This window comes from Equus quagga, chromosome 13, assembly GCF_021613505.1.
Source record: "Equus quagga isolate Etosha38 chromosome 13, UCLA_HA_Equagga_1.0, whole genome shotgun sequence".
Classification (NCBI taxonomy): Eukaryota; Metazoa; Chordata; class Mammalia; order Perissodactyla; family Equidae; genus Equus; species Equus quagga.
Genome location: NC_060279.1, coordinates 100,032,970 through 100,160,844, shown reverse-complemented (window position 1 = coordinate 100,160,844; position 127,875 = coordinate 100,032,970). Strand labels below are relative to the sequence as shown.

The following is a 127,875-nucleotide window of genomic DNA, read 5'->3' as shown; positions in this document are numbered from 1 at the left end:
CAGGCCCGGGTCAGGGGTACTAGCAGGCCAGGGGCTCTTCTCCATTGGTGCTCCTGCCCTCCCTACTCCTCCCCCAAGCTATTGCCCTTCCCCTCATCACCAGTAGTTTCTTACACAGGGATCAAAAGAGATCCCCTGCAGGGGCTGGCCCCGTGGCCGTGGCCGAGTGGTTAAGTTTGCGCGCTCCGCTGCAGGCGGCCCAGCGTTTCGTTGGTTCGAATCCTGGGCGCGGACATGGCACTGCTCATCAAACCACGCTGAGGCAGCGTCCCACATGCCACAACTAGAAGGACCCACAACAAAGAATATACAACTATGTACTGGGGGGCTTTGGGGAGAAAAAGGAAAAAAAAATAAAATCTTAAAAAAAAAAAAAGAAATCCCCTGCATCTCTCACTAACCCCAGCCCAGGCTTGCCCAGCTGGGTACCATGTACATACCCACTGTTTTTGGGCTTTTTGTGTGTATGAGGAAGATTGGCCCTGAGCTAGCATCTGTTGCCAATCCTCCTCCTTTTGCTTGAGGAAGACTGTCGCTGAGCTAACATCTGTGGCAGCCTTCCTCTATTTCTTTTATGTGGGATGCCACCACAGGGCAGCTTGATGAGTGGAGCTAGGTTGGCACACATGATCTGGCAAACCCAGGGCTGCCAAAGCCAGCCCGCAAATTAAACCCCTATGCCACCAGGCTGGCCCCCAGGGTCCTCCTTCTTTTGCTGACTTGTCTTTTCATAGAACATCTGTCAGAAGAGGCCTCAGCTTAGTGCCCAGATGGCTTAACTAGCCCATATGCTGGACACCAGGGTGTCCCAGGGCTGAGGGTCATTTTTCCCTGGCGAGCCAGGGCCGGGGGCTTCCACATTTCCACTATGTTTGTCACATCAACACAAAGTCTCACCGAATTCAGAATAACTAACTGCAAAGGTCCAGCCTGGTGTGACCTTGTAAGAGCTGAGGGGCCCTGACCAGTAAACCCCAAAAGCCACCGCTCCCCCCACCCCATGGCCGGTGGATCCTTGTCAGGGATCTTATCAGCCTCTCTCCAGCACCTTTCCACCTCTGCTCACGGGAGATGGATCCATCCTGATGCTCCTTCCGGGATCAACCGGCCGCCCCCTCCCCCGCAATTTCCTCCCCTTGCGGACGATTCCAGGCTCCAGGCCTACCCCCTAACAGATCCGGGGTGACGAGGACCCCTGGGGTCCACCTGCCAACCCAAGCTACGCGCCTACCACGCCCATTCCTATTCCACTTAGAGGAAAAGGAGAGCGGTTCAAAGGTTTAAAGAATTTATTGTGCTCCCGCAAAAGCTGACCGGATGGAAGGAGGCGCCCGGCAGTCACGCGCCCCGAGCGACTGTTCCCCTCGCACCCAAAGGCGGGGGCGGGTGGGGAGCTGGAAAGGGCGGCGCGGAGGCAGTGGCGCCGGCCAGGATGGGGGGGCCGGGGTGCTGCCTCCGCCATTGGCGTCTAGGGGCTGGTAACCATGGCAACGGCCGTTGAAGGCGAGAGCCAATAGGGGCTTTGCCCGGGCTGTTTCAAAAATCTAAAGCAAAGGACAAAAAACGCTACAACAGCGGGGGATGGGAGGGATGAAGAGGGGATGGAGCGGCCCGAGCCCCTCCCTGCGGCTCAGAACAGGCGCCGCGGCCCTGGCCGGGTTAAACGCACAACACCTCCAGACGGTTGGAGTAGAAAAACCGAACCGCAGAGAGACCCAGCTCGCTGGCGGTGATGGGATCTTCGTCGCCCCGCCTCACCGGAGTTCATCCTCCCGCCCCGCATCTGACCCTATTCCCACCCACTGTAGTCCAGATTGCAGTCCACAGATGGGACCCAGAGTGCGCACCTCTCGTCACCCAGTAAGGCTGCCACCGGGATGGTGGTGCTGGTGGCAGCTGGGTCAGCGGCTGGGGCGGAATCGGCAGCGGTGGAGGTGGTGGCGGCAGCTACCTAGAGATCTGAAACCTCGGGGCCTAAGGAGAGGAAGGCGGACACGCTGGCCCCGGTCTCCCATCAGTCCTCCTCTCCCCTCCCTGCGTCTGGGAGCCCAGCTTCCGGGAGTTGAAGCCGGCTACCAAGTGCGCATGCGCGGGAAAGAGAGCCTCTGGCCTCGCCAAGACCGCTGTGGTTGCTTAGCACCGTGGTTGCCAGGTTCTGAGCGAGCCGGAGCGTTCTCTGGTGGTGGACAGATGCCGGCACAGGCTGTTTCTGCTGCTTTAGTGGCAGGCTGTTGCCTGTTTTCTCCAGTGGGTCCTTCAGAAGTGAGGGAGAAGGGAAGAAAGTGTGGATAGATTTTTGGTGTGAAGCTGCGGTGCAGGCCATCTTCAGTCTGTGTCAAAATGACCTTGCAACCCAACACCTCAAGACTGAAGATGCCAGCTGGACAGATCCTCAATAGGAAAAGGTAAAGTGGTACCTCACGCTCACATTTCACAGCTGCATTTATTAGAGATTAGGGGAATAATTAACGACCACGGTCCTTGCCTCCCTCTGCACATGGATAACATCAGGGTCTCTGAACTTGTTTGATGTATAACCAAGAAATTCTTGCTTATGTTACATTCAATGTATAATCTAGAGAAAAGCCCAGATGTACTCTCCCCTTTTTTTTTTGAAATCTTGTAAGTTTTTCTTTTTTCCTTTTCCCTGCATGTACACCGTTTTGTTAAAGAGCAAGTACACTTAAATTCACACACCTCACAGAGGTTCCATCAGAGCACTCCGTTGAACTATTTTCCAAGGATTTGAAGACCTCATGCTAATTGTTGAATAAACTCCATCACTAATATCACTGCGACTATTTATTTCAGTCGATAAAAGTGAAAAGAAAGAGGGCCGGCCCAGTGGCGCAGCGGTTAAGTTCGCACCTTCTGCTTCTCCGTGGCCCGGGGTTCGCTGGCCTGGATCCCGGGTGTAGACATGGCACCGCTTGGCATGCCATGCTGTGGTAGGCGTCCCACATATAAAGTAGAGGAAGATGGGCACGCATATTAGCTCAGGGACAGTCTTCCTCAGCAAAAAGAGGAAGATTGGCAGTAGTTAGCTCAGGGCTAATCTTTCTCAAAAAAAAAAAAAAAGTAAAGAAAGATGGATAGATAGATGAATGGGTGGTTGAGGCTCCCAAGAGTGGGGGATGGCCAGTCAGGGGCCTGGCTGACTCAGTAGGATCAGGAGACGAGCATGGGTATCGCTTCCTCACATCAGCCTTGATGGTATGCCTGGGACTGTCTGCAGAAGGGTCTGTTGAGTGACCCCAAGAAGGGACTACCTGGGTGCTTCTGGGTGGCTTTGTTCACTCAAGGGCTTTGGCAACTGGAGCCGCAGCCCAAGCCCGTGGAGCTGCCGGTCTGAGTGCAGGGGTGAGGCTTGCCCTCTGGGCCTAGGCACCCTGCAGTCCCCATTCCTTCCAGTCACCTTGTTGCTGAGTTGCTATGTTTCACTGCGTGGCTGAGTGTGAACTGTTTTTCTTCCTTGAAGTCTCTTCTGGGTTTTCTTGAGGTGCACCTGGCTTGCTGATGGCTTCAGACTGGCAGCTGTAGGACGCCCAAGTCCATCCTGAGAGGCACCTTTTCAAACATAAGGACACGAGAGGACCTGATCAGGAACTCATTTTACAGTTGGAGGAAAAAGGCCAAAAGAAGTCAGAGAAGGTCCTCAGGACTCTAGTATGGCCACCCTACCACTACCCTTCCCCCAATGCTCCAATCATCCCTAAGCCTGCTCCCATGATCAAGAAGAGGAGAGTCGCTTCGGGACTGACTGCAGGACCGACTCCCCTGCAGACTTGATGGTCTACTCGCCCCTGACCCATGGCCAGTTGAGCGGTGTGTTTTGGCCTACCAGCACTTCATCTTCTGGCTTCCACTCTTTTCCCTGGGAAGTCCGACGCTGGGGGCTGGGTGCGGTGTTGGCCTCGCGGGGGTGGGAGTTCTTCGGTACCAGGGTTTTTCCTCGGAAAGCCCTTTCTCTCTCTCTCTCTCTTTTTTTGCTTTGTCGACCCTGTCTCCAACCTTCTCAGACTTTGGGTGGGCACTCTACATGTTTCCTCTTGGGTCCTGGATAGGATATTCTCCATCGTGACCCCTCTGGGGGTTCTTCTTGCGGTCCAAAGCCTGGCTGGGGTCATCGTGGTCAGTCTGGGGATCTCTAGAGTCTGCCTCAGAAACACTCTCTGCATCTAGTCTTGCCGCCTCCCAAGGCCGCAGGTGTGCGATGCGATCTTTCTGTCCCCTGTGCTTGCGTTAGCTCTTCACTCTCTCGCGTGATCCAGTGCTCCTCCGCTTGGCTGCACTCGTTCGATCCCCGTGGGTTCACTTTTCCTTCCGCGGCGCCTCTCCTGTTCCTCAACCCTTCTGCTCAGCCCGTGGCTTTTGTTCTGCTTCTGTCACGGACCCTCCTCTTTTCCAATTCCAATTGGCTTGGTTTGGTTTTTCAACTCAGAAGAGAGACTGACCTGTCAAGACCGAGCACTTCCCTTCCGAGTCTCGCCCCGGCGCCTTTCCCGGACGCTCGTCCCTCCCCCTGCACCCCTCCAGGAGCCTGTCTTTCGGCATCATTCACGTCAAGGACAACGCGCCGCTTTTCCCTCCGACAACTTTGGGTGGGTGTCCCGGGAGGTGGGGTGCTGCCCTCGCCACCACTTGGAACACGATGGGAGGGGCCCGAGCCCCCGAAAGGCCTGGAGAAGACCCTTCCTCACCATCACACGAGCCTAGAAGAGACTGCTTCTCCAAAGGGGATCCTCTGAGGGCGGCTAGAGCCCTTTCAGGGTGATCCCCACCGTGGAGGGGACAGAGGCCTGACAGGAGAATGCCCATCCGTGGCCCAAGCGCCCACCGAGGGTCTATGCCTGGTCTAGGTCTCCATGGCCAGGTCTTCGACGGCCATGCCCAGGTACCACCTGAGGGCAGGTGGTGCTTTTCAGGAGGGGCGACAGGCTGGGCGGGGTGGCTTTCGACACCTTCCTGGAAGGCCCTAGGAGAGGCAGGGACCCGTGGCTGTGACCCCAGGGCATAGGCCTCCTCTGCCCACGTCTAGGGGAGTCCCTGGTCCCTGGGTCGGTTGATGTTGTGGTTGACCTGACCGTCCTTTGGAGCGGGACTCGGGGGATCTTCAGGCCCACCCCCCCCATCTCACCCCTCCCTACCCCCCATCTGACCCCACAGCCACCCACTACGATCCCGATTTGGGTCCACAGAGGGGCCCGGCGTGCCCGGGTCTCGACATCCGGGAAGGCTGCCACCAGGGTGGCGGTGATGGTGGCAGTTGGGGCAGAGGCCGGGGCGGCGGGTGGCAGTGGTGGGGGTCACGGTGGTGGTGGAGGCAGCCGCCCAGAGATCGGCGATCTCCGGGACCTTAGGAGGGGATGGGGGAGGTGCCCTGCACGCCTTCCCCTCTCCCTTCCTTCCTTCTCTCCCCAGGCCCCGCCACCCACCCCCTCCGGGACCCCAGCTTCCTTGTGTGGAAGACCGACAATCCCCTACGCATGTGCTGGCCACTGGCCCTCTCTCGCCTTGCAGTGCCGGCTCCCTTTGCTAAGGGCCTTGACCCCGAGGTTCTGAGGCATTGAATTCACCCTCCGGCGGTGGCTCTGTGCAGGGACCGCCTGTTGCTGCTGCCCTCCTGAGTCTGCTGTCTTATGTTTTCCCTTGGTTACTTCCTCTACTTTTCAATGAAGAACATTGTTTGTAATGTAACATCTGGGTAATAGTCCTCTATTTTGTATGTGGGACGCTGCCACAGCATGGCTCTTCGAGTGGTGTGTTGGTGTGTGCCTGTGTTCTAAGCTCACCAACCCTGGGCCGCCAAAATGGATCATACGATCTTAATTACTATATCACTGGGCTGCCCCCCTCCTTGCTTTTTACCTTCCTTTCATCTGTCCAATTATCTGAAGGTCTCACTGGGAATCATAGGCCACAGCCACCTCACTAAAGCACCTGCCACATCCTGTGCCTGCACCTATGCTCCGCCAGAGGGCACTCCTCCTTCCTCATAGCCTCCTGGTTATGTTACTTAGCAATGGTGGTGGTCCTTGTGAGACGAGAGGGCCTCTAGCCTGCACATGTACCATTGGACTTGGCTTCAACTTCAGGAAGATGGGCTCCTGGAAAGGAGAGTGGGTGCAGAACTGAGAGTTGAGGGGAGGTGACGAGTGCCTTCCAGTAATCAGAAAGCACCCCCCACCCAGTCACCCCACATCCAAAACCACCACCTTTCCAGGTAGTATCTCTGCATGACCAGAGAGGACCTCACTGTGGAGATACATCTCAGGCCTAGAGTGTTGGTGGGCACTTGGTTCCCTGGACAGGCTGTTGTCACCTCCACAGTGGGGACAATCTTGAAAGGGCTCTAGCCATTCTCAAAGGAGGCAGGTTGATGAAGCATTCTTCCTGGCCCCTGTGATTGTCAGTAACAGTTTCCTCAAAGGCCGTCCAGGCTCTGTCCCCTCCCACTCTATATTCCAAGTTCTGGTGACAGCAGCACCCCACCTCCAGGGACGTCCACCAAAAGTCATCACACCCCAAACGGCAAAGTGGTGGCCTTTTATTTGATGTGGATTGTGCCAAAAGACAGGTTCGTGGATAGGTATAGGGGAGGTTCAAACATCAGTTCAGCCATAGGTAAAAGACACAGAAGGGAAATACTTAGTCTGGGCAGGCTAGGAAATCTCTTTTCTGGGTTTAAAAACCAAGTGAACAAAGGAAATGATAAAAAGGTATCCCTGTGACTTACAAAGAATGGAAGCCATGACCTGTGCAGAAAGGTTGCTGTCAAAACAACAGTTCGTAAAGAGTGGTCTGGGAATTCCTAGGGGTCCCTAAGGTCTAAGTTATTTTTATAAGAATTCCAAGACTTTATTTTCCTTTTTGATTCTCATTCTCTCATGAGTGTAGAGTTTTCCAGTGTACACCACATATGACATTGCTATAGACTGACTCCAGAATCAAGGATGAGAACCCAGGTGTCTTTAATTAAACCATCAAAGCTATTTGCAAAACTGTATAACGATGCCACTCTTGAAGTATGCTTGTTTTTGAAAATAATCACTTTTCATAAAATCTTATTTATGTTAACATGTAATGAGTTTGTTTTTAAATGAATTAAAAAATATATTTTTAAAATTTCACTTTGAGAACTGCTGTTGCAAAATGCCCCGGTGTCTTAGCTCTGGTTCCCTGGGAAACAGAATCTGAGATGGAAATTTATGAGTTTTATTAGGAAGAGCTCTTGGGAATATTATCCTAAAGGGAATGAGGAAACAGAATTGGGTGAAGTTGAATTGTGAGGTAGTTGTAATCCCTTGGGGAGCTCTAAAACTGGGGTGGTTCTCAGACTTCTAAATGGAGGCACAGGGAGCCAGGTCACCCTCAGGCAGGCAGTGTAACCTTGCACAATGCAGCTCCCTTCATCCAAGAGCAATTCCTACACAGGAACTTAGCTGTGAGTTGTCAGCAATCAAAATCCTTAGCAGTTGGCAGCACAAGTGCTTCAGTCCTGAGGGAGAATCTTGACAATTCTGAGGCACAGCTTACACTCGAGAGTTCCCATAGTGATCAGGCTGAAATGACTCATGGCAGGACTATGGCTGAGATCACACTCTTGACTTATTCCTCTTTCCTGTCCTGCCTCCTCTATGCCCTTACCCTTCTTATTGGGAGCACTTATTTAATAAATTACTTGCATAGGAATCCTCATCTCTAGTCGACTTCTGGGAAACACAAGCTTAAAGAACATCCACAATAGATCTCAATTCCATCCCCCAATCTTTACCCCAAAATGTTTCTCCCTAGTCTGCTGCTTTTTTAGCAAATGGTTGACCAGCTAGTTCCTCTCCATAAAAATGTAGGAGTTATTCTTTATTTCTCTCTTCCTCATCTTTCATATCAGCAAACTTCAAATGAAGTTTGAAATCTAGAATGGAATTCTCCAGGCAGCAGTTCATGTGTATCCAGTACAGAGGCATTTATCATGATTTGATTAATGATTTTTTTCAGATGTTATCTCAGTCGCTTACTACCTTATTTCTACTCCTTAAGATAAGAAAAAAAATTAACTTACAGAGACCAGATCATCTTCTTGCTGACAGGTGATCAGTAACACACCCTTCCTAAAGTTGAGATTCAGGTTTACTCTGAGGCATTTATCTCACACAATAAGCACAGTCACTTGTACTGGGAAAGGCCAAAAGAGTCGACTAAGGTGGTCTTCATTGACCATAAGTGAAATTGAAATTTTTTCTGTTGACTCCAAAGCTATGTAAAGACACGGGCAAAGGAGTTAAATGAAGTATGAGCCAAATAAACACAAAAAAATAAATCAGAGAGAAAAATGAGTTTAGACAAAAAAGTCTTGCAAATAAAATTATTTACACAGGTTTTCTTATGTAAGTAATACATGAACTTTGAAAACGATTTTTAAAAAGAAATCTACAAAAATTAGGTGTGCTGGCAAAACTAGACTTCACACAAAATGTATTAAGGAAGAGACTATAAAATGACAATACTCATTTAGATATTTAAGTCTTAGTAAATTGTTTTTTCATAAGAATCAGTCCCTGCTATTTACAATTGTAAGTCACTGTTGATCTGCAAAAACAGCTAATAAAACTCAAAATTGGTAGTCATGCTTGTATTTCACAACTCTAGTTTAGAGAAAGATTTAGTTTTGTGAAATCAGCTTCAAAAAAATATGGTTGACAGTCAAACATTCAACACCAAAGTTCCCTTTTGATCACAATCCCCAGTCCTGATCTCCTTTTTTAAAAGGCACTAATAGGGGCCAGCCCTGTGGCTGAGTGGTTAAAGTTCCATGTGCTCCGCTTTGGCAGCCTGGAGTTCAGGGGTTCAGATCCCGGGTGCAGACCTACTCCACTCATCAGCCATGCTGTGGAGGCATCCCACATACAAAGTAGAGGAAGATTGGCAGAGATATTAGCTCAGGGCTAATCTTCCTCAAGAAAAAAAAAAAGGCACTAATAGTTTTCTATATATCAAGAATATATCATGGCATAATAAAAAATTACCTTATGTAACAGTTGGTTCATGTGTTGTTAGAATGAGATCCTTTTAGAGGAACTCTGTTATTACTGCTCTGGGTCTGAGACCACTGCTTCCAACTAAAACTAGACAGGTTGTGTAAGTCCAGGGTTGTGGAAGGAATAAAATGATCTGTAGGTTAAGAGTGAAGCAATTTTACACAATTGCTTATGACCACCTCAAGAAAATAAAAGGCTTTCTCATTTCAAAATATTGTAATAATTAATAATGATGTTAACGCTTATGCTGGTTGAATGGAAACTTGCAAGGCAAGAAAACTAATTTCACAGAGTCAATTTCTCAAGAAAATATTCTGTCCACAACGACTCTAAACGTATTACTAATTAGTTAGCTATGAGTCCAACAAATCCATTGTCAAATAATACAAGACACACTGAGATAGTAGGGATCATTAGTAGACTATGATGCCGTAAAATAGTAAATAAAATCACATTTGATTTGTCACAGTGCCATCTGACTTTCAAACTTTTAATAATTACATATTTACTTGAATCTAAGACATAATTGGTTGAAAGATGACTCATTTTAAGAAATACTAAAATGTAAAAAAAAAGGATAAGATTGATAAAACATGATAATTTAATTTTATATTGTAAATAGAACTATCACTTTTATTTACTAATTTTCTGAAAATGTTTTTGATAAAATAGTTCAGCATCTGATAGGGCATATGAACCCATTATAATGTTTTTTTCTATGGGCATAGGCTTCCCCTAGCCTATAAATTCTGAGAAATAACTACAAAAACACTATTAAGACAAGACATCCATATTACCATTGCGTATCGTTAACTTTTAAGATTTATTTTACACGCTACCAATCTTTTTTTTAAGGCATAAAAATTACAAGTAAAGCTAAAAACCCCCTTTGATCAACACCCTCAATCCTAATCTCCTGCCAGAAACACCACTAACAAATAATTTGGTATGTTTCCTCCTAGTTCATTTTAAATAGTTTACATACATATCTCAATAATAAAAACATAGTTCTGTTCTTTATGAATGATTTCATTCCAATTTACATGAATGTCATTACACAATACGTTTCATCCGGATCTTGATTTTTTTCATTCAACATTGTTTTAGATAACTACCCACGTACAAAAGACAGATTTAATCCATTGCTTTTAACTGTGTATATTGTTCCATTACTTGAATACATCACATTTTATTCATCCATTACCCCATTGATATTTATGTTGTTTTCAATTAAAATATATATATTTCTTATGCATACCTGTGAGTTTCTTCAGGATGTATATCCATTAAGTGAAACTGCAGAGTCCTTTTGTCTTTTAAGAAATGCTTCCCTGCCTCAAAGTCATAGACAGCATCCTGTACTTCTTTCCAAGAATTTCAGAGCTTGGCTTTTACAAGTTCAAATCCTTCGGAATTCTGTTTCTTTATATGTTGTAAGGATGTATGTAATTTTATTTTCCCCAATATGGAGAGTCAAATACTCCAATTTTTACAGAGTAGGCTGTCACTTCCCTACTGATTCATGATGTCATGTCTAATATACAGCACGTTCACATATATTCATTGGCTTATTTCTAGGCATTTTGTTCTGTAAAATCTGTTTACTTACCTATTCGTGCACTAACCACACACAGTATTTAATGACCATAACTTTATAACATGTGTAGTATATGGTAGAAGGTGTGTCCTCTCTGTTCTTTTTCAAAATAGTCTCGGCAATCCATAGACTTCTATTTCACACAAATTTTAGAATCATTTTGTAAAGATCCTAGAAAATTCTTGTTAGATGTTTGGAACTATATTAAGTCTATAGATTAATTTTGGGATAACTGATATTTTTATGATAGAGTTTTTACATCTACATAAATGATATTTCTCTCCACTTATTCAAGTCTTAGGCCCTCTAATAAAGCTTCAGAATTTTTCCATAAAGATCTTGTTCATTTTTTTGAGTTTATGCCAAGATATTTCAAAAGTTAAGTAAAGCATGGGTTGAACTTAAGACAAGGCCTTCCCTCATTTAGTACTCTCGGCGTTTCTCACCTGTATGACCTCTCTTATGTATAGAAAGAGATGCTCTTTGAGAGAAGGCTTTCCCACATTCATTACATTCAAAGGGTTTCTCACCAGTATGACTTCTCATATGTATAATAAGTAACGAGCACTGAGAGAAGGCTTTTCCACATTTATTACATTCATATGGTTTCTCCCCTGTATGACTTCTCACATGAAGAGTAAGGGATGAGATTCGAGAGAAGGCCTTACCACATTCATTACATTTAAATGGTTTCTCTCCAGTATGAATTTTTTCATGCTCAAGGAGATTTTGTCTCTGACAGAAAGCTTTTCCACACTGATTACAATGATAAGGTTTCTCTCCAGTGTGAATTTTCTCATGTTCAGTGAGATTCGATTTCTGACTAAAGGCTTTCCCACATACTGTACATGCATAGGGTTTCTCCCCAGTATGAATTCTCTGGTGTCGAATGAGGTTTGACATCTGAATAAAAGCTTTCCCACATTCATTACATTCATAAGGTTTTTCTCCAGTATGAATTTTCTGATGTGTAATGAGATTTTCTTTCCGGCTGAAGGCTTTCCCACATTCGTTACATTCATAGGGTTTCTCAGATGTATGATTTCTCATATGTACAGTAAGGGATGAACTTTGAGAGAATGCTTTCCCACATTCACTACATATGTAGGGTTTCTCACCTGTATGACTTCTCATATGTATAATAAACACTGAACATTGAGAGAAGGCTTTTCCACATTTATTACATTTATAAGGTTTCTCTCCTGTGTGACTTCTCATGTGTAGAGTAACAGATGACATTCGCGAAAAAGCTCTACCACATTCATTGCATGCATAAGGTTTCTCCCCAGTATGAATTTTCTCATGCTCAATAAGATTCTGCTTTTGGCTGAAGGATTTTCTACATTCCTTACATTCATAGGGTTTTTCTCCAGTATGAATTCTCTCATGTTCAATGAGATTTGACTTCTGACTGAAGGCTTTCCAACAATCTTTACATGCATACGGCTTCTCCCCAGTATGAATTCTCTGGTGTCTAATAAGGTTTGACATCTGAATGAAAGCTTTTCCACATTCATCACACTTATATGGTTTTTCCCCAGTATGAATTTTTTGATGTGTAATAAGATTTTCCTTTCTGCTGAAGGCTTTTCCACAGTCCTTACATTCATAGGGTTTCTCTCCAGCATGAATTCTCTCATGCCTGATGAGGTCAAATTTATGGCTGAAATCTTGTCCACACTGATTACACTTAAAGGGGGTTACGACATGGGATGAACAATGGTAAAATGGTTTCCCATACTTATTACATTCATAATTTTTCTCTGTTACACAGGCCTTCTCATAATTAAGTAAGTCTAAATTATGTTCCAAACCCTTATCAAGTGAGTCACATTCACAGAAGCTTTGTCTTGAAGTAACAATGTCTGAGCTCAGAGGAAATATTTTTGTAACTTTTTTATATTCAATGACATTTTCCTTGACCAGAGTTTTCTTGGAGATGGATGTGACTTTCCTCACAAGTGTTTCCTGTTGCTTCTTGATGTGCTCATCAACTTCCCAAACTTCTAAAATGGAGGACCAAAAATTATTACTTTTGAATTTTCCTACTACTATACTATTAATAACATTTCAGAAATTTGCTAATGTGAGGTTGATCTTTGATGCTGGCTCTAGTCTCCCACTATGAAAGAAATCCAAGTGCAAATGTCCCCAGTTCCTAAGGTTAGAGAAGTTAACTCCTATAGAAAATATTATGGAGAAAAAACTGACATTTATAGGCCCAAAGTAGCTTTCACTGATTTTAAAAGTGTACTTATACAATGCAGAAATCAGTAAAATTCATAGAATAAGATGAAAGGGCGAATACATAAATGACTGGATAGGGAGTCAAACGACTAGAGGATAAAATTAGCTTCTGTGACTTAATACAATGGATTGAATGTATATGTTTAATTTCTCCTCCTGCTTAAAATTCCATTAAAATGACAGTAAAAGAATAAAGGGTCAAACCTATAAGGACAAAGGAAATGGGAGTGTAAAAGAGCGTGAATAAGAGCTTTCAACAAAATACTGGAAGATAAAAGGACTATAGGGAACTGTTAACTGATAACAAAGCTAAGAATTCAAAGTACTATGAAGACGAAAATGTCAAGCAACAAAGAGATTTGGCCACAAAATACTGGACAAGCTCAAAAATTAGAGGATTCAGAAAATGAACCATAGAGGCTCTAGACTTAGGGACAAGTAAAGTAGATGCAGAGGAAAGGCCTTATACTAAAAAATGAGAGATTATATGAACATTTATATATTGATTAGTGAGCCCTCGAATCAGTTTCTGTTCCTTAATCTCATGAACACGGGCATGTACCTGCAGGTAGGATATGGGAAGATTAAAAATAAAAGTCCTATAGAACTGGCATCTGGGATTCCACAAAAAACTCCTGGGTTCTAATCCAACCATTCTACAGTACATCTCCTACTCAAAACAAGCATTAAAAATTGTGAGCTACAAGATTTTCAGAATTTCCCTTTTATCTTTTCATGCATCAAAATGAGGTAAACTAGAAGAGTGACATCAGCATCATGGTGGAGTGAACTTGCCCAGGACTTTCTTCCCTTCAACATATAAGAAAAAGGGACAACAATACTCCAACAAAACATATCCTAACAACACAAACCTCAGCGAGGCACGAAGCCACATGGTGGCGGGTGCAGAGGCTGTAGCCCTCCTTCGGAGGAGCTGGAACAGTGTTTAAGAGAGAACTTCGCTCCCTCCCCTAAAGACTGTGGTGGCTGCCGCTGGCAGCTCTGTGAGGGAAGGACTGGAGGAGGGATTGTGCGTTTGCAGGATCAGCCAGGACTTCCTAGGGCCCTTGCAGCCTAGAGGGAAGCCCTCTAATGGGGGAAAGCTTTCATGCAGGGTGACCTCATCAAACCAAGACCCCCGGAGACCAGATAGGGAGAGGTGATCCAGAAACCTGGGACTGCACCCAGGAGAAGGCATGCTCCCTTGACCCACACAGGGCCGCACCATCTCAGCTGAAGGCAGAGGGCTCAGAATATGCGGCTCTCGACCCCCACCCAGTGGTGACAGGCTATAATTATGACCAAATAATATCACAATGGGAAAGTCCCGGCCTTCCAACATCAGACACTACATTAAATCTCCAGTCCAGAGAGAAAATGACAAGCACCCAGAACTCAGTCCTGAGGATACAGAAAAATCTAAGCTAAACAACAATGAATTCAAAATAGCTATCATCAAAAAACTCAGTGAGGTAAAAGAGAATATAGAGAAACAATTCAATGAGTTCAGGAGCTACTTCACAAAAGAGATTGAAACTATAAAGAAGAATCAATCAGAAATATTACAGATGAAAGACACAATGAGATAAAACAAAATACAGATTCCCTGAATGCTCGTGTGGACACCATAAAGGAGTGAATCAGCATAATCGAAGACAGACATGTTGAAATGCTCCAGAGAGAGGAGAGAGAGCTAAGACTAAAAAGAAATGAAGACAGTCTCTGAGAAATATCTGACTCAATGAGGAAATGCAACATAAGAATTATAGGTGTTCAAGAAGGTGAAGAGAAGGAGAGTGGAACAGAAAGCTTGTTCAAAGAAATAAAAGCAGAGAACTTCCCAAATCTAGGGAATGAGAGGGAAATATGCGTGGAGGAAGCTTCCAGATCTCCTAGATTTGTCCACGTAAAAAGACCTACTGCAAGGCATATAGTAGTAAAAATGGCAAAAATGAATGCCAAAGAAAGAATACTCAGGGCAGCAAGGCAGAAGAAAATAACCTACAAAGGAACCCCATCAGGCTTTCAGCAGATTTCTCTGCAGAAACCTTACAAGCTAGGAGAGAATGGAATGACATATTCAAAACTTTAAAAGATAAAAATCTTCAGCCAAGAATACTCTATGCAGCAAAAACATCCTTCAGATATGAGGGAGAAATTAAATCTTTTCCAGACAAACAAAAGCTAAGGGACTTCATAGCCACAAGACTCCCCCACCTACAAGAAATCCTCAAGAAAGGCCTCATACCTGAAAAAATAAAAAAAGGGAGAAAGGGGTCACAAAACACAGAGTAAGGAGAATCAGAATAGGATAGCAACTATTCAACTATAGCATTAGGCTAAAGGGAAGGAAAACACCAAAAACAAAGACAATTTTGTCACTTTAACCACAAACTCACAAAGCAAGTTGGAATAAGATATGAGAACAATAACTTAGGAGGGGAGGAGGAAGGGGACTGAATCAATTTAGACTAAGGAAATAAGAGGCCATCAGAAAATGGACTATGTTATACACGAGATTCGGAATACAAACTTCAGGGTAGCCACTAAACTAAAAAGCAGAACAGAGACACAAAAAATAAATAAGGAAAAAGCAAAGAAACACATCATAAAAAACTACATAATTCAATGGGCAGACCAAAACACACAGGACGAAAAACAAAGGAAATGTAGGACAACTGGAAAATGAGTGATATAATGACAGCATTAAGCCCTCATACATCAATAACCACTCTCAATGTAAATGGATTGAATTCTCCAGTGAAAAGACACAGAGTGGTGAGATGGATTAAAGAGAAGATCCACCAATTTGCTGCCTCCAGGAAAAACATCTCAGCTCCAATGACAAATACAGGCTCAGAGTGAAGGAGGGAAGACGATACTCCAAGCTAATGGCAAACAAAAGAAAGCAGGTGTCACAATCCTTATATCAGATAAAGTAGACTTCAAGATAAGGCAGGTAAGGAGAGACACAGAGGGACATTATATAATGATCAAAGGGACACTCTATCAAGAAGAAACAACGCTTATAAATATCTATGCACCCAACACAGGAGCACCAAAGTTCACAAAGCAACTATTAACAAACCTAAAAGAAGCTATTAATAACAACACAATAATAGTAGGGGACCTCAACACCCCAATCACATCCTTGGACAGATCATCCAGACAGAAAATCAACAAGGAAACAGTGGAATTAAACGAAAACCTAAAACAGTTTGACTTAATCATCATATATAGAACCTCCATCCAAAAACAGCAGAAGACAGATTCTTCTCAAGTGCACATAGAACATTCTCAAGGATAGACCATATGTTGGCAAACAAGGCAAGCCTCTATAAATTTTAAAAAATTGAAATAATAACAAGCATCTTCTCCAATCATAATGCTGTAAAGCTAGAAATTAATTACAAGAAAAAAGCTGAGAAAGGGACAAAGATGTGGAGACTAAACAATATGCTATTGAACAAGCAATGGATCACTAAAGAAATTAAGTGAAAAATCAAAAAATATCTGGAGACAAATGAAAATGATAACATGCCATACCAACTCATATGGGATACAGCAAAAGCTGTATTAAGAGAGAAATTCATTCCAATATAGGCACGCCTTAACAAACAAGAAAAATTCCAAATAAGCAATCTCAGATTACACCTAACTGAATTAGAAAAAGAACAAACAAAGCCCAAAGTCAGCCAGAGAGAAATAATAAAAATCAGAGCAGAAATAAATGCTATTAAAACAAAACAGGCAGTAGAAAGGATCAATGAAACAAAGAGCTGGTTCTTTGAGAAGAGAAATAAAATTGACAAACCCCTAGCCAGACTTACAGAGAAAAAAAGAGAGAAAGCTCAAATAAAGAAAATCAGAAATGAAAGAGGAGAAATAACAACAGACTCCACAGAAATACAATGGATTATAATAGAATGCTATGAAAAACTATATGCCAACAAAATGGATAAACTAGAGGAAACGGATAAATTCTTAGACTCTTACAACCTCCCAAAGCTGAGTCAAGAAGAAACAGACAATCTGAATAGACCAATCACAAGGAAAGAGATTGAAACAGGAATCAAAAGCATCCCAAAGAATAAAACCTCAGGACCAGACGGCTTTCCTTGGAAATTCTACCAAACTTTCAGAGAGGATTTAATACCTATCCTTCTCAAGCTATTCCAAAAAATTAGGGACGATGGGACACTTCCTAACACATTCTATGAGGCCAACATCACTCTGATACAAAAGCCTGACAAGGACAACACAAAAAAGGAGAACTACAGGCCAATATTGCTGATGAACATAGATGCAAAAATTCTCAACAAAATTTTGGCAACCTGAATTCTGCGATACATCAAAAGGATCATACATCATGATCAAGTGGGATTCATACCAGGGACACAGGGATGGTTCAACATCTGCAAATCAATCAACGTGATACACCACATCAACAAACTGAGGAATAAAAACCACATGATCATCTCAATAGATGCAGAGAAAGCATTTGACAAAATCCAACAGCCATTTATGAGAAAAACTCTTAACAAAATGGGGAGAGAAGGAAATTACCTCAACAGAATAAAGGCCATATATGACAGACCCACAGCCAACATGAGAGGCAATGGCAAAAGCTGAGCGCCATCCCCCGGAGAACAGGAACAAAACAAGGATGCCCACTCTGACCACTCTTATTCAAAATAGTACTGGAGGTTTTGGCCAGAGCAATTAGGCAAGAGAAAGGAATAAAAGGAATCCAAATAGGGAGTGAAGAAGTGAAACTCTTGCTGTTTGTAGACGACATGATCTTATGGATAGAAAATCCAAAAAAATCCAGCAGAAAACTAATAGAAATAATTAACAACTACAGTAAAATTGCAGGGTACAGAGTCAACTTACAAAAATCAGTTGCTTTCCTATACTCCAATAATGAAGTTAGAGATCTCAAGAATACAATTCCATGTGGCTGGCCCTGTGGCCGAGTGGTTAAGTTTGCACACTCTGCTTCGGCAGCTCAGAGTTTCGTTCAAATCCTGGGAGCAGACATGGCACCGTTCATCAAGCCATGCTGAGGCGGCATCCCACGTGCAACAACTGGAAGGACCCACAACTGAAAATACACAACTATGTACCGGGGGCTTTGAGGAGAAAAAGGAAAAAAAAATCTAAAAAAACCCAATCCATTTGCAATTGCAACTAAAAGAATATAGTGCCTAGGAATAAATTTAACCAAGGAGGTGAAGGACTTATACAATGAAAACTATAAGACATTCCTGAGAGAAAATGACAATCACTTAAAGAGATGGAAAGAGATTCCTTGCTCATGGAGTGGAAGAACAGACAGAGTTAAAATATCCATACTACCCAAAGCAATCTACAGATTCAATGCAATCCCTATCAGAATCCCAATGACATTCTTGAGGGAAATAGAACAAAGAATACTAAAATTCATATGGGGCAATCAAAGACCCTGAATTGCTAAGGCAATCCTGAGAAAAAAGAACAAAGCTGGAGGTATCACAATCCCTGACTTCAAAATGTCCTACAAAGCCATAGTGACCAAAACAGCATGGTAATGGTACAAAAACAGGCACACAGATCAATGGACGGAACTGAAAGCCCAGAAATAAAACCACACATTTATGGACAGCTATTCTTTGATGAAGGTGGTATGAACATACCTGGAGAAAGGACAGTCCCCTCAATAAATGGTGTTGGGAAAACTGGAAAGCCACATGCAAAAGAATGAAGGTAGATCATTATCTCACACCATACACAAAAATAAACTCAAAATGGATCAAAGACTTGAAGGTACGTCCTGAAACTATAAAACTCCTGAAAGATAATATTGGCAGTACACTCTTTGACATCGAACTAAACAGGATCTTTTCAAATACCATGTCCTCTCTGACGAGGGAAACAAAAGAAAAAATAAACAAGTAGGACTTCATCAGACTAAAGAGCTTCTGCAAGGCAAAAGAAACTAGGATCAGAAAAAGAGACAACCCACCAACTGGGAGAAAATATTTGTAAATCATATATCTGAGAAGGGGTTAATCTCCATAATACATAAGGAACTCACACAACTGAACAATAAGAAAGCAAACAACTTGATCAAAAATTGGGCAGAGGAGATGAACAGACATTTTTCCAAAGAAGATACAGATGGCCAATAAACACATGAAAAGATGTTCAACATCACTAATCATCAGGGAAATGCAAATCAAAACTACACTAAGATACCACCTTATGCCTGTTAAAATGGCTATAATCACTAAGACTGAAAATAACAAATGTTGGAGAGGGTTTGGAGAGAAGGGAACCGTCATACACTGCTGATGGGAATGCAAACTGGTGCAGCCACTATGGAAATCAGTATAGAGATTCCTCAAAAAAACTAAAAATAGAACTACCATATGATCCAGCTATGTCACTACTGGGTATCTACCCAAACCACCTGAAATCAACAATCCAAAGTAACACGCACCCCTATGTTCAATGCAGCACTAGTTGCCATAGCCCTGGCATGGAAGCAATCCAAGTGTCCATTGACTGATGACTGGATAAAGAAGATGTGGTGTATATATACAATGAAATAGTACTCAGCCAGTAAAAAAGACAAATTCATCCCATTTGCAATAACATGGAAGGACCTAGAGGGAATTATGCTAAGAGAAATAAGCCAGTCTGAGAAAGACAAACACCAGATGATTTCACTCATATGTGGAATATAAACAAATACAAAGACAGAGAAAACAGTTCAGTGGTTACCAGGGGAAGGGGGGTAAGGGGTGGGCACAGGGGGCGAAGGGGAGCACTTACATGGTGACAGACAAGAAATAATGTACAACTGAAATCTTACATTGATGTAAACTATTATGAAAATTAAAAAAATGAGGTAAACTAATGACACTGATGGATTTCTTATTTAAACGAATATTTTGAGAGTCTTATTAAAGTTAAAAATATATAGAAAACAAAGCAAACAGAAAAATTGGGCAAGTAGTAACTGTAGGAATGACAAAAAGTTATATAAGGATATGTAATTAATAGTCATTTCTTGGCTCAGTAGTAATGATATACAGATTTTCCTTGACTTATGATGGTGTAACATCCCAATAAACCCATTGTAACTTGAAAATATTGTAAGTTGAAAATGCATTTAATACATCTAACCTACCCAACATCATAGCTTAGCCTAGCCTACCCTAAACACTAATGTAATTGTGCTCAGGACAACTACATTAGCTTACACTTGGGCAAAATCATGTAAAGCAAAACCTATTTTACAATAAAGTGCTGAATATCTCATGTAATTTATTGAATACTGTACTAAAAGTGAAAAACAGAATGGCTGTACAGGTGCAGAATGGTTGTAAGTGTACTGGTTGTGAGCTGCGGCTCACTGCCGCTGCCCAGCATCAGGAGAGAGGATCATAATGCATATTGATAACCCGGGAAAAGATCAAAATTCAAAATTTGAAGTATGGTTTCTAAGGAACGTGTATCTCTTTCACATCATCATAAAGTCAAAAAGTCCTAAGCTAAAACATGCATAAGTCTAGGACCATGTGTATCAACTATCAGAACTAAGTAAGCAGTGAAAACTGATTTAGCCAAAAATTGTGATATATCTATATTTAGAGAAAAATGAAAGGAGAAGCGGCACTGGTAGTATAACTTACACTAGTGGACTTACAGGTAGACATTTTTCTTAATTTTTGAATGATTTTTATATTCTTTAAATATATACACACACACTACTCCCATGCTTTTTTACAAAAAAGGTAGCATATTCTAAATGCTGTTCTGCACATTGATTATTTTTTTTTTTTTTGCTGAGGAAGATTCAGCCTGAGCTAACATGTTGCCAATCTTCATTTTTTTGTAGGTGAGCTGCCACAACAGCATGGCCACTGACGGATGAGTGGTGTAGGTCCGCATCCAGGAACTGAATGTGGGCTGCCCAATGCAGAGCATGCCAAAATTAACCACTAGGCCACCAGGGCTGGCCTGCACATTGACTTTTTTTTCACGTATATATTCTGAATGGAAGCATGATATCTCTGATTGGTTTTACAGTTTTGACACTGGAAGCATGTAAATATCTTACATAATGAAAAAAATTAAATCAAAAAAGGAGAAAAAAAGCCAGAACAACTCCTAAAAATGGAAAACAAATGGAGACAAGTAAATCTACATATCAAGTTAGGGCCATAATCACACAGAGAAGAATTACTTCAAATGGCTTTAAATGTAGTACTTTGAGTATATCCTAAAGGAGAAAAAAATACTTGCAGAGAAATCTTAAACTACATTCAATAGTCTTTTTGTTAGTAGTAATATTGGCATTATTGTTAATTTGGAACTAATATATATATAAAGAAACTTAGAGAAAGAAAGGGAGGAAGACAGATCAGTTTTGACCCCCAAGGGACATATAGCAAAGTCTGGAAGCTCTGGAGACATTTTTGATTGTCACAACTTGGGAAAGGGGGGATTTAAGGGGATGGTACTACTAGCATCAATGAGTAGAGGCCAGGGATGCTGCTAAACATCCTACAGCGCACAGGACAGTCCCCCACAACAAAGAATTACCTGGCCCAAAAATGTCAGCAGTGCCAAGGTTGAGAAATATATGTAGATTAAACAAATAAACATTTTAACGCAATAAGAAGTCAAGATCTTCAGTATAAAAGATACAAAGCAAAAAAGGTAAGAAACAACCTTATATTCTTTAATTTTAATTGGATGTGTCAGTATAAACACATATTTTTAAAAAAAATATATATTTTCAAAAAAGTGCATTTGTCCTAATTCTGTCCACTTAAAACCTCTAGAAGCAATAATAACCCAGTACTAATGAGCAACCATAGTGCCTAGATTGTGGTCTCCAAATATCATTTCCTACTTAAGGAAGCAAGGGTTTTTTTTTGTTTTGTTTTGTTTTTTTAAGATTTTATTTTTTTCCTTTTGCTCCCCAAAGCCCCCTGGTACATAGTTGTATATTCTTCGTTGTGGGTCCTTCTAGTTGTGGCATGTGGGACGCTGCCTCAGCGTGGTTTGATGAGCAGTGCCATGTCCGCACCCAGGATTCGAACTGACAAAACACTGGGCCTCCTGCAGCGGAGCACGTGAACTTAACCACTCGGCCATGGGGCCAGTCCCAGGAAGCAAGGGTTTTTAAAGAAATAGCTATTTCCATGTCTGGAGCAGGAAGTTTGCAAAATTAGTCAAAGAATCCTCTGGCTAAAGAGACAATTTGAGCATTAAAATAAATGATATTTATTAATAATACATTTATATGCACTACATATTATTTATTTTGATGCTCAAATTATACAAATTTATAACAATTTAACTTGGCAAACTGGAGATTGCTAGGGCACCAATCATTATTCTAGAAGTTTTTGAAGGAAAAAAATGAAGTATTTCTCTTTCTTGGCCTATAAAAACTGTATTTCAGGGTAATCAAATAGTTGATGAAAGAGTTCCTTTTTTTTTTTTGAGGAAGATTAGCCGTGAGCTAACATCTGCCGCCAATCCTCCTCTTTTTACTGAGGAAGACTGGCCCTGAGCTAACATCTGTGCCCATCTTCTTCTACTTTATATGTGGGACACCTGCCACAGCATGGCTTGCCAAGCGGTGCCATGTCAGCACCCAGGATCTGAACCGGCGAACCCTGGGCTGCCGAAGCAGAACATGTGCACTTAACCGCTGTGCTACCGGGCTGGCCCCAAAGAGTTCTTCCTTATGGGAGAATTTCAGCTAAGAAAAGCAGAAGGAACCTTTAATAAAATAATGGATCCGGGCAAGGATCAACGATGGTTGCTAAATCCCTTAAGGGAAAGGTTGAAAAGAATCTTTAAAACAGTTGGATTCTGATGCACAACACATGAATCTAGCAATCAATATCAATATTTCTAAAAGTGGGACAAGACGACAGGATAAAAAGCACTAAGATGTACATGGCACCATCTATGAAGAAAGAATTGAACTTGAATATAATAAAGCCAGATTATGGGAAAAATGGGATAAAGGAATATGTTAACACCATGAGGAAGCAAACTGCCAAATCCAGAATGTAGGACATTCTAGAACCAGGGTTGGCAAATAACAGCTGTAGCCTGTTTTGGTAGAGCCTTTGCACTAAGAATGTTTTTTAGATTTTTAAAGGGTTGTTAGAGAGGAAGAGAGAGAAAGCTATGTAACCAAGATTTTACATAGCCCACAAAGCCTAATTATTGACTGGCCCTTAAAAGAGAAAAACTGCTGACCCTTGTTCTAGAAGATAAACGACCTGGATTCTACGCAAATAAAACAGTGGGGAAAAAAGGAGTTCAGGGAGGAGGAGGAGGAACTCTATGACTGAAAACAGACCTGAGAGCTACATCAACCAAGTGCAATGTGTTGATCTGTATTTGGATCCTGATTCAAATCAACAACCATAAAAAGACATTCTGAAACAATCGAGGAAATATAAGCAGAGACTAAGTATAAGATGATAAGAAATTAGTATTAATGTTATTAGATGTGATAGCAATATTGTGGTTATTTTTTAAAATTTTATCTGTTAGAGATACATACAATAGTATTTAAAGTTGAAATGTAGAATAGTTCAGCAAAAAAACCCAAAACAAAACTGGAGGAGACAGATAAAACAAGTCTAGCAAAATGCTGATCATTGTTGAAGTTAAGTGATGAATACATGAGGATTCCTTATACTATTCTAATTTTGTGAATGCTTGAAAATGACTATAATAAAATAATTTTTTTTGAGGAAGATTAGCCCTGAGCTAACATCTGCTGCCAATCCTCCTCTTTTTGCTGAGGGAGACTGGCCCTGAGCGAACATCCATGCCCATCTTCCTTGACTTTATATGTGGGACCCTGCCACAGCTTGGCTTGCCAAGCGGTGCACAGGTGCACACCCGGGATCCGAACCAGTGAACCCTGGGCTGCCGAAGCAGAATGTGTGAACTTAGCCACTTTACCACCGGGCCGGCCCCTAAAAATTTTTTTTAAGTATAAGCATATTTGAGCCAGCCCTGATGGCCTAGTAGTTAAAGTTCTGTGTACTCTCAATGCTTTGGTGAGTTTGTTTGGTTTCCCGGTTGCAGAACCACGCTACCCATCTGTCAGTTGCCACACCATGCTGTGGTGGTGGCTCACATAGAAGATCTAGAAGGACTTACAACTAGGATATACAACCATGCACTGAGGCTTTGGGGAGGAAAACAAAAAAAAGAGGAAGATTGGCAACAGATGTTAGCTCAGGGAAAACCTTTCCCTTCCAAAAAAAAAAAAAAAAGAATACCACATCCTCCATGAGCTTTAAAAAAATAAAGTATAAGCACATTTATTTAGAAATATGGAGGTCAATACCAAAAGAAACAGCTAAATAAGTTGAAAATAATTGCCTAAACAAGGTAAAATGTGAGGTCAGAATGGGGGCCTGCTATAAGCCTTGTATTCCATGGCTTTTTAAAACAAGTAGATCTATAACTTTGAGAAAAATTAAAACCGCATATTAAAAAGGAAAGAAATGATGTAAAAGAGAAATAAGAACAGTAGCATTAGGTTTAGAGAAGCAAATTATAACCCAACTTCTCATTACTTTTGCCTAGATTAACTGCCATATGATCCTGAGAAGTCTATCTCTTGTCAATTCTGCAGACCACAGGAAAATTAATTTTCTTTTCTTTTTTTTTGAGGAAGATTAGCCCTGAGCTAACTACTGCCAATCCTCCTCTTTTTCCAAGACTGGCCCTGAGCCAACATCTGCGCACATCTTCCTCTACTTTATATGTGGGACGCCCACCACAGCATGGCGTGACAAGTGGTGCCATATCCGCACCTGGGATCCAAACTGGCAACTCCAGGCCGCCAAGAAGTGGAATGTTCGAACTTAACTGCTGCGCCACCAGGCCGGCCCTGAAAATTAATTTTCATAACGTTGTAATTCCCCTATTTCTGCATAAAAACACTTGAAGCTTGGCCTGTCCAAACTAAACCCAACCCCAAATTGGTAATAACTATGGAGATAGCTCCAGCTTTCCACCTAACTGCAGTTCATTCTAATACGTGCTTAAAGAACATGGCGCACAAGCATCCAATGGAAATATCAGAAGGCAAACCATCTTTGTTCAAGATCTGATTCACTGCAGTGCTCTAAGAGCAGGTCCTATCATTTTATTCTATGTTCATTTCTAGACAATGAAATGGTCCTTACCACCAAATCCTCTTGTGTTTTGCTTCTATTCGTTCTTCATGGCTGACATACTGTCACCCAAAATCATAACATTCTTTTCCACATTATTAGCTCTACACTGGTTTTCTGTACTTCTAGAGTTCCATCAACTGTGGGTAACTTAAAATGCAGATAATTGGACATTTTTTAAGCTTTATATTCAGTTATCTTATAAGCCCCTGCTTGTAACTGACCATTGTAACCTTGCTGCCACCAGGCACAAGGCAAAACTATAGCTTTAGTGATTAAAAAAGGTAAAAAATTAAACTAAATCACCAAGAAAATCTTAAAACTATAAAAGACGGCATGAAGGCTGGCAAAGTTCAGAACTCCCCGACTCTACACAGATAAGCCATCCTCCATTTCACTAATCCCTTACAGGCCACCTTCCTCCAGTCGGGCTACACTTCTAATTTTACCCCACAAACATGTCATACTGATTTTACTGTCCAAACTTTCGTTCTGTTTTTCTCACTTTCTGTAAGTCTTAAGAATCTACATGGGCCGGCCCAGTGGCACAGCGGTTAAGTTCACACGTTCCTCTTCTCGGCGGCCCGGGGTTCGCCAGTTCAGATCCTGGGTGCGGACACGGCATCGCTTGGCAAAAGCCATGCTGTGGTAGGCATCCCACATATAAAGTGGAGGAAGACAGGCATGGATGTTAGCTCAGGGCTGGTCTTCCTCAGCAAAAACAGGAGGATTGGCAGAAGCTCAGGGCTAATCTTCCTCAAAAACAAAAACAACAAACAAACAAACAAACAAAAGAATCTACAGATCTTACAGGAAAACAGCTTTAACGCCAAGCTCTCTTAAAAAATAAAAATAAGAAAACTGGGGCCAGCCCGGTGGTGCAGCAGTTAAGTGCGCACATTCTGCTTCTTGGCAGCCTGGGGTCCGCCGGTTCGGATCCCAGGTGCGGACATGGCAACGCTTGGCAAGCTGCTAATCTTCCTCAATAAATAAATAAATAAATAAAAATAAGAAAACTTTCTCAATCTACAGCCCTTCTAACTTTTAAAGTATTCTCTGTCTGATTCACTCATTTACTAGATAAATGCTTCCCATGCAATTTAAGATTTCAACAATATTTTATGTGGCCCTTCCCTGTCTTTTTATTTTTTTTTATTTATTTATTTTTTTTTAAAGATTTTATTTTTTCCTTTTTCTCCCCAAAGCCCCCCGGTACATAGTTGTGTATTCTTCGTTGTGGGTTCTTCTAGTTGTGGCATGTGGGATGCTGCCTCAGCGTGGCCTGATGAGCAGTGCCATGTCCGCGCCCAGGATTCGAACTAACGAAACACTGGGCCGCCTGCAGGGGAGCGCGCGAACTTAACCACTCGGCCACGGGGCCAGCCCCCCCGTCTTTTTATTTTAACCTGAATTCTTCTGCATTTACTTTGAAGGTCTGCAAGGAAATGTTTTAAAACAACAAAAGCCATAAGGAACATCTCTCTAAATATAGCTCTACATTAATCAATTCATGAATGATTTACATGAAGAATAAGACATAGACTTTCTCTTGATAGGTTAATAATTTAAATCTCAGGTATCAAAGTGTGAAAACATATAAGACAGTATATGTTTTCAGACTCCAAATCACTTGGGTAGACATACAGTTAAAAGTTAGCTCAGAGAGGGGGGCGATAATGACTGGAAGTGTTGGGGACCATTTACAATCACGCGCTGCATAACGATGTTTTGGTCAATGATGAACTGCATATACAACAGCGGTCCCATAAGATTAGAACCATAGAGCCTAGGTGTGTAGTAGGCTACACCATCTAGGTTTGTGTAAGTACACTCTATGATGTTCGCACAACAACAAAATTACATAACGACGCATTTCTCAGAACATGTCCATCATTAAGTGACACATGCCTGTACTGGAAATTAGGCTCCAAATTAAATAACCGCTAGAACCAGGATAGGTAAGAGCACTCATGATTAAAGGCAAAGATGTGAAGAGTTTCATAATACTGGAGACATTAAAGATACATATTCCAGTGTTGTCATTTCTGGAGTCAAATACCAACTTAAAGGCATGAACACACCTATATCATGAAGGTACTTAAAGGAAAAAGAGTCTATATGTAATTTAGAACTGTTTTGGATACTGTCCAGTGCGGGCTGGAGAAAAAAGTCATGTAAAAGACATTTCATAAAGAAAGCAGAAATAAACAATAAACAGGAACTGAGGATAAATCAGAATCTTTTACAGAGGAGCAAAGAAGGGAGACATTTCCAAGAAGTGTGATCCAGGGGATCAAACACAGCATAGAGGACTTCCTGTTTCAACACGGTCAAATTAAACATCTCTGTCTCCTTTCCTCTCTGCAAACATGAAGAAACAGAAAAAGAAAATCATTCATCTTCAGTGAAACTAAAAGCCAGAGAAACTCCAATTCTAGAATATAAGGAAAGACCAGAGTACAGATTGGATCAAGTAAGGAAGAAACCCAGAGAAGGTATCTGTTCTTTCTTATGTCAGACAGACAGCACAGTGAGCAGAGTTCTCTAAAACAGAAGGCACACCCTGTGGGAATGAATGAGCCATTTTTTGCAACAATGGGATCCAGATGTGTTGAGACTGGTGGCAGGAACATAATGGTCTCCACCTGGCCCTGTGAAAAGGCAGGGAAGGCAGAGCTAAACAGGGAGATGCAAATAGTCATTATTCTGGTAAGCAGTCTGTTGGCGCAGTAGGGTAGAAGAGATACTGGAGTGCTAGAGGAAGCATGCAACTGATAGTCTCCAATTCGGGAAAAGTAAAGGGCAGACCAACACTCAACACAAAACATTGTTGATAAAGGAGGTCAATATGAGCAACAAAGGCTTCCTACTAGCTCAGAGCATTTTTCTGGACAATCTTCAATACTCTCCTCCTGTAAATAGTGGGTCCAGCAAGAAACAACTTCATTCAAAGATGAGTAATGATAATTGTAAAAGGAAGCAGCATCAGATCTATACAATGACGCTATAAGAACCAAAAAACATGAATATACAAGTTGAAAAGAAAAACTGATACTCATTGATCAATAGGCCTCATAAAGTTCTAAAGCTTTAAAGAAAAAGGAACCTGTGAGCATCCAAGGCAAACAAACCAAGTGACCTGCAAGGGGACAATCAGGCCTCAGGTTTCTCCAAACAACATTCAAAGCCAGGAGACAGTAGAGGATGTCCCAAGTCTTCAAGGAACTGTCTACAGAAACCTCCAGGAAAGAAAGTATGGCTTAAAAAAGTTATACACAACCAAGAATCAGGCAAATATAAAGGTTAAAAAAAAAAAAGATGTCTTCCTATGTGCAAAACGTTAGGGACTCTTGTTCCCACTAAATTATAAGCTCTATGAAGACAGGACTTTGTTTGTACATTGTTATATGCCCAGGCTCAGAACAGTATTTTATCTTTATTGTTAATGATTATAAGTGTGGTTTCCCTTCCTTTATATCTTCTAGATTGTTGAACTATAAATGAAAGTCATTGATTTTTATTTGTTAATTTAATATCCCACCATCTTAGTGGATTCTCTTACTATCTGTTGTGTTTTTTCAGTTGATTCTCTTGTCTTTTCCAGGGATACAATCCTATCATCTTAAAATAAGATGGTTTTATAGGTTCCCTGACAATTCTTATAGTACTGATTTTTTTTCTCTTGTCTAATACTAAGATATAAACTTAATAAGAAAAGTATAAAAGCTATAAAGGGAAAACTTGGAAAGCATTTCTGAAGGACACAAAAGTAGATAGATCTGAACAATGACAGAGCATGTTCTTGGATAGAAAACCTTGACATTATAAAGATGTCAAATCTCCAAAAGTTAACATTCCCAATAGAGTCCAACAGGTTTTTTCCTCTGGAAATAGAGAGTCGAATCTAAAATTCTTTTAGTAAAATAACAATCAAGAGCAGCCAGCACAACTCCAAAAAAGAAGTGCATGCAACTGGAAAAGAAAGGGCTGAGTGTCAAGGATAAGAGGGAGACAGACTCTTCAATTTATCTTTTGGACGATTTATATTTTTTAACCAAGCGTGCACAGATTTTATTTTCAAAAAATTAAAGTAATAGAAGGTGGGAATAAGCTTGAAGGAGGCATCAATTTCTAAGCCAGACACTTTTAAAGCTACATGGAATTGTGAGGAGTGTGAAGCATAACGGGAAATCCGAGTACTGTTATAAAACATATCTGAGCCTTTTCAAAATGGCAAGAAATTAAAAGGAATCTAGTGCGAAACAAATATGTTTCTAAAATACTACTCATCCATGAAATACTGAATGCATAAGAAAACAAAACTATGAATACAAAGGAAAGAGAGGGTTTAAGGATCATAGAGAGGGACAAAAGTCCTGAAAGTAAGGCTGTAAATGAATTAGGGAAGGTTGGCACCCTGAAATCAGATGGAGCTACTGGCCCTCTAAAATTTGAAAATTGTTCCAATATAGAAAGAAAACAGAATCTGGAAATGTCACAGTAATCCAATTCACTAATACCATTTGTCACTCTAGAAGACTAGGGCCTTTAAGAAAATCCTGGGGGCTGGCCCCGTGGCCAAGTGGTTAAGTTCGCGAGCTCCACTGCAGGCGGTCCAGTGTTTCGTTAGTTCGAATCCTGGGCGCGGACATGGCACTGCTCATCAGACCACGCTGAGGCAGCGTCCCACACGCCACAACTAGAAGAACCCACAACGAAGAATACACAACTATGTACCGGGGGGCTTTGGGGAGAAAAAGGAAAAAATAAAATCTTTAAAAAAAAAAAAAAAAGAAAATCCTGGAAAATGTGAAATGGTATTAACTTCCTGAACAAATGTCATGTAGCTTTCTTATCTGGAACTGCCTTTTCACTTATTCACCTGGACAGTGGCTCCCAAACATTTCTTCCTCTACCACCCATGGTTCCTCTTCCTGCTCCAACTTGAAGATCACATCTGGTTTGGTGACTTCATAGCCTATTACAGGAAACAGCAAAAGACTTAGATGTTAAAGCTGGAGACAACCATCCAGATTTTGGGCTGAGTCCTGGAGGACTGAGGGCTTTTGAAGAATGAGGATGGAGGAACTCCCACAGTGACACAAAGTAACTAGCCTTTACCTGAAGGCGATACATACAATCATGTGAAGAAAGGGAAGACTACATTCATCTGGCAAGTTAGAAGTCTCCCTACATTTCAAAAATGGAGGGGCCGGCCCTATGGCCGAGTGGTTAAGTTTGCACACTCCGCTTTGGCAGCCCAGGGTCTCACCAGTTCGAATCCTGGGTGTAGACATGGCGCCGCTCATTAAGCCACGCTGAGGTGGCATCCCACATAGCACAACCAGAGGCACTCATAACCAGAATATACAACTATGTACTGGGGGGCTTTGGGGAGAAGAATAAAAAAAAAGAAGACTGGCAACAGTTGTTAGCTCAGGGGTCAATCTTAAAAAAAAAAGGAAAGGAATTCCATGTCAAATTGCAAAGCTACCCTTACCCACTGTGACTAAGTTGCTGTAGTTCTCCAGCATCACGTCCCGGTACAAGTTCCTCTGAGCAGGTTTCAATTGCTGCCATTCCTCCTGGGTGAGGTCCACGGCCACATCCTTAAATGTCACTGTTTCCTGTAAAAATACAACCCTAATTAATACGAAGTCATCAAAATTAGACGCAGTGGTCAAAACATGTAAGAACTCATTTAGCTAGTCTCCAGGGATCAAAGTTCATTTAAAACCGTATACTAAGTCTTCCTATTTATCTAATCTTGTGTTATACTGTGGGGGAGAACAAACCATAGTAGAAATATCCCACAAGATTCTGTTAATTATTGAGTCAGCAAACCTATGCATTCATCATCTAATATGCAGGAAACTGGAGATAGTGGTCACTGACTTGTACTGCTGTGTGACAGAGATGTAAGAGTCAGAGCTGACTCACAGGTAAGTGGCTCAGAATCTGTCCAAGTGACCATGTAATCTAGTGAGAAAGGGAACACGGAAAAAGTGGGGAGGGAAAGAGAAATAAGGCAGGAGGAAAGAGGAGAGGTATGAAAATTTGAAGGCCAAACTTGAAATTTCTATAGGACTTCCAGAGGGAAATGTCCACTATGCAGTTAGAGGTATGAAGAAAGGAGATGAGAATTTGTTAGCCATCAACCTAAAATTGAGAGCTGAATCCACAGCTGAAGGATATGGGTGGTTGTAGAGAATACCCATGGTAGGTCAAGGACAGATTCAACAGTTAAGCATCAAAGAAAGGGACTCAGGTCTTTGTTTCCTGTTTGTTTTATTTACAATCAGAATTAAAACCATGAGAGTGGTGTAAGAGAAGCCAAGAAACAAGTCACAAATTCCTGGAAAAGCATGTCACCTGATCACATATATCTCTTTCTCCTCACCGAAAAACTTCAATATCTGAATAAGGAAATAAGGAAAACTCCTGGTTTGCCAAGGCTTTAAGAAAGAAAAGCACCCATATATCCCACATTTGGGAGAATTTATTCAAGCAATGGTACAAATGAGATAGATAAAATGGGAAATACAAATGGAAATCACCAAAGCCTGAATTGCAATTAATGTTTCTGAGAAACTACCTCTAAGATCTATGGTCATTACTACCATCACCATCATCACCACTGTCATCTACTGAGGACTTACTATGTGCCAGGCACTGATATAATTTCTTTAGAAATATTAACTTTTTAAATTCCCCTAATAAGGCTATGAAGTAGCTACTATTATTATCCATTTAAAAGGTAAGGAAACTGGGGCTAAGAATAACACTCCCATGGTCATAAAGCTACTAGGTGGTACAGCTGGATTCCAGTCCAAGCAGTGTGTCTGCAGAGCCCATGTTCTTATCCGCACGCTATACTTCTTCTCCAATCGGCAGCAAGCCTAAGAGTCCCACAGATATCCCCCGATTCAAGACAGACAACTGGATACACAAGAACTCCTGCACCCAAAACCTTTCTTGCTGAGGTTGAAAGCATGTGAAATCACCAATGATGGGAAACCATAGGACAAATATCATGACAAGAAAATCAAAAGCCAATGATGACGGCACATCATCCTGACTTGGAGAAGCGGAGACAAGTCTGAGAAAGCAGAGGGGAGGAAGACTGAAGACAAAACCAGATGTGGAAAACTAGCCTCTGGGGCAATGGTTTCACTAATCAGTTTATGAACCAAGGCAGACATAAAACATTTTAGCTGTTACTACCCAATATTGTATTAACCAAATTAGTCAAATGAACTTACAAAAACCAGTATTCAAGATTTTAGGTGAAAAGTGAGGGAACAATCATTAAAATAACTTTGGAGCAAACTGGTATGTAGGACTTCATAAACGTAAAAACAAATTAATTTTACACTTAAAAAAAGCTATAATACATGTGTGTGTATATATCCATTTCCAAAAACAGATACCTCGATCATTTTAATAAATTAGACAAACACTTGTCAAGCCTAAATCAAGAAAAATAATAAAATACAATGATCCAAACTTGGGATATAAAAAGAACATGTAATAAAAGGTAGAATGGTAAGTTTTACAAAGTTATGAGAGGAGTTTTACTTCTAGGATAGCAGTGTGAGGTGTTCCATGGATCTATTTCCCAGAAAAACAAGCATAACCAGAGAAAAGTGTTTTGTTTTGTTTTTTTTAATTTAAGTCTCTGAAAATTGTCCTAAGGGCATACAGCAATGAAGAACAATTTATTCAAGAAAATCTAGTAAAATTTGGTAAAAACTGTGATAGTCTGTGGCATTTGTGCCACATCAGCTCCCTCCCTCTCCTCACTCCAGCTCAGCTTGACAGACACTCTACTCTGGGTGGGTGCAGCTAAGGAGACAGGGCTCTTTCTCCTCTTAGCACCAACCAGCGGATATGGCATCTCACTAGGAGGGGCAGATGTTCAGCATTCTCATTCCATTCAACTTCAACCTGAAGATGCTAAGTTCCCAGTGAATGCGGCCAAGATGTCAAAGGCTCCTTTCCTCTAGAGTGGAGGTTCTACCCAAGGTGTGGCAGTTCAAGAATCCTGGAACACCAAGAGCCCTTATCCCAGTTCACTTTTAGGGCAGAGGTTCTACAGCAAAACAGGCAAATCGAGAAGACCAGAGGCTACCATCTCACCAAGAGCCCAGAGTGGTGACTCAAAGATTTTATCCAGAAGAGGCAGTCTACAAGCACAAAAACTCTCCCGAAAGGAAATGAACTTATTTGAAACAGAGTGAGCAAAGTTCCAGCTTAAGGGAGCACTTGGAAACACATTTGGTGGTAAGCAATTCAGAGGAGATGGGTAGCTCCTTTCAAGTAAGAACAAGGTAAAGCATAGGCCAGTCGACCAGCGAGAACCAGGGAAAAAGACAACAAAAAACAAGTTGGAAGAAACCTCAAAGACTTGCCTCATAAACTACCCCTGCCTGAGTTTAATTGGACCACACTGTGAGCAATGTATGCCCCAGGTATTGTCAAAAACAATAGAGCAATTAGTTGGCATTTAGTGGATGTGATAAAAGAGAGATGGAGGAAACAAATGGTCAAAGAGAGCCCTGCTAAAACCACTTTCATCCTAGAGTGACTTTGTACATGTCCAAGGCTACGCCCTCTGAGGTGTGACACCAAAAGCATAACACTACAGGGGAAACAGACTTCACTAAAATAATCTAGGCAAGTCACAATACAAATAAACTAAGCAACAATAAAAACAAGTCTTAGAAAATGGGGGAGGGAATCAGTATCCAGAGTTGCAACAATATATAGCCCAAATGCTCAGTTTTTAACAAAAAGTTACAACAGTCAAAGAATCAGGAAAGGGAAACCCATACGCTGGGAAAAAAAGCAGGCAACAGAAATTGCCAGTGAGAGGGCTCAGATGTCAGATTTAACACACTAAGACTTCAAAGCAGCCATTATAGACACAGAAATAAAGGAAACTATGATTAAAGAAAGGTATAACGACAATGTGTCATCAAATAGAGAAAATCAATAAGTAGACAGCAGTTATAAAAAAGAGCCAAATAGAAATTCTGAAATTGAGAAGTACAACCACCAAAGTGAAAAATTCACTAGATATGCTCAGAAGATCTGAATTGGCAGAAGAAAGAATTAGAAAACTAGAAGATACACTGATAGAGTACATAATCTGAGGACCAAAGGGGGAAAAGAATGAGGAAAAATAAACAGAGCCTCAGAGAAACGTGGGCCATCAAGTGCACCAATATATACATGGTGGAAGTACTAGAAGAAGAGAAAGGTGTAGAGAAAACATTTGAAGAAATAATGGCTGACACTTCCCAAATTCGATGAAAAACATTAATTTATGAATCCAAGAAACTAAGCAAGCTCCAAGTATAATAAACACAAAGAGACCCACACCCAGATATATCATAGCAAAAATGCTGAAACCCAGAGACAAAGAGAAAATCTTCAAAGTAAAGTTGTGCCAGAGTAAGGCAAATGAGACCAGATGGTAACTCCAACCCATATGAACAAATGAGGAAGATCAGAAATGATAAATAAGGATAATATAACAAATGTTATAAATATATATTTGCTCTCCTTTATCTTCTCAGCTTTTTCAATAGATGTAACATTAAATAAAGTAACAATTATAATAATGTATTGAGTTTGTAACATATAGATGTAATATGAATAACAATTACAGCACAAAACAGGGACAGAGAGAACAGAGTTACATAGGAGTAATCTTTCTATCTCTTACTGGAATTTAGCATAAATCTGAAGAAGATCCTGATAAGTTAAGATGTGTATGATAAGCACTAAAGCAATCACATAGAAAATACAGTGAAAAGTCACTAAGGAAGCTAAAATTTTACACTAGAAAAAATTCACCTAATCATAAGAAAGCAGTAAAGGAGAAACAAAAAAGACATGAGACATGGAAAACAAAAAGGAAAACAGCAGACGTAAATCCAGCCATTCTAGTGTTAACACTAGTAGTAAACAGATTAAACAATCCAAAAAAAAAAAGGCAGACATTGTCAGACTGGAGAGAAAAACAAGATCCAAATATATGGTGTCTACAGGAAACATACTTTAAGTTCAAACAAAATAAGTTGAAAGTAAAATGATAGAAAAAGATGTATCATGCAAAGAACAGCATAAGAAAGCTGGAATGGATACACCAATATTAGACAAAATAGACTTTAAAACAAAACTGTTACTAGAGATAAAGGACATTTTCTAATGACAAAAGGGTCAATCTTGTAGGAAGGTTATAAACATATATGCATCTAACAGAATTTCAAAATACTTGAAGCAAACACTGACACAACTGAAGGCAGAAATTGGTAAATCAACAATAGCTGGAAACTTCAAACATCACTCTCAATAACAGCTAGAACAACTAGGCAGATGATCAGCAAGGAAATAGAAGATTTGAGCATTATAAACCAACTAGGCCTAACAGATATATATAGAACACTCCACCCAAGAACAGAATACACACTCTTTTCGAGTGTACATCAAACACTCTCCAAGATAGACAATATGTTAGGCTATATAGGAAACCTTAATAAATTTAAAAGGATTGAAACTATACAAAGTATGTTCTCTGATTACAACGGAGACAAATCAGAAATTAGTAACAGAAAGAAATTTGTGAAATTCATAAATATGTGAAAATTTAAAAATTCTCCTAAATAATCACTAGCTCAAAAAAAAAATCATAATGGAAATTACAACATGCTTTGAGATGATTCAAAATGAAGACACAATATAACAGAACTTATGTGACGCCACTAAAGTAAGGCTAAGAGGGAAATCTATAGCTACATTAATGTAATACCTACATTAAAAAAGAAGGCTGCAAACCAATAAATTAACTTTTCACCTTTAGATTGGAAAAAGAACAAACTAAACCCAAAGTAACCCAAAAGAAGGAAATAATAATCATTAGATCAGAAATCAATAAAATTGAGAAAAGATAAAAACAATAGAATCAATGAAACCCAAAATTGGCTCTTTGAAAAGATTAACACAATTGACAAACCTTTCATTTGACTGACCAAAAGTAAGAGAGAAGACTCAAAACACTAAACTCAGGAATGAAAGAGAAGGCATTACTAACCTTACAGAAATAAAAAGGATTATTAGGAGAACATTATGAACAACAGTATGCCAAGAAATTAGATGAAATGGACAAATTCCTAGAAAGATACAAACCATGAAACTGAACAGATCTGTAACAAGTAAAGAAAATGAATTAGTAATCAAAAAACTACCCACAAAGTAAAGCTCAGGCCCAGATAGCTTCACTGGTGAATTCTATCACACAACACAGAAAAATTAATACCAATTCTTCACAAACTCTTCCAAAACAGAAAAGGAGGAAACACTCATTCTATGGGACCAGTATTACCCTGATACCAATACCAGACAAACACAAGAAAAGAAAACCACAGACTACTCTCTCTTATTAATACAGAGGTAAAAATCCTCAACAAAATGCCAATTAAAAAAAATTTTTTTTTTCCTGAGGAAGATTTGCCCTGAGCTAACATCTGTTGCCAATCTTCCTCTATTTTTTGTATGTGAGCTGCCATCACAGCATGGCCACTGATAGAGGAGTGGTGTAGGTCCACACCTGGGAACCAAACCCAGGCTGCTGAAGTGGTGCATGCCAAACCTAACCATTAGGCCACTGGAGTGGCCCCAAAATGCTAACAAATTTAATTCAACAAAATATAAAAAGGGAACACAGATGTTTATAGCAGCTTTATTCATAACTGCCAAAACTTGGAAGTAACCAAGATGTCCTTTAGTAGGTGAATGGAGAAATAAATAGTGATACATCCAGATAATGGAATATTATTCAGTGCTAAAGAGAAATGAACTATCAAGCTATGCAAAGACATGGAGGAAACTTAAATGCTCATTACTAAGTGAAAGAAGCCAGTCTGAAAAGGCTATATACTGTATGATTCTAACCATATGACATTCTGGAAGAGGAAGAATTATGGAGAGAATAAAAAGATCACTGATTGCCAGGGGTTGTGGAAGGAGAGGGAAGTGATGAATACGCAAAGCACAGAGGATTTTTAAGTCAGTGAAAATACTCTGAATGATATTATAACAATGGATATATGTCATTATACACTTGTCCAATTCCTCAGATGGTGCAACACCAAGAGTGAACCCTAATGTAAACTATGAACTTTGAGTGATTATGATGTGTCAACACAGGTTTATCAATTGCAATACAAGTACCACTCTGGTGGGGGATGTTGATAATAGGGATGGCTATGCATGTGTGGGGGCATGAACTATTCACCTTCCTCTCAAGTTTTCCACGAACCAAAAACTGCTCTTTAAAAACAAACAAACAAAAATCCATAAAAAGGACTATGCACCATGACAAAATGGAATTTACCCCAGGAACACAATATTGGTTTAACACCAGAAAACCAAGTAATATAATGCATAATTATCAATAGAATAAAGGAGAAAAACTAAATGATTATCTTAACAGATGCAGAAAAAGCACTTGACAAAACTGAATACCTTTTCATGATACAAACACTCAACAAGCTAGCAAAAAAGGAAACTTCCTCAATGTTATACAAGGCAGCTACAAAAAACCTGCAGCTATTATCATAATAACTGGTGAAAGACTAGATGCTTTCCCCTTAAGGTCAGGAAGAAGACAAGTTACACTCTTGCCACTTCTATTCAACATTGCAGTGAATGTTCTAGACAGAGCAATCAGGCAAGAAAATGAAATAAAAATGATCCAGATTGGAAAGGAAAAAATAAAACTATCTCTATTTTCAGATTGCATGATTTTGTACATAGAAAATCTAAGGAATCCACTAAAATTCTATTAGAACTAATAAATGACTTCAGCAAGGTTGCAGGATATAAGAATGATATAAAAACCTCAATTCTATTTCTAGACACTTGCAGTGAACACCCAAAAATGAAATTAATAAAACAACCCCATTTACAATAGCATCAAAAAGAATAAAATACTTAAGAATAAATTCAACATAATCAGTGTAAAACTTACATTCTGAAAATTACAAAGTATTGTTTAAAAAAATTTTAAAGACCTAAAAAAAGGAAAGACATCCCACGTTCATGGATTATAAGACAATATTAAGAATGACAACACTCCCCAAACTGATCTACAAATTCAGTGTAATCCCTATCATTCATATAAAAATGAAAGGGACCCAGAATAGCCAAAACAATCCTGAAAGAGACGAACAAAGCTGGAGGAACCACACTTCCCAATTTCAAACATACTACAAAGCTCAATAATCAAGACAGTATAGTACTGGCATAAGGAGAGACATAAGAGATCAAGGGAAAAAACTGAGATTCCAGAAATAAACTCTTACATTTTAGTCAATTTATTTTAGACAAAGATGCCAAGATAATTCCCTGAGGGGAAAAAAGTCTTTTCAACAAATGGTGCTGGGACAAGTAGATTATCTACATCAAAAGAATGAAGTTGGATCTCTACCCCATACCACATACAAAAATTAACTCACAATGGATCAAAGAGCTAAAACTATAAAATTCTTGGAAGAAAACACAGGTGGAGAAGCTTCCAGGTTGGTGAACACATGAAGGTGCTGGGAGAGTGGTGTGTTTGGAAAGAGCTTGGAAGCACTTTGCAGAAGGAGAGATCTGGCTGAGACGCAAAACAAGGATGAGATGAAAAAAGGAAATGAGTGAGATTGAGGATTGCCAACAGATAGACAGTCAACTGCAGAATTAAAATACAAGATGAAAAATATTTTTTAATAGATAGTGGAGGGTATAAAATATAGAACTGTCAATGCAGCTATGGAGGTCAAACCTGAGAAGCTCTCCTAGAATGCAAAGTAAAACAACAAAGAGGAAAATGTTGAGAGATGATGACAAATTGGAGGATGGAGAATGAGGATCTAACGTAAAACCTATACCTATGGCTAGGAGCCAGAATACAAAGCAAAACCAAAGGCACAAATGAAACAAAAAACTTGAAAGAGCTGAAATAAAATAGAGATATTATGACTATGTGGAAAAAAAAAAGAAGAAAAAGAAAACAAGGGTGTAATTGGATTAGGAAATGGTTTTTTAGATATGACACCAAAAGCACAAGCAACAAAAGTAAATAAAAATGGATAACAGAAAAATGCACAAATTTCGTTCTTTTAAAGACATCATCAGGGGCCGGCCCGGTGGTGCAGCGGTTAAGTTCGCACGTTCTGCTTTGGTGGCTCAGGGTTCGCTGGTTCAGATCCCAGGTGCAGACATGGCACCACTTGGCAAGCCATGCTGTGGTAGGCATCCCACGTATAAAGGAGAGGAAAATGGATGTGGATGTTAGCTCAGGGCCAGTCTTCCTCAGCAAAAAAAGGAGAATTGGCAGTAGTTAGCTCAGGGCAATCTTCCTCAAAAAAAAAAAAAAGACATCATCAAGAAAATGAAAAGAGAACCCATGGGATGGGAGAAAATATTTACAAATCATTTATCTGATAAGAGACATACATCTAGAATATATAAAGATCTCTTACAATTCAATAATAAAAAGATGAACCAATTAAAAAATGGGCAAAGGATGTGAATAGACATTTCTTCAAAGAGGATATACAAATGGCCAATAGGCACATGAAAAGATGCTCAACATCACTGTCATTTGGTGTATGTAAATCAAAATGACAATGAAATACCACTTCACATTCACTAGGATGGCTATAATCAAAAGGACAGATAATATCAAATGTCGACCAGGATGTGGAGAGACTGGAACCCTCAAACACTGCTGATGGGAATGTAAAGTGGTGCAACTGTTGTGTAAAACAGTGGGCAGTTCCTTAAAAGGTTAAGCATAGAGTTCCCATATGATCCAGCAATTCCACTCCTACGTATAAACCTGAGAGAACTGAAAACATGTCTATATAAAAACCTGCACATGAATGTTTTTGGCAACATTATTCATAATAGCCAAAAAGTGGAAAGAACCAAAATGCCCATTAACTGATAGATAAATAAAATGTGGTATATTCATACAATGGAATATTATCTGGAAATAAAAAGAAACAAAGTACTGATACAAGCTACAAAATGGATGAACCTTGAAAACATTATGCTGACTGAAAGGCAGCCACAAAGGAACACATATCATATGATTCCATTCATATAAATGTCCAAATAGACAAATCTATACAAACAAAAAGAACATCTGTGCTTGCCCACATGTGGAGCTTTGGGGGGAGATGGAAGTGATAGCTAATGGGTACAGGGTTCTTTTTTAGGGTGATGAAAATGTTCTAACACTGACTTGGTGATGGTTCTACAACACTGTACATATACTAAAAACCACTGAATTGTATTCTTTAAATGTGTTAATTTTATGGTATGTGACATACGTCAATAGTTATTTTTTTAAAAAAGTTATGAGACTATTTCAAAAATCTCAATAAAAAATAATTCCATAATAAAACATTACTGTGATAAATTCGATTATTATTCCACAAATATTCATTCCCCGACCCTAACTGATGTCCCATCCACTAATGTGGGCTTTGGCTAAGCCATTTGTTAAGGCTAAGGAAATGTTAGTGAACATGATGTGAGAAGAGGCCTGAAATAACTTGGTTCACGTACTCCATGATCTGGCAAGTAAGAGCTCACCCCAGGAAGCTGCTGCCCTTTCACCTGAATGAACACATGTGGAACAGACGTGAGCCACCCCACTGCCGGAGTCAAGGCTAGCTGACCTCCAGGCCAAAGCAGAGCCCAAAGCCCATATAGTCAACCTGCAGATTCCAAGCATGAGGATAAATGCCTGTTGTTCTACTGACGAAAGAAGCAGAAAAGCTGAGAAGACAACCTGATTCACATACCTAAGTGAAAAAATTTTCAAGGTACTGAGTTCTCAAAATGGAACTGGATCTAGATATTTTTACTAGTTAATAGTAAGGCTGTAGAGTCTGACATCATGAGTTCAAATCCTGGCTTCAAAATTTACTAATTGTTTAACCTCGACAGCCAAATTTGAGCCCATTTCTTCATCTGTAAAGGGGCATTTTCCTCAACGAGTTGATGTAAGGACTAAAGGAGACAAAAACTGTGAAGCACTCAGAACTGAGCTTGCCACCCCAGTAATCATTCAATCAATGTTTCAGGAATAGTTAATCCCTATGGAATATAAACCATAACAAAGACAGGGAAAAACAACAACAAGAAAATAAAACATATTTTCCACTAGCTTTGACTAAATTAGCATTAAAACATCTTTTCCACTAACTCTTGTAAATGAACATAAACCTCATTCAAAAAAAAAAAACAAATAAAGATTGCACTCCTGACAAAAACTATAAAACAAGTAACAAAAGACCTAGAAGTAAATAAGGGTTAATTTCTGACTGTATAAAATGATCAATCAGTGCTCATAATAAAGTCTGTTTCCCTAAGATGTTGACTCTCTTCACATACAAATGTCAAGAATTCCATATTAGTAGTAAGGAACAAAGGGGACTGAACCTTGAAAAACATAAATTCAGTTAGTGTCATTTTTATTCCTCCTCCTGTCAGACAAGAAAAAGACGAGTATCCCCCTGGCCTTGGCAAGAAGCCTTAACATTTCCAGACTTGTTGCTGGTATCACAGCACTTTCCTCTCCCTCACTTTTAAGGTACTTAATAGGACAAATATTTTTTTAAAATAATAAAGTTTACAGTGAGGGAATAAAAGTAATTACAAGTCAGTTCTGTGGTGTATATGCCGACTGGCAACTTTTTACAAAAGCGTTTTTTGGGGGCCAGCCCCATGGCCGAGTGATTAAGTTCGTGCGCTCTGCTTCGGCAGCCCAGGGTTTCGCCAGTTCAGATCCTGGGTGCGGACATGGCACCACTCATCAGGACATGCTGAGGCAGCGTCCCACATGCCACAACTAGAAGGACCCACAACTAAGAATATACAACTATGTACTAGGGGGCTTTGGGGAGAAAAAGGAAAAATAAAATCAAAAAAAAAAAGTTTTTGTTTTTATTAAGTTACAAAAATATTAAATATTCCTTTAGAAACTTAGAGCATGACACACAAGATTTTTTCATTTCTTTCTTGGTTATTGTACACATTTTTATTTCCAAATGTATTCTAGACTCAGCTTGAATAGACTTGCCTTATTGTAAGAAAAATATTTAGAATCTTTATCAAGGTTCAGATAAATCTGAAGGTTAATTTAAGGAGAATTTATATTGATTTAATAATGATGTATCTTATCCAAAAAAGTGTATACTAAAAATGTATTTAGGGGGCCAGCCCCATGGCTAAATGTTAAGTTCACACACTCTGCTTCAGTGGCCTGGTGTTCGCCCATTTGGATCCTGGGTGTGGACCTACACACCACTCAAGCCATGCTGTGGCAACATCCCACATAAAAGAACTAGAATGACTTACAACTAGGATATAAACTATGTGCTGGGGCTTGGGGAGAAAAAGAAAAAGAGGAAGATTGGAAACAGAGGTTAGCTTAGTGCCAGTCTTTTTTTTTTTTTTAAAGAGGCGTTTTTTTTTAAAGATTGGCATCTGAGCGAGCTAACAACTGTTGCCAATCTTCTTCTGTTTTTTTTTTTTTTGGCTTTATCTCCCCAAACCCCCCTGTACATAGTTGTATATCTTAGTTGCAGGTCCTTCTAGTTGTAGGATGTGGGAGGCCGCCTCAACGTGGCCTGATGAGCGGTGCCATGTCCATGCCCAGGATCTGAACCCTGGGCTGCCACAGCGGAGCGCGCAAACTGAACCACTCGGCCACGGAGCCAGCCCCTTAGTGCCAATCTTCCTCAAAAAAAAAAAAAAAATGTATCTAGGGGGCTGGTCCAGTGGATAGTGGTTCACGCCCTCTGCTTCAGCAGCCCAAGGTTCACTGGTTTGGATCCTGGGCACCAACCTACACACTGCTAATTAAGCCACACTGTAGCAGCAACCCACACAGAAGAACTAGAATGACTTACAACTAGGATAGACAACTATGTGCTGGGGCTTGGGGAGAAAAACAAAAAGATTCCCTTAAATTGAAACATCTTTGTGATAGATAGAAAAGATATTTCACTCAATTCTTCTCCAATTAGTCTATACATTCTTTGCAATTCTAATTAAAATCCCAACAGGATATTTTTCCCTAGAACTAGATAAACTGATTCTACAATTCAAATGGAATCATGGAGGTCCCAAAGTAGCTGAGAAGTTTTTGAAAACCTAAGAACAACATGTCTGTGGCAGGAAGTGGGAAAATCCATGTCCAAGCAAATAGAGTTATTATAAATTTATAGTAACTAAAACAATGTAAACACACACACACACAAACAGTATAGTACTGGTATAGATATAGACAAATAGATTAAAGAATAAAAAGCCTAGAAACAATTAAGCATGTATATGATGGTGGCATCACAAAGATCTATTTAATAAATGGTGTTGGAACAACTGGTCTTTTACATGCAAAAAAATTCTACTGATAGCATTATCAGTAAATCCTTACCTCAAACCAATTACAAAATTAAATTCCAGTTGGATTTAAGACTAAATATGAAAAACAAGGCTTTGAAAAGAGACTATCTACTTCACCTAATATTAGGAAAGAGACCTTAGAAAAGACCAACAGTGGCAACTCCTGAAAGAAAGGACTATTAAATACTGATGTCGTATATTAATTTTGACTGAATTCGTATTGTACGTGCATATTTATCATACACTAAATGTAACTATCCAAACTTAAAGTGTCTATACAACAAAAAGATACATGAAACCATAGAAGGGACAGATTAGAAGATATTTACATAAATCCTAATGCTGAAGCAGGCATTCTTGAAATTCTCTAATTTCAAGGAGAAAAAGGACTAACAATATAAAATGGACAAATAAATATGAACAGTCAATTGGAAAAATTTTCATTTCTTCACTCATGAGGGGACTTCAACCTGTACAGTATCACAGAGTGTGGCCCTGGAGTCAGGCTGTAAGAGTTTGAATCCTGGCTTTACTACACACTGGATGCATGAAGTTAGGTAAACTTCTTAACCTCTGTGCTTCACTCCCCTTCTCTGTAAAAAATAAATACCTACTTTATAAGCTTTTGATAATGATCACATGAAATAAGTTATGTAAATTTACAGCACAGTACACCTGGCACGCAATAAGTACTCAATAAAGCTGTTACTGTTGTAGAGGATTTCTCTAGCTGCTGTGTAGTCTATTCACATATAAATAAAAACTGCCATGGGATATATTCATATCTATATTCTAGAATGAATTTGGGACTGTATGCCCAGGAATATAGGCAGTCCACTTCTACGTGACAGTCCAAACCAAAACATCTGCTTCTTATTTTTTTATGTATTTATTATTTATTTATTTCTTTGAGGAAGATTAGCCCTGAGCTAACAACTGCTGCCAATCCTCCTCTTTTTGCTGAGGAAGACTGGCCCTGAGCTAACATCTGTGCCCATCCACCTCTACTTTATATGTGGGACGCCTAGCACAGCATGGCTTGCCAAGCGGTGCCATGTCTCTGCCTGGGATCTGAACTGCCGAACCCTGGGCTGCCGAAGTGGAATGTGTACACTTAACCGCTGCGCCACTGGGCCGGCCCCTGGCTCTTGTATCTGAAAGGAACTGCTGTGAATTTTTTGACAGCTAGAGTGTCCTATTTGAGGATCACAACTCCTTCATCTCCAGCTCTTTACTCTAAAAAAATTGCATGTGTGAATCATTTGGAATCCTCTCATAAAAGAAGGTCATTACACACCAATTCAGAATACACCTAAAAAATGTATCTGCAAATCTGAATGGTCTATTTCTTTGTGACATGATTATGTTTAAATATTTATTGGGCACTTGCGTTTCTTCTAACTGCTTCTTTGTGTTCTTCATCCAATTTTCTGAATTGTTAGTATATTTCTGCTGTATGTATTACAAAAACTGTTTCCAGTTTTGCCTTATTACAGTGTTTATGGTAGTTTTACTAAAAAGGATTAATTTTATGAATCCAAATCAGACATCTTCTTTTATTGGTTTCATATGTTAAACTAAAAAGGCAGGTCAATGAGTACAGCCAACACATCTAAAACCCTTTTCAGGTAGGAAAGACTGATCCAGCTAACAATTACTAATACTTATCATTTATGGAGCACTATCACTTACAGTGCATTTAACCCTGCCAACATTCCCACATGATAAACACTACTACTATCCCCACTTACAGATGATGAAACTGAGGTCAAAGAGATTAAGAAACTTGTCTATAATCATGCATTCAGTAAGTTGTTGAGCCAAGATTTCAAACCAAGTCTGTCTAGGTCCAGAAAACCACTCTGCCAACAGGAGAAATAACTGGATGAGCCACATGATCATAATGATCAAAAGAGGTGTGTGTGTGTTTCAGGATGGGAAATATGAGCTGAGGAAAAGAGGCACTGAAGTGGAAAATATTTAAAATATTTAGGGGCAAGCCTTGTGGCCGAGTGGTTATGTTTGCGCGCTCTGCTCGGTGGCCCAGGGTTTTGCCGGTTCGAATCCTGGGTGTGGACATGGCACCACTCATCAAGCCATGCTGAGGCAGCATCCCACATGCCACAACTAGAATCGACCCACAACTAAAAATACACAACTATGTACCGGGGGGCTTTGGGGAGAAAAAGGGAAAATAAAATCTTTTAAAAAAAAATTTAATTTTTAAAAAATATTTGTGTGAGGGATTTAAACATTTGTGTGGCAGATTCCAGAGTTGGAAACAAAAAGAATCAGGAGCAGAGGAGAATGAGTCATTTTATAAGAAGATAAGGAATACTGTATCTTCTGAGACCATAAAAGAAAGATGTAGAGTGCTATGAAGACCAGAACTATAAGATTTTGCCATAAAATATTAGTATATATTTTAGCTCAACATGTAAAAATCTCAACTGAAGAAAATATACAGTCATGTACTGCTTAACGCCAGGGCTATGTTCTGAGAAATAAGTCTTTTGGCAGCTTCCTTATGTGAACATCAGAGTGCACTTACACAAACTTGGATGGTATAGCCTACTACACACCTAGGCTCTACGGCACAATCTTATGGGACCATTGTCACATATGCCATCCCTCATTGACCAAAATGTCATTATGTGGCGCATGACTGCATGTGTAAGATCATTTGAAAGACGTGTTTCATTTAGTCTTCCAGATTTCAGTTTTTAATCTTTAGCCAAGACAGACTTTAAAAAAGCTGAGTTTAATATTACAAGAATTTCAGAATTATTTTGAAATTTCTTTTTGACCTAGGTACCAATGAACGGCTTTTTCTTTCCTTAATTATAAGCTTTGCATAAACAGTGCAAATTATGGAAACTTCTGTGTCCCAGTTTGCTTCTGCTTCTCCAGAGCATATTCAAATTTGAACTCAACTTTAATAATTCTGTATGGATCTCTTTCTGCACAGCCATATCTGAAATTTCAACTGGTTCTGATCTTCTATCTGCGTTTTTCCTCACTTTAATTTTCATTGATTTAGTTTTCCAACTTACTGGTAGGTTAAGGTAACCCACTGCAACTGCACTGCAAAATAATGCAGCAACAAATAAATGCTTAAAACGTACAAGAGACCTGGTCATATCCTCTTCTTCCTTGAAAAGGGCAGAGTCCTGAGAACGCCAAGCTGAGGGAAGAGAAATAAATCAGATTTACTTCAAAGCTCCAGACAAAGGAAATCTTCAGTACCACGTGGGTATAATATCTCCTATAATGTTCCTCAGAGCACTGAGAAATGTTAACTACCACCAGGCTATAAAGACACTGAAATGTACATGGATAACTAATTTAATCATAGAGAGTCCAATGGCAATTTCTGGAGGGCTAAATATAGGGTGTCCAATGAATCTACTGACGATATAGTATTTCCTAAAGAACCTGCTATTTTATTCTTAATAGAAAATTTATCTTAAGTACATAGTAATAAATACTACAAAGATTTAAGGATTAAATCATTTATAAAGCACTGTAAAAATTTGAAAAAAACTTTAATCAGAGACAAGTTATAGGCATTGTGGAACATTCAAATGACAGAATGAAATGCAGGTATGACTCTAATGACATTTTTAAATAACTTAATTGATTTATTTTTTACCCTAAAAAACTCAGGGCCTTTAGGTGAAAAATGGAAGACTGAATACTTGCATTTATTTCTGTTCTCTCCCAAACCCAACCAAAATGAAAGGAACAAAGGAAGTTGAATCTCACAAGGTCAAAGAATATAGAAGACAAGAGATGTCTTGTCAGCAGATGAGAGATGTCAACAAAATTTTAGAAGCTAGAGAGCAGACAGATGACTGGTATTCTAACTTAACCAGAGAAAGCTGAACCTTAAGTGAGGGTGAGGGGAGGGTGGGGAAACCATGGCAGAACCCTTTACAAGCTCAGGAATGGGGGCTGGCTCAGTAGCGCAGTGGTTAAGTTTGCACATTCCGCTTCGGCAGCCCGGGGTTCGCCGGTTTGGATCCCAAGGGTGGACATGGCACCACATGGCAAAGCCATGCTGTGGCAGGTGTCCCACATATAAAGTAGAGGAAGATGGGCACGGATGTTAGCTCAGGGCCAATCTTCCTCAGCAAAAAGAGGAGGATTGGCAGATGTTAGCTCAGGGCTGCTCTTCCTCAAGAAAAAGCTCAGGAATGGGGGCACAAGCTACTTCTGCAGGCAGGAGTTTGAGGTGGGGCTGAAAAACGGAAATGAATATGGAGTTGAAACAATGTATAGAAAATAAAAGAATTAAGTGAAAGTTGTCATATTGTAAGATGAGGTCGTGTGTCCCTGTGTTGTGTCCAGTGCTTCCCCACCTTTCTTCCTTTGTTTGCCTCCTCAAAGCAGGAGTTCTGGCTTATATTCCTCAAGCAAAATCTAGGACTTTTTGCTGGGAAAATTGACTAGCTCAAAAGAAAATGGATACAGATCCTGACATATGGTCAACCTTCAACCTCTAATAAAACACCATATTAGAAAGAAGGGCAAGGAGAAGGGGGGAGGGTGAGGTGAGGGCAACAAGGAAGGGGTTAGGTAGAAAACAGACATAAATCCTTATCTCCAATGTCAAATGTCAGTAAGAAATGTCTAAGCCTGAGAAATCAAGCATTAGCAGTATGAAGATGTTATTCATAAAGGTGGAGCTGAATACTGGAATATCCAAAAAAAAATGTTCAAAGGTTGCCTCTGGAAAGTGGGAACAGGGGATGGGTAAGGATGGAATAGGAAACTTTTGTTTATGGTTATAATATTTAACAGCACTTTCTAAAATGTATTTAAGAAAAACAGAAATGACATTTAAAACATTTATTTTTAAAGAATCAAATAGTCAGGTGAATACAAATGTCTACCCAACACAGTCAATAACACCCACGTGAACTTTCTTGGTAGGAGTACTGAATTTTCTAACTCTTTTTACTCTGTCCCTGAATGTACAGGCTTCCTCTCCTAAACTCTGCTGATCTCTGAACCACCTCACCTCTCCTTCCCATCATCTGGCTCAAATGCTCCATTGCCACACAGCTACTGCTGATCTCTGAAGGTTGAGATGTCATTCAGGCCTCGCCCATTCTGAACAGAAGGGTAAAGACAGACTGCAGCTCCAGCATTCCCAGGCCCACTCTATCCCAGGACACTCCAGCCTCTGGAGGTCGTCTCAGGTCAGGAGATCTTCTTCCATGATAGATACCTGCTCTTCAGTCTTCTTTCTATTCACATCACAGATCTGTCTTATCTTCGTGGAGCCAGGACCTGTGGGTTTACAATATAAATCAAATTTACCTAATGTCTTCTTACTGGAGCCGTAACGGTAACTAGCCTCTAAGATGGCTCCCAATGATCACTGCCTTCAGCTTTTTCTACACCCCTCCCACAGTGAATAGAGTTGACCTATATAACCAACAGGATACTGCAGGAATCACAATGTATGACTTCCAAGATTAGGTCATAAAAGACATTGCGGCTTCTGTCTTGCACATTTTTGAATCACGCTCTTTGTGGGAAGCCACCCACCATGCCATGAAGACACTCAACCAGCCCTAGGGAGAGGCTCCTGTCAGCAGCCAACAATAACTTGCCAGCCATCTTGGAAGCAAATCCTCCAGCCCCAGTCTAGCCTTCTAATGACTGCAGCCCTGCAGACACCTTGACTGCAACTTCATGAAATATCCAAGCCAGAATACCCAGCTAAGTCACTCTCCACTCCCCAAAGAAACCATGAGATAATGCTTATTGTTGTTTAAGCCACCAAATTTTGAGGTAATTTGTTACATAATAATAGATAACTAATCAGTCCCGAACAATTAGCTTCCTTGCTTGTAATTCACATTCCCTGGAGTCACTGACCAGAGATGCTGGATGCAGACAGCAGGAGTCTGGAGGAAAACTCAAAGACTCAGCAACCTAGGTTAAACCTAGTGCTCAACAGAGACACCAAGAGTCCAGAAACAAAGTGAATATAATAGTGACATTCACATAACATTTGCTCCTCAAATATCTTCTGTCACCATAAAGGTATAGGCCTGATGCCATGACAGACATAAAATTGAGTCAAAAAACACTCAGATTTGCAGCGAACCCAGATTTGGAGTTAAAAAGAGATGCAGCTACTCCATTTCCTATCCATCTTAGCAAGTGAGGTAAAAGAGAGATGCAATTTAAAATTTCCATACTCTTCATTTGAAATGAAAATTATACTCATGTTACGTTATTGGATGAATAGATAAAATGGATATTAAGAAATATTAATTTATCATCTGCTATGAGTCTTTGCTAGGTAAAAGGGTAAAAAAAATGATACATAAGAGAGTAGACTAATCCTTGCTCTGTATGATAAAACAGAAAACATTCAATTATAATAAATTTTGAGAAGTGCTATGCTTGGGATATACTACTAATATCACTCACATGGTTTCTATTTTTTTCCCCATAGCGATTATCACTAACAAATTACATACATAGTTGTCATACATATTGTCTGTCCACCCTCTCATTTAAACTCCATGAAAACAGGGATTTATTTTTGTCTGTTTCTGTCGTTGATAGTAGATGTCAAAAAAATGTTGATAAAATGGTATAGCTACTATGAAAAACAGTATGCTAGTCAAAAAATCAAAAAGAAAATTACCATATGATACAGAAATTCCACTTCTGGGTATATATCCAAAAGAACCGAAATCAGGGACTCGAACAGATATTTGAACACCCACGTTTATAGCAGCATTATTTGCAAGAGTCAAAAGGTGGAAACAACCCATGTCCACTGACCTGTGAATGGATAAACAAACTACAGTATATACATACAATGGAATATTATTCAGCCTTAAAAAGGAAAGAAATTCTGACACACGCTTTAACATGGATGAACCTTGGAGACATTATACTAAGTTAAATAAACCAGTCACAAAAGAACACATACTGTATGATCTGGCTTATATGAGGTACATAAAGTAGTCAAATTCATAGAAACAGAAAGTAGAACGGTGGTTGCCTGGGTGGCAGAGAGAAGGATCAGGGAGTTATTGTTTAATGGGTGTAGAGTTTCTGTTTTGCAAGGTGAAAAGAGTTCTATGGACATACGCATACATCTGTGATACCAATACCACAACCAAAGTACTAAACATACCCATCATCTCCAAAAATTTGCTTGTGTTCTTTGTGTTTTATGTTTTTTTGGTAAGAACACTTAACATGGTATCTATTCTCTTAACATATTTTAAAGTGCATAATACTATACTGTTAATATAGGTACTATGTCGTACAGATCTCTAGAACTTATTCATCTTGCATAACAAACTTTGTACCCACTGAAAAGCAATTTTCCATTTCCCTCTTTCTTCCAGCCCCTGCAAACCGCTATTTTATCCTCTGTTTCTCTGAGTCTATTTTAGATGCTTCATATAAAAGGAATCATGTAGTATTTGTGCTGTGACTGGCTTATTTCACACAGCATAAGGTCCTCAAGGTTCATCCACGTTGTCACAAATGGCAAGATTCCCTTCTTTCTTAAGGCTGAATAATATTCCATTGTATGTGTGTACCACATTTTCTTTATTCATTCATCTGTTGATGGATAGATGTTTCCAAATCTTGGCTACTGCAATGAACATAGGAGTGCAGATATTAATATGGTAAATTTCATGTTATGTGTTTGTTATCTGTATTTTACCACAATTTTAAAAAATACATATATAAGTTGAACAAATGAAATACTATTACTAATTTGGGGTATTGAAACTAGAAGAAAATAATATATCAAACAAGAATAACAGAAATGGGTGTGTAGTTTGGAGTTCAAGTGTTCTAAAGTCTTGTTTAAGTGTGGGTTTTGTTAAACATGCCTGTTAAAAATTCAACGATAAGAACAGAAACCAAAGCAGTGGAGAGAGAAAAGAGGCTAAGGTATACCTGCATAATAAATAGAAAATAAAACAAATTTATATGAGCAATCACAATAAATGTAAATGAATTAAACTCACCTATTAAAATAACAAACAGGATAAAAGGGGGAAAAAAGCCCAGCAATATGCTCTGTACAAGAGATGTACCTGAAGCATAAAGACACAAAGAGAAAGAGTTGGAAAATAAAACGCCTGGAAAATACTCACAATAACAAAACCTGAAAAGCAACACTATCAGACAAAAGAGAACATAGACTAAAACACATTCACCAGGATAGAGGCATGCTTCTTAATGTGGTAGATTGGAATGCTGGTCTCAATTCTTCAGCCCCCTCTAACAGGATTATACATTCACACTTTTTGCCACGTTAACTCTGCCTCACTATCCAACGGTGGGTATGAGACAGGAACCAGCCTAACAAGACAGGACCATCTGCAAGGCCCCTGGCCTAACAAGCTAAGGCCCCTAACCAATTGGCAAGCTAGGAGAATCAGATAGAGGCCACCAAGATCTACATTCGGCAGCCTCTGGACTTTCTTGGGCTTACACATGCACCCTAGAACTCAGGAGTCCACTGAAGGTGACCCTAGCCCCATTACTATAGTAAAAATCACACCCGGGGTAGAAAGCTAGCACGCTAATGATACATGCAACGCACGTGGTAGCATGTTGGACAACAGTGCAAGCAGAAGCACAACCCCACCTCTCCATGCCATGACAAGGCACTCCTCCCCAGCCTCTGCCTAATAAAAGCCCCACAATCCTGCTCCCGAATAAGCTGGTCACCTGCCCCTTTCCTTTCGCAACGGCTCCCTTGTGCCTCTCCTGTGCACAAGCTAATGAACTTTTACTTTTCTACTCCCATTTCTTGTCGATCTTGACTTCCATCCTGGGGGACAATAAGAACCCAATGTTCCGGTAACAGGTATAATTAACGTCAAGCTTAGCCATGTGGCTTGCTTTGGCTAATGTAATATTAGCATATTTCGGAGAAGAGGTTTTAAGAGTGTTTGTGAGATCTGTTTTGTGCTCCAGTGACCCACAATGAGAAGAACATATCCTAATAACCACAATTCTTTTAGCTAAAGCTGCAGAAAGAACACACGTGGAGATCTAAATCCATCCTGCAGCCCAGCCACTCAGCCAAGTGCAGCCTAGATAAGCTGAAGACAGAGAATCTGCAAACTGGCGAACATGAGAATAAATGCTTGCTGTTGTATGCCACCGAATTTAGGGGTGATTTGTTGGCAGCATCATTATCATGGCAACAGCTAACTAATGCACATAATAAAAGAGCAAGCCATAAGATGATGAGATAATGAATCTGGAAAGCATCACCAAGGAAAACTGCAAAGCAACAGAACAGGTCAAGAACTTCTGGAGGGGAAAAGGCAGCAAAGGAGACTAAAAAGGAGTAGCCAATGGGGAAGGACGACCACTTGAAACCCAAGACAAATGTTTTTTCAAGCAGTTACCGGCTATGACAAAGGCTACACAAGCCAAATCACGTAAGAACCACCACACATATATCACAAACACCTCACCACAGACCTTTCATGACAATCACACAGACAACACCACACACGTCATCACAATCGCACACAACCACAAACATCACCATGACACACACATCCCATCACAATTAGTCCATTGCACACACACACCATCACTCACACACATTAGCACAAGCACACACACAAGATCACACCCCCCACACACTAACTCCCACCACACTTCCCTGTTCCAACAACCCCACCCACTCTCCAGGAGCGTACTCCCACCGCGAGCACTCCGCACGCACGGCCGCTACTCAGGACTCTCCCGGCCTCCTAAAAGGCCCCGCCCCGTCACGCGCGCGCCGGGATGCAGCCCAGACGGCTCCAGGCCCTTCCCTATACCCAGCTGCAAGGACGCGGCAGCGTCACCTGCCGGAAACGTCCGAATGCGCATCCAGCACGCAGTTTCTGGGAGGCTGGGTGACGGAGACCCGCAGGAAGGTCTGGGCGAGGCGCCGGCAACGCTGAACCATCCCTCCGCGCCCGCCTCCCAACGGACGTTCCAGAGCACAACAGTTCCCAGAAGGCCTTGCGGCTCGACTCAACTTCCGGCCAAAATGTTCTGTTTCCTGCGTGACGGAACGGGTGCGCCGGGTCCGCACCGGAGATTCAGCCGGAGCACGCCGAGCTTCCCTGCCTCGCAACTCTGAGACCCGGGAGGGCGCTGAGAGTTGCAGGAGCAGTCGTTTCAGGCGGGCCCAGGCGGGGCGCTGAGAGAGGTCGGCCGTGCGTCGCCTTCTGGACTACATTTCCCAGAGGCTCAGGCGGCCCGTCGCTCTTCTCGCAGGAACTCGAACGTTTCGTCACGCCTGGCGGGACCGTTAGATCCGTGAGGTGAGAACTCGTGGGCCCCTGGGGAACCGGCTCAACTCTGCAGGTTCCCGCCCCGGGAGACTCGAAAGGCGTAAGTTGAGGAGACCGAAGGCCGGTACGGACCTGGAACTTCGCGCCTGTGCGGGCGGAGCGGCATGAAGAGGGGAAGTTGTGGGATTGTCTAGGAGAGAGATCGTGACACTGAGACCTGTGTGCGGATGTAGGATGCCTGTCATTGTGGGGTTGTGACTGTGTGTTCCTGTGGTTGTATGTGATTGTGACCCTGCAGCACTGTGGGTGTAACTGTGTGTGTTCCGTGGTGAGTGTGTGATTGTGACTGTGTTACCGTATGTGGCTCTGTGTGGGGGTGTGTGGCGTGCGTGTCCATTTAAGTATGACTCTGCTTAATGTATGTCGCATTGTGTGTGGGTATGGGCTCCTGTCAACTGTGCGATTGTGACTCCAGAACTCTGTCCCTAGGAAACCCCTGTGACGTTTGGTCAGATTATAGCCGTGGACAGCAATGACCTCATCTTTTCCCTGAGACACAGGGATTGGGCAGAATACCCCATTCTCCTCTGATCTCCATTCCCTGTGTGTGATGGGGGCTGGGGGCTGACGGCTGACCTCTGACCTGACCAGTTTGAGCGACTAGAAAAACCTGGTGTCTCACAGTTACTTTCTCCTCTCCTGCTTCCACCCTTCTCCGGGCCAGACGCAGAAGAGAAGGAAAGAATGCATGATGAACTTCTACAAGCAATGTCCAAGGTGTGTGGGGGGTTTCCTCTTTGCTTTCCTTCTTCTGAAAGTTAATGCTTAATAAAGATCGATCCCTATCGTTTCCCCATTGGAGAAAGGATAGTTGGGCCCGGTATTAAAGCCCAATGCCTCCCATATACCTAATGTTTACTTATTTGGAAAATGCTCCACTTCCGTTTGCTGAGTTTTCTTCTTTTTAAATACAATATTTATTATGATTTTAAAATGAAAGCATGGTTATTTTAGAGATTTCAAAAACACAGAATTACCAAGAAAAAAAAATGTGACCACTCTAATTAACTAATGTTAATATTTTGCTGTATTTTCCAAAATCAAATTATACTTTATTTACCCTTTTATATCCTCCATTTTCACTAGTAAGTGTCATTCTCCCATGTCGTCAAATGGTTTTTGTAAAATACCATTTTTCAAAGGTACATATTATTTCTTTGTGTGAATGAGGTATGGTTTATCCTTTTCTTTAGGTCAGTTGCATCAGACTGAAAGGTTTAAATATTTGTTTATTTATACAGACACACATATTTATACACACAGGTTTGAATTTGAATTTCCATGATTAATAATGAGATTAAACACCATATGTTTATTCGCTATTTGGGTTTCTTTTGTGAAATGCCTGTTCAAATCTTTTACCTGTTTTGCTCTTGGATTATCTCTCTCGATTCATGGGAGTTCTTTATATAGTCTAGCTATGGGTCCTTTTTTGTTTATATTCTTCTATTTGGATTGTTTTATCACTTTTTTTTAAGGTGGTTTTTTTTTTTAATGTTTAAAGCAATGTTTATTTAGCATTTTATAAATGGCAAAATTTATAGTGATGAAGATCTATCGTTCTTTTTTTAATTTTTTTATTGAGTTATTGATAGGTTACAATCTTGTGAAATTTCAATTGTACATTAATGTTTGTCAGTCATGTTGCAGGTGCACCACTTCACCCTTTGTGCCCACTCCCCACCCCACCTTTCCCCTGGTATCCACTAAACTGTTCTTAGTCCATAATTTTAAATTCCTCATATGAGTGGAGTCATACACAGATTATCTTTCTCTCGCTGGCTTATTTCACTTAACATGATTCTCCCAAGGTCCATCCATGTTATTGCAAATGGAATGATTTTGTTCTGTTTTGCAGCTGAGTAGTATTCCATTGTATATATGTACCACATCTTCTTTATCCATTCGTCTGTTGCTGGGCACTTAGGTTGCTTCCACGTCTTGGCTATTGTAAACAGTGCTGCAATAAACATTGGGGTGCATAGGACTTTTGGGATTGCTGACTTCAAGCTCTTTGGATAAATACCCAGTAGTGGGATGGCTGGATCGTATGGTAGTTCTATTTTTAATTTTTTGAGGAATCTCCATACTGTTTTCCATAGTGGCTGCACCAGTTTGCATTCCCACCAGCAGTGTATGAGGGCTCCTTTTTCTCCGCAACCTCTCCAACATTTGTTGCTATTAGTTTTAGATATTTTTGTCATTCTAACGGGTGTAAGGTGATATCTTAGTGTAGTTTTGATTTGCGTTTCCCTGATGATCAGCGATGATGTGCATCTTTGCATGTGCCTATTGGCCATCAGTATATCTTCTTTGGAGAAATGTCTCTTCATGTCTCCTGCCCATTTTTTGATTGGGTTGTTTGATGTTTTGTTGTTGAGTTGCGAGAGTTCTTTATATATTATGGATATTAAGCCTTTGTCAGATATATGACTTGCAAATATTTTTTCCCAGTTAGTGGGTTGTTTTTTTGTTTCAATCCTGTTTTCATTTGCCTTGAAGATGCTCTTTAATCTGATGAAGTCCCATTTGTTTATTCTTTCTATTGTTTCCCTTCTCTGAGAAGGCATGGTGTCCGAAAAGATCCTTTTAATACTGATGTCAAAGAGTGTACTGCCTGCGTTTTCTTCCAGAAGCCTTATGGTTTCAGGTCTCACCTTTAGTTCTTTAATCCATTTTGAGTTTATTTCGGTGAATGGTGAAAAAGAATGGTCAATTTTCATTCTTTTACATGTGGCTTTCCAGTTTTCCCAGCACCATTTGTTGAAAAGATTTTCTTTTCTCCATTGTATGCCCTCAGTTCCTTTGTCAAAGATAAGCTGTCCATAGATGTGTGGTTTTATTGCTGGGCTTTCAATTCTATTCCATTGATCAGTGCACCTGTTTTTGTACCAGTGCCATGCTGTTTTGATTACTGTAGCTTTGTAGTATGTTTTGAAGTCAGGGATTGTGATGCCTCCCGTTTTGTTCTTTTTTCTCAGGATTGCTTTAGCAGTTCGGGGTCTTTTGTTGCCCCATATGAATTTTAGGATTCTTTGTTCTAATTCTGTAAAGAATGTCATTGAGATTCTGATTGGGATGATGTTGAATCTGTAGATTGCTTTAGGTAGAACGGACATTTTAACTGTGTTTATTCTTCCAATCCACGTACATGGAATGTCTTTCCATCTCCTTATGTCGTCATCCAATTCTCTCAGAAAGGCCTTGTAATTTTCATTATATAGGTCCTTCACTTCCTTAGTTAAATTTACCCCAAGGTATTTTATTCCTTTTGTTGCGATTGTGAATGGTATTGTGTTCTTGAGTTCTTTTTCTGTTGGTTCATTACTGGAGTATAGAAATGCTACTGATTTATGCAAATTGATTTTATACCCTGCAACTTTGCTGTAGTTGTTGATTACTTCTAACAGTTTTCCAATGGATTCTTTGGGGTTTTCTATATATAAGATCATGGCGTCTGCAAACAGCGAGAGTTTCACTTCTTCCCTCCCTATTTGGATTCCTTTTATTCCTTTTTCTTGCCTGATTGCTCTGGCCAAGACCTCCCGTACTATGTTAAATAAGAGTGGTGATAGAGGGCATCCTTGTCTCCTTCCTGTTTTCAGGGGGATGGGGTTCAGTTTTTGCCACTGAGTACGATGTTGGCTATGGGTTTGTCGTATATGGCCTTTATTATGTTGAGGTAGTTTCCTTCTATGCCCATTTTGATCAGAATTTTTATCATAAATGGCTGTTGGATCTTGTCAAATGCCTTCTCTGCATCTATTGAGATGATCATGTGGTTTTTATTCCTCAGTTTGTTGATGTGGTGTATCACGTTGATTGATTTGCGGATGTTGAACCATCCCTGTGTCCCTGGTATGAATCCCACCTGATCCTGAGGAATTGCTGAATTCTGGTTGCCAAAATTTTGTTTAGAATTTTTGCATCTATGTTCATCAGTGATATTGGCCTGTAGTTCTCTTTTTTCGTGGTGTCTTTGTCAGGTTTTGGTATCAGCGTGATGTTGGCCTCATAGAATGTGTTAGGAAGTGTTCCATCTTCCCTAATTATTTGGAATAGCTTGAAAAGGACAGGTATTAAATCCTCTCTGAAAGTTTGGTAGAATTCCCCAGGAAGGCCATCTGGTCCTGGGGTTTTATTCTTTGGGATGTTTTTGATTGGTGTTTCAATCTCTTTCCTTGTGATTGGTCTGTTCAAATTGTCTGCCTCTTCTTGAGTGAGCTTTGGGAGATTGTAGGAGTCCAAGAATTTATCCATTTCCTCTAGGTTATCCATTCTGTTGGCATATAGTTTTTTGTAGTATTCTCTTATAATCTGTTGTATTTCTGCAGAGTCTGTTGTTATTTCTCCTCGCTCATTTCTGATTTTGTTTATTTGAGCTTTCTCCCTTTTTTTCTTTGTAAGTCTGGCTAGTGGTTTGTCAATTTTATTTATTTTCTCAAAAAACCAGCTCTTTGTCTCATTGATCCTTTCTACTGCCTTTTACGTTTCAATAGTATTTATTTCTGCTCTGATTTTTATTATTTCTCTCCTGCTGACTTTGGGCTTCATTTGTTCTTTTTTCTCTAGTTCAGTTAGGTGTGCTTTAAGGTTGCTTATTTGGGATTTTTCTTGTTTGTTAAGATAGGCCTGTATTGCGATGAATTTTCCTCTTAATACAGCTTTTGCTGTATCCCATATGAGTTGGTATGGCATGCTATCATTTTCATTTGTTTCCAGGTATTTTTTTATTTCTTCTTTAATTTCTTCAATGATCCATTGCTTGTTCAGTAGTGTGTTGTTTAGTCTCCACATCTTTGTGCCTTTCTCAGCTTTTTTCTTGTAATTAATTTCTAGCCTTATAGCACTATGATCTGAGAAGATGCTTGTTATTATTTCAATTTTTTTTAAATTTGAAGAGGCTTGCCTTGTTTCCCAAGATATGGTCTATCCTAGAGAATGTTCCATGTGCACTTGAGAAGAATCTGTATTCAGCTCTTTCATGGTGAAGTGATCTATATATGTCTATTAAGTCCAATTGTTTTAGTTTTTCATTTAGCTCCACTATTTCCTTGTGGATTTTCTGTCTGGATGATCTGTCCATTGATGTGAGTGGGGTGTTGAGGTCCTCTACTATTATTGTGTCGTTTTTAACATCTTCCTTTAGGTCTGTTAATAGTTGCTTTATGAATCTTGGTGCTCCTGTGTTGAGTGCATAGATATTTATAAGCGTTATTTCTTCTTGATGAAGTGTCCCTTTGATCATTATATATTGTCCCTCTGTGTCTCTCTTTACCTGTCTTATTTTGAAATCCACTTGGTCTGATATGAGAATTGCAACACCTGCCTTCTTTTCCTTGCTATTTGCTTGAAGTATTGTCCTCCACCCCTTCACCCTGAGTCTGTGTTTGTCCTTGGGGCTGAGGTGTGTTTCCTGGAGGCAACAAATTGTTGGATCGTGTTCTTTAATCCATTTTGCCACTCTGTGTCTTTTTATTGGAGAGTTCAATCCGTTCACATTGAGAGTGATTATTGATGCATGTGGACTTAGTGCTGTTAGTCTGTCACTCATTATCTTGTTTTCCTGTGTTTCTTTTCCTGTTTGCTTTAAACTACCCATTTAATACTGCAATTTCTTATGCTGGGTTTCTTAGATTTTTCCTTATTTATGATTTGTGACTCTGTTCTGTACTTTATTTTAGTGTCTACCTTGAAGTTTGTATTTAGAATCTTGTGTATAATATAGTCTATTCTCTGGTGGTCTCTTACTTACTTGGCCAATACTGATTTAGACCCTTTGCTCTTCCCCTCCTAATTAATTATTTTCATTTTTTATTCCAACTCATCTTATTAATATGTAGTTAGAGTGTTAAGATCGTCCTTGTTTTGGTAGTTTCCTTACCTTTACCCTAATGCTATAGTTGAATATTTGCTATCCTGTTCTGGTTCTATCCATCGGTCTCCCTAGTCTGTGGATTGTGTCCCCTTTCTCCCTTTTTTCTTTTTTCAGGTATGAGAGCCTTCTTGAGGATTTCTTGTAATGGAGGGCTTTTAGTTACAAATTCCCTTAACTTTTGTTTGTCTGGAAAAGATTTAATTTCTCCCTCATACCTGAGGGAAATTCTTGCTGGATAGAGCATTCTTGGCTGAAGATTTTTATCCTTTAAAGCTTTGACTATATCACTCCATTCTCTCCTAGTGTGTAGGGTTTCTGTAGAGAAACCCGCTGACAGTCTGATAGGGGCTCCTTTATAGGTTATTCTCTTTTTTTCCTTACTTCCCTGAGTATTCTCTCCTTATCATTCCTATTTGCCAACTTTACTACTATGTGCCTTGCAGTAGGTCTTTTTACATTGACAAATCTAGGAGATATAAAACCCTCCTCTACACACATTTCTCTTTTGATCCCTAGATTTGGGAAGTTCTCTTCAATAATTTCGTTAAGCACACTTTCTGCTCCATTTTCCTTTTCCATATTTTCGGGAATTCCTATGATCCTTATGTTCTTACTCCTCATTGAATCCATTATCTCTCGGAGATTTTCCACATTTTTTTTAATTCTTAATTTTCTTTCTTCCTCTGTCTGGCGCCATTCAGCCTGTCTATCTTTGATTATGCTAATTTTCTCCTCTATGTTTTCTACCCGGGCATTCAGGGAATCCGTATTCTGTTTTATCTGGTCCATTGTGTTTTTCATCTCAAGTAATTCTGTTTGATTCTTCTTTATGATTTCAATCTCTTTTGTGAAGTAACTCCAGAGCTTGGCTTGTTTCTCTATCTTTCTCTCTACTTCAGTGAGTTTTTTGATTATAGCTGCTTTGAATTCATTATCACTTAGTTTACCTAATTCCAAGTCCTCAGGACTTAATTCTGTGTTTTTATTGTTTTCCTTCTGGTCTGGGGCTTTTATAAATTGCTGGATGGTAGAGGAGCGGTTTTTTCTCATGGTGGTAGAATTCAGTTGCAGTTACAGCCTGTCGCCACTAGATGGGGGTAGAGAGCCGCGTGTTATAAGCTCTCTGCCTTCAGGCAAGATGGCTGCGCCCACTGGCTTGGGGGGGGGGGGGGGGGGGGCTGTTACTCACACACACCGGTCTGGGTTCAGATCAGTTCTGTTCTCTGGTCTTCCAAGGCCCTTGATTTATGGGGTCCCCGCAGATGGAAGCTTTCCTCCCGTCAGCAGGTCTCCACTGAACCAGCGGCAGGAGTCCTGGATGATCCCCCGGTCACGCGGCCCCTCCCCCGCTCCTTCCCGACCCGCACCGCAGCCATCGCAGACTCTAGGGGAGGGAGCGATGTTCTCTCCTACCGTTCCAGCGCCTCCGAGGATGTAAGCAAGGTTTATGATCTCTGCCTTCTTGGTATTGTAGGTCTCTAACGAGCTGGCATTATGTTTATTTTCTGAAATTCAGTTCTTCCAATCTTTTGTTGTATTTTGGAGTGGAGAGAATCCCGTGTCAGCTCACCCCGCCATTTTGCTCGGCCCCCCAGTCCTTAAGGTGGTTTTATGAATAGGAGTCCTCATTTTTTTAACAAAGTCAAATTTATCAATTTGTTTTTCCTTTCTGGTTGGTGCTTTTTCTATCTTATTTAAGAAATCATTCCTTGTCCCAAGGTTATGCAAATATTCTCCCATATATATGATTAAAGTTCTAAGTTTTGTGTTTCCCATTTATATATTTAATCCACCTCTTACTTGCTTTTGTGTATGGTGTAAAGTAGGGGTCAGGGTTGGTTTTTTCTCCCTTAGGAGTATCCAAATTTTCTCGGCACCATATATTAGAATGTCAATTGTGTTCCCACTAGTCCTCAAATATATCCAGTGTCCGTATGTGCATGGGTATGTGTATGAGCTGTTGGTTCTGTTCTGTTGATCTATGTGTATATCGCTGTGCCAGTATCACACAGTCTTGTTTATTCTAGCTCCTCTCTCCTTTGAAGATAATTTGGCTTTTCTTCCTCTGGCATAAGACTTCCTCTCTCTGTTTTTGGTTTTGTATAATTTTCGTATAACATGCCTGAGTGTGCATTTCTTTTTATTTATCTGCTTGGAATTTGTAGGGGTTTTTGAATTTAGCTACAAATAAATGTCTAATAAATAAATGTCTACTAATAAGTGTCTTTTATTAGTTCAGGAAAATCCTCAGCGATCTTTAAAGATTGTTGCTGCCTCATTTTCTCTCTTCTCCTTCTCAGGCTCTACTTACACATGGGTTGGTATTTCTCATTATTTCTTTTTTCATTTCTTAATCTTTTTGGTTTTTAGAGTTGACACTTAACAGCTCAAATCAAAGCAATATTAAGCAAAAGAACCTTGCCTTGTTTCAGGAAGAGGCAGAGAGCGTGGCAGGTAGCTAGAGTTTTTGGGTTATTCCCCCAACTAGTAGTAAAAATATCTTTATTCAGTTGTGTTTCAACACTTCTAATCTTGAGGAACTCACTAAATCATAAGGCTATCCATTTATCTTCTGATTTTCTTACCTGAAAGTTAGAGTGTATCAAGGGAGAGGACTCAGAATAGGGATAGGGTTTTCTCAAGGTATAAATTTAGAACTGAGTGGGTCACTCTCAGTTTTTAAAATGTATGTGTTTGGTACAGAGGCAAAGAAAATAAGGATAAGAATGAGTCTCCCCAAATCTCTTTAGCTCAAGGCCTTTCTATCTGAATTTCTTTAGAAGCAGGCTGAGTCTTTGCAATCCATTCTCCCGTGCCAAAGCCGAAATAGAATATCTTGCTCCCCTCTCCTATCAGCCTCTAATTACACTTACCATCTCTATAGTGAATATTTTTGCCCAATATTAATGGGAATAACTCTAGGGAGCTAGTATGCTATAGTAGAAAATAAATTTTTAAAGGAATAAAATGAATTTTGTTCACAGAAGCTAATGTAATGCTTCATCAGGAAATATTTGAAGCATTCCCAGTAAGATCAGAGAAAAGACAAGGATATACACCATTACCAATGTTATTTAACATTGTTCTGTAGGTGTCAACTAAACTACATAGACAAGAGAAAAAAATTGTATTAAAAATTAGAGAAGAGTATGTAAGATTATAACTTTTTTTTTTTTTTGATGAAGATTGGCCCTGAGCTAACATCTGTTGCCAGTCTTCCTCTTTCTGCTTGAGGAAGATTGTTGCTGAGCTAACATCCATGCCACTCTTCCTCTGTTTTGTATGTGGGATGCCAGCACAGTGTGGCTTTATGAGCAGTGTGGAGGTCCTCGCCTGGCATCCAAACTTCGAACCCCGGGCTGCCAAAGTGGAGCATGTGAACTTAACCTCTATGCCAGCAGGCTGGCCCCAGATTATCACTTTTTGCAGGTGAAAATCAAATTGACTTATAACTAGCGCTTTGAAATAAGCAGGACTCTATAGAAAGCAAGCAAAAGAAAGTATCTTCCCCATAATTTCCACTCTCAACTCTTTATGGGCTAATTTTTTTGTTGCCCTGGATAAAAATTTGTGCAGTCCTTATAATTGTTTTGATCACTCTTTGGTATCCTTTGGTTGTTTTCAGTCACCGAATCAGTCTCATTTTGCTGATTACAGCCTCTAGTTGAGTGTAGTAATATGTAAGTTTCATTTAAAGCCTTTTCTCTGAGCTCAGGCTTGCTTCAAGCTAGAAGCTTGCAGTGTGAAAAGGGGGACATACTAAGCTTCTTTGTATTCTCAACCTGAACTTCTCTTTCTTGCCCAGTAGGCAGTTTCTGGCTCGTATGAAATTGCTACAGGGGTAGGGAAGAGGAGATAAGGAGAAAAGTCTTACTTGACTGGTACTGTTGTTTTGGTCTTGGTCTCTCTTGCTTTCATGGATGTTCAACACTGACTCATTTTCTTATGGGGTGCTTTTATGGGATTCTCAGAGAAGCCCCTGCTAGAAACCTCTAATTGCACTTTCCGTATTGTGGGCAGTATATTTCCTTTAAATGGCTACTTGTAATACCTGTCATAAAATTGGGCATTCTGTGACCCACTCCTTTGTTGGGGTCACATTGTCCCTCCATTGGGTCCACATCTGATCCAAGATGGGGAATAGGTACCAGTCTCTGTTCCCTCCAAACTCCAGGGAACACAGCAAAAATTCTAAACAATCTCACCCTTCCACTTTTGACCCTGGAATTTAAAGGGGCCCCCTTGGTTGGCCTAAGATGAAGGAAAAGTAATCTAATTTCTTAAATGGGATAGGAATGTCTCATTTTCCAAACAACAACCAATTTTTAGACACCAGCTGGGTATCCTACAATTCAGTTCAGTTTAATCCTGACACTAACTACCCAGGGTTAACACAGGCGCCACAGGTTAAGGGGCTCAGTTTCACAAGACTGCCCAACTTCAGAGACCAGCCCCAAGTCTCCAGTGTCCCCAAGGCACTGCACTTGTGTCCATCACACCACAAATTCAGGCATTCCCATGATCTCCACTCAGGTTCAATAATTTATTACAGTCATGCTCCGCATAATGATGCTTCAATTAACGACGACCTGCGTATATGATGGTGGTCCCATAAGATTAGTACCATATAGCGTAGGTGTGTAGTAGGCTATACCATATAGGTTTGTGTAAATAGATTTTATGATGTTTACACAATGACAAAAATCACTTCACGAAGCGTTTTCTCAGAATGTATCCCCGTCGTTAAACGATGCATGCCTGTATTAGAATGACTCATGGAACTCAGGAAAGCACTGTATTTATGATCATGGTTTTATTATAAAGGATACACCTCAGGAACAGCAAGACAGAAGAGATACATAAGGCATGGTATGGGCGGGAGGACCATATCTGGAAAGGATCTTAAGGATTTTGCCTAACAAAATGTGTGAAATAAAAGGTTTATTCAGTAATGTTTTATTGTGGAAAATTCTGCCACCAATAACATTTAAAAAGTTAAAGAGTTTATGTTAATAGAGAATAATTCTTATAACAGTCATAAGAGAACTGCAGTTTTCAAGAAATTTAAATTATGCTCTTGTCTAAGATAGTGATATTTTAAATTAATATTTAACCAGTTTTGCATTTTGAAAATTCAAGAAATATTAAAAGATTTAATGAAAAATTCGCAGGGCTCTGTCCCACTACCAATCCTACTCCTCTCAGGTGGCTACCCTCAACTCTTTTTGCTGTTTCTTTTGGCACTTTTCCTATATTTTAATTAGTATTCCTATGTTGCTGTTTTCGATGGAAATTTTCTAATGATTTCCTTAAGGTAGGTAAAGTCAGTATGGATTCAGCTTTCCCGTACCACATTCCTCATTCCCGTCCCCTCCAAAGAGTTATATCACAGTTTTTCTTTACATCATTAATATCCATGGGATAGGACCTTGCAGATATTGTTAATCTGAGTCAAGTAGTACACTAGACCCTAGTGGGGTTTTTTGTAGAATTTTTATTTTTCTGAAGGTAAATTGCTTTGTTTCTTCATTTGCCTGGTTCCCATCTATATGTTGCTAATTTTTTTTCCAAATCCACCAATGTTGCTGTCAGTTGCCTATCAATAATTCCCATGTGATGAAATATATTGGCTCTTTATTTTTCCTTGGAGATCCCTCTCCCATAGTTCTCTGTCCTCCTCTTCCTAGGTGTTGTTCTCTAGCTCTGTTGCCAGATATTGTCCTGCCTTTTACAATTATACTGGGACTTTGTTTAGCATTCTCATGTTAATTTTCTAGTTTCTGAATATAATACCTTTCTTTTTCTTAATTTACCCCCTAATTTTGATGGGACACATAGGCCAGTAGCTTCCTAAGATAAGCGGGATGGGAGATAATTTTATCATTTCCTGCACATCTAGAATTGTCTTCATTTAATCTTCACATTAGCTTGGTATTTAATCTTGCTTGGTATATTATCTTCATACTACCTTTGGCTGGGTATAGAATTCTAGACCAGAATTCATTTTCCTTTGTAATATTAAAAGAATCACTTTGTTTTCTTATTTTAAATGGTGCCGTTGAGAAGTCCATTGCCATTCTGATTCCTGAAAATTTTTATGTGGTCCACATTTTCTTCCAGAAAGATTTAGGAAGTTCTCTTTTTCCCCGATATTCTGAAATTTTACTCCAAAGTATATTGGAAGATTTTTTTTAAAGTCCATGACATTTTTTCCTCTCTTGGGGCTTAAAGGGAAAATGGAAAGGGGGAAGGAACTCGCATTTATGCAGACTTTACTACGGTCAGACATTGAGCTGCGTGCTTGCTATTTCTTCTCAGAGGAAAAGTTCACTCTGTTTGCACATTCCTGGATGTATCCCTCTGTGCATGGGAGATGTGTCTTCTACTGAGGTAGTAGGATTCCTGCCCCTTCAATTTGCTTAACAGTCTTTGTCCTTTTCTTTAGAGCCCTCTACCGCCTCCTCTACTACCGTCTTTTTCTTCTTTCCTTCCATTGTGAAAGCATGTTTGTTGTTTCAGGGGTCAATGATGTTCAGGGATGTGTCTATAAACTTCTCTCAGGAGGAATGGGAATGCCTGGACTCTGGTCAGATGAATTTATACAAAGAAGTGATGTTGGAGAATTTCAGCAACCTGGTTTCAGTTGGTAAGGATAACTATCTCCCAAAATTTGGAGTCTGCCCTCGGGAATGTCTCCTTTCTCCATTGTGAATTATTCTTTTCAAGTAACCAGCTAAATTTCTGCTCCCTGTTCCCCAAGGAATGGTTTGAGTTGGAATGGAATGGAAGAGTTGGAAATGGGCAGCTCCAATGGGCTTCAGCTGAAGCTTCATCTTCCTCTGGTCCTTCCTGTAGTGGCATCTCTTGATCACCAAGGGACTGGATCTGATTTCTGGGACACCAACAGCATAACCATGTCCCATGTCTTTTCTTGTGATCAGGACTTTCCAATTCTAAGCCAGCTGTGATCTCCTTATTGGAACAAGGAAAAGAGCCCTGGATGGTTGACAGAGAGCTGACTAGAGGCCTTTGTTCAGGTAAGTGAGAGATGATAGGGCAGGAGCAGAACCCTAGGAGATACTATCTGTAGGATGTTATCAGGAAACTCCCCTCAAAGACCCAAGGCCTCTTCCATAGGAGCTATCTTGCTTTTCTTTTCTCTTTACTTTCTTCCCATTCCGGTGTAGCAAGTACCTTTCTTCTTCATTTCCAAGACAAGTTATTCTACCTACATTTTAGATTTCATTCCTTCTTCATAGGATTTGCTGCATTTAGACTTGTATAACGGTAGATATTCACACCCTAAGAAGCACATACGTTTGTGTATATTTGTCTCTATGTTGGCTTTTATTTTATCTTCTTTCCAATTATTTATTAACTTTGTTGACCATTTTTACTTTTTGAAAAATTCTTTACTTTTTAAAAAACTCTGTCCCTTCCCAATCACTAGCCTCCTTGTCCTCTCTCAAAATAAACACCATCCTGACTTCTAACACCACGGATTAATTTTGCCTGTTTTTGAGCTTTATGTGAATCGAGTCATACAGTGTTTATTCTTTTGCCTTGGTTTTTTTTTTTTTTTTGCTCAACTTTATGTTTATCAGATACATCTATGATATTGCATATAGCTGATGTTGGTTCATTCTTGTTGCTATGTTGTATTCCATTATATGAATATATTTTATATTATGTATTGTATGTTGTTGTTATAAATTATGTATCCTTTCTACTGTTGACAGTTGGGTTGTTTTCCAGTTTTTAGCTATTATATGTAATACTGCTGTGAACATTCTTGTACATACCTTTTGGTACATATATATATACACCTTTCTTTTGGGGATATAGCTAGGAGTGGAATTACTAGGTAATAGGATATGTGTATGTTCAACTTTAATAGATAATGCCAGTTTTTCAAAGTGGTTTTTATACTTCCACCATATAATTTATACTTCCACCAGCAGCATGAAAGTTGCCATTGTTCTGCATTCTTGCCAATTCTTGATATTGTTAGACCTTTTAATTTTAGCCATTCTGGGTGTGTGTATGTGTGTGTTTTGTGACCTGCCTGTTTGTTTCTTGGCTAAATTCATTGGGTTGTCTGTCTTTTTCTTAGTGATTTGAAGGAGTTCTTTATATATTCCATATATGAACTCCTTGTAAATATCTTCTACCACTCTGTAGCTTACTTTTTTATTAATGTTGGCTTTTGATGTTATTAATTTTAATGTAGTCAACCTTATCTATCTTTTCCTTTATAGTTGTAGCTTTTTTGTGTCCTGTGTAGGAATCATTGCCTACCCCAAAGTCATGAAGATATTTTCTGCATTATATTCTAGTAGCTTTATTGTTTTACCTTTTACATTTAGATCTACAGTTCCTTGGAGTCGATATTTGTGTATAGTGTGAGATATGGGGTCAAATTTCATTTGTTTCCATGTGAACATCCAGTTGACCAACAATGTTTATTGAAAAGTCTATCTTTTTTCCATTCTTTGTAAGGCTACCTTTGTCATAAATCATGTGTTCCCATATCTTTGAGTCTGTCTCTGGACTTTATTATGTTCCATTGGCTTATTTGTCTACCCTCATCCCAATACCACACTATAGTAATACTGTAGCATGTAATAAGTCTTGTTATCTGGTAGAGCAAGTTCTCCTTGCTGCTTCTCTTCATCTTTTGCATTTTCATATAAAGTTTAGAATCAGCTTATTAATATTCACAATGCAAAAAATAGCTGTTGACATTTTTATTGAGGTTAAAATGAATTTATGCATCATTTTCTGGAGAATTAACATTTTAAAATACCTAGATGTCTTTTATAGCTACACCATCTTTTTCACATTTTGGAGCAGCTGGCTTAAGGCAAAACTATTATTTTTTTGATAAAAACATTTCCCATTACATCTCTCCTAACTTATTCCCAGATGGTCTCAATGACCCATATTAATTATAATTTTTAACCACAGAAAAATGTGGGAGGTACGTAATTGAGCTGTCATACATAAATGTTTTTAACAGACTAGAAACATCCTTAGCTCATGTGATATCAACCCCCATAGCCAGCTACATCCCTTTTAAGCCCTTGTAGAAAGGACAAAAATGTATGTTCTAGCTGTGAGTGCCTCTGGCTGTGCTATGTGGGATGCCGCCTCAGCATGGCCTGACAGAGCGGTGCCATGTCCGCGCCCAGGATCCGAACTGGCGAAACCCTGGGCTGCCAAAGCAGAGCGCGTGAACTTAACCACTTGGCCACAGGGCCAGTCCCATGTAGATTTTTTTAAATAGATTTTGTTGCTATTGTGAGCATCTATAATTTTCTAGTTGGTATTATGGGTGCAGAGAAATACTATTAACTTTTTAACACAGAAAGAGGAGTTTAATCTTGTTCATTATCAGGGAAATGTAAATTAAAACTGCAGTAGGATACCATTATGACACCAGCAACATGGGCAAAAATTTAAGTCTGACGTTAGTAAAATAGGTAAGAATGTGGAGCAGTATGCACCCTCATAAGCTGCTGGTGGGTTATAAATTCATACAACTACTTTTTTGGTGTTTTTTTCTTTCTTTTTAAAAATTTTATTGTGGAATAACGTTTAACATGTCACAAATTTAACATGGGATCTACCCTCTTAACAGGTTTGTAAGTGTATAATACAGTATTGTTAACTATAGACACACTATTGTATAGCAGATCTCTAGAACTTATTCACTTTGCATAACTGAAGCTTTATACCTCTTGATTAGCAGCTGCACATGTCCCCTTCACCCCAGCCCCTGGCAGCCACCATTCTACTCTTTGTTTTTATGAGTTTTACCCTTTTAAATATCTCATATTAGTGAAATTATGCAGTATATGTCCTTCCATGACTGGCTTATTTCACTTAGCATAATGTATTCAAAGTTCATCCATGTTGTCAAATATTGCAAGATTTCCTTCTTTTCTAAGGCTGAATAATAATCTATTGTATGTATATACCACATTTTATTTATCCATTCATCCATCTATGGATTTAGGTGGTTTTCACATCTTGGCTATTGTGAATAGTGCTGTGATTAACACAGGAGTGCTAATATTTCTGCAAGATCATGATTTCAATTCTTTTGGATAAATACCTAGAAGTAGGATTGATGAATCAGATAGTAGTTCTATTTTTAATTTTTTGAGAAACCTCCATACTGTTTTCCATAGGAGCTGTACCATTTTGCATTCCCACCAATAGTATACAAGGGTTCCAATTTCTTAACATCCTCACCAATACTTTTTTTTTTTTGATAATAGGCCTATAACAGTGATAGGTGATGTCTCATCATGGTTTTGATTTGCATTTCCCTAGTGATTAGTGATATTGAGCATATTTTCATATACCTCTTGGCTCTTTGTATGTCTTCTTTAGAGAAATGTCTGTTCAACACCATAACCCATTTTTTAATTGGGTTATTAGTTTTTTTGCTTATGTATTTTAGAAATTAACCCCTTATCAGATATTTGATTGGCAAATATTTTCCCCCATTCTATAGGTTGCCTTTTCACTCTGTTAATTGTCTCCTTTGCTGTGTGGGAGCTCTTTTTGTTTTGTTTTGCTGAAGAAGATTTGCCCTGAGCTTGTATCTGTTGCCAGTCTTCCTCTATGTTGTATGTGAGCCACAATCACAGCATAGCCAGTGACGAGTGACGTAGGTCCATACCCAGGAACCAAACCCAGGCCACCAAAGTGAAGCACGCTGAACTTAACCACTTGGCCATGGGGCTGGTTCTTAAATTTGTTTTTTAGTTCTAACAGCTTTAATGTGGAATCTTTAGGGTTTTCTGTATATAAGATGTCATTTGCAAACAGAGACAGTTTTACTTCTTCCTTTCTGGTTTGGAAGCTTTTTATATCTTTTTCTTGCCAAATTGCTTTGGCTAAGACTTCATTACCATGTTTAATAGACGTGGCGAGAGTGGGCATCTTTGCCTTTATGATCTGAGTGGAAAAGATTTTGGTTTTTCACCATTAAGTATGGTATTAGCTGTGAATTTTCATATATGGCCTTTATTATGTTGAGGTAATTTCCCTCTAAGTTTGTCGAGAGTTTTTATCATAAAAAGTTGTTGAATTTTATCAGTACTTTTTCTGCGTCTATTCAGATGACTGTGTAATTTTTATCCTTCATTCTGTTAAGGTGGTGAATCACATTAATTGATTTTTATATGTTGAACCATTTTTGCGTCCCAGGAATAAGTTCCACTTGGTCATGGTGTATGATCCTTTTCATGTGCTGTTGAATTGGGTTTACTAGTATTTTGTTGAGAAGTTTTGCATCTATATTCATCAGGGTATTGGCCGTTTAAATGTTTGGTAGAATTCACCAGTAAAGCCATCTGATCCTGGGCTTTTCTTTGTTGGGAGGTTTTTGATTACTGGTTCAATCTTCTTAGCAGTCATAGGTCTGTTCAGACTTTCTATTTCTTCATGATTAAGTCTTGATAGGTTGTATGTTTGTAGGAATATATCCATTTCTTCCAGTTTATCCAGTTTCTTGGTGTATTTGTTCATAGGAGTCTCTTACCCTTTTTATTTCTGTGACATCAGTTGTAATGTTGCCTTTATTTTTTATTTTATTTATTTGAGTCTCCTCTCTTTTTTTCTTAGGCTGGCTAAAAGTTTGTCAATTTTATTTATCTTTTCAAAACCAACTATTAGTTTTGTTGATCTTTTCTCTTGTTTTTCTATTCTCTCTTTCATTTTTCTCTGCTCTAATCTTTATTTTTTCCTTCCTTCTGCTAACTTTGGGTTTAGTTTGTTCCTTGAGGTGTAAAGTTAGGTTGTATATTTGAGATCTTTCTTCTTTTTTAATGTAGGAACTATAAACTTCCCTCTTCATATTGCTTTTTCTACATCCCATAAATTCTGATATGTTGTGTTTTTGTTTGTCTCAAGATGTTTTCTAATTTCTCTATTCCTGTTGAGTAGAATGCTCTGCATATGTCATTAGGTCCACTTGATCTATAGTATTCAAGTCACTGTTTCTTTGTTGATTTTCTGTCTCATTGTTCTATTATTGAAAGTAAGCTATTCAAGTTTTCTACTATTATTGTATTTTTGTCTATGTCTCCCTTTTGTCAGTTTGCTTTACATCTTAGGTGTTCTGCATTGTTCTGCTGAGATCGTTGAGCATATTTACACTGGTTTTTAAAATTCTATCAGGTAATTCCTATACCTGTGTTTCTTTAGGGTCATTTTCTGTAGCTTTATTTTGTTCCTTTGTTTGAATTGTGTTTCCTTGTTTCTTCATTTTCCTTGACTCTTTCTATTGGTATCTACACATTAGAAAAAACCCCAACCTGTCCCATTCGTCATGGATTGGCCTCATCTGGAGAAGACCCTTCACCAGTCAGAGCTTCTGTGAGCCTCTCAAACCATCGTGCTACTCCAAACCACTGTTTTTGTTCTTAGTGGCCCCCAGGCGTGTAGAGTATGCCAGGTCCCATCAGCACCCCAAGACAAGCACCAATCCCTCAAGTAGCTCCAGGAGAAATTAGAATGTTGCATGTGTCATCCAGCTCTTTCCCTCCCAGGGAGAAGGTGGGAGCTGGTGGTTTTTGCCCGCTCGCTCTGCTGTGGGCTGGTGGGTGGAGCTATGGCAAGTGTTTGCGTGAAAGTTCAAATCACCTTCTTTGTTCTCAGTGGCCCCCAAGTGTCTAGAATATGCCAGGTCCCATCAGCACTCCAATACAGAAGCCAGTCCCTCGGGCAATCCCTGGAAAAGTTGGAACATTTGATGCAAAGTCCACTCTTTCCCTCCCTTGGAAGAAGCTAGGAGCTGGAGTTTTGCTTCTACTTGCTCTGCATTAAACTGGGGGAGGAGCTGTGGTGAGTGTCCACGTGCTACTTCAAACCAGTGCCTTTGCTCTCTGTAGCCCCCAGGGGCATACCATATGCCAGGTCCAGTCTGCGTTCTGAGACAGGTGAGACAAGCCTGTCTTTTGGGTGGCTTGCGGAGAAGAACACTGGATGTGCAGTCTAACTCTTTCTGTCCTCAGGGAGAAGCTGGAAGCTGGAGGTTTCCTCCCAGTCCACTGGCATTATGCTAGACGTGAGGGTTATGGTGAGAGGGTGTCTCTAGTTTTCCTACCAGTTTTGATGTGGCTGGTTTCACACTTGCCCAGAAAGCAGGAGCCTCTCAGCTGGTTTCTAGATTTCTCACAAAGGGAATTGATCCATGTATTGCTGTTGAATTGATGTGTGTTTGGGTGGAAGGAGAGTCTAGGGCTTCCTATTCTACCATCGTGCTGATGTTAGTGGAAATACTATTAATTTTTGTAAGTTGGTCTTGTATCCAACAAGTTTACTGAACTTAAAGTTTTTTATTCTCTTGGTTTTTCTAGTTAGATCATCATATTATCTATATGTTATTAGAATTATCTCTTTCCTTCCAGTTGTTATACTTGTTATTTCCTTGTTTATAATGGTAGCTAGGACTGTCTCAGTTGGTAACAGTGGTAGTGGGCATCCATTTCTTTTTTCCCCTTGTTATAGGGAGCATATCTAAAGTTTCTTCATTTACATATAATATTTGCCAAAGTTATGATAAATTTTACCAAGTTACATATGTTACCTTGCTATGCTAGTTTGCTAAGAGTTACTGTAAATAGATGTTGCCCACATCATACAACTTTTCTGAATCTGTCAGGATAATCATGGCAGTTTGTGGTCTTATTTCACAACAGTTGTACCCTCTGGTGTGTGGCCATTTTGCCCTGTTAGTTCATGTTCCCATGAAGATATCAACCACCTTGTCTGACAGTGTACCTGGGGAAGGGCCGAGAGCCAGAACCTAGTCTGCGTCCCTCCAGGTGGATTTAAGGAATGAGAGGAGATGAGCTCAGGCATAACAAGCCCTAAGACCTACAGGTTCACTGCTGATAAACTTTATTTGCTACTGCTCCACCTGGCAACTCTTCTCATCAGAGTTTCATCTTTCAGCATCATCCACAGGAAGAGTAGATGAAGCAGCACCACAGGAAGAGTCCGCCTCCCTTTTTTGTATTCTCCCAGTTCTGGGGGTTTTCATAGTTAAGGAGGTAGAGGAGCAGACGCCTGAGAGTGGATGGTCAGCCATGTTCCTTTCTCCAGCAGTGTTTTTTCTTTGCCATCAGGTTAACACAGTGACTCAGCAGCTGTCTATTGGCTGTTACCACCAACTTCTGTGGTAAAGGCACAGGCCATTGTGGTCCCAAGGCAGTTCAGGGAAAGGCTAAGTTAGAATTTAGAAACTTGTGCTTCCAGGCTAGCCTCTCCCTGCCTCCTTTTACCACCTGTCCAGGCAGGTAGCCTCCACCCACAAACACACAAGTTTATACCAGTCTTCAGCCTCCCTAGGGTTTTTTCAGTTTGTGTCAGTTCTACAAAACCAAATTCTGTGTAATTTCTCTAGGGTCAGTTGAGAAAGGAAGCCAGAAGTTTGCACATTCAGGTCTAGACAGGAACTGTTGATTTTTTAAAAAATATTTCTATTATATTTTCAATTTCTAATAACCTTGTGTTTTCTCAGTGTTCCTTTATTTAGCATCTTATTCCTATTTAATGGATATCAGATCTGTTATTGCTCTGAGGTTATTCATTATATTTCTTTGACATTTTCTTTTCTTCTTTGCATTGTTTCCTCACAGATACTTTGTCCTCTTTTGGGCTCTTTTTCATGTTAAAAACTTTCCTCAAATGTCTGATAGTGTGGCTTACTGCTCATTTTTAATTGGGAGATACTACAAAGATGATTGGAACCTCTGTGTAGTGGGGAGTGGGTCTCATTTACTTTAGGATGATCTGGTTGGATTAATTTACTGAGGACTGCCCACTTTTGGTAACTGTTGATCTTTTCTCTTGTGCATGATTTTCCCATGAGAGGAGACCTTCACTGCTTCTCCTGGTGAGGGAGTTAGGAGCCTATTATCAGTGTTCTGGGTATTAAATTGTAGTACAGCAAGAGTCTCATCATTACAGTATTGTGAACTGACACCAGTTCTCTGATACCAGCTGGGTGTGTTATGCTTCAGTTCAATTCTGAAACTACCTACCTGGAGTTAACATCAGATCCCACAAGTTAAAGGGCAAAGGTACCCAACAACACAGCCGTTAGTTCAGACACAAGCTGCAAGTGGGATCTCCAGGCTACGCACACTTCTGCCTATCCAACTATAAATTCAGGGCTTCACACAACCCCTCAGGTTTGATAATTCATTAGAACAACTCACAGAACTCCTGAAAGCACTGTACTTATGATTCCCATTTTATGTAAAGGATATAATGAATAGTTAGATGAAGAGGTACACAGGGCAAGGTCTAGGAGGGTCTCAAGCACAGGAGATTCTGTCCTCGTGGAGTCAGGATGTGCCACCTTCCTGGTACGTAGATAGGTTCATCAACCAGGAAGCTTCCCCCAGTCCTTGCCCTGAGTTTTTCACTGGAGTTTCATTACGTAGGTAGGAGTGACCAACCAGCACCTCCCTTGAAACTAAGGGCCCCCTGTGAATCACCTCGTTAGCATAAACTCAGGTATGATCAAAAGGAGCTTGGTGTAAATAACAAAAACAGTCCTGTGAGGAATTCCAATGGTTTTTGAAGCTGTATGCCAGGAACAGGGAACAAAAAGTAGATATATTCGTTATTATATCACAAGTATGTATATTTCCTGTTAATCCTTTGTTCTCCATTCAGTACCCATGCCCACAGCTATGCCTGATATTCCTGAGTCCAGATTCCCTCTGGTTCCATTTTTCTAAACTTCTAGGTTTCTGTAAAAATGAAAAAATATAATCATTCTTCTCTGTGGGATAGAGGAGGGGGGGGTCTTGGAGGTCTTACTACTAATACAGGCTTTGAACTCATCCTTCGGTTTTCACCATTCTCTGTGCCCCCCACTGTTAGAAGTGCCTGATACCTCCAATTCCTGTGCAGTTGTAGGGATCTGCACTGTGAATCAGAGCTGTGAAATTCACCCACTGTAGGCTCACTTTGACTTTCTCTGGTCTGCAGTCACTTACCATTCATCCGTTGGCTTTCCAGCTTGCAAGTTTTGTTATTGCTGTCTCACCTCCAGTATCCTTTGTCCTAGCAGGATTTTCCTGTCCCCTTGTTAAGCTTTTACTGTAATTTTCCTGTAGATTCATGAATAAGTAGTGGTAAACTCATGTACACTCTGCCATTTTTAACAGAAATTATGTCCCTTTTTAATTAAAAGTACACTTGACCCTCATTACTTAGAGATTCCATATTTACAAATTTACCTACTCACTAAAATTTATTTGTCAACCCAAAATCAATACTTGCAGCACTTTCATGGTCATTGGCAGACATATGCAGAGTGGGGAAAAATATTGACTTGGAGTTCCTCTCTTCTTCTCAGAGTACGTTCCATTTTATTCTCTTCTTTCTCACACTCAAGCTGCCTCTCCTCTTAGTCACTGCCATGACTTGAAGATTCCATTCCTCTCTCTCCTAAGATCAGCATCACAGAATTCCAAGGCAAACTATTTTCAGTGTATCTCCAACACATATCAGGCTCTATCCACAGAAGAGATTTACCTGTCTACCATTCTCACCAGTTTCATTCAGCACCTTAGACTTGGTGCAGGCTGTCCCCTGATGTGAATTTGCCAACAATACACCCTTTGCAGAGAGTCACTGATCCTCCCTCCATTTATAAGTTTCAACACATTTATTCCTCAGTAGTCCTTTGATGTAGGTCTGAGAATCATCCACAAATTATAAAACATACAATACGATGCTGTGCATGTGTGCTTATATAAATGTATGTATACTTAGAATTACTGTATAGCAATGTATATGTGGAGGATGGCCCTGAACAGTGTGTTCACCAAAGTTTCAGGTGATTCTGATCCATAGCAAAATTTCAGGATTATAGAAATCATTTATTCCCTAGTCACCATCTTCAACTTCTTCCTCTGTTGCCTCTCCTTAAAGTCTGTGCTTTTCCTATCAGTTTTAGAAATTGTTTAGCCCTATTTGAGAACTGTCTAAGTGTTTACTTTCCCAGATATTATTTTCAGCTTAATCTTCCCATTTCTTTTTTAGAAGTTTAACCTCTCCCAGAATAGGAAAAATGAACATATGCCTTTATGTTTTCTTTCAGATCTGGAATCAGTGTGTGAGACCAAGATATTATCTCTAAAGAAGAGACGTTTTAGTCAAGTAATATTTACCTATGAAGACATGCCCACTTTTATTCATCCCACATTTCTTATTCCACGTCAAAAAACTATTAATGAAGAGAAACCCTATGAATGTAAGATATGCGGAAAGGCCTTTAATCAAAACTCACACTTTATTCAACATCAGAGAATTCATTCTGCTGAAAAACTCTATGAATGTAAGGAGTGTGGGAAATCCTTTAGTCGTGGCTCACTTGTTACTCGACATCAGAGGATTCACACTGGTGAAAAACCTTATGAATGTAAGGAATGCGGCAAGGCTTTTAGTTGTAGTTCTTATTTTTCTCAACATCAGAGGATTCACACTGGTGAGAAGCCCTATGAATGTAAGGAATGTGGAAAAGCTTTTAATTACTGCTCAAACCTTAATGATCATCAGAGAATTCACACTGGTGAGAAACCCTATGAATGTAAAGTATGTGGAAAAGCCTTTACTAAGAGTTCACAACTTTTTCCACATCTGAGAATTCATACTGGCGAGAAACCTTATGAATGTAAAGAATGCGGAAAAGCCTTTACTCAACACTCAAGGCTTATACAACATCAGAGAATGCATACTGGTGAGAAACCTTATGAATGTAAGGAGTGTGGGAAGGCCTTTAGTAGTGCCTCAACACTTACTAACCATCACAGAATTCATGCTGGCAAGAAACTCTATGAATGTAAAGAGTGTGGAAAGGCCTTTGTTCAGAGCTCAGAACTTATTCAACATCAGAGAATCCATACGGATGAAAAACCATATGAATGTAATGAATGTGGGAAGGCCTTTAATAAAGGCTCAAATCTTACTAGACATCAAAGAATTCACACTGGTGAGAAACCCTATGACTGTAAGGAATGTGGAAAGGCCTTTGGTAGCCGCTCTGACCTCCTTCGCCATGCAGGAATTCATACTGGATGAATGATAGGCCCGTTTTTATAACCTTTGTAATAATGTTTTAAAAATCAAGTAATGTAAAAAACAAACCCACAAAACCCCAGATAATGCATGATTGAAGGTTTCCTGTGTACTAGATTTCTAAGGCTACCATAACAAAGTACCAAGTACCACAAAACTGGGTACAGAAATTTATTCTCTCACAGTTTGGGAGCCTTGAGATCCGAAATCAAAGTTGTTGGTAAGTTCCTTCTGAGGACTCTGAGGGAGAATCTGTTCCATGCTCTTCCGCTAGCATCTGGTAACAGCCAGCAATCTTTGACATTCCTTGGCTTGTAGCTGTATCACTCCAGTCTCTGCCTCCGTCTTCACAGTGCATCTCCCTGGGTGTCTCTGTGTCTCCTCTCCTCTTCTTATATGGACACCAGTCATGCTAGATTAGCACTCACCCAAGTGAACTTACCTTAACTTGATTACATCTGCAAAGACCTTATTTCTGTGTAAGATCACATTGACAGGTACCAGTGGTTAGGACTTCAACATAGTTCAACCCATAACACTCTAGCATTGTTTTTCCTAATGCATTTACAATTTTTACGTAACTTGTTAATCACATGTATTTTAAATTGTGAATTCGGGGTCTAAATTAAACCTCCCTCCCAAAAAGAAAGATTCTGTCTCACAACTACTTATTCAATAATACCTTTGTTGCCAATTGTTTTCTTCTCCTTCTTGGTTACATATTTGTGTTTATATTAGCTTATGTTTTATGGCCATCTTTTCTAGTGCTGTGGCCTACAGATCTGTGTTTCCACCAATACTACACTGGAAGTCGTGTTACACAGGCTGTCTTTTAATTCCTGGCAGAATTGTAACTTTGTTTTTGAAGGCAGCTCTTTTTTCCTTTTGTAAACTCATATTTTCTTTTTGTAAAAAAAAACCATAGAGAACAGAAAGAAAAAAATAAAGATTATTTGTAAGCCTACCAGAGATGACTGCTTTCAAATTACTACAGCATATCCTTGCAGATTTTATTTAGTGTAACCATAATCATGACATGCATGCTGTACCATAACCTGCTTTTATCATTGCTACTGTTTCAGTAAGTACACGTTTATTTGTCATTCTTTTTAATGGGGTCGTAATAATCTTTTCTGTGGTTATCATTTCACTAAATACTGACACTTATTATGGTGCCCATTGAAACTTTGCAGTTATAAAAGTTGCCTTCCAGGTTCAACTTTAGTGCTTTTTTTCTTTGTTTTTCTCTGCAAACTTTACATTTCAGTGCTGAAATAACTGATGAACATTTCCTCCCTGTAAAATACTGCCAATAGCTCTAATCCCCTCATTTGAATCACTATCAGTTTATTTGTCTTTCCAGACCTTTTTTAAAAACTATTTTTACTTATGTTCATGTGCACACACAACCAAATATGTAAATACTTGTAGAAAAAATTACTGCTGCTTTTTAAATGTTTTAAATACATATACTACTGTGTGTACTGGATTGCTACAAGGATTAAATGAGTTAAGAAATATACAATGGTTGGGACTGTTACTAACATATATTAACTAGCTAATGTTATCCAATATTAGCATCAGTATCTTCATATTATTATTTGTGGAAGGGAAAATGTTATACTCCTTAGTTGACATTAAAGAATTCATCATGAAAAAGACCAGCAGATGTAATGTTTGTAGAAAAGCTTCTCACCAAAAATTATTCCTTATTCCTCATGGAGTTTAAAAACAAGCAAATAAAACCCTAAGAAATAAGAAAAAAAAAAGAATGGGTTAATAAGCCTACATTCACACCTCATATTTCATGCTGCACAATAATTTCATACCCATCAAAAAACCTATTTACAGGGGCTGGCCCCGTGGCCGAGTGGTTAAGTTCACGTGCTCTGCTGCAGGCGGCCCAGTGTTTCGTTGGTTCGAATCCTGGGCACGGACATGGCACTGCTCATCAAACCATGCTGAGGCAGCATCCCACATGCCACAACTAGAAAGAGCCACAATGAACAATATACAAGCATGTACCAGGGGGCTTTGGGGAGAAAAAGGAAAAAAATAAAATCTTGAAAAAAAAAACCCCTGTTTACATATCGAGAATAGTTGAAAACACATTTGTCAAAAAAGCAGGGAAAGGTATGCAATATTAACTCAATAATCACCGACAAAGTAGAACATGATGTAGGTCACATTCTTTTCCAGAATGGGAAAAAATTAAAATGATAGCCAACAAATATCAGAATATTGATAATACACCTCCACATAACATGAGTCAAGAAGGAAATCAATCCCTGAATTATGTTTAAATGAATGAAAATGAGCACATTAGGTAGAAAAACTTGAGGGTTGGCAAGGAGCCAAATCTGTATTCAGATAAAAATGTATAGCCCAATAGGCATGCTGGTATTTAAACACTAAGAGATTATTAAGAAATGAACAAAATGTACAAGACAAAAAGCTGGAAGAATGACAGCAAACTAAATCCAAAATCAGAAGAAAAGTTATCAGTAAAAATAAAGGCAAAAATAGTTCAAGGAAAAAATACATACAGATACAAACACTGGTAATTCTGACGGGGACAAATAGAAGACAGATGAAGACATGAATGATAGATGGACATGATTATGTTTAAAGAGATTAACATTTTTACTAATAGCTGGAAATCTAGATGAAGTATGTGATATTTGTAGGAAAATAGAATTTGTCAGAATTGAGCAATGTAAACCCTTAATAGTCCAAAACAATAAATGAAGAAAAAAATGTTTTCGTGTAAATAGCTCCACTTAAAGCAATCACCAGGCTAGATCATTTTATGGGCAAAATCTATTAAATATTCAAGGAACTTTCAAATCAAATGCGATAACAAGCTTACCATCTGTTTCTATGAATTTTTTGTAATCCTGATGTCAAAATAACTAGTTCACAAAATTATAATTTAGCGTCATTTAGTACTGAGTCTGTACAAATGAAAATTTATTCTAGCAGTCTATTTAAAAAAATAGATACTCATCACAATCTGAACCCATCACCTGAACTAAGAAATCAAATGCTTTTGACAAAACCTTACCATCAAACTCTAAATCAGGGGTCAGCAAACTAATCCAGACCACTGCCTATTTTTGTATGGCCTGCAAGCTAAGTATTGTTTTTAGATTTTTAAATGGTTCAAATAAGATGAAAAATAATCTATCATAATGTAAAATTATATGAAATTCAAATTTCAGTGTTCGTTAGTAAAAATGAGACAGAGCAACACATTCACTTACATGTTGTCTTTGGCTGCTTTCACACTACAACAGAGTTGAGTACCTACAACAGAAACTGAGCGGTCTGCAAAGCCTATGATATTTACCATCTAGCCTGTTACAGAAAAAGTTTGTCAACCCCTGCTCTAGTCACTTTCTGAAACACGGAAGTCAAATAGATTTTGTTAACACAGTGTTCTGTGTTATCCAAACTCAGAAAACAGATTTGGATAGTGAGGGGTTCTTGAAATGCACCAAAAGATAATTCATGTGAGAATTCTGGAGTTAATATAACTAAACCCCATTAAAGGGCCTGGCCCGTGGACAAGTGGTTAAGTTTGCGTGCTCCGCTTCGGCGGCCCAGAGTTTTGCTGGTTCAGATCCTGGGCGTGGACATGGCACGGCTCGGCAGGTCACACTGAGGCAGCATCCCACATGCCACCAGAAGGGCCCACAACTAAAATATACAACTATGTACTGGGGGGATTTGGGGGATAAAAAGAAAAAAAAAAAAGAGGATTGGCAACAGTTGTTAGCTCAGGTGCCAATCTTAAAAATAAAATAAGAAATTTATAATTTTTAAGAAAAAAGAGATCTAATGAAAAAGTACAAAATATGCAAGAAAAAATGAGTAATGGAAGCAGAGGTATGGAAATTTTTAGGAAGAATCAAGAAATGCTAGAAGTCAAAAATATTTTAACAGAAATGATGAGCTCATTAGTAGACTGAGTACTAGGCTGAGAAAAGAATTGCTCAGCTTGACGATACATCAGTAGAAACTTCCAAAACTGTAAATCAAAGGGGAAAAAGACTGAAAAATAACAGTGCAGAATACCCGAGAACGGTGGGACAGCTACAAAGGGTGTATATGTGCATAGTGGGAATACAAGGAGGAGAAAAAGAAAGCAATAGGTGAAATATTTAAAATAATGACCCAGAACTTTCCCAAGTTAATGTCAAACAAACGAAAAAACCCACAGGTCCAGGAAGCTCAGAGAACATCAAGCAGGATAAATGCCAAAACTACATCTAGGCATGTATTCAAACTGCAGAAAATCAAAGAGAAAGGAAAAATCTTGAAAGCAGCCAGAGAAAGAAACACCGTATGTATAAAGGAGCAAGGATAAGAATTACATCTGACTTTCCTGAAACCACGCAAGCAGGAAAAGAATAGAGTAAAATATTTAAAGTATGAGGGGGGAAAAAACCACCAACCAAGAATTCTGTACCCTGTGAAATTATCCTTCAAAACTGAAGATGTAAAGACTTTCTCAGACAAACAAAAATTGAGGGAATTTGTTGCCAGTAGACCTGAATTGCAAGAAATGTTAAAAGAAGTTCTTCAAAAAGAAACAAAATGAGGGGCTGGCCCCGTGGCCGAGCAGTTAAGTTTGCGTGCTCCGCTGCAGGCGGCCCAGTGTTTCGTTAGTTCGAATCCTGGGCGCAGATATGGCACTGCTCATCAAACCACGCTGAGGCAGCGTCCCACATGCCACAACTAGAAGGACCCACAACGAAGAATATACAACTATGTACCAGGGGGCTTTGGGGAGAAAAAGGAAAAAAAAAAATAATAATAAAATCTTTAAAAAAAAAAAAGAAACAAAATGATATAGGTCAAAAACTCAGATCCACTTAAAAATGGAGGAGCATTAGAGAAAGAATAAATGAAGGTAAAATAAAAACTTTTAATTTTCTTATAATTAACAGATAAGTTTGTTCAAAAATAATAGCAATGTATTCAATGATTATAGCTTATGTATAAGTGAAATGAGTGACAACAATAATACAAGGGACAGGAGTGAGTAATTAGGAATATTTTGTTACTATAAAGTACCTGGACTACATGTGCAGTGCTATAGTGTTATTTGAAAGTGGACTAGGATTAGCTGCAAATGTATCCTGCAAACTCTCAGGCAACAACTAAAAAGTTTTCTAAAAAAGTATAGTTGATATGATAAGAAAGGAGAAAAAAGAAACCATATAAAATGCTCAATTAAAATCACAGAAGAAGAAAAAGAGAAAACAAAAATAGAAACAAAGGCATTAAATAGAAAACAGTAACAAATATGATGGATATTAATCCAACTATATCGATAATCACTTTAAATATCAAAGATAGCATCAAAGATAAGAGAGATAAGCCATGCTAACATTAATCAAAAGAAAGCTGGAGTAGCTATATTAATTTCAGAGGGAGCAGACTTCAGATCAAGAAAAATTATCAGGGATAAGGAAGGCCATTGCATAATGATAAAGGGGTGAATTTTCAAAGAAGTAATAGCAATCTTTAATTTATGGGCACCTAACAATGGACTATCCAAATATATGAGGCAAAAACTTTTAGAACTGCAAGGAGAAATAAATGAATCCACTATCATATGTAGATTCCTTCAACGCTCTTCTTTCAATAAAGGAAAATGATTAAGGACAAAGTTGAACTCTAGACCCATCAATCAACTTCATATAATTGATATCTACAGACTACTTCATCCAACAACAGTAGAATACACATTTTTCTCAAGTTTACAAGGAACATTCACCAAGATAGACACAACAAGCATCTGTGGGCTTAAAACATACCTTAACAAAATTACAAGGACAGAAATCATACAATGTATGCTCTGATACAATAGAATTGAACTAAATCAATAACAGAAGGATAGCTGACAAAAATCCCCAAATATCTGAAGATTAAACAACACACTTCCAAACATCATACAAGTCAAAAAAAATCTTAGAAATTTTAAAATACTAAATGAAAATGAAAATACAACTTATCAAAATTTGTGGGATGGAGCAAAAGCAGTTCTTGGAAATTCACAGCATCAAACTTACATACACAGTCATGCATTGCTTAACAACAGGGGTACATTCTGAGAAAAGCATCGTTAGCAATTTCATCATACTGCAAACATCAGAGAGTGCACTTACACAAACCTAGATGGTATAGTCTACTACACATCTAGGCTAAATGGTACTAATCTTATGGGACCACCAATGTATATGCAACATCCTTACGTGGTGCATAACTGTATTAGAAAAGAAGAAAGATCTAAAATCAATAATCTAAGCTTCCACCTTAGGAAACTAGAAAAAGAACAAATTAAACCCAAAGTAAGTAGAAAAAAAGAAATAACAAAAATTTGGGGTGGGCCCCACAGACGAGTGGTTAAGTTCATGTACTCCACTTCAGCAGCCCAAGGTTTCACCTGTTTGGATCCTGAGTGTGGACCTAACACTGCTCATCAAGCCATGCTGAGGTGGCATCCCACATAGCAGAACCAGAAGGACCTACAACTAGAATATACAAGTATGTACTGGGGGGCTTTGAGGAGAAGAAGGAAAAACAAAGAGATTGGCAACAGATGTTAGCTCAGGTGCCAATCTTTAAAAAAAAATTAAAGCAGAAATCAATGAAATTGAAAAAAGGAAATCAACAGAGAAAATCAAGGAAACCAAATGCTGATTCTCTGAAAAGATCAATATAATTGATAAGCCTTGTAGCCAGGCTCACTAAGAAAAAAAGAGAGAAGATACAAACTACTAACATCAGAAATGAAAGGGCTGGCCCTGTGGTCGAGTGGTTAAGTTCATGCGATCCGCTTCAGTGGCCCAGGGTTTCGCCGGTTTGGATCCTGGGCGTGGACATGGCACCGTTCATCAGGCCATGCTGAGGCAGCATCCCACATGCCACAACCAGAAGGACCCACAACTAAAATATGCAACTATGTCCTGGGGGGCTTTGGGGAGAAAGAGGAAAAATCTTTAAAAACAAAAGAAATGAAAGAAGGGCCATCACTACAGAATATCATGAAAAACTATTCCTAACAATATGATAGCTTACATTAAATGGGCCAATTCCGTGAAAGACACAGTGTGCCAAAACTCACACAAGAAGAAATAGAAAATCCAAATAGGCCCATATCTATTAGAGAAATTGAATCAATAATTCATAACCTTCCAAAACAGAAAGCATTGGACCCAGACGGGTCCACTAATGAATACTACCAATCATTTAAAGAAGAAACTTTGCCTATTCCCTACAATCTCTTCCAGAAAATAGAAGAGGGAATACTTCCTAACTCATTCTATGAGGCCAGCATTACCCTAATACCAAAACAAGACAAATACATTACAAGAAAACTACAGACCAATACCTCTCATGAACATAAGCACAAATCCTGAACAAAATATTAGCAAATCTAATCCAGCAATATATAAAAAGAAATATACACCATAGCCAAGTGGATTTGTTCCAGGTATGTGAGTCTCATTCAACATTCAAAAATCAATGTAATTCACATCAACAAGCTAAAAAAGAAAATCATATGATCTTACCAATAGATGCAGAAAAAGCATTTGACAAAATTCAACAACCATTCATGATAAGATTTCTTAGCCAACTAGGAATAGAGAAGTTCTTCAGCTTGACAAAGAACAACTACAAAAACCCTACAACTAACATCATACTTAACGACGAGAAACTATAAGCTTTCCTGCTAAGATCAGGAACAACACAAGAGTGTTCCCTCTCATTACTGCTGTTCAACATTGTACTAGTTCTGTCTAATACAATAAGACAAGAAAAGGTAACAAAAGGTATACATGTTTGGAAGGAAGAAATAAAATTGTCTTTGTCTACAGATGGCATTATAGTCTATGTAAAAAATCCAAAAGAATTGACCCAAAATAACAATAAAACTACTGGAACTAATAAGTGATTATAGCACAGTTGCAGGATATAAGGTTAATATCTGAGTCAATTACTTCCCTAAATACCAGCAATGAACAAGTGGAATTTGAAATTAAAAACACAATACCATTTACATTATCACCAAAAAAATGAAATACATAGGTATAAATCCAATGAAATATGTACAAAATCTCTATGAGGAAAACTACAAAACTCAATAAAAGAAATCAAAGAAGAACTAAATAAATAGATATTCATGTTTGTGGATAGAAAAACTCAATATCGTCAAGATATCAGTTCTTCCCAACTTGATCTATAGATTCAAAGCAATCCCAATCAAAATCCCAGGAAGTTATTTTGTGTATATTGACAAATTAATTACAAATTTTATATGGAGAAGCAAAAGACCCAGAATAGCCAACATAATACTGAAAAAGCAAAGGTGGAGGACTGACACTACCCAATTTCAAGACTTAGAATAAAACTAACTAAAACAGTGGGGTATTTGTGGAAGAATAGACAGATCAATGGATCTGAATAGAGAGCCCAGCAATAGACCCACCCAAGTATACACAACTGATCTTTGACAAAGCAGCAAAGGCAGTACAATGAAGAAAAGATAGTCTTCTCAACAAAAGGTGCTGGAACAGTCAGACATCCGCACGCTAAAAAAGTGAATCTAGACACAAACCTTCTAGCCTTCACAAAAATTAATTCACAATGATTCATGGACCTAAATGGAAAATGCAAAACTATAAAACTCATAGAAGATAATGTAAGAGAAAATATAGATGACTTTAGGTTTGATGATGACTTTTTAGATATACCACCAAAAGCATGATCTGTGAAAGAAATAACTGATAAGCTGGACTTCATTAAAAATTTTTAACTTCTACTCTGCAAAAGACACTGTTAAGAGAGTGAGGAGACAAGCCACAGACTGCAAGAAAATATTTGCAAGGCACATCTGATAACGGATTGTTATCCAAAATATACAAAGAAATCTTCAAACTCAACAATAAGACGATGAACAACCCAATTTTAAAAATGGGAAAAAATCTAAACAGACATCTCACCAAAGAAGATATACAGATGGCAAACAAACAGATAAAAAAAATGCTCAACATCCTGTGTCATGAAGGAATTGCAAATTAGAACATAAGATACCACTACACACCTGTGAAAATGGCCAAAATTCAAAACACTGACAACACCAAATGTTGGTGAGGATGTAGGATGACTTGTGGGAGTGCAAAATAGTTCCAGCCAATTTGGAAGACAGTTTGGCAGTCTCTTACAAAACTAAACACACTCTGCATACAATCCAGCGATCATGCTCCTTGGTGTTTACAAACTAGTTGAAACTTGTGTTCACACAAAAACCTTCACACAAGGTGACATCAGAAAGATGGTGGAATAGGAACCCTAGATCCTCCTTCCACCAGGGAGACGTGAATTTAACAACAAACCAACAAAATAGCTGTGAGAAATCCAGAAACCAGTTAAATGGTTCTTGCACCCCAGGCAAGCACAAAGCCAACTCCATGGAAGCCTGATAGGAAATCTGTGACACTCTCCAATCTCTCTCATCAGAGGGCCCCTTCCCCCGCCTGCCGCACCAACCCACATTGGGTTGGAAACCCCAACTCCCATCTTCTCCCTGAGGAGGGAAAAGGGGTAGAACATTCGTCGGGCTGACTTTTAGGGGGACTACCCAAGGAACCGGTGTCTGTAATTCCTGTATCCAAGTACTCACAACAATGTGGCCACAGGTTGGAAGTCTCTAAGAACAAAGACATCAACAGTGCACCAGAGTCTGCAGTACCACTAATAAAAATACTAGGAGGAGCCCCAGGACTGTAATTTTCTAACGGCAGCGGAGAGGCGGCAATATCTCAGACAGACACAAGGGGGAGCTCCTGAGTATAAACCAGTAAAAGTATTCAAATAGGCGACTACGTGCACAAGCCCAGGAAGGATGCGTGCCCAGAAAACGCTTGAGAGATCTCCAGAATCTCTAGCCAGGCTGTGTGGGAAGTCTTTGTTGTAGGACAACAGACCACAAAGTCTGGGAGAGTTGGCTGATTCTTCAGATGCTGAAATCCACCCCCCCCACACAAAAAATAACAAGACACACAAACAGAAAACCATGACATTTAAAACGTATGCACTTGAAAAGAAAATCATAGTGAAAAGGCGACTTATGGAATGAAAGAAAATAATTGCAAGAGGTTAATATCTAGGATATATAAGGTGTTAATATCCAGAATATATATTTTAAAACACCTACAACTCAACAACAAAAGAACGAATAATCCAATTAAAAAGTGGACAAAGAACTTGAATTGATGTTTTTCCAGAGTGGATATACAGATGTCCAATAAGCACATGAAAAGATGCTCAACATCACTAATCATTAGGGAAATGCAAGTCAAAACTATGATGACTCATCACCTCACACCCATCAGGATGGCCACTATCAAAAGGACAGAAAAGTATTCACAAGGGTTTGGAGAAATTGGAAACCTTGTTTACTGCTGGAGGAAATGTAAAATGGTGCAGCCATTAAGAAAACAGTGTGGAGGTTCCTCAGATAATTAAAAAGTAGAATTACCAGGTGGACATCAGCATCATGGTAGAGTGAGCTCTTCCCTCAGACTTTCCTTTCTAAAATACAGCCAAAAGGACATTCAAACACCAACGGAGGACATACACACAATACAGGAGACATTTGGGAGACCCATGCAGCCATACGTCTGAAGGTGGTGGTAGGGCTGGATCCTCCAGAGGAAGTTAAAGCTGATTGGCAGGAGCTCCATGGAGAGAGAGCGGCCACAGCTGGGGGAGGTGAGAAGCTGGGGAGAGGCACCCAGTCCCCACCCAGCGCTCCAGCCCCACACTCCAACTCCACGTTTGCAGGGAAAGTCACCTCTGTGAGCGAGGGGCTGGCTGAGGGAGGTGCACAGCTGGGGAGAGGTACCCTGTACCTGTCCGGTGCTCCAGCCCCACACTCCAGCCCCATGTTCGCCAGGAACATGGTGCAGTGAGAGAGGGGCAGGCTGAGGGAGGCGCACAGCTGGGGAGAGGTGCTCAGTCCCCACCCAGCGCTCCAGCCCCATGATCACCCAGAGCGGGATGCATTGAGTGGGGGCTGGCTGGAGCAGGTGCATGGCTGAGGAGAGGTGCCCCATTCCCACCCAGTGCTCCAGCCCCACACAACTGCATGGAACGCAGCACAATGTGGGGGGGACCAGCCAGGGGAGATGTGCAGCTGTGGAGGGGAGCCCCATCCCTGCCCAGTGCTCCAGCCCCACGCTCCAGCCCCATGATTGCTGGGAGCACAGCACAGAGAGAGAAGCAGTGGCTGGTGGAGCCCTGTGAGCACCCAGAGCACCACACAGAGACAGAGGCAGCAGTCTGGGGAGGCACGCAGGTGTAAGAAAATGCCCCTTCCCCTGCCTGGCACTCCAGTCCTGCAATTGCCCAAAGCTCCACACAGAGAGAGGAGCGAGGCTGGGGGCAGAGCAGAGAAGGAGAGCACCCCTTCCCCTGCCCAGTGCTCCAGATCTGCCATCGGCCAGAGTGCTGCACAGTGAGAAAAGCAGTCAGTGGCCAGAGCTGGGGAGACCCTGATTGTGCCGAGCCCAGAATTCACAGTGCCTGATCCCTACCCAGTGGAGGCATGTGACAGCAACAACCCGATAATAACACCACATGGAGGCAAAAATCCACATCATCAAGCAGTGTGAGAAAGCATATTAAATCTCCAGACCAGAAGGAAAATAACAAGTATCCAAAAACCAACCCTGAAGACACAGAAATCCATAACCCAAATGACAAAGAATTCAAAATAGCTATCATAAAAAAACTAAACGAGTTACAAGAAAACACAGAAAGACAAATTAACGAATTCAAGAACTTCTTCACAAAAGAGATCAAAACTTTAGAGAACCAATCACAATTGTTGGAGATGAAAAGCACAATGGATGAGATTTTAAACAATCTGGACTCCCTAAACAACAAAATTGACACTATGGAAAACCAAATTAGCAATATAGAAGACAATAGTGTAGAAATGCTTCGGAGGGAGGAGAAGAGAGAACTAAGACTAGAAAGAAATGAAGAGGCTCTCAGAGAAATATCTGACTCAATGAGGAAATGCAACATAAGGATTATAGTTATTCAAGAGAGGGAAGAGAAGGAGAATGAAGCAGAAAGCTTGTTCAAAGAAATAATAGCAGAGAGTTTCCCAAACCTGGGGAAGGAGATGGAAATCCATGTGAAAGAGGCTATCAGAACTTCCAACTATGTTAATGCAAAAAAACCTACTGCAAGGCATATAGTAGTAAAGCTGGCAAAAGTCAATGACAAATAAAAAATATTAAGGGCAGTAGGGCAGAATAAAATAATTTACAAAGGAACCCCTATCAGGCTTTCAGTGGATTTCTCAGCAGAAACCTTATAGGCTAGGAGAGAGTGGAATGATATATTCAAAATTCTGAAAGACAAAAGCTTTCAGCCAAGAATACTCTATCTAGTGAAAATCTCCTTCAGATATGATGGAGAAATAAAAACTTTCCCAGATAAACAAAAGCTAAGAGAGTTCATTGCCACAAGATGCCCCCTACAAGAAAACCTCAAGAAGGCCCTCATACCTGAAAGAAAAAACAAAACAAAACAAAACAGGAAAGGGGCTACAAAGCCCTGAGCAAGGAGATGAATAGGTAGGCAATAATCAGAAAATGGCAGCTCTCTATCAGACAGGTTGGTAAACACTTAACTCTTACATCACGGATAAAGAAAAGGAAAACACCAAAATAAAAATTATATCATCACTTTAACCACAAACCCAGAAGACATGATGGAATAAGATATGACAAAAATAATTTAGAAGGGGAAGAGGAAAGGGATGGACTCAGTACAGTCTAAGGAAATAAGAGGCAATCAGAAAATGGACTATCTCATCTACAAGACTTTTTTCTTTTTTTTAAGAAAGATTAGCCCGGGGCTAACTGCTGCCAATCCTTCTCTTTTTGCTGAGGAAGACTGGCCCTGAGCTAACATCCGTGCCCATCTTCCTCTACTTTATATGTGGGACGCCTGCCACAGAATGGCTTTGCCAAGCAGTGCCACATCTGTGCCTGGGATCCGAACCAGCGAACCCCAGGCCACTGAAGCGGGACATGTGAACTTAACCACTGCACCACTGGGCTGGCCCAAAAATGTTGGTCTTGTATGTCTGTAATGAGTATCAAATGAATCTCCTTGAAGGAGAATGTCATTAATGTAATGTCATACTTGTGCTCCTAGAGAAAGATGGATGCAGTTAAGATCTTGTCTGCAGGGGCTGGCCCCGTGGCTGAGTGGTTAAGTTCGTGCGCTCTGCTGCAGGCGGCCCAGTGTTTCATTGGTTCGAATCCTGGGCGTGGACATGGCACTGCTCATCAAGCCACGCTGAGGCAGCGTCCCACATGCCACAACTAGCAGGACCCACAACAAACAATATACAACTATGTACTGGGGGGCTTTGGGGAGAAAAGGAAAAAAATAAAATCTTAAAAAAAAAAAAAGATCTTGTCTGCAAAGTGATGACAAAGCTGCTGAGGTGCCCCTTGGGTGGCCTGGAAAAGGTGTATTGTGTCCTTTTGCAGGAAAAGACAAACTGCAGCTGAGAGGCTGTTGAAATAGGCACTAAACAGAAGATGTTTAGCCAAATCTATCAGAGCAAAATATTTACCAGTTGTTGATTGGATAGAGTCAGTAATTTTAATAATATTGGATAGTGGGGAATGTAAAAGCCCTATAAAAAACATAGGTGGTAAGCTCCTTGACAATAGTCTTGGCAATTATTTTTTTAATATGACTGCAAAAGCAGAAATAAACAAGTGAAATTACATCAAACCACAAAGCTTCTGCACACCAAAGGAAACAATCAGCAAAATGAAAAGGCAATCTACTGAATGGGAGAAAATATTTGCAAATCATATATCTGATAAGAGGTTAATTGCTGCCGAGACCAGCTAGGCAGCCAGCCGAAGGGGCGGACGGAATTAACAGACAGAACACAATCTATATTATTCAATGGGACAGGGGACCATCAGCCTCAAGGACTGAGGTGAGGTCCCTCAGATCACCACATATTTATTTGCAGGTAAAGAATCTCAGACATATACAATAGCGGGAACTCATGCCTGCAGGGACACGTAAGCCAAAGTCCAAAGGTTCTATTCTTCATCCCCCCAAAGCACACCAGCCCATCCCAGGTTATTCCCTTGGGGAGTATCTTAAGAACAATCAGCAAGGTATGCAGGTGGCATTCCGTTCCTGCAAGGGCCTGGCATTCCTAAGCCCCTTGCCTTCATGCTTGAGAAGATAGTCCCTTCCGGCCTTTGATTCCAAGGCAAAAACAATCTGGTATCAATTCACATATCCCCCAGTCACTCATTTGGAATTTATTTTTCCTAGGCTTAAAGCCTAGCAAGAATGCTGCTATGATCTCCTGCAGCAGTTAATATCCAAACTATATAAGAAATTCATATCTGATTAAAAAATGGGCAGAATATCTGAATAGACATTTAATGAAGAAGACATATAGATGGCCAACAGCTACATGAAAAAGTGCTCAACATCACTAATCATCAAGGAAATGCAAACTAAAGCCACAATGAGCTATCACCTCACACCTGGTAGAATGGCTATCATCAAAAAGATAAAACAACAAGAGTTGGCAAGGATGTGGACAAAAGGGAACTCTCGTGCACTGTTGGTGGGAATGTAAATTGCTGCAGCCACTATGGAGGTTCCTCAAAAAATTAAAAATAGAACTACCGTACGATCCAGCAATTTCACTTCTGGGTATTTATCTGAAGAAAACAAAAACACTAACTCAGAAAGATATACACACGCCCATATTCACTGCAGCATTATTTACAGTAGCCAAGATATGGAACAACCCAAGTGTCCATCGATGGATGAATGGGTAAAGAAAATGTGGTATGTATATAATGGAATATTATTCAGCCATAAAAAAAAGGAGATCTTGCCATTTGCAACAACATAGTTGGACCTTGAGGGCATTATGCTAAGTGAAATAAGTCAGACAGAAAAAGACAAATACTGTACAATCTCACTCATATGTAGAATAAAAAAAAAAAGCTCATAGATACAGAGAATAGATTAGTGATTACCGGGGGTGAGAGGCGGGGTGTGGAGAAGATGGGTGAAGGGAGTCAAAAGGTACCAAGTTATAAAATAAACAAGTCAGAGGGATGCAATGTGCAGCATGTCTACAATAGTTAATAATACTGTATTGCGTATTTGTAAGTTACCAAGAGAGTAGATCTTAGTTCTCATCACAAGAAAAAATTTGTAACTATGTATGCCGACTGAAGTTAGCTAGACTTATTGTAGTGACCATTTTGCAATATATACAAATATCAAATCATTATGTTGTACAACTGAAAGTAATATAGTATTATATGTCAATTATACCACAATAAAAATATTGGCTATTGGGTATGGGGCTTCTAAAAGATGGAACCACAGCATTAAAGTTGTAGTAATCCACCATGAGGCACTTTTTATTTATTTATTTATTTATTTATTTATTTATTTATTCTCTTTCAGGTTTAAGGTAGGCAAAATTAGGCTGTCAAATGGAGAAGTAGGAGGGATAATCACCCCTCTATTAACTAGATTTTATGTAATAAGCTTTCATCCTTGAAGGCCCTGTTTTATCTTACATTGAGCCATATTACTATTTTAACCGAGGGTCCCTGGGATCCCATATTATCAGAACAATTTCCCCACCCCCAACCCCACTGGCTTGCTTTTAATTTAATTAGTTTCAAGCTAAATTTTTATTTTTTTATTTTATTTTTTGAGGAAGACTGGCCCTGAGCTAACATCATGCCCATCTTCCTCTACTTTATATGTGGGATTCCTGCCACAGCATGGCTTGACAAGCGGTGCGTATGTCCGCACCCGGGATCCGAACCAGTGAACCCCGGGCCCCCAAAGCGGAACGTGCGCACTTAACTGCTGCACCACCTGGCTGGCCCCCAACAAGCTAAATTTTTAAAGTGGAATCAACGAGAAGATGAAGGTGTAGGGGAAATGGTTTCCCAACACTTCTCATGATTCAAATTTTAGATTCCTGGGGCCGGCCTGTCACTGAGTGGTTAAGTTCACGCGCTCTGCTTCAGTGGCCCAGGGTTTCACCAGTTCAGATCCTGGGCGCAGACATGGCACAGCTCATCAAGCCATGCTGAGGTGACGTCCCACATGCCGCAACTGGAAGGACCCACAACTAAAAATACACAACTATGTACTGTGGGGCTTTGGGGAGAAAAAGGAAAAATAAAATCTTTTAAAAAGAAAGAAAGACTTCAGAGAATGGTCTGTATCTTGATAGGGGTTTGGGTAATACACGTGCATGCATTTGTTAAAACTCAGTGAATGTACACTTAATGTTTGTACATTTTAATGTATGTGAATTTTATATTTAAAAAACTAAGCAAATATTAAACCCTAGTTAATAACATGCATGCTGAAATGTTCAAGGATAAAATATTCTGATTTCTGCAACTTAACTTGGAAATGCATAAGAAAATTGAAATATAACGGATGGATGGATAGACAGAAAGATAAAAAAGCAAATAGGGTAAAATGTTAATGGTGTTACATGAGTGTTCATTTGACAATTTTTCCAACTTTTCTGTATATTTGAAAGTTTTCACAATACAAAATTAGAGGGTAGAATATTGGAGAACAGGGGAAGAGAAAATGAAGAAAGTTACAAACAGGCTGATTTAGGGGAAATTTCCATGAAATTGACTAGTGTGTAGGAGATTTTTGCTGACTTCTCCTGAGGGAGCACCTCTGCTCCCCCTGTTCCTGCCCTAAGAGATCCAGGGAACTATAAGCATCAGCACCCACTGACTGCCCAAGATTCACTCAGATCTTAGCAGATTTCCCAGAAGGACACTCACGTCTACTCAGGGCTGGCTTCACGGGTGTGCAACCTGTATAGGCACAGAAAGCTCCACACTCAGAAGGTCCCACACTTGGTTTAAGGCTCTGCTGTTGCTACGTGGAAATTCTTGGTAATTTTTGAACAGGGAGCCCCACATGTTCATTTTGACTTAGGTCCTGCAAATTATGTAACTGGTCCTGTCGCCACTCTCTCCTTCCCACCTACCAGACATATGTGAAAAAACTCGCAATGCATCTGAAGTCCCACACAAACAAGAGTTGGGGCCTGGATGGCTCCCAGTGAGAAAGCCCCTCAGACCATCAAAATATGCCAGTAATCAATTCTACTTGGAGTTTGAAATCAGGCATGGTTTTCACATAAATTCAGAGGGACTATTTTCACATCAAGGTTTCACATGTCTGATAGGGCTTCGGAAGATCATGTTGGTTCTTGGTTTTGTAGAAAATATATTACACAAATCAAGGTATATTAAATACAGTAATATTTTAAAATATTCAAATATATAAACTTATGTTAAATAATGAAAATAAAATAGTAAAATAACAATTGTGTATTTCATTGTATGTGAATTGCTTTAAAGACTTATTTCTTGGGCCGGCCCAGTGGTGCAGTGGTTAAGTGTGCAAGTTCCGCTTTGGCGGCCGGGGATTCACTGGTTTGGATCCAGGGGGCGGACATGGCACCGTGTGGCAAGCCATGCTGTGGTAGGCGTCCCATGTATAAAGTGGAGGAGCATGGGCATGGACGTGAGCTCAGGGCCAGTCTTCCTCAGAAAAAAAGAGGAGGATTGGCAGGTGTTAGCTCAGGGCTAATCTTCCTCGAAAAGAAAAAAAAATCCATAATGAGATACCACTTCATACCCACTAGGATGGCTACAATTAAAAAAAAAAAAGGAAAATAACAAGTGTTGGTGGAGCTGTGGAGCAGTTGGAACCCTCATGCATTGCTGGTGGGATATAAAATGGTACACGTGCTGTGAAGGGCAGTTTGTACACCCTTCAATAAGCTAATCATTGAATTACCATGTAATCCAGCAATTCCACCTCCAGATATATACCCAAAAGAATTGAAAACAAGTGTTCAAAAATAAACTTGTACAAGAATGTTCACAGCAGCACTATTCACAATAGCTAAAAGGTGTAGACAAGCCAAATGTCCACCTAAATAGATAAAAGGAGTTATAGCCATGCAGGGGAACATTATTTGGCAGTAAAAGGGAATGAAAGTACTGATACATGATACAACATGGATGAACCTAGCAAAAATCACGGTAAGTGAAAGAAACCACATCCTGTGTGATTTCACTCATATGAAAATTCCAGAATAGGCAAATCCATAGAGCAGATAAGTGGGTGCCAGGAGCTGGGGGAGGGGATGGGGGAATGGGGAGAGATAGCTTAAGGGGTATGGGGTTTCCTTTTGGGTGATGAAAATTTTCTGGAACTAAATAGTGGTGATGATTGCACACCACTGTGATTATACTAAATGCCAATGAATTGAATGTTAAATTGGTGAGTTTTATGTTTATTTTACCACCGTTAAAAAAAGGTCACTTAATCACCAACCCTTGGTACCTCTTATCACTGACTCCTCAGATTACGCATTACAACTCCCCTCAGTCCCCCCATCCCATCTCCCATAGACTAGCACTCTCCCAGCCCCCAAACTCCAAGACCCCAGATAGCTGACCATTGAGACAGCCATATCAATCCCAGGCCTTCCCTCTGCTCTTGAATAAATGATAACCAAGTATCTGTGGCGTCACTCCTTAGATTCCTTTATCACCATGTTTCAGAGACCGACGACTCCCCTCCTTCCAATCCTCCTACACCTCAGATTCCCGCCACCCAATTTCTGTTTTCTGCCACTCGCACCCAATCCCTGAGGCCCAACCCTCCGCAAGCTCAGGCGTTGCCATGGTTTCTATGAACCCGCCCCCGCCTCCGTTGCGCAGTCCTGGCGCAGTCTCCAAGGCTGCCGCGCGCCCCCTGCTGCCCAGGGCGCCCCTGAAAGCGCAGGAAGCTGAGTAGCTGAGTCTGTGATGGTGAAGCAGGAAGCTGCGGCCGTGGAGCTGTTTCTTCCAGGAGGCGGCCATTTTGAAAGATGTTTCCTGCAATTCCTTAAAGAATGTTTTTCTGTCCCAGCGTCTTTGGCTGTTCTATGTGGTCAATAGATGACTGACCCCGTCTGCTTCCGTCCTTTCTGCGAGGACCCCAGCTCCGGAGCTGCCGCTTCTGTAACAACTCAGCTGCCAGCGTCTCCTCATCAACGTGCTATTGGTCTTAAGAAAGATGGTGGCACCCTGCGACCTGCGTTTATTAGACGGGAGGGCACCGTGGCTCCACTATCTTGGAGATGCCAGGCAGCCTAGATTCTGCTTCTGGGTAGGGGAAACCAGAGAGGCCATGGCAAGAGGGCACTTTCCAATAAACAAAAGGCACTGGGGCTCTGGCTTGCTGGGGTCTGGAAAGAGGCCCTGAGTGAACAAAGATTTGGGAAGGGCAGAGTGCGGGGAAAGCAGCCCTGGGTAAGGGTAGTGCGTCTCCAGTGGCGCTTCCTTCTTGACCCATAAACCCTGTGTGAGATGTTTATTGTTTTAGGCCAGTAAGTTTTGGGGTAATTTGTTATTCAGCAAAGGATAATACAACCTCCTTGCTGGTCTCCAAAGTTCCAGGCACATTTCCTATCTTAGGATCTTTGCTGTTCCCTCTGCCTGGATTTTTTTTTTATTATTATTTTGTATTTTTAGGAAGATTAGCCCTGAGCCAACATCTGCTGCCAAGCCTCCTCTTTTTGCTGAGGAAGACTGGCCATGAGCTAACATCCTTGCCCATCTTCCTCTACTTTCTGTGTGGGACACCTGCCACAGCATGGCTTGACAAGCGGTGTGTGGGTCCACACCTGTGATCTGAACCAGCGAACCCCCCGCCACAGAAGCAGAACATGGGAACTTAACTGCTGCACCGCCAGCCGGCCCCTGGACTACCTTTTTTTGTGGGTAGATGCATTATTGGATCCCTAACTTCTGTCAGATCTTTAGGCGGAGGTCACTTTTGAGATCTTTCCTGGCTCTGTATCTAACACTTCATTCCTCTCCTATTTTATATGCCCTTTCCTGTTTATTGCTTGCTCACTGACAGTTACCACTGTTCCCTGTTGTTTGCTGTTGTATCCCCAATGCCTGGGGCTGTGCCTGGTTCATAGTAAACCCTCAGTATGTACTTCTGGATAAATGAATGTATTACATTCTGTTTAGTGGACAAACTCCCAGCAAGCACGTCCAGAATTTGTGCACTCAGGGTGCACAGATTGGCTTACTCAGATCTCTGTTCCAGCACCATTGCCATCCTTACTCCTTCCTGCTTTCGAGTCTGTTTCCCTGGTGAGGTGAGAAAGCTCTAAGATGGCCCCCAGTGACCTCTGCCTTCTGGTAGTCTGGAAGGCAGGATTAGTTTTGTGTAACTCCCTCTCCTTGAGCATGGCTGGGACCTGTGACTTGCTTCTAGCCAACAGACTACAGCAAAGGTGACAGGATGTCACTTCCATGATAATGTTACATAAGAGTGTAACTTCTGTATTGGTAGCAGACTCTGCCTTATTTGAAGCAAGCTGCTATGTTGTGAGCTGGACTTTGGAAAGGCCCATGTGGGCAAGGGGAAGTGAGGGCAGCCTCTGGCCCACCGCCAGCAAGAAACTGAGGCCCTCAGTCCAACAGCTCAAAATGAACTGAATTCTGTGAATGACCATGTGATCTCAGAAGCAGATCCTTCTCTAGTTGAGGATTAGATGAGACCACTATTCTGGCCAACACCTTGACTTGCAGCCTTGTGAGACCCTGAACCAGAGGACTCAGCTAAGCCATGTGTGGACAGACTCATGACTCACAGAAACTGTAAGATAACAATGTGTGTTCCTGAGTTTGTGATAATTTGCTAGGTAGCACTACATAACTCACACACCTAGGTTACTAAAGCTAAAGACCAGTGTTCATGAATATTGTAATTCAGTGTTTCTCATTACTATCTGTTCTGTGAGGAGGATGCTTTGTTTCACGCCTAATGATTAGGGGTGTGGTCCACATCAAAGGTCAACCCTTGTCTGACCATCAGAATTACTGGGATGCTTGAACCCTCTGCCAGAGCTAATCAAACACAATCTCTAGGGTTATGGCCTGCTAATATGTATTTTTCAAAAACTTTCTGCAAAGTATCTTGCCCAAGATATTAACCACAAAGAAATAGTAGCTTTAGAGTGGAGAAATCTGACAGTGAGCAACTTAACTAAGCGATCGAGGTTTGCATCACCAGTAAGACATATCTGCATCATGTACCCTCTGACATGATGCACTGAGGACGCATCACTTCTGTAGTATTAATGCATAACCTCAGTATAATCAGAGTAACCACTGTACCAAACTCAAACTCAGAGAGATTCTGCAAAATAGCTGGCCAGTATTCTTCAAAAGTGTCTGAGTCATGAAAGGCAAGAAAAGACAGAAGAACTGGGGCCAGCCCCTTCGCCAAGTGATTAAGTTCACACGCTGTGCTTTGGCAGCCCAGGGTTTCGCCGGTTTGGATCCTGGGTGGCGACCTAGCACCACTCATCAAGACATGCTGAGGTGGCATCCCACATGTCACAACCAGAAGGGCCCACAAGTAAAATACACAGCTGTGTACTGGGGGGTTTTGGGGAAATGAAGGAAAAATTTAAAAATAAATAAATAAATATCTTAAAAAAAAAAAGAAGAACTGTCACAGACTGGAGGAAACTAAAGAGAAAGAACAAGTAAAAGCAATGTGGGATCTGAACTGGATTTTGGATAGACAAAGACCATCAGTGGGAATGACTATGGTCTAATTACTAGAATTGTATCAATGTTAATTTCCTGGTTTTGATAATTGTACTATGGTTATATAAGATGTTAACATTAGGGGAAGCTGGGTGAAGACTACAAAAGAACTCTGTTTTGCAACTTTTTTGGGTAATTATTTCAAAATAAAAAACAAAAGGCCCTCTCTGCTTGGAGGGTTTCTCAAAGTGTTTCCTTCTGCTCTTGAGATGTACACATTTTCTTTTACTCTGGTGACATCCCAAGGACTGAGCTGCAGGAAAGTCAGGACCGGGTCAAGGTGCTACCTTGTCAGAAAATAGAAACATTTGCAAGGCTTCATGCACTTTGAAACATTTTTTCCCCTCCTTTATTTTGTTTTGCAAATTACAAAAGTATGTTGTAGCAAGTAAAACAATACAGATACATAAATTAAGCAACTACTTTTATTTTCCTTCCCCACCAAGGTAACCCACGTTAATTAACACCTTATTATATATCCTTCCACACTTTTCTCTTTGTTCATATAAACAAACATGCATATATACACATATAGGGGTTTTAAGTTTTCTTAAAAAATAGATTCATATACATTATTCTGCAATTTGTTTTCTTCACTTAACAATATACCACGAACATCTCCACAAATTAGTTGAGTTCTAGCTCCCGCTTCAAATTTCTTTACTTCATCACACATTTGAGATATCATAATTGGTTCAGTCATTTATGTATTTTTTCTTTTTGGCTTTCATTTTCCCTCTCTGACTCCCCATAACCCACCTGCATCACCCACCTCCCCCCAACCCAATGCATACTCTTCCATACTTTTCTCCATGCGTATAAAATTGTACACAAACATATGGATACATGTTATCCCTCATATAAACACCTTGAGGCATTTTGTCGCTGATTTACAAAATCAGGGTCATACTTTACACACTTACTTGTACCTTGCTTTTTTCAATCAACAAAACATTGTGGAATTCCATTCAAGTCCACTAGCATAGTTGAATTGTCCACCTTAATGGGTAGATAAACATTCCATGGAATGGATACACTATAGTTCTTTCCTCTTCCAATTTCCCTGCTGATGGGCATTTACTTTGATTCCAGGTCTTTCGCCACCAGGAACAATTTTACAATAAATGTCCGTGTCCATCTGTCCTTTGCATTTTACTTCTAAGAGAAGCTTCCCCAAAGTGGCATGAGTATTTTAAGTTCTAATAGATGTTGCCAGATTGCTTTTCAAAAGAACTGTAACAATTTGTTTCCACCAACAGAGTATAAGAACATCCTCTGTTCTAACAGCGAGAAGCATTCCTGCTTTTTTGTTAGCTTGATTGCGTACTGTTATCTCATTATAAATTTAATCTGCATTCCCCAACAACTACTGAGCTAAATATTTTTTGATAGGCCCACCTGCCACTTGGATTTGCTCTTCTCACAACTGTCTATTCACATTCTTTGCCATGTTTTGCTATTGGATTATCTTTTTCCTGTCGATGTGAAGAGCACTTTTTCTCTGATAGGCTCTGCAAATATTTTTCCCCAAATTACTGTTTATGTATTGACGGTTGATGGCACCTTTTGCCATGCAAAGACTGTAGTTTTTATGTAGTCAAATATTTATTTTTTAATAGCTTTTCAGTGTCCTGTGTTGGTAAAGTTAATTTCCCCAACTCTAGATTGCACATGTAAGTCCCCTTTCATTTTCTTTCAAGAATTCTATTGTTATTTTAAAAATTTAAATCTCAAATCCACCTGGAATTTTTTTTTTATATGGTTTGTGCTGTTAGTCTCACTTTACTTTTTTCCTGATTAAAAGCCAATTGTGGGGGCAGGCCCCATGGCTAAGCGCTTAAGTTAGGGCGCTCTGCTTCAGGGCCCCGGGGTGTGCCAGTTTGGATCCTGGGCATGGAGCTAGCACCACTCATCAAGCCACACTGTGGTGGCGTCCCACATGGAACTAGATTGACCTACAACTAGGACAGACAACTATGTACTGGGACTTTGGGGAGAAAAAAAAAGGGAGGAAGATTGACAACAGATGTTAGCTCAGGGCCAATCTTCAAGGAAAAAAAAGCTAACGGTGCCAGAATTCCTTTTACTTTTTAAAAATTTAAAAAAATTTCTTTTTGCTGAGGAAGATTTTCCCTGAGCTAACATCTGCTGCCAATCTTCCTCTTTTTTCTTTTTCTTCTTGTGAGCTGCTGCCACAGCATGGCCACTGACAGAGGAGTGGTGTAGCTCTGAACCTGGGAACTGAACCCAGGCCACCAAAGCAGGGCGTGCCAAACTTAACCACTAGGCCATCAGGGCTGGACCCAGAATTCTTTTTAAATAAATGATTCCTCTCCCCTATAATTTGAAATTCCACTTTTTCCATACATGAAAAAGCTCATCTACACTGATGTCTATTTCAGGATTTTCTATTCTGTTCCACCGATGTATTTACCTGTTCCTTTGCCAACTCTATATTAATTTGATTAGAATGACTTCATGTTATATTCTGACATCTAGTATGAAATTTTCTTTTTCATATTTTTCTTGTCTAGATTCTCAAGCATTTATTTTTCCATATGGAATTTAAGATCATTTCACATAAAAAAAATCATTGAGCTTTAGGGTGATTTCAAAGGAAGTGCATATAAATTATTAGATGTTTACAGAGAAAAGCTCTTGATTTCTATTCCTTGCTTAGAAAATTATCTTTTTAACTAAAAACATTAGAGTCTCTTCATTTATTGGTATATAATCATATCATCAGTAAAAACAGTCAGTTTTACCTTTTCTTTTCCATTGTTTATACCTATTTAACTTTATTTTTTCTTGCCTTCACTAGAACCTCTAAGACAATATTTAGTAAAAATGGATGACAGTGGACATCCTTTTCTCTACTACTATTAAATTTTTGATTTTTTTAAAAAAAGATTTTTACTTTTCCTTTTTCTCCCCAAAGCCCCCCAGTACACAGTTGCATATTTTTAGTTGTGGGTCCTTCTGGTTGTGCTGTGTGGGATGCTGCCTCAGCATGGCTTGATGAGTGGTACCATGTCCACGCCCGGCATCCGAACCAGCAAAACCCTGAGCTGCCAAAACAGAGTGTGCAAACTTAACCACTCGGCCAGGGGCTGGCCCCGAAATTCTTGATTTTTAAAAAATGGCTTCAGCATATATATGCTATGGGGTTTTGGTAAAGAAACTCTAAGTGGTTACCATCTATTACAATTAATCATGAAGTCATCTGAGTGGGAGCATTTTCAGTTATAGATCTTTAATCACTTTCCCAAAGTCTTCAATGGTAATTGTTCTATCAAGTTTTCTACTTCTTACTGCAATTTTCATAACTTACACGTTGCTAGAAAAGCTTCTATTTCACGTTTTAGAAATATGTTGCTCTAGAGTTGCATGAAATATTTATTGTTCTTTTAATCACATCTTTATCTGTGATTATGTTTCTTATTCTGGATCAGGGATGCTTACAGGGAGGCAAATCTTGAACAATGTGGCCATTTGTCTTCTTACATGGATGACATGGCAGCTAAGGGAAGCGGACTTTTTTCAAAGGTTGGAATGATGAAAAAACTTGGATTTAGCGTCCAGGACATTTACAGGGAAATTTACAGGGAAGAAAAGTGGATGTTGCTGAATTAATTTGCAAAAAAAAGAAAAAAAAATCTCCTTCATTGGTCTTTGCATGAAACATTTCTGAATTATAAGACTCATATAAAGAGTGTCTCTCCTACTAACTTGCTGCAAGGTATTTTAAGCAAGACTAACAAAATAGGAATAGCGCACAATATGCCAGGGACACGCTACTTCTGTCAAATAATGAATGTGCTGAGTAATCAAGTTTATAGTATTTTGTTCATCCAGTATCAGGTTGTGAAACTATTCCTTAGCTTTGCCTTTTCAACAATAATAAAGGCAAAATAAATAATTTATTATTTATTTAATGAATAAGATTTATTAAATAATATTTAATTATTTGTTATTTAATATATTTATTTATTTATATATTATCTTATATATTAAAATAATAAAGGCAAAACAAATGCCTTTTTAACATTAAAAACATCTAATAAAGTTTTTGGCTAACAAAAGACATTAAGAAACATTGCTTTGTTATTCAGAAAAGGGCCCAATAGTAAATGTTATAGCTATTTACATGTATTACAAAAGGGTGGAGAAAATGTAGCTGGTATAATGCGTTAAAGCTTTTTTTAAAATAGTTGACAATGTTATTATTATTATTATTGTTTTTGTATTGTTAAGACACAAAAAGACAGTGGTGATATTTAGAGTGGAAGTTTGGTGAATGGCATTCTACATACTGCGTGACATATGTGCTTGATATTCACAATTTATATTAAATTCACATTTATAATTCCAAAATATAAACAGTCTTATTATGTGGCTCACTGCGGAACATACTATAACATACCTCTAATTCTCTTCACATATATTTTGTATTCCATTGTCATTCCATTTAATAATTTTTAAACTTCCTTAAGCCAGAGTGACCATGTTTATGTTTTAGAAAGTATTTTCTATAATCTTTTGTATAAAATTTTCCATCACAATTGGAGCATGACTTCCTTTACTGTAAAACACTTTGTCCAAATTAATTAAATCAATGAGATTTCTCCTAAGGATAAATCCTCCACATAGCATGAAATAGGGTATCTTGCTCAAGGCTTTCCCACAATTATTAGGTTTTCATTCCTATAGGCATTCTTCCGAGCATGAATTTTCTGATGTCTACTGAGGTTTGGCTTCTGGTAGAAAGCTTTGCCACATTCATTGCATCCGTAGGGTTTTTCTCCGGTATGAGTTCTCCAATGTTTATTGAGGCATGACTTTTGGCTGAAGGACTTTCCACATTCTCTGCAACGATAGGGTCTTTCTCCTGTGTGTATTTTCAGATGTACATTGAGGTATGACTTCTCACCAAATGACTTCCCACATTCACTGCATACAAAAGGTCTCTCTCCTGTATGTGTTCTCTGATGTTCTCTGCGGTGTGACTTCTGGGTGAAGGCTTTCCCACAAAAAAAACATTCAAAGGGTCTTATCCCACTGTGAATTCTCTGGTGTTTAATGAGGGTTGACTTATGTGAAAAGGCTTTCCCACAGTCAGTGCATTCATATGGCTTCTCCCCAGTGTGACTTCTCTGATGCCTAATGAATTCAGACTTGTAGCAGAAGGCTTTCCCACACTCACTACAGGTGTGGGGCTTCTCTGTAGGTGGAACTCTCTTACGTTTGTACACAAGAGAATTGCTTACTGCTGGTTTATACGTAAGTGCTGGGTTATGGCTGAAAGCTTTCTCACAGTGACTGCATTCCCAGAGTTTTTCTCCATTAGCTCTTCGATCATGGTTTGTATGCTGTAACAATTTCCCATATCCATAGCACTCATCTTGCTTTTTTGAATAGTTTCTCTTAAAACCAATCAAGTCTAGGTTATGGTTCACACTCTTTCCACAAGGGTCCCAGTTATTGGAGTTTTGAATTGAAGGAAAAAGATCAGTGCTCCGAAGTGATATTTTCCCAAACTTATTATATTCATGGCTTCTTTCCTTGGGCAGTGTTTTCTTGCTGATGAATGCATCTTGCCTCAAAAGTATGTCTTGTCGTCTTTTCCTCTGGACATTAACTTGCCAAATGTTTTCTGGAGAAAGTACAGCAAACCTTTCTATATGAATCTTTGTATTATTATTATCTGGAATAAAAACTACTTGAGAAATGCTCTAAGAATTTAAAGGGTGCACAGTACAGAAATAGAGAGCACCAACCGTAACTAAAGGCACCGATGCAGGGAAGAGTGTGGTATGAGTAGGGAAGACTCAGAACACTGGCACAAATGGAATCAACATGTCATAGAGTACAGAAAGAAATAATTTTGAGGAAGATGGGATGATATTATAGAGCAATGGTTGGTAAACATGTTCTTACATAGCCAGACTAGATATTTTAGGCTTTGTGGGCCATTTGGTCTTGGTCACAATTACTCAACTCTCTCATTATATTGTGGGAACACAGCCAGTATTTTAAACATAAGGATGCAGCTGTGTTCCAATAAAACTTCATTCACAAAATCAGGTGGCCAATCTATAGGCCATAGTTTGCCAATCCCTGTTATAGAGGAAAGGGGTTTAAATGTCATACAGCATCTTGTACTCAATGGTTCTCAATGGTTCCTATGGTTCTCAGTGGGCAACTTCAGCCTCATCTGGGAACTGATATGCTGACAGATGTGCAGTATCCTGGGCCCCAGCCCAGACCTACTGAATCAGAATCTGCATTTTAACAAGTTGCCCAACATATTAAGAGTTTGACAAGCACTAATAAAGCAGTCATCAGAGAGGTTATCATATTCAGCTAGTTAGTGAGAATATAAATGGCAGGGCTCTAAGATGAGCTAGATGAAAGAAGGAATCAACAAAGCTAACCAGAACTTAAAGCAGGAGCTCCTAACTTGGTGGATAGAAATCAGGGGAGGTGTGAATTGGGATAAGAAAGAAAATCACATCTTTATTTTCATTAAGCTCTAACAACAATTGCACGTTTCCTTCAATGATGAATGTGAGCAACAAAACACAGTGGTATTAGTTCCTGTGACTTGTACTAGTTTGTGAATATGGTATTTTCATGTCACACAGTTGTTGAAGATTTCTCAAAATATGTTTACAATCATCTCTACTTTGACAGCATGAGTTATTACACCTGATGCTAGATCTCATTATTTAATGTATAAATAAGGAAGTACACCCACACTATTATCATATATTTTGAAAACATTTTGCTATTGCATTTTCTAACTTTATTTTATAGAATTACCGTATTTTATTAATTTGTTTCTTTTGTAATCTTATGGATTTTATTTTATTTTTCATATGTAAAAAGGGGTCTATTAGGCTTCACCAGAATGCCTAAGAGTTCCACGGCACAAAAACAATTAAGAACCCCAGACTTAAAGACATTCAGGCATGAGGTAATAATTTGGGTCCAATTTTAGGAGATGTTAGTGGAAAATGAAAAGTAGGGAGGAAGATTTAAAGCTATTTATCATATCAAAGAAAAAACCAACAACAAAACCAGCATATATGGATAGAACAATTAGAGAGGGTGGTAGAGACAGAAGATTCAAAATGAGCACATGGTAGCAAAGCTCTGGAAGAGGTAAGGGGAGGTATGTGTATGCATGTACTTGCGTGGGGACGTGGGGAGCAGGGGTGAAGGGGAGGTGGCAAGTAGGAATAAGGATGCCTTCAGTTTTTGCCATACAAAAACCAGAGGTAAGTGGACACAACTGTGGAGATGTGGTAAAATGAGGGGCTGGGTGGTACAAGGAGGACAAAAGGATGCAAAATGGCAAAGAGGCCAGTTGTGAGCATCATGTGGCCCCAGAATGGATGACTTTTTTGAAGGAGTTACACCACTGAGAAAAGTTTGGAAAACAGAAAATGCAGCAGCCCCTTGGAAGGAAAAGGCTGAGCTGCAGCCAGGGAAATAGAGGATACAGAACACTTATAAAGGAGGGCTGACTAGATTTTTTTTTTTTGGCAGTTATATAAAATTCTTGAAAGAGGGAAAAGAAAAGCAGCTGATAGCCAGGTTACAATGGCTTCAGGACAGTTGATGAGCACAGTTTAATGAAGTAAAATACACCCCAGAGGGCACTAGAGTGTGATGGTTAAGAGCATTGGTTCTGGAGCCTGACCACCTGGGTTCAAATCCCCATTCGGTCCCTTACTTTGCTATATGTTCTTAGACAAGTTTCTTAACCTTTCTGTGCTTGTTTCCTCTTTTATAAATGGGGTAATAAAGGCTGGATACTGCACAGGCATTGTAAGAGTCGAATGAGTTGATATATATATAGGGCTGAGAACAGTCTTGGTACATAGTGAGCACACCCTGAATGCTGACCAATAATTCTAATGCTCTTTCTGCTACTACTACAACCAGTGAAAGCTAGATGGTGGTAACTTCAAAGACATCATTTTGGGGAGAAGCATGAGAATGACTTGAATGGTTTGGGGGTTTCTATAATACTTAATTCAATTATGTGATTACAACACCAAGTATAAGTAGCATAAAGAGATCTGGGAACAGATGGCACTGACTCTTCTTGCTAAGCCCATGACTTGTGGACAAGCAGAAGTTCAGAGGCATCCTTGAGAGTGGGCTACTAATACTCAGAGTACCATGGGTATTGTTGGGATGTTTTACAGAGCTGATGGGAGAGTTATTCTGAATGTTAAATTGTAGTGGTTATGACGGGCTAAGTTCCACCATCTCCTTCGCCACCCAACTCACCCTGATCACCTCCTGGAGTTCACTGCTTCCTCCTCTGTGACTTGAGGAAATTAAAGGATTACGAGTAACTTAAGAGATTAAGGAAAGGATGGGAAGTGAGATTGTGGGTATGGCAGGCTGGTCTGAGCATTTTACTGGGAAACTGTTAGAATAGAGAATAGGAAAGGACAAGCAAGAATGACAGAATCATAGAAGCTTATTTGTAAGAATGCCTAAATGTGAGAGAGAAGGTGACTGATAACCTCAAGAGAGAGATCAAGGATTCCGGAGAAAGGGAGATGGAGCAAGCACACAGGGAGAGGTGAGATCTAAAATAGAGAGAGAAAGGACACCGGATACAGGAGGTGGGATGCATAGAGGTTGAAGGGTCATCAAGAAGGCTGAAGCTCTTAGAGAAATGTCTCCAGCTACTTGCAAAGCTGTAAGGCTTCTAAGAACTGGATCCTAAACAAAATTCCAAAGGTGCCAGCCTCCCATGGTTCTCCTTTTGCTGGATTTATCACTTACCCCGACAGTGGCAGCCTGAGCACGCCGCCTCACAAATCCACGGTGCTTCTTCCTGCTCCAGTCTGAGGATCACATATGGTTTGGTGCCTTCATAACCTGTTCCAGGGAAATGATGCCGGCCTTGGGCTGAGCTCCTTGGTCTTCAGGGCCACTCAGGCAGCATAAAAGGCTGCATGACAGACACTGTACTGGGAAGAGACTGTACACATACCTTGTCCAGAACCCAGAAGGAATTAGTTATCCAGGCCCATTGAAAGTCAAGCCAAACTCACCCAGGCAGCACAGAAGGGTTAAGAATGCACACTGTGCAGCCAGACTGTGAGGGTTCAAGTCCTACTGTGGCTCCACTGTGTACTACGTAGGTGCCACTGGGCAAGTTACTTCACCTTTCTGCCTCAGTTTCCAAATGTGTAAAATAGTGGTACTAATTGTACCTGCCTCATAGGGCTCTTATGAAGATTAAATGAGTTGATATTTTAAAAGCTAAAACAGTGTCTGGCACATAGAAATTGTTTAGTACTTCAGAGGCTCTAGGTACTTCAGTTATTTTAGCAACTGAAAGAGGGAAGGTGGTCATTCAAGCATAATCTAGCTTGTGTGGCGGAGCTGTTCTCACCCACTGAGACGAGGTGGCTGTAGGTCTCCAGCATCACATCCCGGTACAGGGCCCTCTGAGCAGGATTCAGCCTGTGCCACTCCTCTTGAGTGAAGCCCACAACCACATCCTTGAATGACACAGGTCTCTGCTGAAGATGAAATGACACTGAGTCATGGGGAAAAATGTAGGTGGGGTGGATGGTACTGGTTTTTTATAATGTTCATAGGTCAGAACTTACAACATTCATTTATCTATCTAGAATGCCTTTTCTTTTTTTTTTTTTTAAAGATTTTATTTTTTCCCTTTTTCTCCCCAAAGCCCCCCAGTACATAGTTGTATATTCTTCATTGTGGGTCCTTCTAGTTGTGGCATGTGGGACGCTGCCTCAGCGTGGTTTGATGAGCAGTGCCATGTCCGTGCCCAGGATTCGAACCAATGAAACACTGGGCCGCGTGGAGCGGAGCACGCGAACTTAATCACTCGGCCACGGGGCCAGCCCCTCTAGAATGCCTTTTCTACTCCCGGCTCTGGACTATATATGGTGGGGAAAATGACAATCACATTGGAAGCCACTGTCATTTATCAACTGAAGATCCACTGTGTGTTTAACCCAGTGCTGGTTGCTTGGGACACAGTCGTGGATGGTTCCTGACCTCAAGGAGCTCACAGCCTGGAGAGAGAGCAATATGTAAAGCCATCAGGGTGACAATAGACGAGCTGTGATGGTAGGACATCTAGGTGATGGCATGCAGGAAGTGAATGGTCCATTAAATGCTTCAGGGTCTAGTTAGGCTTCAGAGCTAAGGCATACGTGGGGCTGAGTCTTCCCTGCACGGAGATGGAGAAACTGCATCTCTTGCAGAGGGAGCAGCATCAACAAAGGCATGGGGGAGTATAAGGGTGATCCTAAGGGCAGCAAGTCACTCAGCAACAGGAGAAGAGTGTATAGAGGCCTGGGAGTGATGGACCTTAAGACAACGGGAAATCTATTGAGGGAGGGTTTGTGTGTAGAAAGTGCATTCTAGAAGTGATGTGGTGAGTTTCTCGCATTCTGTGTCATGTGGTACTACGGTAACTTTAAGCAGACTGAAAAGTTAAGGATACACAGTGTATTCCTAGAGTACCCACTGAAATCACAGTGCAAAGAGGTGGACTGAAGTAAACAAAGTAATAGAATTCTAAAAAATACTCCATTAATCCACACAAACACACACAGGAGGAAAGAAGAAACAGAGGAACAAAAGCAGATGGGACAAATAGAAAACTAAGTACTAAAAAGATAGATATAAATTCAATTATATCTATATTAAACTATATTAAATTATAGTGTAATTTACTATATGACTAACCACTCCAAAAAGGCAGAGATTGTCAGACGGCATAAAAAAGCAATGCTGCCTACAAGAGATACAAAACTCACAAGGAGTTAGAAAGTAAATGGACAGAAAGAGAAGAGTGACCTGGAGGGAAGCAAAAGGATAGACTCTGTAACAACCCAGGTGGAAGATGACGCTCACGGGCAGGACAGTAGCGGCGGGGTAGAGAAGGACCACTGTAGAGAGGAGCAGAACCTGCACCTTAACTGCCTGGGGGGGGGGGGGGGTAAGGAGCACTACCCAAGTATCTCAAAGGCCCCTGGGTGATGGTGGTAAATCAGAGACGAGAAAAACGGCAGAAGCAGAGAGGATGTGTTGTGTTGGACGTGTCTGTGAGACACACAGGTGGAGACACGGCAGGCAGTGGGATGGACAGATGAGTCTTGTGTCAGGAGCAAGATCCGGAATGGAGCTAAAGCTGTGCAAGCCATCAGCACAGAGGTGGTGGCTGAGTTATCAAACTGTGCGGGATCTCTCAGCAGAGACAAGACGAGCAAAGTGCCCAGGAGTCCCAAGGGACACTAACATTAAGAGGCCAGCGGCAGAAGAGTTCAGTTGGAGAGCCAGAGGTGGAATAGAATAGTCTGGAAAGAAGGCCTCACAGCCTGGCAAGCCTCAGATTTCACTGGCTGGGCAGTCCTCTGGTTTAGTGCAGAGAATAAATTCTCCAAAGAGCCTGCTGCCCTGGGACCAGATAGCTGCTGAGGGAGAACCACGAGTTCTAACCTATGGCACCTGTAATATTGTGATATAAGAAATATATATTTGGTCTTCCTCCCTGGATCCTGGCACAAAGCTTCTTAAACACTTGTTACTTTCTTTTTTTAGGAAGATTAGCCCTGAGCTAACTATGCCAATCCTCCTCTTTTTGCTGAGGAAGACTGGCCCTGAGCTAACATCCGTGCCCATCTTCCTCTACTTTATATGTAGGACGCCTACCACAGCATGGCTTGCCAAGTGGTGCCATGTCCGCATCCAGGATCCGAACCAGTGAACTCCAGGCCGCCAAAGCTGAATGTGCGCACTTAATGATGCGCCACTGGGCCAGCCTTGTTAACTTTCTCGTAGGGGTAACAGGAGTGTCTTTTGTCATTCATAACAAGCCCCTGTCACCCACACCTGAGTTTATGCTAATGCTGTGACTCTTTGAGGATTGGAGCTGGCTGCCAGAGGAAGCAACTCTGTGATTACAGGGTTAGAACCTTTACCTCCCCACCCCCGCCCCTACCTCTGGGGTGGGGAGAGCGACTAGAGATGGAGCTAATCAAAGGCCAACAATTTAATGAACCATGCCTCCATACTGGAACCTCTATGAAAGTTCTGCAGACCTTCCAGGTTGGTGAACTCATCTGGGAGGGTGTGCACACCACATTCCAAGGGGACAGAAGCTCCTGTGCTCAGGACCCTTCTGTACCTCGCCCTACGTACCTCTTCATCTGGCTATTCACTTGTATCTTTTATGACATCCTTTATAATAAACATGTAATAGTAAATATAGAGTTTCCCTGAGTTCTGGGAGTCATTATAGCAAATTATCGAGGAGGGGGTCATGGGGATCCCAGACTTACAGCTAGTTGGTCAGAAGTTCAGGTGACAATCTGGGATTTGTGATTGGCGTCTGAAGTGGGGGGCAGTCTTAGGAGACCGAGCCCCTAACTTGTAGGGTGTGGGCTAATTCTGGATTGAATTAAATTGTAGGACACCCAGTCGGTGTCCACAGAGAACTGGAGAATTGCTTGGTGTGGGGAAAAAACTCTACTCCTGTGAGTAGAGGAAACCGGTTTTCTTTAGTACATGTGCTATATCTTCAAGTGACTGCATTGTAAAGAATTTAACTTGCCCAAAGAGAGGTCTGATCTTTGCCCTCAGCTCCTGAGAGCTGAGCCCCTGGAATGCCTGCTTGATAAGAGTGTCTTTGTTTACCTGGGGGCCTAGGGCCACACCTGAGTGTAACAAGGTCACTTCTGGTGGGGTCTTTGGGTCACAGGCATCAGCTCAACCTCCAGAGGGGCTGGAGACTGAGGTCAGCAGTCAGTCATGTCTATGTGACCAACCTCAAAGAAAATTCTGGACACCAAGGCTTAGGTGAGCTTCCCTGGTTGGCGATTCTGTGTGTATTGTCACACGTCGCTGCTGGGAGAATTCAGCTTCGTCCACAACTCCACTGGGAGAAGACACGTGGAAGTTCCATGTGTGAAACTCCCCTGGACTCTGCCCCAAGTGTCACTTTTCCTGGCTGATTTTAATGTATATCCCTTTGCTGTAATAAACCATAACTGTGATTATAACATTCTGTGAGTCCTTGCAGTGAATTATCAAACCTGAGGGTGGTCCTGGGAACCTCCAACGTTGCAACTGGTGTCAGACGCGGGGTGGTCTTGCGCACTGCTCACTGCCTTCACAGTGACTGACAGACACAAGAGCAATGGAGCAGGGCAGTTACAAGCGTGGACTATGGGGCAGGACTGATGCAGGCTCAGCCACTAAACGAGTGACCCTGGGAAAGCTACTTAACCTCTCTGTGCCTCAGTTTCCCCATCTGTTAAATGGAGATAATAACAGTGTGTGTCTGTTAGTTATTATGACGTTTAAATAACTTAATATGTGTAAAGCCTATAAACCGTGCCTGGCACATGACAGCACTATATAAAGGTGCCTATTTTATTTAAGTAGAAAAATATTGTAAATCAATGTTTTAGAATCTATATGAAATGGAAAACAATTCTAAAGGACTGAAAAAGAGATGGGGACCCAGGGCCTGTGCCTGGGCATTAGTGCGGTGGCTAGCTCTAGTACACTGTGCAGTACAGGGATACCCGTGCACCACCTCTGGGAGTGGCCCAAGGAAAGAAGCATTGACAGGACCCCACAGAGGCTGAAGGGGCTCAGAGCAGCCCAGACCTGCACTCCACGCTCAAGAGGCTGTAGGTCTCCTTGAAGAATGCTGCATCTTACAGTGGCGCCTGAGCAGTGGCCCAGGCAGATGGATCTGAAGGCAGGGTGGAGGCCATGGATGCTGGTACATGAGACCCTAAGACCCACACAAAGGCCATGGCACAGAGCAGGTGCCAACTAGACGCGCTCTCTGATGCCAGAACAACACACCATGATAACAAGAGAGCAGCCATCAGGCTTCATCACAGAGCACAGGGCTTGGCTCAGTAACAAGCTCTGGGTCAATAGTTCCCAAATAGAGCTAACTGGATGGAATGGGATGGCATGGGATGGGATGGCGTGGGGTAGTGTCGGGTGAAATGGGATGGGATGGAACAGAACGGAATGGAATAGAAAAGAACAGAATAAAATAGAAAAGATGTAATTCTGCACCCAAAGACCAGGCCATTTTCACCAAACACAGGGATGAAGAGGAGAGAGATGGAAGAAACACTAAGGTTGTAAAATGAGCACAACTTGGTGACTGAGTGTGAGAGGGGGAAGGTGGGGAGAAGTCAAGGATAAATCTCAGAGTCCCGGCTTGCCTGGTGGGAGGGTACCATCTCCTGAGATGGGAAAGTGGGAAGAGGAGACGTAAATCAAGAATTCAACTTTGTACATGTTAAGTTGGAAGTGCTGTGGGGCAGCCAGGCGCGGATGTTGATCACGTCATGGCCAAAGGGGTCTGAAGCTCTTGGAAGAGGCCTGGGCTCAGGTACGGATGAGGAAGTCATCTGCAGACTCACCCCATCCAACCAAGAGAGGAAACACCCCCGGGCGCCCCAGAGAAGGTTCAAACCCACAGGAACACCAGCGTCTAAGAGATAAGCAGAAGGAAAGAGAAACCACAGAAGATGCTGAGAAGCTGTCATGAGAAAGTAGGGGAGCAGTGTCCCTCGCGTGAACGACAGACCTCAGTGATTATAACAAACACATAATATGGACAACAAGTCTGTTCCAAGCACCTCACAGGTATTAACTCATTCAGTTCTCACATCTACTCTCTGAGGTAAGTGCCATTATCCTCCATCACAAAGGGAAAACTGGGGCACAGAGAGATTCAAGGCCTTGCCCAAGGTCATACAGAGGGTAAGGACTGGGATTCAAACTCAGCAGCTGGTTCCAGGGTCTGTGCTCTTAAGCAGTACACGGAGCTGCCTTTCACACAGAAGAAGCGGGCAAAAGGCAGGGTCTCATTTGGCAGAACAATAAAAAAGCATCCTCTGATTTCAGCCTCAGCAAGTGCCTTAGGCCAGAAAACTTTCAGTTAAGTGGGAAGAGAAGACGCTGGACTCATGAAGGAATGGGTAACAGGATGTGGAAACATCAAGAGTAGGGAAATCACTGAATTCAGGAGACGAAGGCAGACAGGAGAGAAAGGTTAAGGACTTTGCGGTCTGGAACTCGTGATGGTGTCTAGGGTTGGCGGCACTGACAGTGGCTGCGGGGACAAGAGAAAAGACCTAGGAAATGACAGAGGTCAGGCCTCCAGAAAAGATGTCCCTGCTTGAGGAAGGCCTCCGAGGAGGTGGGAATGCAGGAACTCAGGGCTGAGGGGATGTCTTGTCAGGACACAGGGCCCTTCACCTTCAAAAGATGGGAACACCTCATATTGAGACTTGCTGGGGAATAAGATGTTCATCTATTTGCTGCCAAACTAACAAAGACACTTATGGCGAATAAAAGTTAATTCCGACGCCAGGCAGTTCGTCTGTTCCTCAGTCTAGATCCAGGCTGCAGCTCCCTTAGATCATACTCAGGACTTCCGTGAACTTGGAGGAATCCTCCTGCCCCCCAGAAAAGAAATAGTATTTGCATTTTCACTTTCTTCTAACTGAAATTCAGCATTTTCTTCATTACATATGTGGGCCACAAAGTACAGAGGAGTTAACACTTCCTGCAACTTTGACACTGAGAGGTGTGTAGAGAGGAGGCTGCGGTGTTCCAGCCAAACCCCCCTGCAGGTACTTCTCCCAGCTGCTAGAATGGTGGCTGCTGCAGGCTTGAGACCTTTTGAGAACCGCCCTTGGCCAAAGGCCTTGCCTCCATTCAGAACACGCAGGGCCATCCCAGCTCCAAAGCATCTTGTAAGTTCAGCTGGTGCCTCTGTTCAAAGACTCCCTCCGCCCAATCCTGCTTCCTTCACTGCCTTACAGGTACCGCAAGTCTCCCTGGTCAACCTCCTGTGTGCAAAGCTCCATCTCCAAGTCTGTCTTCCCGAGAACCCGGGCTATGACAAAGTAGATATGCTTGACATGCATATGGTTTTTCCAGAACAGTTTCCCCAAGAAAGGAAACTAGGCTACTTAACATCACACTTACCTGGTACTCAATCATTTTCTGCTGTTCTTGGAAAAAGATCTGAGGCCTGTGAAGATAGAGATTGGGGGGAGGAGGGTGGAGAAAGAGAAAACATGGCTGTGAGGGACTGGGCTTGTCCTGGAACTTGCAAATTCCCTGTGTAAATCTTGTACAAAAAAGTCACACTTTAAATCACTGTGGTAGAAGAAAAAAATGGTGCCATTCACCTCAGAATGTGGATACACAAAATAGACGTCCCAGAAAGTAAAAGCTGCTACCAAGTAAGAACAGAAAGTTATTAAAAAACAAAACTCTTTAAACGTTTACATAACTGGCCCCATGTATATACTGGAAAAGGGTTTCTATAACTTTTATGAAAATATTACAAAGAACTCAAAAGAAAGTAAAATAACTGTATAACATTAGTAAAACTAATGGTTACTTAAACTATGACATAAATAATTACTGAAAAGCTAAACCTTGTTATCATCCAGTAGATTATTAGTGTTGTCATTAAAAATAATTTTCAACAAATGAGAACAAAGAACAGTTACTTTTAATTAAGATGCTTAATTAAAGAAATAAGTGCCTTAAATTATAAAAGAAAAAAGGTAAATCATAGTTTAAGAGTGTAAATAAGTATTTTATGATGTTCTTGAATGTTTAATGTTAGAACTATATTCAAATTATCAATGGGATAACTCACAATTTTTAAAATTATATCTTTTGGGCAGTGAACACGATGTAGTCTACACAGAAATAGAAATGCAATGATGCACACCTGAAAATTATATAATGTTACTGCAATAAAAATAAATACATAAATAAATAAAACAGGAAAAAAATTCTCTCTCTTGTGGCTGTTCTCACTGACACAACTTAGGGCAGCATCATCTCCACTGGAAAAGCCAGCTAGTACCCAGATTCTGATCTCTACCACTGATTTTCACTAAAAAGAACCAGAGCTCCTGGGAAACGGCTCAGTCCACATCTGGAGCAAAGAATACAAGATGCACTTCTGTAATCTTGAGTGTTAGAAAGCAAGGAGGGGCCGGCGACATGGCTGGGTGGTTAAGTTCGCGTGCTCCGCTTCAGTGGCCGGGGATTTTGCCAGTTCAGATCCTGGGCGTGGACCTAGCACCGCTTATGAAACCATGCTGAGGTGGTGTCCCACACAGCAGAACTAGAAGGACCTACAACTAGAATATGCAACTATGTAATGGGGGGCTTTAGGGAGAAGAAGAAGAAAAAAAAAGAAAGCAAGGACACTTCTTCAGTGGATAGGTCCTAGCAAGGGGGCACAGGAGCCAGCCTCAAGGGGCTCCCACCACGCAGGAAGAGAGCCAAGAGAAAACTGGCCTTATCTACCGAAGCTAATTATACGACTATGTTACGGCCTAGTAGTTCCATATGAACACACGTTCACAGAGTTTCAGCCTATAAAATCTATGAATTTGTAGTGATATTCAAAAATCACGATACTAAAATCTTTTCTCTTAAAATAACTGGTACTGTAGTTAGATATGACTACTATAACACGGAGGCTCCCTATTTCCAAAATATCCACATATTAGGAACTAGGGAATTAAACAGGTTACAAAATATTAATAAAGAATGTTCAAGTTTTTCATTCACAGAAACCTTATAAATAGGTCTGAGTATCATGTGCCAATAATCTACAGCCTGGAATTGAAAACATACAGGAGCAGCAAGACTCTCACACATGGCTGATGGGACTGTAATTGGGTTCAACCAGTTTGGAAAACTGTTTGGCCATATCTACTAACGCTGAACACAGAATCCCCTACGACCCAGCGGTTCCACTCCTGGGTATATACGAGAGAAAGGAATGCATACTGTTCAACAGAGGCTTGTATAAGAATGCTCATAACAGCTTTGATCATAATAAGTCAAAACTAGAAACTGCCCAGGAGAACTAGATACATTGTGGTGCATCTGGGCAAGGCAACACTACTTAACAATAAAAAAGAATGAACTGCTGATATCCATCCATGCAAGGGCATAGAGAAATTTCACAGACATTATGTCAAATGAAAAAAGTCAAACACAGGACAGAATATACTAGAATGTTTTAGAAAATTCCAGAACAGGTATAACTAATATTTGGTGACAGAGTCACATTGCGGGGAGGGGATGGATATTACTGAGATGAAGCTGGAAGAAGTCTTTTAAGGTAGGGGTCAGCAAACTTTTATTTAAAGGGCCAGATAGTAAATATTTTAGGCTTTATGGGTCACATGGTGTTTGTCACATCTACTCAATTCTGCTGTTGGAGCATAAGATCACAAGCTGTGACAAGACAAGTCCTGCATCCACCAGAACTGACTCACATCTTTGAGGGCAGGAAGACCATCTCACCACATGGGGGCAACAAGTGTTTGTCTCCTGACTGGCATTCTTGAGCTGTGGCCCTGACAATTGACAACTCAAACTTTGTCAACCTCACAGCTGATTCCCACCAGAGCCAGGCTTTGCTCACTGAGAAAGTCTAGAAAGACAACTTTTAAAATAGAGCAACTAATACCTCTCCTTTGCAAAAAGAAGAGACTGTAACAAGAGAAGAGCTTTTCCTGAGTCTAGTGCATTCACACCATTTGACTGTCCTAGTGTCCTTTCCTGTAAAAACAGGTCTAGCAAATTACTCTCCTGAGGTTTCCTTACATAATCATGAATAATCCGTCCAACATTAATCAGTGACTGCCCTATTCCTAGAGTTGGTCAATTCTGAGATGGAGGAAAATTAATTACAAGAGGCTGGGAAAACCTGGCCGCAGCTGGAATAACAGACTTTATTTAATTATACACTTTCATGTGTCAAGGAAGCTGGAGAATTTAAAAATTACTTATTCCGGGGGCCAGCCCTATGATCGAGTGGTTAAGTTCGCATGCTCCTCTTCAGCGGCCCAGGGTTTCGCCGATTTGGAGGCTGGGAGCAGACCTAGCACTGCTCATCAGGCCACGCTGAGGCGGCGTCCCACACAGCAGAGCTAGAAGGACCTACAGCTAGAATACACGGCTATGTACCGGGGTGCTTTGGGGAGAAGAAGAAAAGAAAAAAAAAAAAAAGATTGGCAACAGATGTTAGCTCAGCACCAAACTTAAAAAAAAAATTACTTATTCCAACCGTCACATAAGTATAAAAGGACTTCAGTGTCCCTAAATATTAAGCTTGCCCTCATCTGCACTGAAGGTGAAATCCCTGTAATATTATCAACTTCCAGCTGAGACGATACCATCCCAACTGGGCGACTGGCAGTAAACTTTCTTAGTAAAACAGCCTAGAGACACCAAAGGGTAATAACATGGAGGGTTCACCAGGCCAAACTACCTCAACATAAGCACTGAGGCCCAAGGCCACCCAACGTCCTGAGCTACTCAATTATTTAAAAGGCAGGAGGAATCAGAGACAACATCTTAGAGTTGGGAAAAACTGTTCTTTGCTTTCCTTATAGATTGCGAGAGTGTTGATGAAGAGCTGTTCAAGTTACTACTAAGGAAAAATAGAGATTCTCCGAGAGGAAGAAATTACCGAAGAAGCCATTCTGAATCTCTGAAAGAATGTGAATAAAATTGTGAGTTTCTCCTTTTAAGGAAAGTGAATAGCTTTCGATTAGTTTAGTGATGAGCACAAGACACTAAGGGGGAAAATTGTTTTAAAATGAATACATTTTCCTAGCTTTGTTTTATGCAAGTCCTTTCTCACTAACCTACTGACAAATCATCTTTGGAAACAGGGTATAATTCTAAAGTGTTGGAAATATTCTCCATCATGATCTGGGTGGTGGGTACATGAGGGTGCACATAGGGAAAAATTCATAACCCTACAATGTGAAGTGAGTTAATGTTTTACTTTTCTCTTCATGGACAATAAATATCCATTATATTTTTTATTTTTTTTTGGAGGAAGATTAGCCCTGAGCTAACATCTGCTGCCAATCCTCCTCTTTTTTGCTGAGGAAGACTGGCCCTGAGCTAACATCTGTGCCCATCTTCCTCCACTTTACATGTAAGATGCCTACCACAGCATGGCTGCCAAGTGGTGCCATGTCTGCACCTGGGATCCGAACCCGCGAGCTCCGGGCCACCGAAGCAGAACGTGCGCACTTAACTGCTGCGCCACTGGGCCAGCCCCTCCATTATCTCTTAATTGTATCAAAATGCTTTGAAATATTGTACAGGTCATAAAACATGGTTAGTGTGAAAGTGGCATTTAACTACTGTATTAGTAATGGAAGAGACTGAGCAGGGAGCTTATTGTACCTAAAAATTTTTTTCTTTACTGAGGTATAATTTATATTTAATAAATGAACCCATTTTAATTGTACAATTTGATGGGTTTTGACAAATGTATTCGCCCGTGGAGCCACCACACAATCAGGATATGGAACATCTCCCTCACCCCAGAAAGCTCCCTTACAATTCTTCCCTATGTGCCTTTTGTTAAGGGACATCCTGTTCACAAGACACAATAACGAATTCGTCTTAATAGTGTTAAGATGAACTACTCAGATTCCTGTCTCTTCTACAGAAGAAATACAAAGTGATTTTCTTGAATGTTAAATAAAACACAGATACTTCTTTGCTTAAATACTACATTAATCAAGTTATATCAGTAAGTCAAAAGAGTAGTTTAAAAAAAGGTAAAATCTACTGTTTGAATTTCATTTATATGAAGGTCAGAAACAGGTAACCCTGAGCGATGTGATGGCTTTGGGTGGGCATTGCTTGGGAGGGGCAGGGGAAGCCTTTGGGGCGCTGGAAATATTCTCTATGGTGATCTGGGTGGTGGGTATATGAGGGTGCACGCAACGGAAAAATTCATTAAGCTACACGCTGTTCTCTCTCCAAGTTACATCTCAAGCTTTTAAAAAATAAAAAAACCACAATCCTACCCATTATTTAAAAAATAAACGTGTAGAAAAAGTTCTGGTATGAAATACAATAAAATGCCATTGGTGATTCAATTTGGGTGGCAGAATGTTTCTTACTCTAATCTGTAACTGCAACACACACACACGCACGCACTTCATTATTTACATATGTCATTCATTGTCCCACTGCCTTTTTTCATCATGAGGGAAGCTACAGGAGAGTTGGAAGAGGGGGAGGGGGTTCTCTGAGAGAAGTGAACTGGCCACTAGGAACTGAGCTGTCAAGAAAGGCCCGGGGCCCAGCAGGCTGAGACAGTTAACGCAGCTTTTTGGCTCACTACTCGCTCCTCTAGGAGAGGGCCCTCCCCCGCCCTCCTGGACTTGGCACTCAGCCTGGGCCTGGTCTCCACGGCTGCGGGTTCCAGCTGAGTGGTGGTGTGGCAAATGTGCTGGCGAATGTGTGTCCAGAGGCCTGGGTTCTGGCTCTGGCTCTGTGACCTGGGAAAATCACTTCTTTCCCCTTTAAATGAAATGGCAGCATCAAAGGATGCTAAAAACACTGGCAAATTTGGATGAAAAACAGGGTATCTAAATATCTCCCAAGATATTTATTAATTATAAAAGGAAAAATAGTAACCTTACTCTTGAGAAACCTGGAAGATATCACCTTAACACTAAGTGATTGCTTAACATCAAAAGTGACAAGATATATAACATTACATGCCCCCTGATATGATGCACCGTGAGGGCACAACATCCCTTCTGCGGTATTCTGCCCAAAATGCATACCTGACTCTAATCATGAGGAAACATCAGACACAACCATACTGAGTGACTCTATACAAGATAACTGACCTATCCTCTTCAAAAATGTCAACTTCATGAAAGACAAGGACTGGGGAACTGATCCCGATTAAAGGAGACTACAGGGATATGTCAATAGAGGGAACATGTGATCCTGAACTGGATTCTGGAATGAAAAAAGAAAAGGTGCTATGAAACAACACTAACGGTTGACATCGGGACACAGACTGTGGATTAGATAATAGTATTCAATCACTGTTAACTGCTTGATTTTGAAAATTGTACTGCAGTTATATGAGAAAATGTTCTCATGCTTAGGAAATACACACTGAAGTATTTTCGGGTAAAGGAGCACCATGTCTGCAACTTATTTTCAAATGCTTGAGAAAAAAAGGATAAAAATAATATATATTTATAATAACAACATTATATATATATATATATATATACACATACACACACACACACATAGAGACTAGCGTGAGAGTGTAAACGTGGTTTTATCTGTGTGAACCTAGATAAAGGATACATAGGAGGCCACAGTAATATTCATGCAAATTTTCCAAATAAAGTTTAATTAAAAAAAAAATCTATAGATACAGTAGGTCCATAGATCCCGCCACTACCATTCTGAGAATGCAGACTCTTCTGCCCCTTGGTTAGGAAGGAGTGAACTCCCCATGTTCACAGAGGCCAAGTAAGGCGGCAAAAATCACAGGGGAGCAGCTAAGAGTCTAGAAAGGGCCAGCAACAACAAGAGAATGAGTTGGCCACATCTCATACTACAAGACGGCAGGATGTAATGGGCTGACAGATGTCCCCTCCCCCTGAGAGAACATGCCTATCACACCTGGCTTTCCCTGCCTCTCCCTCACTTCTGTAAAATCTTAGGGCCAACCCTTCTCCTACCATGCAGCCAGGGAGGGTCCCTGGCAGGAGTGACACCAAGTTGAGTCTTGCTCAGCCTCCAACTCAGGGAGGATGCTATTTCCTGTACTTAAGAGTCTTTGCTCTGGCAAGAGGTCTGGGACCTTGGGTGACTCCTTCGGAAGGGGCTTCTTGTCCCAATTTCCCCTCTCCTGAACCAGAGGCTTTTACCAGACCTGTTTGGCCTTCACAGCTCCATCTCTCAACAGTAACTCACCCTCAGCTGCAGCCCCTGGCAGGGCCTTCTGTAGATGTGACTGAGATCCTGTGGCCCTGAGGAGAGCCCTGCTGTCCAGCGAGGTGATGGGACCCAAAGGTGTACAGGGCACTCAGGGAACCTGAAGAAGAGCAGACCCCATGGTGAGAGGCACGCAACAGTTCCCTTGCAAATACTCTCTGGGGCCTGAGGGGGAACAGCCTGCACAGGACAGCGCAGGAGACACAGCTGAGTGATGGCTCTGCTCCAGGTTTGGGGCAGGGGAACCTTCTGCAAAGACCCTGAGCCTGGGAGTCACTCAGACAGAATTTTGAAGCTAAGCAATTCCTCTGACTGACTGAGGGAATGTAGGCCAGACAATTCATCTCCCTGGGCCTCAGTTTCCTCATCTGTGAAAATAGGAATGATAAATAATAAAAATAATTTTTAAAAGCCCAACCTTAGCCCTTTCCAAAAGTTACCTCATTTAAATAAGCTCAGGTGCGGTTGAAAGGGGCTGAGTTATGAATAACAAAGACACTTTTATCCCTCTTATCACTTAGGCAATTCCAAGGGTTTTAGGAGCTCTGTGCCAGAAATGGGACTGAAGACCAAATATGTATTTCTTATTATAAATCACAATAAGACACAGACTAAAATAAGAAGGGCAGGAAGCAATAACTGGGTGCACATGATGAAACTATGGAGAATTTTTTTTCAATTTCCTTTAACAACGAGGTAAAATTATTGTAGCAATTTTTCTGTCCATGGCCTAGTATGGCAGACAAAGTCACAGTGCCACATGGTCTGATTCAGTAAGGAAATGTGAAAACAAGGGTCCCTTTCTCCCTCAGCCCCAAGCCTTCCCACAAACTGACCACCTATGGGGAGAATCTGGTGGAAGATGAAGCCAATCACTGTTTTTCTTGGTAAAGAGTCAATCTTGGAGAGTGGTCCCACCATGCAGTCAGTCCCCTGACAGCAGCATGACAGTCACCAGAAGGGCTACTGTCTCCTCCCTACTTACAAGATTGTGACTCACACATCCTTGTCACCCATCCCTCACTTTTGAACTCAAAAGCCGAATGTTACTACACAGATACCATCATCTGGATGCTCTCAGGCACAAATTCAAAACCAGATAGATCATGGATCTCTCCTTGCTACCCACAAAAGTGAACTCAGTATCTCCTCTTGGGTCACAGCCTTTATCTCCTGAAGCTGTATAACATAGTTTAAAAGTTTGTCTGGGGGCTGGCCCAGCAGTGTAGTGGTCAGGTTTGCATGCTCTGCTTTGGCAGCCCAGGGTTCATGGGTTTGGACCCCAGGCATGGACCTATACACCACTCATTTGGCCATGCTGTGGTGGTATCCCACATATAAAAGAGAGGAAGATTGGCAACAGATGTTAGCTCAGGGCCAATCCCACCAAAAAAAAAAAAGAATCTTTGGCAGGTTGCCTCTCATTACTTATTTTTCAGAAATATCCTGGCTATTCTCAAATATTTCATCTTGCAGTATGAAATATAGAATTACAGTTATAATTTTTAAAAAATCCCTTCTTAGATTTTGCTTAACTTTGCACTGAATTTGCCAATACGTCTAAGATAATATTGACAGTTCTGAAAAATACTGAGCCTTCTAATCCAAGATTAAGACTTCTCCATGTATTCAAGACTTCCTTTACATCTCAAACAGTTTTATACTTTGCTTCACATAGGTCCTCTGATTCTTTTTGCATTTATTACTAGGTAGTCAATTGTGGTTTTGGTTGTTATTCTAAATGGCATATTTTCATCCACTTAATTACTCACTGAAATGGAAAAGTCATCAATCTATTTTTCTATACTCATTTTAAACCAGCCACTACTGAACTTTCTTAATATCTGTAATGGTTTTAGAGTTAATCCTCTTGAGCTTTGGGGGCGGGAAGGGTATATAATTATCTCATCCACAAACACTTATAGGTTGTTCTTCTCTTTTCCAATAGTTTAGACCTCTTATCTCACTCTCTGATTATCTGCACTCACAGGCACCTAGAAGAAGGCAGTCACAGCAGCGACAGGCTGCTCATTTGAGCGGGAACACTTAGTTTCTGCCATTAAGTCTGATACTGCCTTTCAATTTGAGATAAAGAAGGTCTTATCATGTTAAGAAAGCATATAAATAGTTCAGTTTTACTATTTTTTTAAAAATCCAGAAAAGGTGTTGAACATTATCAAATGCTTTTTTTTTACCATCTATGAGGTAACTGTATGGTGTCTTTCCTTTGACTCACTAATATGGTGAAATTCATTAATAAATTCTTCAAGTAACATTAAACTCACCTTACATCTTTAGGACGAATTTCCTCTCGGTCAGAATGTAATAGTACTTGAATATATTACTACTTGAATACATTGTTAACTTTTTAGGATTTTGCATATTTATTCACAAGGTTGGTTCCAGTTTTCTTTGCAATGTCATCTTTTCCAGTTTTTGCAATCAGTACAAGAATGACGGCTTTATAAAAACAGTTGGTAGTGCTTTCCTTGTTTATAAATTCCCCAGAAAAGTTTACCTATTTGAAGAAATGTTACTTGGAAGTCACTTCCAGGCTCTATAAGAAATCACCAACTGAACTCTCTAAGCCTGAGAGTTGCCTTTTTTTGAGAGGAGAAATAGAGGCTGGCAGGAGGTGGGGTGGGCAGGAATCTTTTTCACCATTTCAAACTTTCACAACTATGGACTGCTTAATTTTCTTTCTCTTTGTATGGAAACTTTTTTTTTTTTTAAAGATTTTATTTTTTTTTACTTTTTCTCCCCAAAGCCCCCCGGTACATAGTTGTATATTCTTCGTCGTGGGTCCTTCTAGTTGTGGCATATGGGACGCTGCCTCAGCGTGGTCTGATGAGCAGTGCCATGTCCGCGCCCAGGATTCGAACCAATGAAACACTGGGCCGCCTGCAGCAGAGCGCGCGAACTTAACCACTCGGCCACGGGGCCAGCCCCTGTATGGAAACTTTTTATATCCACATATTACTAGAAAATTATTCTTTGCATGCCAACTTGGAAATACATTAACGTAAAGTTTTACAAAAATATTATTTAATGATATGGTTATTCTCCTTTTTGCATTCCTATTTATGTATCTGTTACTTTCCTCCTGACTCCATAAGGTCTGCTAATGGTTTATCTACATTATTGATTTTCTTAAAAATTAGATTTACCAGTTTTCCCTTTTTCCTTTTTAAACTCAATTTCTCCTTTTATATTTATTGATTCCTTCCATTTTTCATATATATATTTTCTAACTTCCTCCATTAAATGTTTAATCAAGACAGAAAAGGAAACCACAGAAAACTACCCACAATTTGGCTCAATTGAAGACACTATCCTATATTATCTCATCTGACCTTTTCCATCTTGATTAAAAACACATACAGTATGATTCACTGTCACACAATAAACAAAACCATGGCTTAAGTTTTATAACATATATGGATCATTTCATCAGGTTTTGACAGTTCTATCACGTTTCTGACAGTTCATTTCTTTTCCTTCTCCAGATCCCAATCTTTCATCGTGAGAGCACTGCAGAAATCTATCTGGCCCAGGGTGGGACCCTAGAGGCTTCCTGTCTGTGTCAGTCATTTTGTCACGTGATCTGACATCTCTTTATAACTAGTCAATCTCCTACAATGTTTTCTTTGAGATAAGAAGGTCTGAGCTCTGGCTCATGTTCGAACTCAACATTTTAACCAGCTTTGTAAGTTTCCAATGTGCAGCTCATATTTTACATGTAACTAGGACACACTATTACATTTGTACTGATAAATACATGGGGGCTAAGCGAAAGCTCAAATGTAGAAGGAATGATGCAATTAGAAAATCACCATTTGGCAACCATAATAGTAGTAATTGATTCAGGCAAGAATCATTAACGGATACTAACACTAGTGAATGAAAGTTTGAGGTTATTTACATAGTCATAAAATATCTCCCCATAAGACACTTATTAACAGAACATTATAGAGGAGAACCCTGGTGGACATAACCTTAACCAAGTGATCAAAGTTAACATTACCAGCACTGTGACAAACCAACATCACGCATCTCCTGATATGGTACATTGAGGACATAACGTCACTTCTGTGGTGTTCCTGTCGAAAATGTACATGACTCTAGTCATGAGGAAAAATCAGAAAAACTCAAATTGAAGGACATTCTATCAAAGTAGCTGGCCTGTACTCCTCAAAATGTCAAGGTCAAAAGGGCAAAAAACGACCGAGAGAACATTCCAAATTAAAGGAGTCTAAAGAGATAGGACAACTAAATGCAACATGTAATCCTGGAATAAATCCTGAACCAGAAAAAAGAACTGCTATAAAGAACATTATTGGGACAACTGGAGAAATCTAAATAAGGTCTGTGGACTATACTACTATAACAGCAATAAAAATAATAATACTGTTTCAGGGTTAACTTTCCTGCTTTTGGTAACTATATTGTGGTCATATAAGACAATGTCCTTGTACTCAGGAAATACACATCAGGGTGAAGGGCCATCATGTCTGCAGCTTGTTATTAGATGGTTCAGAAAAAAAAAAATTAAAATATATATAAATATAGCGAGAAAATGAAATTATCTGCATATATAGGAAATGTTAACAATGCAGAATCTGGGTGAAGGGTATAACAGGGATTTTTGTACTATTCTTGCAACTTTTCTAAGCTGAAATTATTTAAAAACAAAAATTTCTTATGTTTGTGGAAAGGTGAGCAAGATGGGAAGAGCTGTGAGTCAAAGGAGGAGGTTAGCTGCTTTCCCAGATATGTCAGGTTGCACATCTGAGGCACAGAGGAGAAATCTCGATCCGAGTGAATTCACCCGATCTTCCAGGTTCCCTGAGAAGGACTCCTTTCAGAATACTCTGCAGTTTTGGAGCCACTGCGTCTTGGCCCCAGGGCAGGCAGCCCCTCTAGAAGCTCTTTTCAAGCTGCTTTACTCAGGTCTCTGCAGCCAATGGTCAGTCTCCAAAAGCTAAGAGATTCTGACCAGGGGGCTCTGAGCTCCCCATCCAAACTGCCTCCAGAGAAGAGCCATCCTCAGCCTGTCAGCTTCATTAACAGGACTCTGCCTCCAAGTCCATCCGGACCTGCAGGGTCCACTTCATTGTGCGTGCTTTTGGTTTCCAGAAGGAATAACAGAAAACAGGTAATCTCAAATGGCCAAGGGCTACAGGTCAGAATTTTCTCCTGCTGTTTGTCTGGCTTCAGAATTTCAGATAAAACTTCCTCATGGTATTAATCTTTTGGCTTCAGATTATTTCTATGATTCCATCTAATTC

The 127,875-nt window shown here is 40.3% G+C and overlaps 3 protein-coding genes across 16 annotated transcripts in view; 1 reads left to right on the top strand and 2 right to left on the bottom strand.

The window, feature by feature from the left end:
* Window positions 1-8,878: 8,878 nt before the first annotated feature.
* Window positions 8,879-53,674, bottom strand: ZNF568 (zinc finger protein 568). Of its 2 annotated transcripts, none has more exons than XM_046681155.1 (7): window positions 53,441-53,674; window positions 51,593-51,661; window positions 48,595-48,866; window positions 46,697-46,755; window positions 30,598-30,724; window positions 29,980-30,075; window positions 8,879-12,638 (listed from the first exon to the last, which is right to left on the bottom strand). In XM_046681155.1, exons 3-7 carry the CDS (start codon window positions 48,668-48,670, stop codon window positions 11,059-11,061), a joined length of 1,938 nt encoding a protein of 645 aa, XP_046537111.1. In that variant the 5' UTR covers window positions 48,671-48,866; window positions 51,593-51,661; window positions 53,441-53,674; the 3' UTR covers window positions 8,879-11,058. The 2 variants fall into 2 exon arrangements, with proteins under 2 accessions (XP_046537111.1, XP_046537110.1); XM_046681154.1 differs by having other exon boundaries at window positions 8,879-12,641; window positions 53,441-53,672.
* On the top strand, window positions 53,674-79,505 carry ZNF829 (zinc finger protein 829). Of its 8 annotated transcripts, none has more exons than XM_046681262.1 (5): window positions 53,674-53,905; window positions 54,600-54,652; window positions 66,333-66,459; window positions 66,755-66,850; window positions 76,951-79,505. In XM_046681262.1, the coding sequence occupies exons 2-5, from the start codon at window positions 54,620-54,622 to the stop codon at window positions 77,928-77,930; spliced, it is 1,236 nt and encodes a 411-aa protein (XP_046537218.1). In that variant the 5' UTR covers window positions 53,674-53,905; window positions 54,600-54,619; the 3' UTR covers window positions 77,931-79,505. The 8 variants fall into 8 exon arrangements, with proteins under 8 accessions (XP_046537218.1, XP_046537220.1, XP_046537223.1 ...); XM_046681264.1 differs by having other exon boundaries at window positions 54,365-54,652; XM_046681265.1 differs by having other exon boundaries at window positions 53,898-53,999.
* Window positions 79,506-102,739: 23,234 nt separating this feature from the next.
* Window positions 102,740-127,875, bottom strand: part of ZNF793 (zinc finger protein 793) — a 28,375-nt gene continuing 3,239 nt past the window's right edge. The window contains exons 2-6 of one of the 6 annotated variants that reach the window (XM_046681249.1): window positions 122,567-122,687; window positions 115,748-115,793; window positions 109,134-109,263; window positions 108,518-108,613; window positions 102,740-105,362 (exon numbers count right to left, since the gene is read on the bottom strand). In XM_046681249.1, coding sequence (XP_046537205.1) covers window positions 104,380-105,362; window positions 108,518-108,613; window positions 109,134-109,263; window positions 115,748-115,762 — 1,224 coding nt within the window. In that variant the 5' untranslated portion in view covers window positions 115,763-115,793; window positions 122,567-122,687 and the 3' untranslated portion in view covers window positions 102,740-104,379. The remainder of the gene's footprint in view (window positions 105,363-108,517; window positions 108,614-109,133; window positions 109,264-115,747; window positions 115,794-122,566; window positions 122,688-127,875) is intronic. The other 5 variants (XM_046681250.1, XM_046681248.1, XM_046681247.1 and 2 more) reach the window with 5 other exon arrangements.

What these genes read in the sequence shown, in the direction of transcription:
- ZNF568 (XM_046681154.1), bottom strand. Translation starts at nt 48,670, where the DNA reads ATGACATCTCAACCTTCAGAGATCAGCAGTAGCTGTGTGGCAATGGAG. An exon ending in CCAGATGATGGGAAGGAGAG is followed by an intron (nt 46,756 to 48,594) that starts GTGAGGTGGTTC and finishes CTCTTCCCTCAG; the next exon opens with CTTGGCGTTCTCAGGACTCT. An exon ending in AGGATATGACCAGGTCTCTT is followed by an intron (nt 30,725 to 46,696) that starts GTACGTTTTAAG and finishes GTATTTTTACAG; the next exon opens with GAAACAGTGACATTTAAGGA.
- ZNF829 (XM_046681262.1), top strand. Translation starts at nt 54,620, where the DNA reads ATGCATGATGAACTTCTACAAGCAATGTCCAAG. An exon ending in TTCTACAAGCAATGTCCAAG is followed by an intron (nt 54,653 to 66,332) that starts GTGTGTGGGGGG and finishes TTGTTGTTTCAG; the next exon opens with GGGTCAATGATGTTCAGGGA. An exon ending in GACTAGAGGCCTTTGTTCAG is followed by an intron (nt 66,851 to 76,950) that starts GTAAGTGAGAGA and finishes GTTTTCTTTCAG; the next exon opens with ATCTGGAATCAGTGTGTGAG.